This window comes from Cinclus cinclus, chromosome 5 (genome assembly GCF_963662255.1).
Source record: "Cinclus cinclus chromosome 5, bCinCin1.1, whole genome shotgun sequence".
Classification (NCBI taxonomy): Eukaryota; Metazoa; Chordata; class Aves; order Passeriformes; family Cinclidae; genus Cinclus; species Cinclus cinclus.
Window position 1 is genome coordinate 10,316,361 of NC_085050.1, and position 144,179 is coordinate 10,460,539.

General features: G+C 39.2%; 2 protein-coding genes across 3 annotated transcripts; one reads left to right on the plus strand and one right to left on the minus strand.

Annotated features, from left to right (window-relative positions):
• Nucleotides 1-66,936: 66,936 nt before the first annotated feature.
• TRMT44 (tRNA methyltransferase 44 homolog) lies at nt 66,937-82,851 on the minus strand. Its single transcript, XM_062493354.1, has 11 exons — nt 82,446-82,851; nt 80,825-80,942; nt 79,761-79,980; nt 78,770-78,838; nt 76,498-76,605; nt 75,027-75,098; nt 72,306-72,412; nt 71,475-71,658; nt 70,529-70,919; nt 69,579-69,695; nt 66,937-67,166 (listed from the first exon to the last, which is right to left on the minus strand). The coding sequence occupies exons 1-11, from the start codon at nt 82,849-82,851 to the stop codon at nt 66,937-66,939; spliced, it is 2,022 nt and encodes a 673-aa protein (XP_062349338.1).
• A 2,335-nt stretch (nt 82,852-85,186) lies between these two features.
• On the plus strand, nt 85,187-115,991 carry ACOX3 (acyl-CoA oxidase 3, pristanoyl). Of its 2 annotated transcripts, none has more exons than XM_062493355.1 (17): nt 85,187-85,354; nt 86,779-87,012; nt 87,992-88,063; nt 88,793-88,882; nt 89,337-89,480; nt 90,322-90,410; nt 101,403-101,499; nt 101,913-102,095; nt 103,349-103,471; nt 105,062-105,182; nt 105,660-105,779; nt 106,909-107,022; nt 108,383-108,498; nt 111,051-111,225; nt 111,700-111,767; nt 112,434-112,520; nt 115,581-115,991. In XM_062493355.1, the coding sequence occupies exons 1-17, from the start codon at nt 85,187-85,189 to the stop codon at nt 115,698-115,700; spliced, it is 2,121 nt and encodes a 706-aa protein (XP_062349339.1). In that variant the 3' UTR covers nt 115,701-115,991. The 2 variants fall into 2 exon arrangements, with proteins under 2 accessions (XP_062349339.1, XP_062349340.1); XM_062493356.1 differs by having other exon boundaries at nt 85,191-85,354; nt 86,779-86,978; nt 88,015-88,063.
• The last annotated feature ends 28,188 nt before the right edge of the window (nt 115,992-144,179 follow it).

Here is a 144,179-nt window from a genome sequence, read left to right on the forward strand (position 1 = left end):
TGGATGTGTAGAAAAACAACAAATGGTTGGGCTTTTGTTCTTTTGCTCCTGAATTTGCACTGTGGCTTCTTGATCTCCACACAGAAAATTTCAGGAGCATGTTGTGCTCACTAGTCCTGTGCTTTAATGACTTGTTCCTCTTCAGGTGCAAATTATGGTTTTTGGAAGAGGTAATTTCAATTGCCTCCAGCTGCTCTCATGCCCACTCCAGGCACATCCAGACCCCTGCCTGTTCCCACGCATCCTTCAACCACCACTCACACTATGTTGTCTGGCAAGGTAAATGGGGCTCAAGCATGACTCACAGCCTAATAGAGTAGTTCTAGCCTCAAGAAAACCCTAATGTGTGTTTGGGGGTGTAGTGAATTTATCACTAGAGAAACCAAAGTAACATTCCAGGTGCCAAATCCACCACTCCAACTGCTGGCAATCACATAAACATATACTTTTTTGTGCCTTCTGAAGTACTAGCACATTTACCAATGTGTACAAAATATTATTCCATACCTTATGACAAACTCAAGATGTTTTAAAATAAACTTTTCCCTAAAGAGGAAACAAAGAACAGCTAATTAGGAGAAAATTTTTCTTTTATGTTGTTACCCATAGTAGCCTGAACGAAGAGGGCCTTATAGACATGTAAGAATTACAGTGCAAATAATTAAGTATTTTCCAAATGATAGATAACATCAATCATTTCCCAAAGCAGTTTGAGTTTGACTATAGGACTCAGAGTTTGTTTCTCCAGACGACTTAGAGCTTTCATTTTACAATTGTACTTTTTCTACTCAAAAATACAGCAGCTTTGTTTAAATGAATGTTGCCAGCAATTTTTGTTACTTGTTACATGAGGATCTGCACAGATAATGTGCATTCAGTATTAGCTTCAAGGAGAGATGGAACATTAGCAGCACCTATAGTCAAATTAAAAAACCATGTTATATTGTTTATTGTTCAAATTATATATAGATATGGTTCATGATTCAAATTTTTGTAGCTATTGCAATGTCTGCTATATTAGATTCACAATGGTTATCTTAAGCTCCTTAATTGACTTGAAGAGCATAACTGCCAAAACCTGCCAGCCAAAACGAAAAAACAGTCATACTCTATATAGTGACTTATGGATTAAAGCCTTTGTCAACAAAAGCCAATATCATGTCATTAAAAGTGTTGCTGAATTAGAAATGGAAGTTACTATTCAGCTGGAAGTCATAGCAACAAAATACGTGCATGTCTTTCTCTGGCTTTATCATTGATTTCAGGAGTGAATTTTGCACGGTTAGCTAGCTTCCCTATCTGTATGCAGAGGTTTTGGAAATTAGCTGAAGCTCTTTAAGTTCCTATTAATAGAACTGAGCATACAAGAAATACTGATTTAATGAAGCGATAAAATTTATGTTCCATGTTTTTTCAGCAAAATAGATTAAGGAACAAAAGTGTAGCAGTTCAGTAGTTTAAATTGAAAGAAATAATTGAATCCTATATCTAAGAAAAAACTTACATTTCACATCACTGTTATGCTTTAAGCCTCTTTCCTGACTCCTTGACTTTCTTTAAAATAGTAGCTGTCAGGACATCATCACTTGAGGAAGGTTCTTGTTAATCTGATAGCCATTATAATCTGCTCTCATTCCAGAGTTGCACAGTTTATTGTGCCAGATTCTATTTTATTTTAATTCTTATATGCTCACTCATAACAACAGGTCCCTCAAAATGGCTTTATATGCTTTTAATTTTTCACAGTGTTGGCAGTCTTTTGGCACAGGCTAGTTAAAACCAAGAAACACAACTTAAAAATTCGCATGACCCAATTACTGACCCAAAGCAGAAAAATCTTGAAGGTGGTAAGTCAGCCTGATCTGAAAACTGACAACTGTGTAGACCAGCTCAGGTAGTTTTGTGGCAATCATAGAAACTAATTGTCTCTAGGGCTAAATATTAATTGTGAAGTGGTTTAGAAGTCAATAACACATTAATCAGCTCATTAAATCTGGGGGTGGGGTTTAACTATTCTTTCAGAACTATCTTCTAACGAAACATTAAAACTCCTGTAACTAAGCACTTTGATACTGCTGGATTATAACCAAATAAATCCCTGTTAGTCTGAGCTCAATACTTTAAAATAAGTATTTTGTTCTACTAATATGAAAACGTAATGGAATGTTAAAATGGATTTCACTACAAGGAATTGAAATGGGATTTAATACTTGTCTTGCATGTGTATTCATTTTTTAGCCGCTGCAAAAGCTCATTTCTGCCATTTGGTTGTAACACATTCACTGTATTCCCTCAATTATTTGACTTCCCACAGTTTCTAGGTCGTCACTGCTGAGGCAGAAGTGCAACCAGGACAGAATTTGTCCACAGTATTAGAGCTGCTCTGAGATATTTGGGAGCAGTAGGGTTGGAGCTGGACCCAAATCTTCAACATAGGTCTATGAGCCATACTGGAGGTATAGCCAAACCTAGGACTAAAGACAGATCCACCTACAGCATAACTCAGGTCAGGGCCAAGTGTAAACCCTGGGCCCATGGTTGGGGGCTGGGGAGAGATCCTAGGTGGGTCTGGTCACCCAATAAGGCCATTCCTACTCTTGGGGAGTTATGAAGAATTTATGGAGAATTGTGTGTGTCTGGGTAGTAAACCTAGGAAAAAAGGTTAAGTCATACCTTATGGAAATCCCCAATGAGACAGTAGGACTTCAACTCAGAGGGGATGTCAAAATCCATAAAAGAAAGATGACATGTAATATAATCAAGTCAAAAAGAAAGGGGTTTAAAAAAACCCAACACTACAGCTAAAAACTAAAGAATGGATTTGGATATGCAAACTGCCCCCAGGAAGGAAAGAAAGACCAATGGTACAATGCAGGGGTCAGGCTGAAATGCTCAAGAGAATCTCAGACATGAGAAGATTTGGGCTGTGAAACCATGCTCTCTTGCTCTCTCTCTCTCTCTCTCTCTCTCTCTCTCTCTCTCTCTCTCTCTCTCTCTCAAAGTCTGCAGGCTTCTTGTCTCTCTCTTCTCACTTTGTTGTTGGGAGTCCAGTGGTGTGTCATATTGTCTCTCCAGAGATGGTGCCCAGATAAGCTACCAAAACACCACTCTCATGTGACAAAGAGCAGAGCAGTAATTGTATAGACTGCAATTTGTGATGACTGAGGTGAAGGTCAATTTCATATTTTTAAATTTTCACTTTTTTTTTAAGAACAAAAATCAGCCTTTATTAAAATAGAACGATGAAAAGTATTCAATGGTTATGAAAATCCAACACTTAGTTTGCTGTGCCACTTATTTTTGTTATCTTCATCCCATGAGTATTTATCCCATGGATAATTACATGATGAAACAAATCATCCTTTTACCCACATCATGCTCCATCAAGCACATATGTGGGTCATTTCTGCTGACTCCTCTCTACTGCTATGCTCATTTGTTAGATGGCAAAAAGCACGAGAGGAATGTTATTTCTTTGACCAAAATGCAGTAAGGAAAACCCAGGAAAGCAGACTTGTCCACAGCAGTTGTTTCTTGGATACGCTGAGCAAGTCAATCCTGCCTTTTGCCTTAAGATTGCCTTTACTTTAAGGGCCTATGCTCTCTATCAGTAACCTGGGAAATAAGAGGATGATGCTACTGCAGGAGATGTACAAGTAAATATGGCTTAGGGATTTTGCTGGGTTTGGGGTTTTTTCTTTTCCAAAATGCTTCTTTTACTTCCCAATGCAGATTCAGTCACAGAGTCACAGAATATGCTGAGTTGGAAGGGACCCACAAGAAAAAACTGAAGCTTACTGATGAGCACTAAGTGTCTTCTATCCAGATTCAAGAAGGAATCTGGGGGAAAAGAATCTTTATGTGTTTCATCTGACTAACACTCCTTAAAGAAAAGCTATTCACCAGGACCTGAACTGAGAACGCACAGGCAATTTTGTTCTGCTGAGTGTCTGACTCCACTATCTACATAATGTTACTCTGACCATTACTTTGGGTTTATGATGTACCTGATGTGCTCTTCTAGGCACTTACAATGCGATTAATGTACCTTCAACTGAAGCTGGTGAGCCCTTCAAATATACTTATTAAGGTTAACAAGATGGCTTATTTGAATTAAAATTTCATGAACAAAGGAATGCTATTCAGATCTCACATTATATAACAGTTATCTTCTTCAAAATACTTTCAGAAATATATCTAATTGTGGAACATTTTTAGAGAATATTGCTGCTTCTAAAAACATTAAGAAGTTGTCAAAGTTTGTAAATGAATTTGAGTACTATAAACCCTCTCATTTTAAAAGGTTCAGTAAAAGCTATAGGGCTGCAGGATTGAGAACTACATTTTTGTCTTGCACAGACTTCCTTCCCATTGACATGTGATGAGTCTGAGTAGCCTGTCAAATTAATATGTACTTCCTACATGGACTTCATTAATCTACACAGAACACATAGTCCATCAATATTAAAAGTACCTTAACAAGGAGAGGGGGTGGACGGGGAGCGGGGCTGTGTCTCATCAATTGCTGTGTAGTGGGTCAGCGTCAATAAATTATTATGGCAAGGAATAGACCATTTGTACAGGGAGGCTATTCCTAAACCCATTAATTTAAGGAGTAAGAATGAAATGCAATTTTTTTATTACTTATCCTTATCTCTACTTGGTTTCATTTTACTTTCCTCTCTCCATCTATTTTCCTCTGCTCTCCTCGGCAGTTGTCATTTCTGTCTAGAAAATAAATGTGCTGGAGATTCAGCTTTTGTCGTTCTCTTTTCTCTTTCTTTCCTCCCTTTTCCTTTTCCTTCACAATACTTTTTATATTTCCTTTGTTATACATTTCAGGTTCACTTTTACTTTGTTTTTTAATCCCCTCCTTTGCAGCTTTTTCCCTCCCTCTTTTGCAGATTCCTCCCTCCCTTATGTATTTTTCCCCCCTCAGACTTAGTTTCTGATTAAATGACCCCTTTACTTTTATAAAATACAGGTGATTTACTTATTTTTGAAAGATCTGACTGATGTACAAGTTTGGTCTGGTTTTTAGGTTGTAGTAAATCTGCAAATTTTTTTCATTATGTTTGAATTCTTCTGTCCATTAAAAAAAAAGAACTAGATTTTAGTGCAAATTTTCCATTCTTTGGCCAATGTCCCTCTTGGCTGAACATTTTCAGAAGAGGAAATATTTTTCTCATTGAACAGTGAGCAACTGTGTGGATGCCATTGTCCCAGCCCAGAGTATCCTGGAATGGAAAGGGAACATGATAAATCTTGCATCAAAAGTAGTTTGTCTGTAGAAAGAGTTGCTGTGAATTCCCAAAGACTTAGAAAGGGGAGAAGAAAGTGGCAGCATTTTACAGCAACCTGAATGCTGATTCATCAGGCTTAATTAGAAGTAAATTCTTTGGTACTGAGAGCTGTCATCAGAAGGGAAAGAAAAAAGAAACCCCATGAGTATTCTCAGTTCTTCTTTTTAGTAACTTCCCTGAAACTTTCAAAGGGCAAAACTGAGCATGATGAAACCAGATAATAAAGGCATCCACCCAGTCAGTGAATGTGGAAGGGGAGCATGATTCCAGCCTTGATGGATTAAAAATGCTTGAGATAACAAAAGAGGATGGGAGGTGGGAAGGAAAGTACAGTTTCTAAGGACAGTCTGCTACTAGCAATTCAAGTTTTTTATTCTTTTCATAATGAAATTGTTCCTGCTATCCAAATTGGGAAGGTAAGGGCTATCTCTCCTTGCAGAACAACAAACAAGTTGCCTAACAAGTGATACTTTTGAAATGAGTATTTTTCACTGTGCTTTTTCACTTAATTTCTGACATAAGGGAGAACTAATTGTAGGGGGAGGTTGAGTTCACGGATTGTACATATATGTACAATGCATCTGTACTTGAAATATGCACTCCAAAGAGCTTCAAGTCTAAGCCCACTAGAGCAGCAAACTATGGCACCACTGTGTGTGCATGTGGAGGGCAGCTCCTTGTGGTGGTGGTTTATTAGAAGATATGGGATGTGCTCTTCAAACCAAACAAATCCAAAAATCTTTCCAAGCTATATTTCATTACTTAAATAAAACCAGAATTTTTTCAAATTTCTTTTGATGGTACCAAAGTTAGGCTCTACTAATGCTACTTCATAAGATTCGTTTTTTTAAAAAAAAAGCTTTTCGTATATCCCATTTCTAGGCACAATGAATTGCACTGTGCTTGGTCTCCCTGGTTTCCACACCCACTGTCACAACAGATGGGTGGGTGACAGGATCTCTCCAGGGCAGATCATGTCCTCCCTTTCAGCATAGCTGTTGTAGCCATCCTGATCTGAGTGGGCAGTCAGTGTTTGGGACTTTCCTGGGGTGTTTATTTCATAAAATGAGACTAATGACACATGGCTCATATTTCTGATGTTATGCTAGGTGACAAAGCATGCTTGTGTGTATGCTTCTGGTTCCCTTCATACAAGAGAAAAACACAAGTTTGCTCCCACACAGCTTTTTTAATGATCATTACAAGGTAATGAGATGCAGGAAGGGAGCAGAGCAGAAGGAGAGGAGACAAAGTCTTTTGATTGTTCTCTGGACAAGAATCTCCAGTGAGAACAGCAACCTACTTCTGCTCATAAACTGCTGCAAAGCTGTCAGACCCCAGGGCAGTTTGGACTCCTGCTCTGACAGTAGCAAATGCCCAGAGTGCACAGAATAAATCATTGCTACACATTAGCTCTGATTTGTGCCCCCTAATCTTAGCAAATAACAGGTACAGCATGCTCACATAAAAAGGCAAGTGGTGCCTTCCCAACCATCATAATTTCCTATGTGTGATGAAACTTGGCCAGCTCACTGTGTTCAGCTGGACACTGCTCTCTTGATAAAGGCAACCTTAAAATGTAGCAATTAATGACAGTCTAGGCTAGAATAAGCTCTTGCATGGAGCATTAGGGCAAGGCACAAACTTAAAAAAAAGTCCTCCACACCTGTAACTAAAGCAGAGGAAAAATAGCTTGGAAAGATCATGTAATCACTGAAGCTGCTACTTCATGGATCATGGCACATGGCACGTGGATACAAGGCACTTAAAACTCTGCGTAAAAAAGTTTTGCGATATTGCAGCCAACAATCTAGTGCTAATACGTAAAATGCTTCCAACACACCCAAGTTCTCCTTTCAGCTGACTTTTTAGGAAATATTTTTGAACAAATGCTCTATCTGATGTTACATTTTCAGGCTAGACTACAGAGGGATTAATCACTCATTGCTTGAGTTTCCCCTCAGACACTTCTGCAATGTTTCATAAATCCAGATGATCAGTACAGGTCCTAGGGAAGGTGTAATTTGGCACTGGGAATATATTCTTAGAAGAGATGGTAGACTTCCAAGATGCTGCTAAGAAAAATTATGTCTGACAGGCTGTTTAGGTCTGTGGGAGTTTGTCATCTTCTCAGGTTCTTATAAATTGCTGCAGGTCAAAATCACGGTAAAATGTTAAAATTTGTCCAGAGCATCTTAAAAGTCACTTTTAGGAAGTTGCTTAGAAGTTTAAGTCTGGTAATCACCTGTCAAAAGTTTCTCTGGTCTCACTTCCTTGAATTAATAGAAAAGTATTTATTTACCAGACGTAAAAAAGTGCTTCCCTTTGGCCACAAAGCTTTGCTGAAATGTTGTCTATGAAGTGTAAGACTTGGAAGTGGCTTGCTGGACTGAGAAGGGATGGTAATGGGTAAATGCTCTCATCTTTATTAGTGATTAAATTTGAAACTGAGCACAGAAGGAAAATGCTCTGGTCTCAGGAAAGAAGCAGTGAACACAGGAATTATTTTTCCTTCTTCCAGAATCCATGCCTGTAACAGGAATTTCCTCAAGCAGTTCCATCACAGCAGATTAAGAATTTATAGTAAATATTCTTGCCTGGGCTACAAACCAAATCTCATCCTTCTTGCCATTATTTAATATGTTGGCCATCAAAGATTAATTTAAGGAGTGAAATATTTAGTCAGCTTCTTACTGTCCTTTTTTGATACAAGGTTGTATGTGGGTGGAAGGACAAAACTATGATACATGATACCATAACTTTTGTTTCCAAGTTTCTGTTGTATGTCAGCTTGATTATAGAGGTATCACACTTATCATCGTGGTCACAGAAATTCCATGAAGATCCTGCATGTACAGAAATGTTTCAGGCTTTCCCTGAACACTGTGGAAACACACCAGCTGATCCCAGGAAAAGTCTTGTATGTATGAAGTTTTGTAAAAAGATTTTTCTGAACTATAAAAGGGGAAAAAAAGAAAAATAAAACGCTGAGGAATCTGGGGACTCTGGGAGATATCACTCTAACTGGTCTTTATTAACAATAGTTTCTTGCTGTGATTATTTGCATACTTTTACTGAGAACAGCAGAGCTATTTCCCTTGTTCTGGTTTTGTCCTAGAAAACCATGAAACACTGGTGTGAGACAATTTATCTAAAAGATGCCTTAATTATGCTTATGCTTTATCTTGAATAGGTGGGTTTAGGAAAAGCATTTTTGTTTTGTAGCAACTTTGAATTTTCCTTTCCTTTGCCACCCTAGCAGTAATTGCTCATGTGCTTATTACCTGTCACATGAACACGCTGCTTCACAGAGGGATGGGGAAGGCTGTGCTCAAAAACAGTCCATGTATCTGGGAGCCTCAGCAAGGTCTCCTACCCAAAAGCCTGTTTTTTAAGGCTGATTTGTGCCAACAAGCAGATCCTCATACGGTGGGGAGCAGTAGTGTACTGATATGAACAGAGCTAATTGGTTTGGTGGGGGCTAAAACTCTGGACCTGTGTGTTTGTGTGAGATTCTCTCCTGGTCCTGATGCCATTATGACCACTGTGCCTGGGAAAGGTTGTCTTTGTCTGCTATTCTCCTCTCTTTTCAGCCCAGTGACCCTACAATGCACTGCCTCTTTGCTTTCATTGAAGGTTATCGTCCATGCCGGGGGGCAAGCTGGATTTATGGCTGGGTGTCACTCACTGTGGAGCTCTGATGCCACAGGCTTGGTGACAACAAGCGCACAGTGGCACTGGCATTGCTGTAGCCTTGTTGCCTGCACCACAGCCCCTGGCTTGTCCTGCTCAGCCCTCACTGCCACCCCAGGTACTGCTGGCACCAAGGCTGGGTTTGTCTCTGCACACCCAGAGGCTCCTTCCCCTCCCTGCAGCAAGGTGTGCTGAGGAGACAGGAGTCACTCTGAGCTCTGTTTCCCTGCCAGCAGGAGCTCATCATGCTCTATTGACCTTGCTTGTTCCTTACCCACGACAGCAGGAAACCAACTCCCGTGCTTCTGCAATCATTTATAATTTTACATGCATGGTCCATTTGACTAGCACTCCATCTGGGCCAGCTTTACATCTTCAGCTGTAAATGTAGGTCAGCTGGCTGCCACTGCAGCGTGTTTGTTTGCCTTTAGAGCATGGGTCCTCACACACGTGTTCGCTGTGCATTGCATTGGTCCATCATTTAAAATAAAAGGTTACTTTTTTTGAGTAGCAAGTGGTTCAGCTGCTTGTGACATTAGCACAGGAACAAAAAATTCTTCAGTATCGCACAACTCGTAATGAGGGCATTTTCAGCTGTTTCACCTGAGGGTTTTTCTGACATTGTTGTGTTAAGGAGACACTGATCTCAGCCCTATCAGTGAAATTCATTATCAAGTGTGACATTTGATGTCAAAGCAAGTCCTTCAGCTTTTCTGCTGTGCTCAGAGACTGTCTTCAGATGCTAAACCTAAGATCTGTTCATTCCTGAATTCTCCACAGCCCAACATCAGACTTTTGGAGTTTACATAAGAAAAGGGCTCTCATAAACTTGCACAAGCCATTTGGGTTCAGATTAAATACCTGCTCTTTCCTTGATTGTCATATGCATTTTCTACATTGCTCAAATAAGGGAGAGAGTGGTTTACATGTGCATGCCTGCAGTCTTTAGATATGATGCCTTATATGCAGTGAAATTTTTTGCATGAATTTCTAAGAAATTGAGGCTTATGCAATTCTGATGTACATGTCCCAAAAGATTTTCCAAAAAAGACAGCACAAACCAGCCAATGGGATCACATATCAGAAAACTTATTTTGAGATAAACTTTACAGTGAAGGGGAGTTGTGTGCAGTGAAATTTGCACGGGTCTGCAGGGACTATCCTGCTGCCTGTTGGGTCGTGATGTGGTACAGTGAAGGTGCTGCAGAGCTCACTTCAGCTGTGTCTTCCTGTGGCCCTTAGGGGAATGTCCATGGAGGAAGTCCTGACATTGCCCAGCCTAGAGGCAGGGAACAGTCTGTACTGGGAACTCCTTTTACTCTGGCCAAGAGCTGGGGTTAAAATAACTGGAACAATCAACCTCAAGAAGCCCCTTCCTCCCTGGGCTCCCCTAGAATCACACTAAGCATGTCCATCCCTAATCTTCCTGACAGCCAGCCTGGGTCAGCCATGTCACCAACCCCACTGTGGCCGGGACACCACCACAAATGCTCTGCCTGCTGTGCCAGGGCTGTGTCCAGGAGCTTGTGTGGCACCCAGGGGAAAAGGGTGTGGACCTTCAGTGTCCTCAGGGGAGCAGCCATCTCCCAGTCAGACATGACAGGACAGGCTGTACTGGTCTTATCTGCCCAATAGTGCCTTGGAGTGGCCAAGGAGGGAGGGGACAGGTGTATGCCATGGTTTGGCAACATCTCTGCGGTATCTGGCTGTAACAGGAGAATTAATAAAAAGAGTAGCTTTCCCTACAATCAGGAGTAGCCTCTGCCTCCCTGCATGGGAAGTGAGTGCCCAGGCTCACCCTAAGGCTGTCCATGTCTCATCTTCCTTACCATCAGGAGACACCCGTGTCACCAGCTCCACTGCAGCTTGGGCTGTCACCAGAAAAAGCTGAAGTATCCCCTCAGGAAAAATCTCCTTCAGGATGTAGAAAATTAAAACCGTTAGACTGGCTTGAGTAATGATCTGATCCAACTTGTTATTCATCAAAACAAACAAGTTGCACCTTTTTAAATTATGCTTCATTTTCCTCTGTTTCCTTCCTATAGACTAATCCATTACAAAAAAAACTTGAGCTGGAGAAGAGCACAGTCTGATAACTTATACTGAGGGATATATTTGTGAAATCCATAGTTTATCTAGAAACTGGAGGATATCTTTTAGAAAAAGACAATTATTAAGTTAGAGACAAAGACAAATCCTGAGGTGAGTTTCTTCTAAGTTTAACTGTTATCCTGATTAAAGATGAATACATTATTTCTTGTCTGAATGTATTTAGCATCAGCTAGATCTGGCTGTCAGATACTGTTAAAACTTTTCTTCTAAAATAGAAAGTCTTATTGTATCAGGAATATTTCTTTCTCTCTGGATAATTCTAGGCTGTGATCATGTTAACCTCCCTTTTGCTAAACTGCTGCCTGAGCTATTGAAAACTCTCACTGAAGGGAGATGAGACTTACTCCTCAAGCACTGGTACAAAACCACCCTGGAATACTTACAACATTTTTACAAATGAATAATAATCATAAAGATTATTCTGGATTATTTTTTTCTTCCTTTTAGAGGTTTTCCTTTCATCCTCTCACCATCCACATGTCCAATTCCTGTCTCTTGGTTGCCCAGGCAACCTCTGCTGGCTGAGCCCTGGGTGCAGTGCTGGGTTTTCAGTTGTCTGCATAGAAGGAGGAGGATGTGAAAGATGGAGGAGCAGGTAACAAGCTCAAGTGGGATAGGAAAGCCCAATAGATGACTGATGGCAGTAATATGAGCTTTAATTAAAGGTTAAGACTGCTAATAAATGCATCTATCCTGATAGTTTAAAAAAATCCTATGACTTGCAGGAAATAGGAGGGGGAAATTTTACATCAGTACATTTCTAATATCAGATGCAGTATAAAAGCTAAAAGTAATGCAAAGACATGAGTGACATTTGATAAGCATGTTACTTAAACTGAAACTGATACAGCTTGTGCTTTCCTTTGCATTTGGAAAGCATGATCAGAAACTACCACCCAGGCAAAATAAGAGCATTTAAAACATTCTGAAAGTGCCCTGAGACTTGACTTAGATGCAAAAATCATAAACAATATCTTATATCAAGCTACTTCAGGTAAATCACAGAGATTCATTTGCTCTACTGAATTTATATTTCATTACCCACCAGTAGATGTTACTTTACAGCTCCAAACTGACATTTACTTGCTTTTATAAGCAGAAGTAAATATGGTCATTTTATGGTCATGGTATTTTTATATGGTCAGAAGACTACTCACTCTAATAGAGGAAAAGTTTAGACATTTCAGAAGCCCAAAAAGGATGTCCTCACACTAAAACTTTCTTCTTATGTGGACTTCGGTGATTTTAAGCAGGCAGCTTTTCTTTGGTCCAACAGAGTTGAATTACATGTAAATAAATCACCTCCAAGTAGTCAGACTTGACTCTGGATGTAAATGGGGATTAGGTCAGTTTGTACCACTGTGTCATTTACTTGGGGGTGGTGGCAATGACAGTGAGCTTCTAGATGTTGCAGGCTCTTGGTATGTAGGTAGAGTGTAGTCTTTGAAATGTAAGTTTCAAAAGCTTTTGAAAGCTTTTTGACATTTTACACCTCCCACTGATAGATGTGGGCATGGCACTTCAAAGATCATTTGTCTCACTGTTTGTTACAAGAACAGGTGACTTATTCTAACATGGAAGGAAAAAAATCAGAGTTAAAGTAATTTTAAAATCTCTAAACAATAAAATAGAAGAGACAACAAGCACATTCCTGAAAGAAAGCCACGCTGACGATCATTTTATATTGTTAAAAATGCTACCAAAGCAGGGGGAAAGGGAAACTGCATAAGAACTTACTACCACCTGAATTAAAATATTCCTCCTACAAAATAGTTTATTTTCTCAGTACAAAATAATCAAGACTACTTCCACTTTTCTTGAAGGAGCTCACAGACTCAGAAGGTTCTGAGGGATAAAGCATTAGAAAGATTCCAGCTAATATTCAGGAACACAAGAGTATTCAGAAAGCTGTGTTTTTATTGAGAGCTGAATCTCTCTAAAATGTTTGACCACCAAAAAGATGCTCTGGAAATGTTACTGTGCTGCTACAGCTACCACTCCCAAATCATACAGCAATGAGGATTTATTATGAGATTCTGTGATTTCTGCTATAATGCATGATACAGGCTATACCTACAGCTGTAAGCAGGAATTATCAGAGGAAATGTTCAAGAGGAAAGGAAGAGGATGCAGAATTACACAGAGCAAGTAAAAAATGCAGATGTTTTTGAAACAAAACCATGGAAGATAGCTACAGACGTTACTGCAGCATTGTCAGCCTCAGGGGCACGTACACTGGGGGATCAAAAATAGTTCTCTCCTAAATAACAAGTAGGTGCTAGATGGGCAACAAAGACAAAGCAGCTGTGGCAGCAAAAAGTCATCAAAAGAGACTTTTCAATGAACACTTGTATTTCAGCCATCCCAGGCTTAAAGCACAGACAGCTGCAGCCTTTCTTCCAGGAGAGGGGGGAAGATGCTCTGGTGATCAAGGCTGGTTTAGGGATCATTCTGGGAGACCCCATCCACCTTCATCTCCCCGGGTTGTCTCCCAGATGTCCTGCCCCAGCCTCAGTGTTTAGAGTGACATTGTCTCCAGAGGATGGCTCTGAGACTCTCAGAGGCTCAGCTTTGTCAGGAAAGGCTGCTCAGGCTGCTGAGGCAGGTGCTGAAAAGCCCGAGCCTCTTTTGCCCAGAACCTGAACTGAAAGCGCTCCAAAAGGCTCCCACTGCACAGGGAATGATTTTCTGCTCCCAGGACCAGGGAGACAGCCCCTCCTGTCCACGCTGTCTCCCCTGCTTCCACTGCATTTGTATTTCATACCACAGCTGGGAGAAAGATGATGGGGCTTTTTTTGAGAACCTTTTCCTAGAGTCCATTATCCTGTAGGAATGCTGATTAGGAAAATGAGGAAGATTTCTTTAAGATTAATCTTTCACTGCTAGATTTGGTTAAAATTTCAAAGTGATGAAAATGATTTTACTGGAGCTTGCAGAAGACAAAAAATAATCATACTGTCTTGGCTTTCATGAAATGAAAGACTTAGCTTCTGGAAGTTTCAGTGAAACCTAATAAAAAGAAAAAAGAAGCTAAAATTAAATTAGGAACGGTCATTAATGTGTGTCTTTTGAAGTTGACCTATTATATGCATTACTGTTTTGCTCTAATACGCTGGAAAAAATAAAAGTTGAGTTGTTTTCCCCCTCTTGCTTCAAGTCCTTCAAATAATAACTGTAGATAATTCACAAGTTCAAATGCAGTTAATGAATTAATTTAAAAAGCCCGAAATTTTTCATAGTTTCTGATCAGCAACCTTTCAGTCCCAAATTTGGAGGTTGAAGGGATGAAAGATTTTTGCATCCAATCTTCAGTTTCTCTTTTAACTATCTTCATTGTAATAGGGAAATTCAGAGGGGGACAGAAAAAAACAAAATCTAAAATGAAAGCTGGAAATTTAATTCTTCTGTAGTTCAGTCTTAATTTTAATTTTAGTGAAAATTCACTTTAAGTGAAAAGAGCTGCATAATTTCTAATGAATTTTTAAAGATTTGAGTAAAATTTTATTCCATTTTCCTCTGATTAACAGTGTAGTTTGGATTTAATATTTCCTCAATCTTTAGTTCCTATTTGTCCCTTTCTAAATTTTCAACAGTTACTTGATGATGACAATTTCCTAAGACTTCAGAATGTTGATTACATTTTAAATGATTGGTTGATTAAAAATTAATTCTACCATATTTTCTTTAAAAATCCTTTAACTAGACATAAAATTGCTCAGACCATAATCAAGGCATGCATTTTCCAAAACCTGCCTTTATTAGCAAGATTTCCAAACTTTCTGATCTGCTGTTCCTTTATATTTCCCAATATAAATTAAAGGGGTTCCCTCTGTGTTTGAGTTCTTTGGTAGTTAGGCATTTTTCAGGTACTTTTTCTTCTTGCTTTTTATAGCAGAATTTAAGCAGTCAAATTTTCAAGACTACCATTCAACACAATATTTAAAAGTGGTATTGTTGTTTCTCTGTTAACCTGGAGTAGTGTGAAAACCACGCCAATGTGTTTGTTCACTCTCAGAACATAAAAGGTGAAAACTGGATGTGATCATCCTCCAAAAACATAGGAGGAGAAGAACTGTGTCTATTAAAGGCTCATACTGACAGAGGAATAAACAGATAAAAAGATACCATAAATAGGTTCTGAAAATATTTATGCTGGAAATAAGATGAAATTTCCTAAGTGCTAGAGCAGGGAGAGTCTGGTCTGATCAGTGCAAAAGGAGCAAGATCTGAATTAATCTGAGGATAGAACAGGTGCAGAATAATCTCTAATATGTTAGAAAATTGTAGTTGTAGCACAATAAACACACAAACTCCTAACAGAAACTATGTGGTATGACTGTGGGAATGGAGTAGTTGATGTGATTTCCTTTTTCTGGTTCTATTGCAACTTCAGTCCCAAAAGAAAGGTAATTTCAGAAGCACCTTAAAACATGTGTCTTACTTAGGACTTGCTTAAAAGTGTTGTCCAGGCCCAGAAGAAAAATCTTCCTTTAAAAATGGTGGGACTCTATGATGCCTCCCACACTATAAAAAGAATTTCTCCTGTTACTCCCTAGCCACTGAACTTTATTTTCAGAGGTTACAGAAGTGCTCTCTACAAAGCAACCAATCCATGGATTTCCCATGTACGTCCTCCTCTCTGCTCCCAAGCTTTGCCTAGTCAGAAAAGGAAAATCTCCCCTGTCCTCCTAAGCGTCTGGAGGTCCAGTGAGAGAAATCACTCTGCTGCTGCAGGATAGAGTGTGTCTGGACATCCTCAAGGAACAGCCTAGGTCATGGGATTCATGTGTTCACTGTGTTTTGCCTGCCCAGAAAGAAGTTCTTGAACAAATCCAGACAGGAACGTGAGCCTGAAACCTCTGAAATTGCTCGGGTGGGAGGAGAGGGAAAAAATGGTGGGGAAGAGACAGGGGAAAAAACAGAATACAAAGACAGCTTCTATTTATCTTTTGCTTTGGGACTACTGGAAACTTTTTGAGGCATTTTAAAATCCCAGAAGCAGTTGTAGTTTATGTGCAGAGTGTGGGTAATGGAGTCAGGCTTCGAGACACAACCATTGCACAGCTGCCTGGAGCACATGGTAAACATTTATGGATGTGCCAGTCTAGAAGCAGTGGCATTTCCAGGTAAAAAAAAATTTCAATGAACATGTCCTTATCAAACAGCTCCAGTAATAACCTTTCCTAGCCACCATTGTGCTCACATTTTTTTTTTCTTTCTTTCATGAATTTTTATATGACTTTCAGTGTTTTGTCCTCTGGTTTGAAAAGGAAAATTGACAGCTATACAATTATAAGCTGAGGAAAGCAACTCTAAATTTCCATCTTAAAAGAAGTAGAGGATATCTAGAAACACCTCAAGGCATGTTCCTGTGGGGATGATATTTAAAGATCCTTTTTTTATCCTCTTTCTCAAGATAGAATATCTATACAAACTTAAAACACAGCAGATCCTTCTGTGATAAGTCTTGATCAGGATTAATGGAAATAGTGAAATGCTGTGTTTATCTAGATTCTTCCCCTTCTCCTTTATAATAGCATATTTTTTCTTCTGTTTTCATTAAATATGCTTTTTTTCCTTCCGGCAGACAAAACAGTAGCACATTCTGCAAAGTGTGTAGGTGTGTTGCCAAGGACAACAGTTTCAGACATAAATTGCTTTTGAACCATAAACCCTTTCATTGCTCTTTATTGAAGGGCATCTGTATGTTGTTATGTTAATTGAAGATTTTCAGCCAACCCTTCTGAACACGGGGATTCGGTGTCTTGGAAAACACTCAGGTTACAGCCATTTTCAGGGTGGTGACATTAAGTTTTAATGCAAATAGGTATGTCCCAGCACAAGTTAAGGTTTAAAACAAGTTTTGTGCAGTAGGGGAGAAACTGTTCCTGAAGGAGCAGTTCCTTAAATGCTACTAAAAGGGAATTAAAGGAAGCTGGCAAAAAATATGCAACTAATGATTTCAGCTCATTGATTAAGTGTACCCAAGAGAAATAAAGCAGAATGCATTGCCCAAGATTGCCCACTTTCCAAATTGCAATTTGTAGTGGTTGCCTAGATTCAATCCTTCATTACTATCAATTTGATCTTTTGCCTTTTAATAATGAAGGTGGTGGAGTTTAAATGAGTTTCACATTTGCTGAACTTTGGATTATTTTACAAAAAAAAAATTGCCTGACAATATGAAAACATCAGTCAATTGTAAAGAAAAGTTATCAAGGCAGAAAGTTCCTTTTGCTTTGCTATCAGCCTTGTCCCCTGATACTGACTGAAGGTTAAAATGAGTCAGATTCTCAGGGAAAGAGTGTAATTGATGGTTTTATGAAGTTGCACTGACTTCTGTCATCCTAAGACCTGGCTGTTGCTCTTTGTTTTGTTTTCTGCATAGTCACAAGTGTAATCTGCGTCTGGCTGGATCAAATTATCAACTTTCAGGTACATAAACCACATGGCTTTTGCTCCTTTTATGTTCCCAAAGACACTTTTGAAGCTCAATCACTTATAAAACATTATAATATTAATGGTTTAGTTACAGAATGCTGCAGAGTTTCAAACACCAACGTCAGAAAGAGGTTTAATTAAATTGTTTAAGTCCATCCATCATTCAGCCCTCAGACCTAAAATGCTATTTTTGGGGGGGAAAATAATGGCTGATTGGCTGACAGCAACACTATACATAGAACTATTCAATATCCATAGAACAATAGCGCTCCAAAAGAAACCCTTAAATTATGGCAACAAAGAAGGGATGGCAAAATGCGCAATTTTTGCATCTGACACCTAGTTTTATGTTTTATGAGAAGTTCATGTCAGTTTTGTGTGTTGATGTCCCTGTTCTGTTAAACACCTGTGGAAATTCAGAGCAGATCCAAGCTGGTCTCTCACCAGCTGATAACCCTGACCAAAGAGCCAGGGCAATTCTCACTGGCTGTGTGGATCAGAGCACCAGCCTCAACACATACACACCACCTATTGCTGAGGGCAGCCCATTTCATAAAGAACACAACTCACTGGAAGTGAGACCTATGACTAAAAATAGCCCAGAAAAGCATATCCTCTCCAAAAATGACTCCATCTCTTTTTAACTTGCATTTCCAAACATCTTGAGAAAGCTCTAAGGTTGGCCTCCAAGTCTCTCTTTGAGATGAGATTGTAGTACAAGCTCTGCTACAGCACATCCTTGGGTTCCTGTTGTGACACTTAGAGGCAGCTTGTTCTCAGCAAATATTTTACAATTTTCTTTTTTTGTTGTCTAAACTGATAAATGCAACCATCAAATAATATCATAAAGATATTTAAAGTACTTCTAGAAGAAACATTTCATCTCTGAGGGCAATAAATAACAGGACAAAGACTTTACTTACCTTGCAGGACTTGACCTTGCAGACCAGAGACTGGAGGGTGTCTCAGCCCCTGCTGCTCTCTCCTCCCTGCAGCATTTAGCCCTTGAGCCCCAGACTCCTACACCCCATAAGTGCAGTGGGCAGTGTTCTGAGAGCCCCAGGCTTTCAAGCACTCTTCACAAAGTTACCTTCTACCCCAGGACCAAGTGCTCTGTGATGTAAGGCACAGAGGCTCCCAAAACCTTCCATTTTCTGCCTGTGGGGTAACCAAATTCCTGGCAGGTTGAGTTCTGGCCAGATATTCTTTAACAAGACTTTTACCCATCTGTCCAAAGAGCTGATTTAAGGCTCTGGTTACTGGGTTCTGTATTGGTGTCTCTGTTTCTCTTCTCTTAGAGCAAAAGTCAGGGAATCCCAGTGATCAAATCCCTGCCCTCCCCCCGGGATGCAGAGTACAACAGGTAATTCAAGTTAATAAAAGATAAGGCAAATAGAAATATCTCATGCTTGGTAGATAAAGGAAAATGACTGCAACAGATAGGATAGAAAACAAGGAAAAGAGAATATCACACATAATAAGATTCTAAGAACATCAGAACAAGAAAAGGTGCTGGGCTGGTTGATTGTCAGCAGTGTATATGTATCCAAATGTCTGTAAAGGTCAATTTATACATCAAAAGGCAAATGACAATATAAGGGAGAAAAAAATGCAGTATTTGAAAGGGTTAAAAAGATAAAAATAAGTGTATTGATGTACATTATTATTGGGGAAAGACTTGCAGAAGTATCATTTGGAATGGGCTTATAAAGAATAAAAATACAACAAAAGGTATGAGAAGTTACTTTGTGTTTCTGGAATTTCTTGGGTAAAATTGTACAAATTATACAATTACACAAACTTGTGTAATCTTGTGTAACTTTTTATGTGGATGTTGTCAGGACAGTTTACATCTTTAATGTGCACATAAGAGAAATCCTGCAGTTCAAGCTGTTTTTCATATCAGCTATTTGAGAAGCAATTTCAAAATAATAAGAAAGAAAAATGCTAGCATTTAACTTGGCAGAGATGAAATCTGAGGGATTTGAGGGATTTCCCCAATTCACACCAGTGAAAAGGATCACCTGCTGACCCATGCTTAACTCATTTGATAAAGCAGAACTCCCTAAATAAATGGCTCTGCAGAGCTGGATTGACTTAACTATTTAAACAAAGGAGGTGAATCATCGATGATACAACCATAAGTAACAGAAGGAAAGAAACACAGAGATTACTTTTCAGAAAAAAGTCATGGCGACATGGGCATTAGTCAGTCTGTCATAGAAGCAAAACAATATTCAGTAAAAATTAGACTGTAAAATACAATAAATGGTCTGAAAGTGAAATCCAGCACTCCTGCATTGGCAAGGAGCACAGCAGAGAAGCAATCTCTTTTCCAGCTCTGGTGCTGTCATTCCTGTGCTTCACTTGCCAGTTTTCTTTAGCAAACCCATCACGCTCAGCAGCTAACACACATCTTGCATGTCCTCTTCAGTTGGACTAGAAACATGACAGCTTTTATCTGTGAAAATCCATATTTTCTTTTGTCCTTCCAAGTCTTGTATTTTCATAGTGTTTGTCACAGTAAAATTTAAGCCCTTCTAAAGGGAGTTAGATCTGTATCTCATGAGCTTTTTAATACTTCCAAGTAAAACATAATAAATCACTGTGATATTTTCATAAATATCTAAATCCCTTTTTCAGCCATCCCCAGCTTTTGAAGAAAGGTGAGAAGCTTAGAAATAATTGATTTCTGCAGTTTTTATGCAAATAAAAACAAACAAAACACAACAAAAAAATTACAATGAGTGGGTCTGGTTTTTTTTTTTTTTTAGTAAAACAACTGCATATACATTTGTCATCAACCAAGACAGCTAGTGAAGACTACACCAAATTTCCATCTCCTTTACTTGGGACTTATTCTTCTTTTAATTTATTTAGGAAAATGTAAAAGCACATGTCATGTGGAAATGTGTGGACTTGGTCTAAGTGCTCAAGTAAATTTTTTCCTGCTCTTTACGTCTGCATAGTCAAAGCAATGTGAATGCTAACTAAGCCCATTTTCCTATTTTATGATTCCACTTTTACAGCGTAGTGCAAATAACCCAAATTTTCCTCCAGGAAAGGAAGCACAGACTCCCACGTAAGACTTTCCCCAGTTTCTTCTCCTGGCCCAAAGTCAGACTTCACCTCATGAGTCAGAAGTTCTTCACACATTGAACTGTTTGGCATTTGCTTGAAAAGAGACAGCACAAACCAGTGAGGACTGTGGAAGAAGATCCAATGACAACAGTGACAAAATTCCTTTCTTGAGACCTCTGTTGTGATTGATATTGCCTGGAGCTGCTGAGTTGCATTTTGGGAAATTCTAACTAGTGCTGAATCTAAACTTCCCATGCAACAAAGACTTTGCATATCTGCAAGAAAGACAAGTAGCTGGCCCTCATTTTGACCCATTCAGGGACCTGCTTGTGAGTCCTGTGGGGTACAGGCCTGGAGGGAACCTGGGTCTCAGTGATTTGGTTTGTGCTGCTATTCAAAGGGAGCTCAAGGGGCTGAAGAAATGTGCCAAAAGAAATCTCATTACATTTAATAAAGAAAAATAAAAAATCCTCTACCTGGGGAGAAATAGCCTCGTGTACCAAAGCAGGCTGGAGGCCAGCCAGATAGGAAAGCTGTGCAGAAAAGGGTCTGAGCAGAGGGGCTGGTGGGCACCAAGGTGGCCACGAGCCAGCAATGCATCCTCACCCTTCCAGCATTAGCGATTCTGTGATTTTTCATGCTGACTTATTTTCACATCCTCATAAAACATTTCATGTCGCATTTTCCCCAGATTTAGTAAAAATCTACTAGGTGCCCCTCCTGCCAGCTGGATGAGGCAGTAGGCTAAGAGCAAGAGGGGACTTTCACCCATTCCCTTTCACCTCTTTGTAGCTGGAATGTGAGTCTGTGATGCTCCCACACTGGTTACTCTGTAATGCAGGTCCTAAGCACCACAAGCATATGAATTAGAACATTTGTAAGCACAATAAGCTTGGCAGAGAAATTATAATGATGTGGACTGATCAAAAGATGACTTCCATTGTGCAGCTAAGAATACTGCAATTCAAGAGAAATTAAAGTCTTCAAAGTTGTGGCTGTGCTGCTTAACAGATGGGCTTCTTCAAAGATTCATTATTAATCTAACAGAAACTATAAATACCAGAGTGTGAATTGAACAACCAAACCACACACCTGCTGGTTTAAATCCATCAGGAATATGATCAGATTTCTGCAGCAAGAGAAATGGGGAAAAAAAACAAACTCCCGGTTGCCTAAAGAAAGCAATATCAAGTACCTTGTCTAGATAGGTGAGACACAATGGTTATTTTCACCATATAAGTGATTGCAGCAAATGGGATGTAATTAAATTGCATTACATTTTTAGAAAAAGAAAGGCATGAATGAAAACAAATTTTTATACAGAGGTTGTCATTCTTGGGAACAAGGAATCTTTAAAACCTGTATTTATCCTATGCAGAAAAATTTCAGACACTTTTCAGTACTGTTCTTCATCCTCCCTTCCCCACATAGCTCATGCTTCTGCTTCTGGTGCTCAGATCCCTTTTAGAAAATGGCTGCTTCTTTTAGGTCTGAAAAATGCAAAGCAGAAAAGGGAAACACAGAAAGGCTGTGTAGTATCATATCATTTCTAGATATACCAAGGGTAGATAGATGCCAGTTAAAAGGAACAGTGAATATAACAGGATTCTTCAAAATCACCTCCTGCTTTGGTTTTAGGAGAGCCCATCCTGACAGCCATGCTGCTGTGGTTGTCCAGCTGTCAGTACCCTCACCACCTAAATCAGCACTAGCTGCTGCCTTTGCATGGGTTGAAATCTCACCATCAGATGTCATTAACCCCAGAAATAAACCCCTGTATTCAAGAGCATGAAGAGTAAAAGCAGGGGAACAGCCATGTACAACATTTGTATTTGACCTTCCTATGAATGGACAGGGAAGTCTTTGACTAAGAACAAGCTTGGAGCTGATGGGACTGCTCCAAAAGCAGGCACAGTGATGTTAACTCCCTGCTGGGCTCTTTGCCACTTCTCTGGACAACGAGCGAAGGTCTGTTCTTCATCCTGGAGGAGGATGTCTCTTTGGCAGAGACCGCTGCTGAACAAGAAAGTTTTCAAAGTTGCTCCATGTCCCTTGCACTCTGCAGCTCCTCAGGAGATGTGGTCCTTGTTGCTCGGTTGCTGTGTGTGGTTACCTGCAGCAATAATCTCCATTATGGGCAGCAAGCACAGGGGAAAATTGCTTTCACTTCTGCTCAGCTCTCACCCCACATGTTTTTGACTGCTGTACTCTATCATTTCGTTTAGTAGAGTTCTTCTGTGCAGTGATGTGCTGCATTTCATCTCTTGGTAGCATGTTGGAATGTAAATATTTTAGCTGAGGTCTGGTAGGCTTCACTTTGTTTTCTCCTCACCATTTTTCACCTGTTGTAGCTCTTCCTTTCATTCCTATGGCCTTGCTCTATCACTGAGTGTTAAGACTCGCTCTCCTTTATAACCAAAAGGGAGTTAACCTAGAAAGTGATGGCTTTCCTTGCTTACAGAATGGGTCCTGAAAAATAACCTGCAAAAAGGAGGTTTTTGTCTTCGTCTCCAAGCTTCGTGTTGTGCCAGGAGGTCCAGCACCTCTGCCTTGTCTACTCAGCCCAGCAGCTCTGTCAGGGAGTCCCTGGTGAGGCTGGGTTTCCTTGTGCCTGCAATGCACAGAACAAGACTGTCCCAGCTCTGCACTACCTACATTTTAGACCACACTAGACACAGACAGTGGGTAATGGAGATTCAGGAACAGCTTCTCTAGGTGATTAAGGTTAATTCCACATCTGAGATCAGGAAGAGCCTGGGATTACACAGATTTTCAGAATCTGGGCACAGAAACTTTAGCTGTGATAACAGAGGGGCCCTGCACACAAACATAGCTCATGCTTGACCTCAGCTGAAGATACCAGTCTGGTGCTGTGCTGAAAAGGCTCCTCCTTGCTCTGAAAGGCTAAATCCTCCTGGATAATTCAGCATTTCTAATCTGAGCTGCCTTGCATACAGATGGTTCAACAAGCTTACTCCTCAATGGATGTGAAAGACCATACAGGCATGGTCTGTCACCTGGGCTTTGACTGTCCAGCTGTAAAATTAAAATAGTCTTTTTCTATGAGGTCTTGTAAGGATTGCAACATTGAAAATATTTATATACTCAATTAATATGGAAATATAAATACGGTTAATGAAAAAAATCTTATTTATTATTGTAAGTAAAATTTCATTTAAATGCTGTAAAGCCTGATTGAGGTGCAGACATTGGAAATTCACAGAACCATAGAGTATTCTGAGTTGGAAGGGACCCAATAGAATCAACTCTTAAATAGATCTTTAAAACGAGTCCAGCTCTTAAATAATTAATAATTAAATAATTAAACCCATGACCTTCATGTTCAAACCAGCTGAGATAACCTCAGGGACGTTTAAGGATTTATATTTGATTTTGTAGCTGGCTGACAATCAGTTGTCTCCAAACCCTGCCGTGTGGAACCCCAGCCATGGTAGGAGTGCTGTGACTTTGTCTTCCCATCTCTATCATGACTGTTCATATTTATGTTCACATGGCTCAGCCTATGCTGCTGCACAGGCTTTGGCATAAATCCTGGAGGAAAACAGAGGCTGCCATTTGGCAGGGAAAAGAAGGATGGTAAATTATTTTTGTAACATAGATTTCCACCAAGACTTGTCACATCCCAGTCCCCATCACCATGATGTGCTTTCTCTGGCTGACACCATCATTCTGCTTCCTTGCAGGGAGGAAATATGCAATAAATAAACATTAGTCAGAATTTTTTAGCTAAGGTTTTAATTATTTTTTCTTTGAAACAGCTTTTTCACAGTTCCCTGTGCCCGTGCAGGGTTAAGGTTATCACAAGTGTGGGAAAAAATGAAAAGAAGTTTTGTGCAAACAGTGTAGGCAGGAAGAGCAAATGAAATTGGCTGTTTGAACTCAAAGCTGCTCATTACTTTGGAGAGGAACAAAATTAAAGGCACACGAGTAAAAAGACCAGAAGTTCTTGAAGAATGCTGTGTACATATAACCCCCAGAGCCTCCTCCAGCCCCAGGTTTTATCTGGAAGGTAAGCACACACTGCTTTCACTGGAGAGAAAAGGTAAGATGATAAATTAATTAATTAGCAATCATCTGAATTAAAAATTACTTTTACAGAAAACTAAAGATGTATTCCTTTGCTTCACACAAAAATAAACCTATGAACCTGAAGAGATCTAGTCTTCTATATAAACTGCTTGAGCTCTGGTATGTCAAAAGCCACCACAGAGACTCATTTCAGGCAGTGTTATTCTACCAATGTACTTTTCAAAAATATATTCTTTACCTTTTCTTTGGGTATTGAATGTTCCAAACAATGTATACACCAGCTGGTGAACAACGCAGACATCATTTTTAAGAGAAGCTGAAATAAATGTTTCTTTCTTCTCACTATCTTTTAGCTTCTATTTTTAATAAACCAGTTGTGATTTTTTTTCTTGAGGTGCTTCATATATTGGGACAAGAGCATTCTCAGACAATAAGGGAGAAATTTTTTCTTCAGGAGGACATTTATATCAGTAAGGTTCCCAGTTAATTTTTGATTGAGAAGTGGAGAAATTTTGCTGACAAGAAGAAGAGCCCTCCGTGGCTCTTGGAAATGTGGAAATATATCACAAGCATAACAATAATCTTTGGAAGTCACACTCAGTCAGCAATACTTGCCTGAACCCAGTGCCAGCCATAGCTGAACAGAATAGAAGGGCCATTTTATTTTGAGTCCATGGAGAAGTTATAAAATCTCCTCTAAAGTTCATAATTCCTCAGGCTCCATGTGCTTCACAATATCCAGCAACTCCATATCCTATAAATCAGTAAGTCTTGATGAGATTTGGAAAGCCCTGGGTGGAGTTTTTAAGAGAGCTGGCTGTGTTCTTTGGTTCTTACCACTTCCTCCAGAGTGTGACACATGTTTAAAAACATTACATACATGTCCACCCGTAACATAAACAAATAAACACAACCCATGCTAAAACGTATAACAAAATCAAGTTAACAAATGTGAAAAGGCAGGGTTACCAAACAGTGCCATCTCTGGCTGGCAGTGCATTCTTCACAAAGGAGTTCCAGCTCCTTCCCACCTCCCCAGCCTGAGGGCAGCACCATTCTTTGGCAGATACCTGAGTCCACCTCTGGGCTAGTTTTGCCCGTAGTTTTGCTTCACCTGCTCAAAGCCAGCCCAGGTCAGCTTGAAGCACAAGATGCTCAAGGGACCTCTTTCCACTAAGCTGATACCACCTATTGCCATCTTTACCTGGGGCAGTTCTTTGCCAGTCTGATATTAATTATATATTAAAGACTTATCCTTATTCTGGACTCTTGCAGCAATACTCAGAGCAGCCTTAGGCCAGGACTGCACAGACTGACTTCACATATTTGCAGAACCAGTTTTGTTCACTATACCCCACTTGAGAAAATCTGGGCTAATCTGCGGCATACACAGAAAGAACTTTTGCCTCCCAGAGTCCTTACATAGAAACATCCTCCCATTTTATATGGTTTAGCTTTTGTTTATGATGCTGAACACAAATTTCCATAATGGCATTGATATATCACTGTCTACAAGTCATTACCATGACTGAGTTATTTATGCCCCTAAATGTTTAGGTATTCCATTTCAACCACAAACTATTTATCAAACAAAGGCAATCACTGTGAAACAAACTCAGCCTTTTGTTTGTGAAGAATGATCCAAATATAAGCACTCTCTTCCGACTACACATTAATCTCCTATAAAATAAAAAGTCTGTCCTTTTTTCCAAGCCAGGAGCAGCAAAATTTTTTCAGGATGAATTTTTTAAGTACTCTGTAGAGAATTGTTCTTTTGAGAAATCCTGGTCAACATACTTAGCTCCATATGCACATTTCATAGCATAATAGATTGGTATTAAATGTACATAACAGCAGCATAAGAAAAATAATTATTAAAAGAGCAGTAGTTATTTACTCAATAGTATCTTGCCTTCAAAGAGTAATGTATAATCAGATATCACTTTATGTGCAAAACTCACCCTATTCCTCTTTTATTAGTCAAGATGACTTTGTTTTGGTTTTTATAAGGGTTGAATTGTTCATCAAGAGCTTAACAAAGGACATGAGAATAAGACTGAATTCCCTGGAGCTGGGCCCAGCTTTTGCTCTGGCTGAATAATCTGCAGTCGTCCTGCAGATCCTATGCCAAACTGACCCTGCAGCCTGATTTTACTACTAATAATTTCATCATGGTTTGCTTGGACCATCACTTCCAGGCTGTCCAGGACTTGATCCACTGTATACAAATCTACTGTCTGCAGAGGGACTCCCAGAAAACAGAGACCTGCCAAGTCCATCCCTCTATCCTAAGGCAAGATCATCCATATTTAAATCATTCCCCACAGCTTTTGTCCCAACAGTTCTTTAAAAAGTCTCAGTAACAGAAGCAACATCAACCATGCCACTGGTAACAACATAATTCGCTGATTGCTAACAGAAGTGTTAAACACTGCATTTATACCAGGTGCTGAAGTAATTTTGATAGAAGCTAAGAATTTAATACTCCAAATGACTTAAAACTTGAATATGGCACATTGTTTTATATGCAGTTCAAAAAGCAATCTTGGCACAGGAACATTTCTTTTTAGCAATTGCTGTTTTTTCAGCACATTTTTCTAGCAACTAGGTTTGATTGATCCTGCTCCTAAAATGAACACTTATCCCTTCATGAAAATAATGTGAGGCACCTATCTCTGTAGTACAAATCACAATAACTGAGGCTATAAACATGCATACAGACCTGCACCATAAAGTTCATGGCCAGATTAATCTCTGAGTTGCTGTTCGTTCACACAAAATACTCTTCTACTAATTTGCATATGAGCGACATACACATTTGTGGATTTTATTGTCATCATCTGTTTACTGGCAACTAGGAAATATGAAAGCACTGAATTCAATGAATAAATTATTTGCTGTCAACAGTCCACCAAGCAGACATTTTTTGTTAGAATTAGAATACCATTGGTTAGCTTCAAAGGAATTATTTTTCTCTAATTTTTCTTTTTTTCTTTTGAATGGATCAAATTTCTAGGATAAATCAGCTAAAGGAAACAAACAAAAAAAAAAACAACAAAACAAAACAAAACAAACGTAGAAATAGCTTTTCCTTTGGTGTCTTGGGCAAAACAATATGTGTCAGCCTAAAAGCAGGCTGGCAATGTTCCTTTGCCAGGTCCTGCCCTGGGCCAGCCACTGCAGCTCGCAGCAGGCTCCTGATGCAGATTCCTGCTAAATTCCCCAGCAGGCACAGGGCTCTCCAGTAAGGGTTCTCCCCACTGACATTCATGCAACAGAAAAACCAAAAACAAGGCAGCCTTTGCTGTGACAACTCACATCAGTCCCCAAAGAGATGAAGAATTACAAAGCAGCAGATAAAATGAAGTCAGAAGAAAGAAGTCAGTGGGCTTTGGAACCCTAGGAACTGTTTGCCTAGTAAACAAAGGATGTTGGTGGTGGGAAGTCACAGGGTAAGATGTGGGGCTGGAAAAAACACCATCTCCAATGTCACATGAGCACCAGTGCATCATCTGGGGCAGTATTTCTTTCAGCTCTGTACAAGCCTGTCATGCTCTAAAGATACAAGTCCTAAGCAATAGGTTGTAACTTCCACTGCCCCAAGAAGATGGTAACAAATCAGAATTTTTGTCCAAGATGTCCTTAGAAAGATGAAGACCCAGCAGGCAGTGGTGGATGTCTGTGGGTGGGACACCACTTGACAAGAAATGACAGCTTTTCCAATGTCCAGCTGCAGTGCTAATGTCTACCAGATCCAGAACACCACTTCACCACCAAAGTATCTGAGGGCTCAGCTACTTAAGCTAAGCTTTGCTAGTTAGTTTTTAAGACACAACCACACAGTCACAGTCAAGTGTGGTTTTAATTGTGATCCAAATCTATTAAGGGTCGTTTAATTGCTATTCATCTCCTGTGCACAGGGAACTCAGCTAATCCAAACCGGTTCAGGACTTTTTTAGCTGGGCAGTCTTTGGACAGAAGCAGGCAAGCAAGAAAGACATGACCTACCCATGTGGCTCAGCCTTGAGACAGTTACCTCCAGGCCATACAAGCTAAGGACAATTTTCCTTAAACTGTTCACACTACTAAAAAGGACCTGGGGTAGCAGATGGATTAGAAACATCTAAACATTTGAAGACTTAGATTATGTGAAACGTTGCTTTTTAATTATTTTTTCCTAAATTTGGCTGGAAAAGAAAGATTTGGGAAGCTATCCAGGCAACAGACTAGGGCAGGAAATTTTGGAACAAAACCATGGAATATAGACATGTGTTGTGCCTTTCTATTAGCAACATGCCAAATCCAAAGGTCTTCATCAGACTGCATGGCTCTGAGGGATTAATTAACAGTTGCTGCTAATGAAGAGCTGTATGATAGTATATCCCATGTAATAATATGATATCCCATTTCTTTTGTAGCAATGTGAGCTTATTTCAGTGAGTCCTGCTTTGTTTTATATCTACTTTTCAGGAACTGAAAAACATACGTGCTTGCTCAAGCTCACAAAGCAATTTTGTTTGTTCTGGTAAAAGAACAAGGATGAAGCAGGCTTACCTGTAAACAATTTATTTTTCTTTTATCAGTTCCACATTTTCCACAGATTGTCACAATATCAGAAAGGCACAACTTGGGATAAAGAAAAATAAAATAAAAAGAAGCCTGACTCAGGCATTGGACTGTAGAGATAACACTGCAGAATTGTGTTCAGGGGAAAATAAAAGGAAGATAATGCATTAGAAGTTAAGCTAGTTAAAGTTTAGCCAATATTATTTTGTGTTCCTAAAATACCTCACATTTTAGATACCTTACAATTAAAAATAACTACCACGAGAGTAGTTATTACACCAGAGCGCAATATTGGAAAAAAGACCATGCCAGCAGTGAATCCCAGAGGCTGTGAACAGGGACTCTTTTTATTTCTTGTCCCTTAACTCATCAACTGCTAAACCCAAAACTGCCAGTACAGATCCCTAAAGCAAGCGTGTGACTGTGTGCGTGCGAGTGAAACGCTTTTCACAACTTGTCAGAGCAGAAGCACTAATTCACCCCTGGCTCAGCTCTGCCGACACGTCCAGTGCAGACAAGGGGCCCTGCACTGAGCAGGGAGGCTGGGGCTGCCCGGGGTGCCCAGATTCCCTTCAGTGACAGCCCCAGACAGGCACTGGTTCCCATGGCAGAAGTGGGGCAGGTGTGCCCCAAATGCAGATAAGTGGCCGGGCTGGGGAAGCCAACTCGTGCTGCTGGCAGTGCCAGACAGAGCGGGCTCCCCTGACTCCTCTTGTACCCATCAGAGCTGCCCTCCACCAGGATCTGAAAATATGGCTCACTTGGACATTATCCTGGAAGTCACAACCTCTTACCTCTGTCATAAAGAAAACAGGAGACCCCCACTACAGCAAAGGATGGTCAAGAAGCAGAGAAAGGTTCCTGGCTTTATTAATTACAACTGGAAAGGACAGACCACTCAAATTATGACTCTGTGTTTAATAGAAATGCATTTTAAATGTGTGTTTTACATTGTCAATATAAGTATCAGAGTTGCTTAAGAGTACCATGTCATATTTTTCAAACATTAATGGGATAGCATCTTCCATTTAGTACAATTTTTATCGTGTGGCTTTCCCAGGTAACATGAAGAATGTTTGCAAACAAAATAGGAAATCAACTTTTTTTTTAATCTAATAAATGTATCCAAAATTTACTTCTCATCTCTTGCTGCATGTTGAGACCATGCAGATCACCTCTTATAGCTTTCTCTAAAAAAATAAGTTTAAAAAGTACTTAAACAATGATCTAAAATTTTTAAATCAAAGTAGCTCATGTTGACGCTACAATGTAATTACGATAAAAGCATAAATACAAACACGCCTCTTGAAAGCTAATTTAATAATTTGAAGCAATTATTTCAGTTTACATATGCATGGAATTAATTTCCTTACACAAAATTAAAAATAATTTTAAAGCATTAAGCTAGAAAGTAGACTATACTTAAAATATATTATACAGTTATACATAGATAAAATACTATATTATATAGTGAATTTACATTTACATTTAAAATACCAAGGAACTGATGTTTAAAAACTTGAAAACTGAAGCAAGTATGTTCCCATCCTCATAAATTTGTGCTGAATTTAGGTTTTTGCATGGTTCAATGGGTTGAAAAGCAATATATCAGCCCTAGAAAAATGGGTGAATGTCTTAAAATGTATGGACACACTCCTTACTCTTGAGATTCCTTTCTGACTCAAATTTTGATGGTGTGCACTTCTCTCAGCCCACCTGAGTGGAAGGCAGAGATTGCAGTTTAACCTTTGCTGCTCTATGGCCTCTTCCCACAGAAGGAACAAAACAGCCCCTGACAAAGGGAAATGATGTCCTGCTGAGGAGGCTCCAGCACTGGTGGCTGACAAACAGCTCTGGCTGGGGCAGGAACATCCAGGAATGGAATGAAGTAAAACGCAGAGAGAAGAGGATCTGTCTGGAAACCTGCCCAGGGCTTGTTTAGAAAGGCTGAAAAAAATTTTTTTTTTCAATCATTCCCAGGGACATACTGGTACAAAAATCTTTGTGCTCTTAAATTCCCACTCATTTTCAAATTTCACTATGCTGAAATTTTAGCACTTCATACTAAATCTGTTTTCTCACCCTCTCTTCTATCCAGCCATGTATGACAGATACCTGTGAAGTTTTATTTCCACTGGAGGATCTGGTTACCCCCTGCCCTGGTTGGAGCTCAGCTGGGTGAAAAGGTTAGGTCCCCCAGCTCAGCAGTAACTTCTCACATCACCTGCCTGGGAAACACTGGCACACTTTCAAATCACTCACTGCAAACTGCTCAGCCCACAGCTCCCTAACCTGATTCAATCAAACCCATCAGGATCATTAAAACCAAAATTAAAAGCACCTGCCCAGGCCAGGGCATTGTCAACCCCAGCCCCTTCCACTGTCCCACCCCACCTTCCTACCAGAGGTCACCAGCTCCTCAGTACTCCCACTTTAACTGATGGGTTTGGAGGTTTTTAAACACCAATAATTGAAGAGGTTTGCTTGGTTGTTTGTGGTTTTTTTGTTTGTTTGTTTTGCTTTGCTTTTTGGTTTTTTTTTTTAATGCAGTGCAATGAAAGAAAGAAAGCAGCCCAAAATAGAAATGAGGGGAGAAGGATGAGTTCTGGGCAAGGGTTGGAACAAGCATCCTTGTAAGCAAAGATGGGTGGCAGCTGAAGACCCTCACCCAAACCTGCTACTGCTTCTGCAGAGTTGCAGAGCCTCTTCTAACCCAGATTCCTCTAGGGAGCCTTGCTTTCAGCTGGTCTTCAGAGTAATGGGCTTTCCCACTTCCTGTCCTGGCCAAACACAGCCCCTTCAAGAAGAAACTTGAAAGATTTTATAGACTGCTCATATTTCAAGAACACTAGCAATACATTCTTTCCATATAAGGGCTTTTTTTCTCTTTACCCAGTAAAAGGATTTGAAGCCCGATACTGAAGATGTAGTGATTATTTTTAAGGCAGCCTGGTCAGAAGTGTAACAGCTATTTCTGTCTATAAGGTAACTGGTATGTTGAGGTGGTAAAGAAGGAAAGGACTGCAGTTATTATGCAAACACAGAGGGAAGGGAATAAATTATCACCCTGAAATTCAAGGACAAGATAAGATATCCCTAAATTTTAAAAAGTGAAAGCTATTTAAGAAGAATTATGGCTTTGTATTTTTCCCTGTTTTTGCAGTCCCTATCAATAGTTATATTTTATTTAGCAAAAAGCATTTTTCAATTTGTATTTTATGTATTTGCAGACTGATCTGATGTTATATACCCCTTAAAATAAAACCCAAAACAACCAAAGGCAGTGTCCACCACCTGTCCTCCCACTACTAGCTAACAAATCTTGTTCAGCCTTAGTTATTTTCTTTGTACCTTAAAGACTCACTTTTACCACCTCCACTTGTCTCAGTAGCTCCTCAATATTGTCAGGCTACACTGCATTTATTTAGCTGCTAGCACTAGAAAGGAGGAGTCAGACTTAAATCTTTACTGTTGATTTCCTTGCAATTTAACCCAAAATAGCAATGGGGCATGCTTTTCTAATTAAGACATTAATTTTACCAGGCAAATGTGATTCTCTGATGTACAGTGCAAAATAGGTATAAGAATAGCAAATGCTTAGCTGTGTGACCCATGTTCTGTGCTTGACAGCCCAAAAGGGAATGGTTCTCATACTTACCATTACCAAGCTATTTGTTGCTGCTAACTTTTGTAGAGCTTTTTCCTTCTGCTGGAGCCACGATATGGCACAGCAAAGAAACAAGTAATGCTGCCAGCACTGAGCAAGCAGGCAGAACACATTCCACTGAAGGAAAAAAGAAAAAAATTCTAAAAAATATAGTTAAAGGAAGCCATATTTCCAAAGTTGGATCTGCACAGAATAAATGCATGGAGGTATTTCTGAGTCTCTGAATAGCTATCCTGGAATAACCTCTCGTGCAGACACCATGGCTTCATCTACACCATGTAGGAAAAGCAGGCGTGCAGTCAGATTCACAAGCTGTCACAAGCACACAAACCTCAGTCTGGTCTCAATTTTTAAAATATGTTTTCATGTACCAAGGCAGTTTCCAGCTAGTTCAAAACTCCATTTTCCTTCACTCTTAATTCCAGTGTTAATTTTTTACTGTCGAACTAATTCACCTACTGTCCCATATACCTCTCCAAACTGCATCCCAACTCCACTCCATGATGCTTTCGAGACTTTATTTCTTTTCAGTTTCTGTTATACCACAGGTGGCAACAGTTTTATTCTTGACTATTATTCCAGACAGAACCTAAAAGGCAACCAGGTTCAAGCTTACAAGACAGCACAGCTATTTGGGACTGCACTTCAGACTATCCCTAGCTTCAAGCCACTCCTAGAGCAGCCATCTCAATACAGTAGTGATGGTATGAAATATTCTTTTATGATTTTTTTTAATTCACCCAATTGAGAAGGACCCCACTATCTTTATGTTTATTAGGCAATTGCAAACATACACAATGGAGCCTGCAGAAATTATGATCTCATAATATAAAGAAACATCAATGGGAAGCCCAAAATCAAAATGACTCCTGGAAATTTATAAAGACTGCAAAGACTGGTTCTTAGATAATTTGATAACTCTTTGCACAAAACTGAGGTAAAACATGGGGTAAAGTGATATGGTCATCAAAGGTTCCAGCAAAGGAGCAGCATCTCAGAGCATTGTTTCTTTTTATTTTACTACATCGCTAAAAACAGTCCTTGTGAATAAGTTGAAGGATTCTCTTTTCTTCTAAGCCAATGAATCCATTAGGAGCTAACAATTTGGACAGGACTCTGTAGTTTTTCCTGAAGATATTTTCTGAGGCCTAAAGACATATGAGCTTGAAAGAGGCAGGCAGGTTTACAAAGGTTGTGTGGGTAGGTACCACCAATAAATCCTCTCTGCTTTGGATTTCTAGAAGCTGTGGCTGCAAGAAATGAAAGCAAGTAGTGCTGCAAAATGTTTCTGTTGTGCTGCTGTTCCTTTTGATATGGCTAATATTTTGCATCAACTTTCCAACAGTGCCTGGGCTCCTCTCTAGCATGGTAGAAAGATATGCTTTGATCTACCAGTAAATTGCATCCAAGCTGGTTAAAGTATATGGTTTCTTTTCCATTATGGGGAAAAAATATCCACATTTTCTTCAGAAAGTAGAAAATGTCACAAAAAAAAGCAAAACATGTATAATACACTTTACATGCGGCCATGTGGCTCTGTCATGAAGTGGCTGCAGCTCAGCCTTGGGTGTCACTGCAGTATCAAAACCTGCACTTGCATTTAGAGATCCCAGAAATGCAACCCTTCTCATCAATGGTTTGGTCTTTCTCCAGGTAGCAGAACTCATTGTGGAGATTTCCTTCCCTTGAATCAGTAAAGAATGTCCCAGAATCACTAAGAAGTGTAGGTAGAAAATTGCTACAAGAGCTGAAAGTTTAAGAAATCACACAACTAAGTCATGGGGAAAAGGTTTCCTTCCTCTTGCAAGACATGACAAATGGGAAAACATGATACTCTCAGAAAAGTAGGCTTTGTCCATTCCCACTTTGGCACTCATAGCCCTTCTCTGCTGAAAAGATGTGTCTCTGTTGTATAAACAGGGATTTTTTAGCTTCTGAAACAAATGGGTCTTGCAGCCCTCACTGCTTTTCGTAATAACCAAAGAAGAATAATTCCTGAGAAATGTACAAGCTAAATCTTTAAAAGGGAGAAGAAAATGTCCCCTTTATTGTAGGAAAATGTCAGCCTGATGTACAACTGAAAAAGTCAAGGCTAAAAATGCTTATTGCCAAGCCACAAAAAAATGACTGAAATTGTGTTTTCTAGCTAGTGTCTCCACAAATGTTTACTTTAGTTTTATAATAAATGAAAAATTAACACAAAAGCTATAATTCTCCAGTGCTAAATAAAGCATTTCATTGGTATGTCTAATGCATTAGGGTTCTGTTTAATGTAAATAAATGTATCAAAATTCTCTGTTGCCAACAGCAGCAACAACAACATACCAAGGGAAAGCTCATATTCCCTGTCACTTTACCAAGTTGCTTTGCTGCTGCACTAGAATTATTCCTAATTAACAGAGGCATGACTGAGAAGAAAATTAGGCCTCATCTCTAATGTGGAGCTAAACATATTGCTGGTGCTTAACATATAAGTTTAGTTAAGAGAAACTAATTTTCTTCCTCTATACAACCTCTCTTACTAAATACATACTTCTAAATGTCAGGCTCCCTGATGAAGTAAACACAGTGTGAGTCATAAGCTTCTTTAAATGCAATGCCACCGTACTGAAAAAACTGGAAATTACTTTAAATTTTCCCTTTAATGACACTGAAGAGTGCATGTCTGTGAGATGACCAAGTCTGACACCTGAGGCAGAAGCCCAGATACAGTTTCTTTCTTACTGTCTGCAAATCACCATCCATTCAGTACTTCTTATTCTACTATCTTGCCTCAGCTTTTTTCTTCTCAAAATTCAATAAATCATATCATGATATTTAATCATAGCTTTCTGTATGAGTTATGAAATAATCATTGTCTGCTGCATTCTTTCTCCTTGATAACTTTGTTGCATAGTAGAACTCCAGACAATGTCCTTTGCTTCAAATAGCTAATTCTTTATTAAGAGAGAAACAACAGCAGCAGCCCATAATAATCCCTTTCATTATGCTCCAACACTCCAGAAAATCCTTGGTGTTTTTTTTTGTATTTTAAGACTCAGATACAGAATAAGATTGCTCATGAGACTGCCAAGGAAAAAAAAATAAAAAGGAGGGGGAGGGGGCCGGGGGGAAACAAAAAACATTTATTACTGGAGTTTAAACCTGGAATTTAGTATCACAGACTAGAACTATTACCTTCCTGAGTTCAAGTTCTAGAGCTGATCCAAAGCACAGTGGATTTCATGTCTGAGTAGGAAAACCTGATTACCCCAGGGCTGCCTGTTCACCTTTGCCTTCCACAAGGACAAAGGCTTCTCAGAGCTTGCACCTTTCCCTGGCTGGAGTCCCAGCACCTCTGGCACAGCCCAGACTCCTCAGAACAAGACTGAGGAGGTGGAGATGGCCGAGTCCAACCACACTACAAACAGGTCAGCCGAAGGGAACAACCCAGTGGTGAAACCAGCTCCAGTTCTTTCAGGGTCCTTGCATGGCAGTCTGAGAGATGGACAGAGCAGAGACCCAAGCAGCTGCAAAACGTTGGATTTACATTTTGCCTGGGATGTCTGTGTATCATGCTAGACAATTTACTGACTGGTAAAGACAAGGCATTACTCAGTGCACCTAGTGGAAGTGTTGCCTCCAGGAAGAAAGGTAAAACAGAAACAGACGCCTAAAATTTATTTACATGCACTTTCCTAAATTTCATCACAACTTTCAAGCCATTTACAACTTTGCTAATGTCTTATCTGTCTCTCCAGCTTTGTTTCTGGTTTGTTTTTGCTCCTTTCTGTTTCTTTATGTATTTTGGACTAGTTGCTAGTGAACAACTACATTCTGTGCAAGTCAGGTGCCTTATTACATAAGAATCCTCTGTGAAATAGTTGTTTCTCCAGTTACACCTGGGAAGCTCAAACTATACACAGTTCTGTTCTGGACTAAAAGAAAGGAAGCTTGAAACATCTATTTTGCTTGAAACAAAAGAGTATTTAAGCAATCACCAAAATTAGCTGGTTTATGGAAATAGTTTGTATGGTCAAAACAACTACATGTATTACTGTCTTTCTCCATTGCATCTCAAATGAAACACAACATATACTTTAGCACTCCACCACCACCTTACAATTACTTCCTGCTACTGTAACTCCGCTACCTTTAACTAAGGTAGTACTGATTCATCCTGCATGGGAGTGAAGGAATGAGGATAAAATGTTCCCTAGATTTAGCAGAAGTCATTGCCATGGATCTCATTTTGTGGTGACATTAGAAGTCAGTTGTTGTTGGCTTGCCATCATGGAGTTAAAATACTTTGATGTTTTAAAATAAAAGATGTAACTTACAGAGATGCTCTTTTGGAAATCTATTTACTAAAGAGACTCAAAAGGTTTTACTGCAGCAACTTAACAGCCTTGAAAGAATTCGGTGCCTGCTCATTTCACAGCTACCATGACACATACAGGGACTCAAAAACTGACCATGACATACAGCAACATGGAGTTCCAGAATTAAATAAAGACTTGTGGAGTGCTCATGTTTCAAAATACAATTTTTGTCAGTCTCGCTAGAGAAATGCATATTTGCAAACTGTGGCCACACATTCTTTATGCTCAATTTGCTAGAACAGCATTTTATCTGTGTATACTTTAATGCTGGAAACAGATGGGGCTTCTGCTATGCTAAAAATGGAGCCGGTAGTTCAAGTGTTGTCAGTAGAATTGGGTGCCAGCTCCACTGCTCTGTTTTGCGACTGCTTCTCTCCAAATTCAGCTCCCAAGCAATTCCAGGCTTCCTCAGTGACAGTGTAGACAGAACTCTGCACACAGAAATTCAAGGGGAGCTGCATTCTCTTGGGACAACCTGTCCCTTTCAGCTGTTCAATGACAGTTGCTTGTCAGGGGAAATAACCAACAGGAGGTATTTGAAATAGCTTTTCTTACAAAGAAAACAAACAAATTAAGAGATAATGAGAGTGACAAGACTGAAAGCTCATCTATTTGGGAGCAGTAAAGAAAGTCAGTCTGAATTAGTGAAGGCTCTCAACACAGGTGAGATACAAGGGGTGAGATGCTGTGAATTTAGAGTTTAGAGCTTTAACAACTCTTGCAGCTGTGCTTGTGCATCTTTGTGCCCCTCAGAAAATGGAAGATAATTTATCCCTTTTGCCCACTTTTTATCTCTTAGGGTGTGTACACAGGCAGCTGCCTCTGTTTTTTAAATTCTGCCTTACCCAGCAGTAACATCTGGATACAGTGCACACCTTCTGCTATAAAGTGATCACACATTAAACTCGCATGGCAGGAACCCTGCATTTTAATTGGAATTAAAATGTTATTTCAATTTAGCATAATTAACATTCCTTCTAAGTTAAGCTTTGACCAAAGGCTACTTTATTCTGAGCATAGGTGCTCACAGACCAAACACTTTTTAATTTAATCAGTATTAAGTGCCAGTGGAGGCTGGGGGTCTGCTGCTAACAAGCCTTCAGAAATCATTACATGCAAGTACTCATAAGAAAAAGCAAGCTCCATGTGCTGGCTTAACTCCCTCGTGTTATCTAAATTATTGTGTCCTATTAAAACACTTCACGTTGTTTGACAGTTAACAAGGTTATGTAAGAACCACATTTGTGAGACACCCTCATACTTTTTTCTGCTTAAGTATTTAATTAAGTGTAAACCAGCCATGAAGCTCTGGACTTGAGGATAAATAAAGGTTAAAGAAAGAAAAGTAAATATCAAATGGAAATTAAATGCAATAAAGGGGGGTTTTATTCATTGTGGTATTTTCCCAGGTTAAGCTTTTGTGAATTTCATAAATGGCATCATCTGTTAACTACTTAAGCCAGATAGCAACTAAGGATATCAGAACAAAATTTTACAAAATTTTACCAGAACTATGAAAAATTGAGTGATACTGAAATGAAATGTATTTTTTTCCCACACATACTATCTGCATGTAGCCAGAGAAATGGACTAAGGTGGAGGTCACCAGTTGGCATTTTTGGAAGTAGATAAGTCCTTTAGAAGCAACAGTAGAATTTAAGAGTTTCCCTGGTGTTTTCTCAAGCCATATGAATAGTACTGAAGAGTGCATCCTCCAGAAAGACAGGCTCAGCTCTTCAAATCAAAGAGGTTTGGAAAACCATCTGCTGAGCACATGCTTGTATTATGTCTAATCAGGCACTGAGATGTAGAAGGCTTTAAGAAATCTCAATTTCCCCACAGGGTGACTTGTCAAGGCCATGCCAGGACACACCTCTTGGTGAAACCACCAGCTGTTCATGAGAACATTGATGGCACAGAAGATACTCATAGTAAGTAGTTCAGAGTGTGCTGTCAATATTATGACTGCCTGGGGATTTTTTAACAGAGCAGCTTTGGCTTGGAAGAGGTCTGCTTGTCAAAAGCCAAGCTACCCACTGAAACATGACCACCAATTTAACAGGAACAGCACTACCAAGAGATATTTGCTTTGCTCTAGAATAGCTCATGGGTAGCCCTGTGACATGAACATCTATCTCAAATCTGAACAGACAAATGTTTTTCCCTGCTCTTCTGAGGTTCTTCCTTGATTTGCACCATGGTCCTTATTGCAAGGTAGTAGGAATGAGTTTTCTCCTAGGTCCAGCTGTGCTGGATGGAGGTCTTTGTCCCAGGGTGTTGCTGCTGCCCTGCTGTTCCAGGGAGCTGTGTGCTCACCTCTGCCTGCTTGGCCACTTGTGTGATGGGGTCACTCAAAACCAATTCTGCAAAACTGCTATTCAAATAATTTTCTCCTCTTTCATTAAAATTAACAGGCAGCAACTCCAAAAATATGTTGAGCAGGAGACTTCAGGCACCAGCAGCATGCAGCTGAAGTTTACTGGCAACAGCCAAGACCTCCATCCTGGACTGAAGCACAGCTGCCACCTCCTGTGGTCAAAGATGCAAGCCTAGCCACCCAGCTCCTCTGCATGAGCTTTTTCCTACTTTCCTTCCTCCTTTCAGGAAGGAAAGATTTACTTAAAAGGCACAGTCAGTCAGTCAACCCTCAGCACCTCTCTGCCACACCCATCAAAAGATTTTTTCTATATGAGAATATACTTTTTTTTTGTTAAATGAATATTTATATAGCATTAAGTGACACAGCTCAGAAAGTGGAAATGAAGGAACCACCAAATCTAGAATTTTTGTCACAATTTCAAGATTTTCTAGGTCTTAGAAATGTATTTTTTACCTTCTCAGCTTACAGCATGATCTACAGCTTCAGTCAATTACCTTGAGTTTCTGAAACCCAAGCAGGTACTAATTATGTAGGCAAATGCACCATTTTATTGTTGTTATCCATTAATCCATTTAATTATTCCATCACTATTCCTTCTTGATGCTCATCTCCCCCTTTTCCTTCCCCAAAGCTACAGAGCTGATTTATAAAAGCCTTTCAGTTCCTGTCTGTAGCATACAAAATCCTTTAAAAAGCTAATCTCAGGTTTTGTTTCATTCGACATTAACACATTAAGCCTCTGAGAACTCTCTGTATTGTGCTGTCAGCTTACATTTCTTTGTGCTATCAGACTCGAAAGATGAAAATTAAGTGGGAAGCCAGGGCTCCCTCCACCAGCACTGGTAGGTAACTGGTTCAATCTCACCTCTTTAGTTCATTTGTGAAAGGCACCTGAGCAGATTTTCTCCTTCTATGAGCCCAACTTCCATTTTCTCTGTAGCTGTAACACATCCCTGCTCTGAGTTCCCACCAGCATCACACGTAACTTGCAGGACATACCAGGCTTTCAGTTCAGGCTGTGGGTACCAGCTCACATCAATATCAGCCACATCTTTCCTATGCTGAGAGAAACAGCAATTCTTAATGCTTCTGTCAGGCCACAGTGTTGTTTGTTCCCAGCCAGACACAGGACCTAGGCATATTTGGTTCTGTCACTCATGACAACAGCCTGCAGCTGATAAAAGATCATATTTTCAGCTGTTTTTCTTATGTTCAGACTGCTTTCACAGCATGGACGCTGTGTTCCTACCCTCTGCCTGTGCACTGGGTTCTCCATTATGTGAGACAGGAGGTGGTTCAGGCAGCCCAAGCACATTTTTGAACCTGATGGTCCATGGCCTGACATCACACACCAGTGAAACAGAGCAAACACGTGTCAGACCCTTTGACTGCAGAAAACAGAATTTTACAGAAACTTTGTGCTTGCACAAACTCCCTGTAAGAGGTGCAAACTTTTTGTGCTTTTTCTTGCCGGGGGGGTGGAAGGGAAGAGATGTCTATGCTTTCATTTCAATACACATATTGCTTTCTCCAGGCCTTAGAAAAGCCCCAGAGGCAGAGTGGCTTCTTTTCTCTGAGAGCAGCCCACGCACAAACTTCACATCAGCTGTAGCAGAAGGACCCCACTGCTGAAATGCTGTATCTCCCCAAAGAGCTTCACTGCTGGTGCAGCAGATAATGGGCTGCTAGTAATAACCTGACTTTATTCCTGGACAGCTGTGATAATCTAACACTGGTCAACATCTAGTCTGCTAAAAAGTCATCTTACAAGGCACACAGCAGATCTCTTGGTCTCTTCTCAGCACAAATAAAAAGATAAAATCAGATTAATTTCATTTGGGTGCTTGAAACTTCCCCGTGAAAAGCTGCTTACAGAAACCTGGACAAGCATGCAAAAGATGTCACAAGTATAGAAAATAGAAAAATGTTTTTCACAATATGCATACTTCTGTATGCATAATGCATATAACAAATATATTCAAATGGCATCGATGTTCCTATAATCAGAATATAAATCAAGAATTTTTATTATGGATTGCCCTGTGATTGCTTGAAAGTCAGCCAGTAGCTACAGGGAAGTTAAGAATAACTAATTCACAATGCATTTCTAAGTAAACTACCCATACCTAGACAGACATATATAAATATTCACACACATGTATGTAAAATGCCAAGAAAAATATGCATTATAAACAGCCCGTGTAACAAACTAACTTGTTTTTAGATATTAACTTGAAAAATCACACAGAGATAATAATCAGTAAGTGCATAATTCCTGTATTATATTCCTTTGAGACCTTTATTTGTAGGATTTTGAGATGTAAAAACACTTGGTCAGTGTTTATAATACGCAAGGAACAAAATTTCCTACAAATATTTATGCTAATATTATAAAAATACAGGTAAATCCTGAAAAATGGATCTCAGTATAATCCCCTAATCCAAAATGCATTGTGGTCTAGTCACAGATCACATTAGTGGGTAGCTTGCTTTAACTTGCAAAAGTAAGCAATCCTTTTTCTACAATGTCTCATGATGAAATGCTTACTCTGCAGGAATTAATGATGTATCAGTGGGTTTAAAATAAAACAGTGTTTAGATTCTAAAACTGTTGTGACTTTTATAGAATTCATAGAAAGAACAAAATAGTGGTATGACTAATTTTTGCTAGATTCAGTCCTTTTGTTTACACAACTTAAACTGAATAGATGTGCTTCAGATACTGGTGAGTGTGAAGAGGACTTTGCAAGCATTCATTGCATGAGAATATCACTCCCTTCTGTCCTAAGCATTTTTTAGTTTCTTTTCCTATTCTGTAAATGTATCTACAGGAAAGGAAATCCGTAGTAGTTTTTTCTCTAAATAGAGGCAGGGTCTGCTATCCCCTGTGGTACAGCAGCACCTGAACCAGGCACCACATGATTCATTCAGAGTTCATTAAGAAAATCAGGCACTTCTGCAACATATTCCCATTCTTCCAGGAGCAGACAGCCCAACCACACTGCAGAACCCTCCCTTTAAAGTGTTTACTTCTCCCCTTGCATTCCTTGCAAAAGGAATTTAGGGGAGCTAGCTCTTATGCTAAACATTATAAACAGCAATTAACCCTGGTGAATCCCTAGAACCAATGTCGAGTTTAATGAACCTGGTTACCCATTTTCATTAGGCTCTGGTGAAGCAATAGAAAACTGCTCTTAGCAGCAAACTCCGAGATGCTTCTTGGCCTTTCAGCAGTGGGTAGGAGCAAGAAGGAGCCAGCACTGTCAGGGCAGCCAGTTTGCCTCTCTGCCTCGTCCTGTGCCCCACAGGGTGGGCTTGGAGAGCCACCTTTACACAGCAGGGCATCAACATTTTCATTGCCTTACTGTCTGGGGAGAAACCCAGCGGAAAAGAGGCACACAAGGCTGCTTACAAGCACACAGACGAGGGCTGCTCTGGCAGACATTGGGAAAACAGGCTGGATTAGAATTTGAGGGGCAACGGAAAGGCCAAGAAGCACAGAAAGACCCTGATTTCCAGCAGTGAACAGACCCAAGGCTAGCCTCAGCTTTCACATCTGACCAACAAATTATTTGCATTAGGCATGTTTACCTCTTAGTATTCAATCATTAAAAGCTCTTGTGAAAAATATTTTGTTTCTGCTACAACCAGATCTCAAACTACACAAAAACCATTTATTGCTGTTCTTTAATGTTCCTTAAATAACGCTGCATGTTTAATAGTGCCAGTGATTTTAAATATTATGATTACCTGTGACATTTTCACAGTGTTCCCCTGCTAGGAAAGACTGCCTGGGAGTAGTCAGAAAGCAGCCACCAGGTCCTGTTCATTCAAACTGGCATAAGTCCAGGAGAAAGGGAATCAACTTGAACCTTTGTACTAGGCTTGTGACAATATTTTGAAAGGAGGTATATCCTGACATGAACTTCCTTCAAAATGTAGAGCTTCTGATCCCAACTGAATTGGCTTTGACACTTAATCAAATTCAATTTTTAGGAGAGTTTATGCAAGACTTGAATAAACAAATAAAAACATTTTTTCTCTCCATACATCCTTACTCACTCTCACCAAAAATTTATTTCATTTGGCTACAGAGCTGTGTCTAACTTTGAAGTGTATCAGGCAAAAAGCTAGGACGAGAAGAGCACCTTCCCTTATTTTGAATATATGGCTTCAGCTTGGACTGCAGGACTACAATTTGTCTATGAGGGCAGAGATTTACATGGCTTCATCTGCATGCACTAGAGCACATTCACTTTTTTGACTTGCTGAAGTACATGAGAAGTTTCAGAGTGGATAGGCACAAGCTGTATCCTATAGTTTAAGTGTCTGAGTGCTGTACCATGGATAATTTTATTTTTTATGGCTTTGGAATTGCCACTTTATGCAATCTGCAATACAAATTTCCTCTCGAGTTTTCATTCCGCCACACTTAGGACACATGGATGCTCTGCACCTGGATAATGCAGTCCCAGAAGATTCACTGTCATAGTTCCATCACCTCATCACCATCCAAGCAGGAGTATGTGTTGTGATAAAGCTCCACTCATCTGTCTGTTACAGGTGATATTCAAATTCAACACAATCTGGGACATGAGTCAGTGAATTTCTTCCTGGCAGAAGGATGCAGGAAGATCTAAGCCAAAGTCTTTCCCATCACTTCACCTGAATATCTAATAAGGAAGGTGGCAGATGCTAAGAGAGTGAAGCAATAAAAGAAATGAAGTATCTTTCCTTGAAGGAAGACAAACAGAAAAGAAGTTTGTGTTATTTTTCTGCTTTAAATCCACACAAAGAGGTTTGTAATCTCTGTAAGTTCTGCCTCTACTACAGTTAGCAGATAAAGCTACTAACTACAAGAAACACATGGCTTTGGGACACGTCAGGATGTGTGCAAGATGCAAGACAGAACAGGGAAATACCTGCCTTGTTTATTGCTCTCCTCCCCAAGAATCCATTAGAACCACAGTCTGAGCAAGACAGTTCTTTAGTTTGAACTCAGCTTGTCCCTCCTAAATTCTGATCAAAAGATCTACTCTTAGTTTACACTGCTGTGTTCTCAGACTTATATTTTGAAAAGATACTTAGATGCTATAAACCACCAATGAGCAAGGCTGAACATTTTTTTTCTCTGAGAGAATTCCATCTGAACTGCAGCTTGGGCTGAGGTATTTTAAATATTTAAGTATTTAGAGACCAGATTTTACGATCTAATCTTCCAGGTATAGGTCCCTTTAAATCTCATTTTAATTAACAGATGGTGATTGAATACACTACTAAAATATTACTACTAAAAAGGTATTACTGCTCCTTCTTCATTTCACTAAAACAAATAGATTTTCTGTAGGCTCAGAAACTAGCCCCACGACTTTTATAGCTGAACAAAAGATTCTACAAGAGACAGAGGTCATGCTGACAGGTCTGAGGACAATACTATTTCTTATTGATTTCTTTCATCTAAAAAAAATTCTAGTCCACTAGCCAAATGTTTGATCTAGCCAGAATAACACTACAGTAGTTGAATAAATGACCCATAAATTTTCAGTAATTTACACTCGTTTTATGTTTAAAAGTCCTCATATAAAATTTCATTATCCCATAACTTTTCTGCAGTGTGTTGCTTAATACAAGAAGAGCTCTAGCCAAGTAAAATATGGCTATGTGGTTTTTTATTATTCCCTCTCAAAACACCAGGCATAACATTCAGCCCTGATGGAAGAGGGTATATCTTAATCACAGTCATTAGGGTCTCTCTTTAGTTTTTGACTTTGAAATCTAGAAAGATGAAATCTGTTAGATGAAAGAGAATGTCAGTGCTTGATGTATTACCCACCCTTCTTTCCCATTCCTTGACCATAAATTTTGCATCCCTGGAAAATCAGAACATTTTTCTAGCACTATTATCAAGCTTTTATTCCCCAAGCTTTCACGTGAGAAATTATGAGGCTAATTTATATTTACTCAAAATCAATATGTTAATTACTCTACAGTCCTTATGTGTCTAACAGTATTAATGAGAAAAAGAAAACACATCTCTCAACCTCTTTATTTTCTCCGCACTAAATATCTGCAGATGCTGTTTAAATGAAACAAAAGAAAGAATAATTTAAGAAATATCTGTTAATGTACAGAGGTCTGTGAAGCTAGAAAATCTATTCCATGATTATTTATATAAATGTGGAGATATATATATTTCTCTGCATGAGGATTCAGACAGATGTGCACAGTGACCCAGCAAAATAAGCTCCTGATCACAAGTCGCCAGTATCAATAGGGCACAGCTTCAGGAATGGTTCCATTTCCTACATCCATTTCTATTGAAGAAGAGAACATTTATGTTGACAACCAGTTCCACAATCACCCAATTGTAAACTCCCAAATTCACACCATTTAGTATGGTACATCAGCAAAAGGAGGTGCAAAAATTCATCTTTATTATTGATTTGCTGTGTACCACAGATGACTGCAAACACAGGATCTGCATCAGCTGCAGACCCACCACCACTAAGCAGGGTCACCATTCTGTTGGCAAATATTGTCTGTTCTCTTATTTTCTCAACTTCTATGTCATTGGATGATTGTTTAATACAAAGTAGAATGGCTCCAAACCATGACCTTCAGACAAAGAACTCTTCATCTCCTTCCTCCAAACTGGAAGCAGATGTGGGTGGGTTCAAATATTTCTTTCAAATTAGTCAGTGCAGGAAGAAGGTGGACACAGCCTTAAACTTCTGGGAATTTCTTCAAGGGGAGGGTTAATAGTTATTCTAAGAGGCCTTTTCTCCTTATGGAAGGAGAAACAAGACTTAAACAGAACTTAAGCAGGACTTTAGCCAAGCTAAAATGTGAATGCATCTATTGGCTTCTGTCTGGACATCTTAAGAGCTTTTAAAACCACACTCCAAGTTCATTCAGTTGGGTTTGAGGCTACACCTATAATAATGAAAAATAAAAACCAAACCAATTTGCCATGTTTGCTGATTTTGCTAAACCTTTGGCTTCTCTAGTGCAGCTTTGTCCCATGCTAACTACAAACATCACAGAAAATGTCCAGGTTGTGAAATAGGTGAGGCCACTCTGGGGAGGGGGAAAAGCTGGATGCAAAGGTTGTTATTTTCCATCAAAGCCACTATCAAGGCCCTTGCACAGCTGTTTACTAAAACAAGTATAGCCAGCCTGTCTCTCCTTGAGTATTTTTCACTGTATTAGTTCCTCTTTACAAGGCAAGAGGTGATCTAGAAGTTCAGTCAAGCAAAAGATAAATATCTGCAGCAAACCAGTGTTTACTTTCTCTGTATTTTCCCTCATTCTATGTGTAATGGGATAAACTTCAATTCTTTTTCCCTTTATTTGTATAAATAGGCATACTGCATACTGCGATGCATATCCACCATGTGGCAATAGCCAAGTTTTCTAGAAAAACAGGTGAAAAACTATTCTCAGGAATACGGGAATGCTTTATCTTTAGGTCTTGTAAACCCAAGAGATGTGACCAAAACTTACCATTTGCCTTAGAGTCAAAGAAAAATCCTTGAGTATCCATTTACGCACAAGAAAAAAGTGGTCAAATAACATGATGCTTTCATGTTGGCCCTTTGTTTGATCACATATAAAGATAAGTTTGATAGAAAAAAACAAGCACTATTGATCACAAGAGAAAAGGAAAGGAGCACTTTACATCCAAGGACATTTGCCAGCAGTGTTACCTTGGATTAGAAAAAAATGAATATTCACATATGGGAAAAACAGGTTCACTGGGAACACGCCAACAAAATGTAATCAAAACAGCAAGAGTAGGAAGCTTCAACCAATCACAATGTGATAAAAGGGAGCACCTTCTCATCTGTGAGGCTGCCATCTGGTTAAAATTTTTATCCCATTCCTTTGCCTGTCTTTAAAGCAACAAAAGATTTTGAAATTCTGACTGGGAAAGCAAACAGACAACAGTGACTGTCCCTGCACAACACAAGCCATGCTTGTAGAAGCACTGCCCAGGACTCTCCTTGCTGAGACAGGCTTCTGGAGGTGAGGGACCATCTTCTGGGGAAGAAAGATATGCTATGGGGCTGCTCTGGGATAATGCAATTTGTGTTCCTGGGCAGTGCCTGGGGGCCTGTTTCACACATTTCTCTGCATATCACTATGAGGAACAGTAATAGTCTAGTCCTGAACCACGGCTGGAAGCTCAGCTCAATGCTCTTGCAAAGGGGAGGGAGCAAGGGAGAGCATGGCATGTTAGGTAAGTAGCAAATCCTGTCCTCTGCAGTGACAAAATAGCCCCAGCAAGCAGAAGAAAGTGAGAATGCGTATTAAAATATTATTCAGCAGTCAGGTCATTTTTTTCCCCTTTTTTTAAAAGTTTTAGGCATTCTTTTGTGAGATTTCTTACAAATAAATCTAAAATAGAGCAAATCAAATTTGGATCTTGTGGAGGAAAAAAAGAATAGTAGATTATTCCCTTCCTAATTCCTCAGAGGTAAAACAATATTGAAAATTAACTGTACATTTTTAATATAAAGTAGAAAAATGCCAAGCAGAAGGACTGAAAGATTACCTGTAGACAGATGACAGATACCTCACTTACTGAACAAAGCAAATTTCAATCCAAGTTTCTGCTGCAGACTGAACATACCAGGTCGGGTCACATCCATGAACCCAAAAAGTGCTCTAGACAAAAAGCCTCTGTCTCCTCCAGGAGTAAAAGCCTTTTCCTGCAAACATTGCAGCAAAAATCTTGGCTACCTTGAAGGCTGAGGCAATCCTTCTACTGAAACTGAATAACACCAGCACTAGTGTCATTTGACACATATGAACCAACCACAGGAGATACTGGGTGTTAGCAATTTGAAACTTTAGTTATTAATTATCACAAGGCATTCTTAGCACAAATATTTTTCACCTCTTCTGCTGATTCTGGAATTTTTTTTTTTTTTTTTTTTGCTTTACTTACTGAAAAAGATTATTTTTATATTGTCACGTCCAGAACTGAAATACAAAGTCCTCTGGTCCCAAAAAGTCACAAAACAGAAAGCATATCTTCTCACTCCAAGGGTAAATAACCTCACATTTTACTAGTGGAGACATTAAAAAAGGCCTTTCTGCCCCTAATTCACTGTAAAATCCATTTATTTATTTATTTTTAGTGAAACTGAACAGTTCTAGTGTTAAAATTCATATCAGCACTAAAGTAACACAACTTCTTTTCCTGACATAGCAAAGAGGACCTCTCTGGCTTCAGTCCAGAAGAACTGCCCTGGCCCTCACTTGATGAATGCCTTTTGGAAGAGCTTGTCTGGTTTAAGCCAGAAAATTTAATCTCTTGGGAATGCTCTGCTCTATGAAGACTACATCTATATGTGTACCAGTTTCTCAGCAGTAAAATCTATAAAATAATGTCATGGTACATGGTGTTATAACAATGTATTGTGAGGATAATTTCTCTACTATTTTGAATTTGGATGAGTACTGCTACAAAAACCATTAGAGACATTTAATCATAAAATAAATGAGCTTGTTAGTCTGCCATTCAGTGTTTAGTAAAAAAAATTCTTCCTACCACTGAGTTTTCCATTGTTTGGTCTATTTATTTTTCCTCTTGTGTTTGACCATAGGGAATCAGCTGTTTTCTGTCTTTTGCAGGCATTCTGAATTGCTCTCATTTTCCTGTTTGACTATTTCTCTGTCTCTTTCAAATTTCATGTTATCTGCAAATATCATTAACATTGTAGATATTCTTTTTATTTGTAAAACATTCAGGACAAAAGTACATGTCCTTGAAGAAGAACACATAAAATAATAATTTCCGGTGAAAAAAATTAACTCAATTCACAATATAACAATGACTCGAAGTATTTCTGGTACTGCAAAAGAATCCTGGACATACAGAAACTTTGAGAGGAATGCCAGAACTGGGTAGAGTACACAGATCCATTTCTTACCTGGCAAGATCTGATTCAGTGGGTCTAAGCCAAGGATAAACCTAGTCAAGCACATCTTGCTGGTATTCACTGGAATTCTGGAGTTCTACACTTACCATCTGTTGAAATTATTTCATTACATAAGAATATCCAAAGTTTCTAGGGAGTAATACATTAAATTTATCAGCACACATTTCCAAAGAATTTAAGGACAGAAATTCTATAAATAATGAAAGCACATCATTTATTTAGTGAATTAAATGTCATTTGTTGAAGCTGGCCCTTCTATCAAAGCCTATGACTCTTAGATACTAAACTAAGTACTGCAAATTTTATTTTGAAATGGACTTCAAAGGGCCTCTGTCTTGTGTCCCAGACTGGTAAGGCAGAGCTAAGAGCACCAAACAAAATCAGCTTCAAATGTTTGTTTGAAACTTCTTATATGACTTCAAAATATTATTTTACATTTCTGATTCACAAAGTTTATTGTTCCTGCATTATTTGTGTTGTCATTTGAATCCAAAATGCAAGCTGCAAACATAAGGAAACAAAATAACTTTTGTCTTGAAGTAAGTTAGAGACAAAGGTTATTTTGCCTCTTGTTCCACTACCTTAGTTGCACATGTATATTGCATAGTGCTGACTTTTCCTGTTGTTAACTAGGCAAACATCATGTAGTATGGGGTCATTTTGCAATTAAATAATGCTACAAAAATGTAAACTAGAATCTTCTCACAAAGCTGTACTGATCTTTGGAAATTGTGGGTGTATTTGACCTTACTAGATATTTGCAACAACCTATCATCTCTGCACAATTAACTCTGAAGCAGTTCTAGACACAATGTCATCTGATGGCAATTAAATAAGATCAAACATTTAGAAAGTAATTGTGCACATGGATACCATGATAACCCTTATAACATATTCATTGCTATCTAATAAGCAGTGTAGAAGAAATAGGACAAAATTCTGAGAAAAAAATACCTTGTTCTGACTCTGATACTGCTGCTTATGTCCCCTGCTTGACGCCCTTCCTTAAGTACTGCTTTATCAGTGCTTCAGGTTGAAAAAAAATATGGTCCTTTAAATTATTTCAGAGTTATTTCGATGGTGATCAAAAAAGACAGAAGTGAGTTTAATTGCTTTAATGTTTCAAGTTTTAGAAGATAAGCTCAGAAGTATCTAAATGCACATTCTTTCCTGTTTTCCCTTTGCTCCCTGTGAAGAGGGAGTTATCTGCCAGCCCTGCCCAGCAATAAATTAAGGTACCCCCCCACTGTCACAAGAGTTGTGAAGATTGCTTCTTCATCACGTTGTTCCACAAAGAGAATAAACAGGTGCATAGGAGTGAAAGGGGATATTTTAATAAATCATGAAAATGTCTATGTATTTCTCAAGTTGAACAAGGTTGCTCTTGAAGAATTTATTATCATAAACTTCATAATTATTGGCATACAGAAGTATGTCTGCTTGCTCCTGGAACACAGAGCAACACAGAAGATAAAGTAAAATGTACAGTGATATCACATAGCACAGACTTTGATCATTCCTTCTTCTCTGCTGTGGGTTCTTCTTGGGACTGGGCTGCTGAGGGCTCTCTGCCTTGGATGATAGCAGTTCCTGATGCCAACATGACAGCTACATACACATGTCCATATCCTGGGATTCAAAGTACACGTCCTACCACCATCAGAGCTTTCTCCTTGTTCTGGTGAATGCAGGTGACCTGTGTTGGCTGTTTCTCTACCTGCTGAGAAGCTTCCACCAAGAATTTTAGCCAGATTAATTTTGTGTTCCCACAAAATGAAACCTGTGATTTATACTCTCCGCTTTCCAGATCTGCAAGAACTCTGGGTTCATATTCCCCACGCATGCTTCTGCCATGCTCTTCCTTTGCCTCTTCTCATGTTTGTTTAAGGATTTCCCATTGGTGTTCTTTTTTATCTTGATAAGGCACCAAATTTCTTGGTTTAGATAATTCCTTCACCTGTGAGACAGCTGCAGTTCAAACACGGCTGTCTCTGGGGGCTCTGCATTTCCACTCAGTTCCAGGCTGCCCCTCAGCCCCCTCTGATGATGACTCCCTTCTGCCTCTTTCTTCTCAGCCATGAGCTGTTGAATTTCCCTACCTCTTTCTGGTTAAAGTAGGTTCAGCTTTATTTTCTGCCAATACAAAGAATGAGGTTGCCACTCTTACTAGGTGCTCAGATGCTCAATCTGTCTTGAACCAAGGACACATGCTCTGAATTTCAATCTTACACAGGTTGATTTCCCTTCTAAGGGACATTAAAATGCGGACAAAAACAATAAGTGTATCATCTTACTGCTTCCTGTTTAGTCATGGTGCTTTAACTAGTGATTTGATGCAAATTATATTTAATTTGCTTTATTTACACAAGACAAAGTATTTCATTGAGAGGAGATGTTTTGGTTAAACTCACATTAAGCAAACACATTAACCTGAATAGTACTTCATTTAATTTTTTATTCCATTGAAAAAGTTATTAAAGTAAAAAAGGTCTCATGTGACAAAAATAATTTCTCCAGATTAGTCTTTTTCAGTGATAAAATATTTTGACAACATGCTCAAATTTTTCTTATACTTCAGTGACAGGCTACAGCTTCCTAATGAGGTAGCTGCCTCTGCTGCATATTTTTAACAAAATCAGAAGATTGCTAATTGGTGCCCATACATTCAAGAAAAGCAGGTAAGACAGTCAGCATGACTACATGCCATTTAGTTTTTAACATGGACAAATTCTCAATTAAATCCTGAAACAGTTCATCAATTAAATATAAATGCTGGTATATAATTACAGCCAGGGATGATGATTTTATAGAAAGCAGACCTTATGGACCAAATCTTATTTTCTTATTAGATGAGGCCAAAATTTTCTTTTTTTTTTAAAAAAAAAGATATCTGCGAGAATATATTTAAACTTTTATAAGGCATTTGAATTTTTATAAGGCATATAACTGATCATCTGATCTAAAAATTAACACTATGATTTATTAATAAAGCACATAATAAGTGAACTTAAAAGTGGCCCACGAACTCCTAGAAATAGTCATGAAAGGGAAAACACCATGGAGCTCAATTTTAATATGATCCCTCAGGGCTGGTTCTGGATTTTGTAATATAAAACATTTTCATAAATGATTTTGAAATAAGGCTAATGCGATCTTAGAACAATTACAGCTGACAAAAACAGGCAGGATGATAAAGAGCAAAGATGGAAGAGTTATATAGAATGATCTGAAGTAATTCAGCATATGAAACAATTAAGCCCACAAAATATTTTAATAAAATCACATTTGCACTATACCCGTGGAAAGAAAAGAGCAAATCATGCCTACAGAGGGAAGGGTGTATTGGCAAAGCAGTGACTTTAAAAGAATCTAGAGTTAAAATGGACAAACAAATGATAAACAGAATTATCTGATCATTAGTCTCAATGCTATAAAGACACAAGGAAGGTTAGCACACTCCTTCAGTGTATGAACCTGAGATAACTTCAGTGCAATTTGATAGCACTGACATGGAAATTATGCTTCCAGTTCTGGTGCCCACATTTGGAAAGTCATGGCACCAAAATGAAGAGACAAACATGAATAAATTAAAGTCATATTGCCTACCTTTTCAAGAAGAGACCTACAAGGATCCTGAGTCATTCCAGGAAAACAAGGAAGCAGGGGAATACAAGTCAAGTTGAGCATATTCAAACTGGAAGCTCAAACAATTTTCAACTGCAAGAGTGATGAAGCACCAAGACCTTCAAATCAAGACAGAGTACATCTTTGGAAGAAAGTCACAGACCTTTTACAGCCCTTGGTTCTATCAATTTATTACAGCTTAATGAACAAGCTGTCAAAAGTAATAGGAAACCAGCTTGAAGCTCATTGTCATCTATGACATCGCCCATTGAGCTAGGGACCACAAAAAAAAAACCCCAAAAAAACCTGTGACATTTACAAAGTTTTTAAACTTTTAAAGTAACACATGAAATTGAAACAGAAGGTTCCCTTCAGCTCAACACATTCTCTTCCCTGCCTTGGGGTACTTCTTTGCAAAGAGCTTTAAGGAAAGACCACAGCATAAATGACACACAGACTCTACTCTGTGCATAACAAAAATAGGTTAGGCCTGACCCCTATTAGCGTAAATTATTGAAATCACACTTTTTGGCTCAGTCTCACAGGAAAGGAGGAAATTCCAAAAAGCAGGGTTTTGACAGACATGATTTTCACATAACCTAGAGGAAGCATGAACATATTGATCAAATAATTGCAAGATGATTCAAAAGTATTTTGTGATGCTGTTCAAATGGCTTGGAAAGGCTGTCCAGGTCAGAAAGTGTGAAAGGAGCTACAAAAAGTTTTAAAATGTGCATAGGATCTGTAAATTCAACCAAAAAATCCAATTCAGTTTACTGCTTCTCACTTCTATAAAGCTGAGATTACATCAGAACCATCCCACATCTGATGTTTAACTTGCACCTTAAAAAGTGCAGTAGTAAAAATCTTTTCAGCATTCCATTTTGGTCTATTTAATTCTTACATAATTTGTTTATTCCAAGGAAAGATCTAAGGAGGATCACTGCAAAGAGCCAGTAAGGGTGAAAAACTAGTTTCTCCCTTCAGAAGATAACATTTCCTAGGAGAAATCAGCTGAAGCTTACATATCTTGTCACTAGAATGTTGCTGCAATAGCATTAAGCTATTAGAAATGAGTCACTGGCAATTCCAGAGAGCAACACGCAGGCTCGGGAGGAAAAAAGAACTACAAAAATTTAATCTTGGTATTAAATCAGCTCTGTTGAGGATCCGCACAAACAGACTTGTGCACAACCTTCCTGAGAAAGACATCCATTACAAATACAGGGCAGCAGTTCCCAATCTTGTTTCCCTGACTGGGTTTTGATAAATGACAGAGAGCAGCACAGTCACCACACCAGCACCCTCAGGTGAGTCCCAAAAGCCTTCACAGATTTCCAGAAAATCAGTTTCTCTGAGCAGTCTCTAACCTGTTGCTCCCACCTCTTGGTTGCCATCTCCTTATGGCAAACTGTGGCAGTACGTGGAGAAGCCTGGGAGTAAATTTGCCTGTGAATAGTGAGGAAAAATGGTCTTGAGAATTTCAGTTTTCTCCCCACTGTCTATCATTAGGCTCTTGTTTACCAATACTTATTTTCCTAAATTTCCATCAGTAGCTAGAACAATTCTTGAATTTATTCTTGCCATCCTTAATGTTCCGTGCTGGTTTTAGCTGTAGCTGGGCATTGTCATTTATAAGTTTGTACCTAAGTACCCAAGCAATGCTTTTGCAGTCTTCTTTTGTTGTTTCTCTTTACTGATGTCCACCTTTTCCTAGATCAAACCTTGGAGAAACCTTCCCTCAATTCAACCTCTAAGGCAAATTAAATACATAGTTACATAAAGAATGCTGAAACAACACACCATGCTCAGCAGACAGACATGAATACACAGACAAAAAGAGAAGCTTGCCTTTGCTGGCTTTTTTAATAGCCCTTTCAAGTCACCTTTACAGGGGTTAGCTGCAGGAGCACAGAACTCAAATTAGGAAAAAGCACCGCTGCCAGACTCACTGAGAGCTGAGTTCATCTGCTTCAACATCCTCCATCTGACAAGGGTTAACAGGAGATCCTTCAAAGTCAGACAAGCCCACTGAGGGCAACCACAGGACAATATGAGCTTTGAGAAACCAGCTTCCTCCACCCAGATATGTAAAGGGTGCCTTCTTTCTTGAAGTATGTAGCTTTTTGTATTTCTTCTTCCTACAGTCTTTTTATTTTAATCTCTTCTGATACATCAGGATATTTTCTCATTATCTATTAACCTTTTTTTGATCCTATTAAGCTTCTGACAGCAGTGATATCAAGAGACAGTAAGGTTCAGAGGTTAATTGTGTCTTGTATTTAAAAGTACTTCCTTTTTCCATTTTAACTGTGTTCATTTTTAAATAATGCTAAAATAGAAAGTGAAAAAAAAAAACTATAGCAGTTTAAAATGAAAGAAGAGAGAGTTAAATTATGACACTCAAATAATTCTTTCCTGTAAGCCCTGAGGGAAGACTGATGTAACTGAGAACTTAATGTAAATTGTTACTGTTAAGGTTAGATTAGAAAGAAAATTTTAAAAATAAGTCATTTAATCAGCTTCTCAGCTGGTGTGAATCAGTTCAGTTCTTTGGGAGGTTTTGAGTCTGGAATGATTTATATCACCTGAAGATCATGCCCTTTGATCTTTAAATATCTAATATTTTTTATGGATCTCCTGCAGCCTCTTTTTCCTGCAGCCTCCTCTTTTCAGTCGTGGTTTACGGACCCAGACCTTCTACTTCACCTGTGGCCTCACCTCCTGCTTCCTATACTTCATCCTCTAGTTCATAAATCCTAGAAATAGATTCATCCCTCTTTTGCAGATCCTTATTTAGTTTGTAATCCATCTAAGATCATCACCCAGTGAGTAACTCAACTGGGTTGTATTTTTAATGCTCCCCACCTGCCTACAAACACACATCTCTCCCCATGTATTGAGCACCTGAATTTACTAAATTCCATCTCACTGATTTCAAATCACTTATGCAACTAATCAAGACAATTTTGAATTGCAATTGTGTCTCTCATTTTTCCTTCAGGAACTGCCTCCTGCCAGCCAGACTGTCTTTTTTAGCTCCAAACTCAGTTCTGCCTCAAAATAATTTCATTCAAACAATGTAACAAGTAGCACAACACTGGCACAACTCATACCACTGGCTATAGAGCCACCTTAGGACTTGCTACATCAAAGCTCAAACCCAAAGATTTTAAGATTTACTTTCATGTTTCATAATATACATATCACTGCATTGTGTACAATAAACCTACTAAATAATATTTTATTATTTAGCATGGTTGAATTGGATGAACTCATATGTCTTTTACAATTAAATTAAAAATTACCCCAGTTGAAACCAACACAGCACATCATGTTTACACACCTTTATTATTCTTCGTATATTTTCCTGTCTTACTATAAATATCACAGAATGACAGAATTAGCTGAGTTGGAAGGGACGCACGGGGATCAAGTTGTACCACTGGCCCTGCACAGCTCCATCCCCAAGAATCACACCATGTGCCCAGGAGTACTGCCCAAACTCTTCTTGAGCCCTGTCAGGCTGGTGCTGTGACCACTTCCCAGGGGAGCCTGTTCCACTGCCCAATCGCCCTCTGAGCAAAAAACCTTTTTCCTAATATTCTACCTAAACCTCCCCTGACACACCCTCAGGCCATTCCCTTGGCTCCTGTCACCACAGAGATCAGTGTCTGCCCTTCTTCTTGCCTCATGAGGATGCTGTAACTGCAGTGATGTCTCCCCTCAGTCTCCTCCAGGCTGAGCAAACCAAGCGACCTCAGCCACTCCTCACACAGATTCCCCTCAAGGCCCTCCACCACCTTTGTTGCCCTCCTTTGGACACTCTGTAATAGTTTAATGTCTTTCTTGTATTGTGGTGCCCAAAACTGGCCCCAGGACTCAAGGTGAATATGTCATGCTGTGTCAGTGCTTGCTTATGCATAAGCCTGGATTGATGCTTCCACGTGGAGGAAGATTGTATTGCAGCTACACGCCTCTTTTCTGAAAGAAACAGTTTTATGCCTTCCATTTGCTTTTGACAGCTAATGAGTCAAAGGAGAATTGCTCAAATCTGCTTGACTTATGCTAAAAAATAGCCTTGAAAAGAACTGAGTATACACAGATCACTTCTCTGCCTAAACACCTTCCACTTTTTCAGGGAAAATGCAGAAATGGTTAACACATTCACTAACAAAGCTACAGCCTATTTTCAGTGTCAGACAGCCAGCAACCAGAACTGATCTTGTGGACATATACTATGAAATGCAGGCAGCAATTATTTCTTTCAGAAGGATCCAAGGATTACAAGTGCTATCCTGCTTTTCATCCTCTAAAAAACATTGGTTGTGCTCACCTGCTGGGATTTCTCTTACCTCACTTTCTCTTCAACACCTACTTGGAGAAGGATACACAACCTATGGGTTTCTCTGTCAAGAACATACAGCCAATTCACCATTTGACTCTCCCAGATGTAAGCATTGCTGTCTGTAAAATGTTGCAGTGCTTAGCAGAAATTAGTTACTGTGCAAAGAGCAGCAAATTTCTCCTGACCCTACAGAAGATTGGACAATGATCCAGACAGTAAAGTATTTCAAAGAAGCAGCTGGAGCATAACCTGTTTCTTCCATCACAAACATCAGTGCCCTATTCATAAGAATTGACCACAGATTAAGCTTTGATAAGCCAAAGGAGAAAACACACATAACAAAACATTTTCCATCAGGACACACATTTAGGAATAGTATTTGCAGCCAAAGTTGATTGCCTGTTGACAAAATTACAAAACACATCTGGATTTTCCAAAATTAAGCACATAATCTACTAAGTATAGAGATGCAGTGCTGTGATAGATGAATAATGGCAACAAAGGTGCTCAAAGGTACCTGAAACTGATCACGGCTTGGTATCTCAAAAAAATTAACAGAAAAGAACTAATGGCCTTTGCAGGGCCTTAATAAAGGGTCCTTTATTTGGAGGGGAAAAGAGGTGATTTTCCCTTTTTCCATAACATCAGAATCTGGTTGTAAATAAAGTAGGCATGGGAGTGGTGGGGCTTCCTGTGCAGCTGCAGAGGTGCCTGTGATCAAAGTGTCTGAGTCCAGCTGTGATGCACTCGTATGGCTCCATGGACCTGCCCCTAAGTTGACAGTGCTGTGTGATAGATCACCACTGGAACTTTCTGTCATGACCATTAAATGCCATTTATATGGCTCAGTGTATTTCTTCTTATTAATGAAGTTAAATCTCTCTACCTAAAAGTCAATCTTTTGCTAAATTGCTGTCCAGGCAAGTTCCTTTTCTATTTGCCCAGGAGAGGGACTGCTACTGCTTGGTTGGCTGTTCTCACAGTAGTCAATGCCAACACTACCCATTTTCTTCCACTTTCCTCGTCATACTAATGCTGCTGAGTCTTTTTATGGACATTTCGAAAGCTATAGCAGCATTGCAACATGACACAGTATCATCGAAGAAATTAAAAAACACATGGTAGTACAAACAGAAGGACCTTCCTTAATCCAAAGTATAAATATTTTCTGAGGAAAGCATCAATGTTTAAACAGAGAGAGTGCCCCAGTGACTGAGACACCACACAAATCAGCTTTGCAAGCCCCATGTCAGATGCAAATTGATGTTAAATATCTGGTGGCAAAGAATGAGAAAGATGACAAACTCTTTTATTCGAGAACTTGAGCTGTGAGTAATTACATGCCTGAGATACATTTTTAGAATATAACTGGCTGTGTTCAGCTGGCATCTTGCTGATCTCCCTTTCTTGTTGAATGCCCATAAGGTACATTTATTATTATTACTACTTTTACTGAGACATTTCAAGTTGTCTATTCATTTAGTTTTATAATATTCTTTTGATGGTACAAGGTTCAAAAACATCTTTAAAACACCTTGTCCTATCATAATGATAATTTTACCTCCAAAAGCTGACATGGCAAGGAAAAGAAAAAAAAGGAGAAAGAGTGAGTTTACAAAGGGTGTTAACTGTAACATAAAGACACTTCTCCACATAGGGACCCCCACAGACTCTAATTTGTACCAGTGCAAAGCATTTTTGTGATTTGTTTTGGCCACTACAGTCACAGAGATTCCAAGAAGCCTTCAAAAATAAAGATTTTTGACAGCTCTCTGTTTATCAGGAGGCAATCAGGAATTATGAACTTAACAGAAGAGGAGAGCTGGCAAAAAGCACCATTATTTCCTTCTACTGCAACACCTAGAACACCACAGGCATTCTTAAAAAGCAAGGCAATATTTCAGAGGGAGGGGAAAAAAAAGGTGCAACATTAAATACCCACCTTCTTAATAATAATTTGCATTTCATCTTGCCAAAAAATGACTTGATTTGTCTCTTTCATGTGATTAGGGGAATTATCAAAATAATGCCACTTACTTGTGGCATACTTGAGTTACTTCACCTGATGATATACTTCAGATACTCATGTTTATTCAGAAGGAAGATCCTAGAGAGAAGCAAGTGCCGGTTATATTTTAAAGGGAGAAATACAGAAGACTTTGAAAGATATTCCAGACCCGGTTGTTTACGTGATCTAAAGAAACACAGTGCAGCCCACCAGCCCATTTTCCCCAGCAGGAGAAGCGGCCCCGGGCGCCGCTGAGTTCGGGATTCGCAGCTCCTGCTGCGCTCTCTGCTGCCTCGTCCCTTTCCCCACCTGCTGGTCGCGTTGGAAAGCAGCACAGCACCAACGCACTGTGGAACAGGAAAATATCCAGCTCCAGTGACTCTGTCCCCACACCCAGCTACTTCCACGGGCCACTAATAACACTGTTCTGTTTCGGTTTTTTCTATTGTTAAAATTGAGATTAGAATCCCTGATGGGATATCCAAGTTAAAAAAAAAAAAAGGCGCAAAATATCTGAAGCTTTTCAGAGAAGAGATGACTTCTTTCACTTGAAAGCATTCCCCATCTGCTTCAGTTCCAGATACAAGAAGGATACAAGGCTTCTGGGCTGAATTTTGTATGTTCCCAGCACTGTCAGATCCCAGCTAGCAGGTGATATGTTCACTGTGGGATTTAAAGTCACAGAAATAATCTGCCAAAATAAACATGAAACAAAAAGAAAAGAAAACAAAAATCCAAACAAATAAAGAAACAAAACCAAAAACAAACCTAAATTATTATGTCTATACTGTTCCACAGCACAACAGAGACAAGGACAGCAATGTCTCTGTACCAGATATATTTTCTCACAATGCACCAAAGGCCAGTGAAGATAGACCATGCTGGTGGAAACTAAAAGCACTGCTCCTAGGAAGACTACACAGTCAAAGGAAAGAAAAAAGCATGATGTACTGACAAAAGACAGACATCTTGGAAAATCTCTGCTCTCTCAGTATTTTGTACCTGAGAAAACGGCAAGCAATTTTCCCTTCCTCTCCCAGCTCCCCTTTTGTTCTACTGAATTAAAACCTTCTAACACGAAACAAAAAGGCAAAGCAAAGCAAAAAGGCTCTAATTTCACAACAGTTGTATCTCTGTGTACACCCAACTCATCATATAAATTAACAGCAAGGGCACTTCCCTAATTACTTATTCAGGACAGGCTTTCGAGGAGAAGACTGGATCTTGTGTGCAGTGTCTGGCCAGCTGTCAGACAAGAAGACTGACTGGCAGCTCAAAGGAGGGTGTTCTCACAGCATGACAGGTGCATCCAGCTTCAGCAGCCAAGGATGCTCCCTGGGCATCTATCCACAGCCCTCATACCTGAAAAAGGCTGGATACACAGATCTGAGCCAAGCACAGGAGGGCTCACAGGGAAATTAAGGTAGGTGGTTAATGCACTGATCTCTGAGCAAAAATTTGCTGTGATGCTCCTGCCACAAAGGGAACTGAAGCTAAACTCACCTATTTAGAGCTGCTAAAACCTGTTACAATAGAACTGCAGAGGGAAGAGAGGAGCTGTGCTGCAATTGCTAAACAGTTTTCATCTAGCAGTGTTGTAACAGCACCCAGTTAGACGTGTCCTACAGCAGTGTCTCTGAGATGGTAAATGAGCACTGATACACACGCTCAGGTTTGAATGACAGTGTTCTCTGAAACCTGCTCCCAGCACACAAAGCCCCCCACAAAACCACTGCCATGTGAACACAGCACTGCTGCACAGGCTCCCACAAGGGAAATGTGCCAATGCCTCACAGAAAAACTGTAAGATGCTACTCACTGGTCCAGCACAACACAAGATTAAAATTACAGAAAAAAGTTACTAAGGAAGAAATGTCGAGGTGAGAGCAATGACACAGAAAGTTAGTGCAGGTAGGATCTAGGGGTAAGAGTGAATAAGCCATGTGATAACTCTGTAAGATCTCAAGGAATCTGAAGAAGAAAGGAAGGAAATAATTGAATACAAAACAGGAAAAATGAAAGATGGCACTGGAAACACTTTTCAAGACGGTTCCATACACCCTAACTTCAAGCAGCAGGGTGCAGTCCATTGCATGAAGATGAAACAAGATCAAAATCTATTGGCAGGATAGGACCAAAGAACTGACTGAAAAGTTGCATATTCTTCTTTCTTCCTTTGTGTTTTTCTTCCTTTGCATTTCTCTTCTGATCTTGAAAGAAGCAGCGCTTGTTAGATCACAATGACCCTGATAATTGCAGCAGCATCTTGCTCATGGATCATGTACCAGGTTATCCAATATGCAGAGTAGTACAGGTACCTGGCCTACTACTGCCAGGAGCTGTTGTGGGCTCTGAGCCTGGCCAGTACCTCTGGTTTGCAATGTTGTGTTGGGTATCAGATCCTGAGTTCAGCTCTAATTAGTGCCGTGTTACAGACAGTACAGAGTTTGCAGATTTCAGAAAAGGAAAAAGTACCCTGAGGTGAATTACCTACTAAGGGGCATGCTGGATGTTGTTCAATGAAGGTTATTGGACTAAGGGAAAGAATAGAATAAGCCAGGGAAGCTGGAACTCCCATGAAGCAGGACAGCACAGAAAGGGAACACAGCTGATCATTACTGCTGTAAGAATCAGAAAAACGTTTTGCTTATTGAGATGGCAAGAGTTGAGAAAATAGAGGAAATTGCATGAACTTGAACGTAATCAAAGGATGATGTTGCCTGAGTTAGCCTTTGTTTGGCTAAGTACAGAGCAAGATGAATTCCTCAAGATGCTTATTTATTGTGGTAAACATACTGGTACGTTTGTTGAGGAGGAGGCCTCTGTAAAATTAAGTTCATGCTGTCTCCAGATGGAGATTGTTTCCAAATGGTGCAAAGATGGGAAAAACAGACTTTTAGTTATTTTCCAGTTGTTGGTGTCTACTCTGATAATTCACCTTTGGGTATGATGTGTTTACTTGAAAAGAGAGATTTCCTGAGTTTGCCTGTGGAGCCTTTTAGGTGGGCTTGGAGGAAGTCTGAGTCAAGAAGCTGGAAGAAGATTGGTTTAGAGGGTCTTTTTCCTTCTTTACATTAAAAGGGGAATGAAATATGTGCTTGACTCATTGAACTTGCAACTATACACATGATAAGACTAGTGAATTAGTTTTAAAACTACTTTTTTAGTGTTTGTGCAATGCTATGATAGCTGGAAGAACCCCTGTTGCTGCAGCACACTGCCTTATCTGTATAGGCTTTGTTTCTGAACTCGCCCACATTCAGCTCTGTCGCAGATGTGAGAGGGCTGCTCCCCTCCACGTGTGGCATCCCTGCAGCCAGCCAGCCTGTCAGCAAATCTCCTGGAATTACAGAAACTTCCCTGTTGTTTGCAAAAGTGGTAAGAGAACCACAGATTTTTACATCCAAATGCCAACCTTATATAATTCCACATTTGTATGTGGAAAGTAACTGTTGAAGGCATAAAATGGCTCTGTTTTATGTCAGTTCTCTATCTTGTTGCTTCCTCTGTGATCCACAACCTTAAAATGGCATTAATCCAGTTTTGACAACGGATGAAATACTGTGTGGAGTAAGAATCAGCTCAACTCGATGGAAAAAAAGCTCTTGATCCACAAGCACAGATTGTTCATGTGGTGCTGTCATTATACTCTTTAGTTTTTTCACTAAATAAAAAGGTTTTAATCACTACCCATTAGTTAATTCAGCTTTATTTGAAATCTATTTTATAGAGGCTAAATACTTGCTGTGTAGATATCTCAGACAAGTGAGAGTATAAAGAGAAGTTAAATGTCAGATTGCAATCAAAAATTCTGTGATTTAGAGATTTTGTCTTTCCATCTGTACATTAGGTGCAGTTTCATTAAGGCTGAAGAAATATTCTAAATTCAATAATAAAAAAATATGTGATAGCCTTTGCCCTTAAACAGTAAAGGACAATGTTTATTTGCTCATCCCTAAACTGATAGCAAATTCCAAAACTATGTTGTTACTTATGGAATAAATCTGTATAGCCTCAGAACAGTTGATTTTTTAATACCTCTCAAACCAGAAGATTTTCTCTGTGTGTATTATTTAGATTGTCTGTTTACAATATTACTGTCAGTACTTCAATTATTAGCCCAGAGGTAGAGCAATTTCTAGAGGAAGTCTTACAGCTTGCTGACTGTAAATACAGGTTTCTAGCTATGCTTTGTAATAAAATCAGTCTGCCTCTTACAGGTTTGGGGGCTTGTTCGATCAGATTTAAAATTTTAAATGCTAGCTTGAAGAGATTGTATTTGTTGAAACTTTTTGAGGTTTGCACACGCTCAACTCTCAAGCCTGGTAATGTACATCCCTCTTAACTCTATCTTTGGCGATCTTACCATATTTTTATAAGCTGGAATCTATCTTTATTTGTATAAACTAGGCAAGAGTGAGTAATCAGTAGCCTTCCTTAGGACACAGTAATGCTAGATATTTGAGAATCAACAGACATGAAATATAAAATCTGCAACAATCCTACCAAGTGACAGCTAAAACAAATAATGAGGCAGGTATCCATTAAAATGTCTAAGCATTTGGTATCAACTGATGTCAGACAATATGGTTTTTTTTTGCTGATTACTTCTGTTTATATCACTGGAAGTGTATTTGCATACAAAAATTGTGGTTAATTGGGAATTCACACAGAATGTAATGCTGATACATTACCACAAGGAATAGTTTTCACAATCAAGATTTTCTGCTGTTGTGTTGTGCTGGACCAGTGAGTAGCATCTTACAGTTTTTCTGTGAGGCATTGGCACATTTCCCTTGTGGGAGCCTGTGCAGCAGTGCTGTGTTCACATGGCAGTGGTTTTGTGGGGGGCTTTGTGTGCTGGGAGCAGGTTTCAGAGAACACTGTCATTCAAACCTGAGCGTGTGTATCAGTGCTCATTTACCATCTCAGAGACACTGCTGTAGGACACGTCTAACTGGGTGCTGTTACAACACTGCTAGATGAAAACTGCTTAGCAATTGCAGCACAGCTCCTCTCTTCCCTCTGCAGTTCTATTGTAACAGGTTTTAGCAGCTCTAAATAGGTGAGTTTAGCTTCAGTTCCCTTTGTGGCAGGAGCATCACAGCAAATTTTTGCTCAGAGATCAGTGCATTAACCACCTGTCTTAATTTCCCTGTGAGCCCTCCTGTGCTTGGCTCAGAGCTGTGTATCCAGCCTTTTTCAGGTATGAGGGCTGTGGATAGATGCCCAGGGAGCATCCTTCAGTACGTTTTGTAATCAAAGTTGTCTCAGTAGATCAGAGCAGAGTTTCCACACTATCAATGTACAAACTGAGCTAGAACACAAAGATTTTCCTTGTCACAAAGCTTGTACAGCACACATTGAACTTTACAAGTACTTAACACGTATGAACTATGACACCAGTTCAAGGACTGTCACTGACTAATAATTAGGTTCACTGGTAAGTTGATAGAATCATAGAATTGGTTAGACTGGGGAAGATCTTTATCGAGTCATCAAGTCCAACCATTTACCCAGCATGGTCAAGTTCACCACCCTGTCCCTAATGCCACACCCATGTATCTTTTAAACACCTCCAGGCACTGTGGAGAGATTCCACCCTTTCCCTGGGCAGCCTGTTGCAATATTTGACAAGTCTTTTGGTGAAGATGTTTTTCCTAATATCGAAACTAAACCTCTCCTGACGCAACTTGAAGCCATTTTCTTTTAACCTGTCACTTGTTACTTAGGAGAAGAGACTGACACCCACCTGGCTACAACCTCCTTTCAGGTTGCAGAGAGTCAGAGCCCTCTGAACTTCCTCTTCACCAGGCTAAAAAGCCCCAGTTCCAAGTTGTTCGTCACAGGACATGCTCTCTAGACCCTTCATCACATTCATTATTCTTCTTAGTATGTGCATTTAAAAGTTAAACCTTGTGAAGAAAATAAGAGTCTACCAAAAAAAAGTCATAACTTGTTCAAGGTGCTAAACGTTCCTTTGTTATGATACACAGAAACCCCATCACCCCAATATTATAAAACACATTTTCTACTTCTACTCCTTACTTTGAAAATCAGAAAAGGAAAGGCCAGTTTGGATAAGGCTGTGAGGAATCGGATCCAGTAAAAGGTGTGCCTGCCCATAGCAGGGGAGTTGGAACTAGATGATCTTTAAGGTTGCTTCCAACGCAACTCATTCTATGAATCTAATGCAGCGTGGCCCACAAACCCTTAAAAACCGACACCTACATCTGAAGGCTTCCACAGAAATTTCCCAGAAAGTTTTTCTTGCAAACCAATTGCTTTGAATCAATAAAAAAAAAAGCAAGGAAAGGACTAGGAAGGGTATTATATGGTATTACTGCATAGTAACATAGAAAGGAAGTTATCAAGCCAGGAAAGAGTAAAATCTCTCTCATTTCTGACTTCCAAGAGCCACTGGGAGCTGTAAGAAGCCATAGATCCTCCTGCTGAGAAACACATTCAGTGCAGGTAGCAAGGTAAGCAGCTGCATTGTGAGCTGCAGGTTGAGCTCTGGGTAGTGGGAGCCCCAGGCAAGAGGCTGAGGAAAGCCACTCTGTGCATAGGAAAGGGCCTGAGGACCTGTGGCACCACCAGACTCTCAGGGATGAGGCAGGAGCTGAGGACGCCCTGACTCTGTGTGCTGGGCCTGTGAGGGTATAAAAGCCCAGGAGTTCCTTTGTACAAGGTCCCTCCTAAGAGGCAGCAGCTTGAGCTGTTATTTTGTTGTCACACCAAGTTTAAATTATTTGAAGGATTGAGACATGTGAGAGACTGTGCTATGGGAATCCTGGAGCCATGGAATAAAGGAACCCTGCCTGACTGCATGAGTGTGGGGGTGTAGGGAGTCAAGCAGGGCAACCGTGGGCTCACTGGAGCTGACTGCTTTCACAGGGCTTCAGTCCATGCTCAGGTGCTGCACGTGTGGCCGCCAGAGTGGCACCTGGATGGTCAGACAGAGAAGTTTCCTTAGTATTTCTTCAAAATGTGGAACAAAACAGGCTAATTTTCAGGGTTTGAAAATGGTGCATCATGTACTTTTGATCTGATTAAGGATCATGAGGAGTTTTCTAGGAAATTAAGTTTTTAAACTTTTCTACTTATACAAATGCATGCTGGACAAGGCATGACAAATCCAAAAATATATATGTACTTTACTGTATCTATTCCCTGCTAATAAAAAAATAAAGAATTAGAAATACAGGAGAACTTGTAAGCCAACTGCAAAATAAGATGCACAGAAATGAGAAAAATCCCTCCATACTGTACAGATGTTCACGCACTAGGCAGTCCCAAATTCAATCACAGATTTTGCTATGTACATAAGCCCAAACACAAGTTGCAACATTTTATTACTGTATATGTTTTTTCTTTTTAATTATCTGAGACTGCCTTAGCTCCTCAGTCCCATGGGCATATGGACAAGCTTCAGAAGGTAAAGAACAACCATCAGGATGATGAATGAAAAACCAACAGAGGCGTGTTTTAAATGCTTCAGCTGAAAGGCGCCGTTTCACTTCAGGTTTAGTTTTACTTGGTTTCTCTTTTCTCCAGTCACGAATATGAACTCTTCCATTTAGAACTAAGATTTAAAAACAAACAAAAATGCAGCTGTTAGTAGGCAGACATGGCAATTATACTGGAAAAAACTGCAGTGACATTCTGTGTATAAAAAACATTCTATGAATGAATCACTCAGGCAAAACCAGATGAGCCATTTGTACAGAAACAGAAACAAGTACACAACCAACCAAGACAATGCAGACACAGTAAAAAAAAGAGACTTGAATGATTTCCCTGAGAGACGTTTTGCTGGGATGCTAAATAGTTTGGGGCTCCTTTGCATCATCTTTGTAGAAGTTTGTTTGTTCATTTTAAACATAGCAGTTGGGAGCATTTTGGCTAAAATCACCTGAACTTAGATTGCAAGTTTTAACAAAAGAAGTTTCAACTTCAAGAACTGTAATTCTTCCTATGTTTGTAGTTTTATGATTCCACATTTCAAATGTGATTACCAGCAAGTGTCTTCCACTACTTTCACAGTTCACTGACCCAAAAAAAGCTTTGCACCAAGGAGATGACAAGTCTAATCCTTCATGTGAATCAACACTGAATTATCATTGATTAATAAGGATTCAGCACTTTTGAGCTTTTAAAATTAATTTGCTGTGTTAGGATCATAAACTGCACATACACACACTTGTGAATCTCTGTCAATTCCTTAAACAAGTAAACAAAATAGATGAAAGAAAGTTAGCCAGAGATCAAGAAAAAAACAGATGACAAACAACAGTAAAAATGAAGAGGGAAGAATCTGCCACTTTTAAGTAGTCAGGCTCTATTTTCATATTCTGCTTCAATCACACCTTCTGTATCAGACACTTGTAGCTTGGGATAGTTAACCAACACCATTCCGCATTTGATAATTGCTATTCAAAAAGTAACAGGTCCAGTGAAAGCTGAATATCACACAGTCTGCACTGGATGAATTAATGTCTCCAGGTTTCCTTGTGATACACAGACAGATGTGAACTCATACTAAGCCAGTCAAGAAGCAATTTCAGCTGACTTTTAAAATCCCTTGCAAAAGACGAAGAAAAATTAGCAGCTGTTTATGCTCAAGAATATTTTTTCCCTAGAAAAATCACTTTTGTATTGGACAAGATACCTGATCTAAAGAAACCACCACTGATCAGTTATTCTAAGAGCCACTTTTTGTTTGGTGTGTGTGTGTACATCCATCCATTTCCATGTTTTAAAAGAAAAATGACTCAGTAAAGTTGACAAAAGAGCTGTAGCCACGTTCTTCTCTGTCCTCCTGGGTAGGAGCAATGTCCCTGGAGACCTTCAAAAGTTTCCTTTTATGGTGACATGCTACTAAGGGAAGAATCACATGGTCTCTCCCCAAGCCCTGGGGAGTGTCCCTGTGAGGTAAATTACTGAGACAGATTAAGTCAGACCCTTCTTTATAGGTAATGTGTACATGGCCTCCAAGCCAATTTAAAACACTCATTCTGTTTACAGTGTAACATGTTGCAAAACCTGTCACCTATTCCTAATGATAGGGAGCCAAATTCAGACACATAAACTCCATGCAACCAACTCCTTTTAATGGATGGTAATTCAGGAGGATTTTATAAGCCAAGTGTACAGAAATCTTCAGTGGATGCTAAACTTGCTTAAGATGACCACTGGCAACAAACAGGTTGCATACTCAGGATTACTTGCCATGGATTAGTTGATCTGTGTTTTACAGGAGACACAGAACTGTTAGGACATAACACACTTTGAAATTTGAAGCACCTTTAATACTGATAAAATCTTGAAGACCTCATATTATTTCAAAGCTATATTTTAGTTTTGCAAAACCTCATACTGACAAAAAAAGTCCCAAACCAATTACAAAAAGCACGCTGTCACCACACATTACAACAGGGGGAATAAAAAAAACTAACCCAAAAAACTGCAATCAACAAACCCAGCCAGCCATGGAACCCTGCTACTGAGTTCCTTCTGCCATGCTACCACAAGCAACATAAACACATCAAGCCTCACAATTATAGGTTCTTAAGGAGGCTAATTTTGTTTCACGTCAGCATTTACACTTTGGGGCTTGGTACAGTCACACTAAGCCTCAGTTAAATGCTTTAGTAAAATTGCTCTGTATTTGACAGCCTCAAAGCTAGGAAGACACAAAAATAAAAGGCCAAAGAATAGCTCCAAATTAGCCACTTAAACTCAAGGTTTGTCTTTTCAGGTACAGTCTGTGTAGAACATTTTGCTGATAGACACCTTACCTATCTCATTCATAAGAGCTTTACTAATATTATCTTGGAACAATGGACACATACAGAATATTCAGCTTTCCACAAAGATTAAAAAAGCAGTTAAAAAAAACCCACCACCATAGTAATTTTTCAGTTAGGTTTAACTGAAGAGGAGATAAAATAAATGATTAAGAGAAAAAAAAAATCAAAACTCAAAATTCCTTTACCTTCAAATACTTGATGATTGTTCTTGAGTAGTGTCTGCAGGCCTCCATATTCACTTTTCAGCTTTTTTAAAGTCTCTTTATTCAAGTGTTCTGCCACTTCTTTCAATGAAAGGCTTTCTGCAATAAAAATGGTAGAATTATTAAAAACTTAAATATAGAAAACCTTAACACAATTCAGCTTATATATAAGGTAATGATAATGATTATGAGCACAATGGCAGAATTAACTACCAGTACTGCAGCAACTTTTTTATCACAATATGATGTATGGTATATATTTTATATGTACATTGTCTAAAACAGCAGCTTTCATTTTACAGGACTCAGGTCAGAATTTCCACAATAAGACACAATTTTTATTTGCTCTGCTTTTTTTACAGTAGCATGTAGCCTTCATTGCAATAAGCACTGTCTACAAGTATGTAGTTAGAAGACTCAGTCAGTAACAATATGACAAACTACAGTGAGTAAGAAATAAAAACAGACAGAAGAAAATGGAAAGATGGTAGTAGTGAGAACTGACTTGCTTATACAATTAACAGCTGCTTAACACTGTTTTTGTTGCTAAAACTAAAAATTCCTAATCATGTTGTAACCTAATGGCACTTCAAAGCACTTCTTACAAACTCTTACAGAATTATAACTGATTATTATGTTAATATTCTAAATCAGAGTATTCTCCCCAAACAGAGTAGAGTTGTGGGTTTAGTAGGGTTTGGTTTAATAAAAATGGATTCTGTAATAGTATTTAAGTGTAAACCAGGAAAAAAACTCACAGAAATCTTAAAATATTCTTCTATTTGCAATAAAACATGGTGGAGAAAAAAGCAACTTTGATTATGACTGTATTGTTCTCAGCATTTCCTAAAAATCTATTCACAAACATATAAATTTGCTGGAAAAGACATGTTCTACCAGCTAAAGAGAGTGTAAAGGAAAGATAACATCACCTCCTTGATTCCAGGTATTCATATTTTCACCCTGCTTATCAGAACATGATTTCTGGGGGTCAGCATTCAACAGCAAGTTTGCTACATTGAGAACCACTTCATCCACAAAATCCCGAGGGAGGGAAGCACAATTTCTGACTTGTTCTACTTTTTCTCTGGGTTGAAATCCAGGCATCCAAACTGTACCAGCTGTCTCAGTCTCATCTTCAGGAGGTTCTGAGCCTGCTTCTTTGCAGAGACCATCACAGTGATCTTTATGGTTAAATCCAACCCTTCTGTCACATGTGGCCACAGCACAGGCCCGACGACTGTTAATAAACTGTGTTATCTGCTTGTCAATCAGAGCATGCTCTGCAGCTGGATAGCTCCTGCTTTTCCCAATAAAGCTGACCTATTTTAGTACAAACAGGGAAATCACTATCAGAGTCCTGTACTCACAGCCAGCCCCACAACCTCCACATGTACATGCAGGCTTCTCAATACCTAAAATAAAATCCAATACCAACTCAACCCTCAGTAACACCTGAGGGGTTTTTAATCCCAGTCTTTGAATATTGGTCCCCCAGAAGAAATCCACTAAACAAATCACAATTCACCATGCTATACAATCACACAGCAAAAATTTTTTTCCTGACCCTCCACTTCCTACTCTAAGAACATTTCACTTTGAATTTCACTGGACAAGAAAAGCAGCAAAACTAAGTACAAAAAAGTAAGACATGCAGTTAGAAAAATTAAGGCAAAATATAAGGTTTTTCAAGTTTTCCATCATACAGAGTGACACAAGAAAATAATGAAATGTTTCATTTTTTTCCTGTTTTAGGACTGTACATATGACATTAAGAGTAGAACTCCCAAGAAAACAATAAGTATTTTTAATCTCTTTTCAGAGCTTACTGTACCCAATTGAAAAAAAAGACAAAAGCCCTACAGAGGCCAAAATTACCCTTTTTGTTGATGGAATTCTAAGGCAATCTTCTTCCACATGAAAGCCACATACAAATCCCACTTGGGCAACAAAATCAAGATATTCTCTGTACTGAGTTTTCTTGCTTTGCCTTCGGCTGTATTTTCCATGGAAATCAAAGAAGCAGCATGGCAGAACGAAGTAGCAACATGAATAGGAAGACCTATATGAAGGATAACAAACTGCTGAACAGTAAGTTATTTCAGAAAACACAAAAATTTAACAGACAACCTGTCAGATAAAAGCAACAATGGAATTTTTTGTTAATCAACAGAGCTTCATGCAATAATATTTATAACTTGCTCTTTCAGTTGAACTATTATTTTAGTCTAAAATACCATTTCACAAAGTATTTGATGTAGCAACCTACTTTGCCAACTTACTTTGCAGAAGTAAACTCTATATTACTGTTGCTGGGTGTAAAGAGCACAACAGCTCAAGGCAAGGCAGAACCATAAGCTTGTATTTACAAGAAAAAAAAAAGCACAACAAAAACCCAAATAAAAGTGTCATGTACAAGGAATAAAAAGTAGTTTTGGTTTTTGAATTTCAAAGCAAAATGCTGCACTGAATTCTATGAGGAAGTAAGTACTGCATCTGCACTTCTCCATAGAAAGAGAAACACTTTGTAAAAATAATCAACTTACATCAGAAGTAGCCAGTCGTACAAGAACAACAGGTGTAGAACCAAAGCTAACAGTTTTTACCAAGCCCACATAGGTAATTATGGAGGGGTTGTTTGGTTTTATTTTTCTGCCTGTTTGTCTTTTTAATTCCTTCCATCCCACTCCCCTCCCTCTGCAAAAATACCTGGCTGCAATTACAGGTATCCATGGTGTCAACTCATCCGAATGGTTTCCTATAAGCCAGTCAGTGTCTGGAAAGAGATGACTGTCACCTGGAATGATAGTAGCTTCCTAAAAAAACAGAACAACACAGTAAGTGAATCCTATCACAGGTTTCTTTAAAGCATTTTATTTAAAGCACTAAGCAATAATATAAAGTAATACCAGCTGACAAACACAAGGTGAATGAGCACCACAGACACCGTTTTCCTCAGTTAGCAATTTTTTATAGCTACAGAGAAGTAATTAAGCAATAAACACCCAAAAAACATGGGTCAGAAAATAAGTGGAATAACTACCCTGATCAAAATATCTAGCATTTAAATATATATAAACAAATATCATACACTAGATTATGATTTCTTGACAATCTCCTCCTGTCACTTGTATAGCTGAACTCAGTTTTTCAGAAAGGCACTTAATTTGCTCTCTCGAAGCCTGTAGGACTCACACAGCAATTAATCAGAACACAGCTTCATTGTTATTTTCTCCTCCTTCACAGATGCTGCCCAAATCAAATCCTAGTATACAGAACACCACTCTGCACATGCTATCATTCACACATCATAAAACAATAACAAACAAAAGAAAGCCCAAATAAAACCAACAGGATGAATTCTTCATACAGGCTAAATTGAAATGTTCTACAGTGCCCATAATCTTTGTGCCTCACAAATACATTTTTTCACTTTGAACTACGTTCACCAGAGAAAGTACTGAAAGATGTTGACACTAAGGTATTAGACACTCTTCCCTGAAAATGTGTATGAATATTAAAAGAATTACTGGGCAAATTTTAAAAAAAAATTTAGATTTTAATTTCCACAGACCTTTAGGAAAACTCCTGAAAATGATGCCCACAATCTCTTTTTATAGAGAAAATATATGTTTCAAGAGCTTAAAATTCACACGTACATGCAAAGCAGTATCTGTACAGGAATTAAAGAATAAAATAAAGCAAAACTACTTATTAGGGAATTTAGACTATCTTGGTTACTTTCCAAATGCCTCTTAAGGATCAAATGGCGATTGTTCACTTTAAACTGTTCACTTGAAATACTACAGCTCATTTTGAAATTTGTATAAACATTTCTAGATAATGAATGTGACAAGATCTTTTTCGGCAGATTACTGGATGTGAAATTACCAAGCCTTTGTAAGTGTTTTCTTAAGGTTGATTAAACACATTACTCATACTTTACATTCATCTTGATCATTCAATTTAGGCATAGCATGAATTATCAGTGCCATGCTGCCCTTTTTGACAGTCACCCTTTATCAGATTTGCATTCACCATGTCTGACAGCAGTCTGCATACACAGAGTGTCACCTTTAACATCCACTTATGTTGTTAGTACTGTACTGAACCACACAGGTAGCAACATCCACCCTGCAACTCATGCTATAAGTAAAGATCAAAACAAAATTAACTTCAGGAGTAACAACAGGCTGTGAGCAGGTGCTCTTTCCTTCTGTGGCTCCTATGGCTACAGGAGCCTTACAAAATAATTTCACTCTTCTTGCTCACTGTCTAACTCTCTACCAGCATAAATCAACACTTTCCCTGGCATATATTTTTATTGTTTTTTTCTGAGCAAAAAAAGGAACATGAAAAGGAGCTCAAAGATAAAGAGACAATGCTGTTCAGCATGATCAGATGTGACTTAATACAGTACAACAGCTTGATGTCATCAGCTGTTTTTGAAGCTTTTCTGTAAGATCTGCTTGCAGCAAAGGAATGTGGCAGTTTTGGCAACCTGTACCCAAAATGGCAGGATGGCAAAGAGAAGGCCACACACCACTGAAATCTGTAACCTCCCATCTGTGAAAACTGATGCTCTTTCCTAATTTAATGTGTTAGCATCCAAAGATATGTTGAATGAACTTTAAACAACACTACTAGAGAATAATCACAGGTGCGAAATCATTTTACTATATTGGGAGCTGACAATTTTTGACAGAACAGAGTAAGAAATTTTTGACTGGCAGAACAAGAAACCAGGAACACCTCATCTCCAAAGGGCAACTGCTCATCGGCACAATGCTTTAATGAGTATCAGATTAAGTATCTGATTAAGTATCATTTGCCTGGAAGCAAAGTGAATGTTCCTGTGCTCAAATTGTTCGTAAAAATGCTAACATGAAACTTGAAATATAATCCCTTTTGCAGAGTCATTTTCCTGTTCATTTTTGAAGGCAATTATTGCAATTATTTAGGTTCACTCCTTTGAGATTCAACAAACAATTCTGCCCCCAAAACAAAACATAGCACTAGGAGGTCAAAATCACTTTCAAGAAAATATCCAAAATTATGAATGGCTTTGTTATCTTTTATGAACTAGTGATGCAAACACAGCTGCATAATAGTGATCCTCCACTAAAAAGAAAGCTTGTTACATGGTGTGCATATCCGTACATGCAGTAGAAATCATGCCAGTGGTTCTCGGCTGAGAAATAAGCAAGTTGTAAATATGCAAGGGTACAATACAATATTTTTCTCAAAATTCCCTTTACAACTTACTTTATCCCCAAGAAATACGAGTAGCATCACACCAGACCCATGGGTCCCTTTAGACAATTGTCTATACCCAGTATGCTTCCTTACATTTGCATCAATACAACCTGAAACAATGAACAAATGAATAAATGGACATATCAGTAAGACTGACATACATTTCCATAATACCTCTAAATGCGTCTCTGGTCCATACATGTCCCATATTTTTCTTCTCCTCACATCAATTCCTCTGCCTGAATGCTGAAATATTTGAACAACAGAAAGATTCAATTTAGCCAAAATTACTTTTAGCAGAAATTTCAAATAGGCTCAGTAAATGTACATATTAACTTTGATTATTTCATTCATGCTAAATTTTAGACATGTAAAAAAATCCAGCTTTGCTCTTTTAGGCAGAAGCTGAATATTTTTACTCCCTTTCTTCCCTTCGAAATATGAAGGCAATTACTAGGAAACCTTAAAAATTTATCTGGTTCAAAATTTTACCTGGGCACAGCTACTGAGACTGCTCTTGAAAATCTGTATCTCTACAAATGTAGAAGCAGAAGTGTTGGTTTTTGGTTTGTTTTTAACAGATCAAAACCTTTCACAAGGTGAGTACTACTGCAGCACCCAAAGGGCTCAAAGAAGAATGCTACTCTCTAAGCAGTCCTTAGTCCTTAACCACCTTTTAGCTACTGAAGCCCAAATACATTTTCCCTGTTTAAATTAAAGGGAAGAAGAGATAGACTGAAAACTAAAGAAGGAAATGAAGAATGTGTAGTATTTGAAATTCAAGAACCTTGTGCAGAACTAAGGGAATTGATTACTAAAAAAGTCTTACAAAACTCTTATACATTATTTTTTTTATAGTCAATATTTGTCAGCACTGAATGAATGAATGACTGAAAAATCCACACAGAAAACAGCAGCTTATACTACAAAAAAGTTTTCTGGCCACACAAGAATAGACACCTTGTGCTAGGAGAACTTGGAACATTCTCCTACTCCCCCAATGACATCCCTTTATCTAGTAAGAGATATTCACTTCCTCTAAAAATTTTCCCATGTTCTCCCAAAAGTGGAAAATACAATTTTCTGAAACAGACAGACCCAACTTACATGGGTTTTGTTTAGTCTCACTTTTCTTTTGCTGCTATTTCAGAAACTATGCCTCAAGAAACTGAATTATGCTGCTGCCACATTGTTACTCTCAAAAGTACAGTATGCTGTCATGCATTTTAAATTAAGAAATCTCAGGATTGCTTTCAAAGATATAGAAAAACATTTTCAGGACATCACAAGTAGAACTGAGTTTGGATAAAAGTAAGTTCATGAACACATCTAGTGAGAGAGAATCAATGGAATAAAAGTTCCACATTCCTTTTTGCATAACTAAAATACTCCATTACTTTTTCTTCTTAGTTTCTCACCTCAGAAAAAACAGCCCTGAATTTTAATGAAATACACCAATAAAGATAAATATATGAATGGTTTCCAATCCTCTGGTAGGATTTTCTGTGAATAACTAAAGTGATAAAATCCTGTTTTAGCAACATGAATTAATTTATTTTGGCTATTTGCATACCAGATAAAAGGAAAATATAGCAAGAATACTGAAACTAGTTTTTAATAATTTTTTTTGAAACATTCTATTTACCCCTTCATTGTTTAGAATATGAACCAGCAAACCATTTCCACATCCAAGATCTACAAATGACTGTTTCTTGGTCAACCCTTTTTCTTTTCTCTCTTCTTCCCAAAGAATCTAAGACAAGAAAACAGAACATATTAGACTTCAGCTCTCAAGTTTCCCTGTAAGAAACTTAAAGGTTATTGGAGATGATGGGATAAAGCTGGAAATATAGACTTGACAAAAAACATTCACTGCACTCACAGGTAAAATAACTTTTTGTTTAAAAAAACAAAGCACTGTTTATGGCGTGGAACAAGAATTATTTTGTAAAATATCAGTAGTTTCTAAGTGCTAAGCACATCCTCCTCTCCATTTTGAGTCATTGGGAGTTGAAATTAATTGGGGCTTTACAACTCAGGGCTAGAATGAGCATAAAAGTAAAAGAAGTTGCTAAAACAATGCATGCAAGAAAAGAACAGTGGAAAGCAAGGGAAATATCAAGTCAATTTCATCAGTGCCTCTACAGTTAACACCACAGATGCATTTAGATCCACTCTTAAAGAAAGCATTGATGGCAGAGCAGAAAAAAAACCCTAAAATATTCTTTGTAATTACTTCCTGCTATACTGGCACATGTAACATCCCTTCTACTGAACAAAGCAACAGTGTTACCTAGCAAGTTAACTGAGCCAAATTCTATACCAGCTAAGGGACCCCAAAGCTCTTACCCAAATTCTAGTCCCTGATCTGTACGTGTAGTAGGTACTTTTACACAGATATCTAATCCATAATTAGTAAGTGGCTGTTTCTCCTCAGAGCATGGATTAACGCTTACCACTTTCCAACTCTTTTTCCTTAAATGAGAACTTAGAGACCACACATTCATAATTCTGCACTCTGATTTTTCACTATGACTACCCAAAAATCCTGAAGAATATTTAACTGTGAAAATTAGTATTTGTAACATTGTCACCTTTGAATAGCAGTTTTGCTAGAGGGAAAGAAGCTGAAGATAAATACAGTGTGCTAATCTCATGGATTATGTTTTTAGATGTACCAATCACTGGACTTTGGCTCTAGGCAGTATCCCAGAAGTCCCTAATTACCTCCTTCACAGATCCTACCTATCTGCCAATTCCTGCAGAGTTTTTCACAACACAAACCCAACAGCTATGTCCTTGGCCGTGCCCCTGGGTGATCTCAATATGACTGCAGAATACAATGAGGTCATACGTAGATGCCATAAACCAATAATAACACTGTACCTACCTTTTCTTAATCACCTGTGCAATGTACTTCTAAACAGTGAGTTATATACACCATCATATAGATACCTGAACATTTTGCTGCAGGTTAGGTTATTAATATTATGCTTTAGGTTTTCATTTACATAAACTGCATATTAAACAACTTTAATACTTTCTGAAAACTACTGCTATATTAGCCAAAACAAAATCACTGTAAGCCAACATTCACCTGTATAAAAATGCTATCACTCCAGAATTTTCTTGTGGCTACAACTAAATTTGTAATTCTGAACACTGAATTTTAAGTTGGTGGTAAAAATGATAAAGATGAGTCTATTACATAGCTCATTCCACAAGCCACTATCTAAGATTATAAGGGGTTAAACACTTAATTATCAAAATAACTTAGTCCTCAATGATTATTGTAAATTGGCTAACTTACTCACAAATACTGATTCAAGTAAGATGCTACAAGTTTAGTTCAATGTAGAACTATTACCACACCCTGGATGGCAAACTAAAATATTTATGTGCCTGCCTTTTAAAAACATGAAGTTTCTAAGAACTGCAGGTGGCAGAATTTTCACAGAATGTTAAGTGTGTAGAAAACTTGAGAAAGTTTTCTTGAGAAAACTGCACCAAGCATTTTTCTGCACTAGCACTAGCATCTGCAGTTGATATTATTACACTTGAAGATGGGATTTGAGATGAAATTTTATAAAGAAAAGGCATGGCAGTGAAAAACCATAAGTTTTTATTTGTTTGTAGTATAAAATGAACCAGTAATAGAAAAATTTATAACACAATGAATCCTAATCTCCAACTGATCCATCTTATCATTTCTACATTAGTGCTTTTGGCTTTCTCACTTAGAGAAATAAATAAATCTTGTGTATGTAGATGATAAATTTCCTGTGGCAGAAGACTGCAAATCTTCACCATATCTTCATGAAGAAGTTTTTGTTTACCTCTAAAATGATCATCTTTAGAGGTTCTGTTATTAGGAAATATAATCTTACACCATATTATTAGATAAAGCAGTTCCCTACCAGCAAGTAAGTGGCAATGGCAACATCTTCATAAACAAATTTCTCAGGATCTGTCACTTCAGGCCACACCTTCAGGAAAAAAAATATAGAACGAAAAAACAGATAAAATTAATTTTCTGCATCATCTGAAATAACCTCAAAAATGCTTAGACACAGCAATTTAGATACTTACTCACTTCAGCAGGTCTCTGGACTTCACAGATTTTGCATTTTAACCTCTCTAAAATATACCCAGAGAATATAAGGACCATTTGATTCAACCAAACAATAAAGCTTCCAAGAACATTTTGGCTCCACTTGCAGGTCACAAGTAAGCAGCTGCATGTTTTACTTATTTACAAGTGTTACTATGTAAATGAAGCATTGAAACAAGGACTAAAAAGCTCAACACCAGCAGTTTTACTGGAGAACTAAAGACTGAATCACTGCCTTATCCAAAACTCTAATCCTCCTCTCATATGTATCTTCCTGTTAGTACAGAAGTAGTAACAGTAAAACCTTTCAGCATTTTCACTGTGTTTTACAGAAGCATTTCCTATTTATTTTTTTGTTTGCAGCTAGAGCCAAATTTGCAAGAATACAGACATTACTTCATACAGCACCCTGATGCTCTTCAGGATATGAAAAAAAATTACAACACTGCTCCTCTAACTCAAACACATATTACTACAGTATCCAAAGGTTTTGAAGAACGAGGAGTTTTATTTTTGCCTTCTAAAATGTGGATGTCTACTTATTCCACCAACCTGTTACTTCCTTTTTATCACAAGTGATACATCTTGGAAAATGTCTAACAGCTCCAAGTACTAAACTGTTCTATTCTCCTACATACCAGCAAAAAAACCCCCAAAACATGAAGCCAAAAAGATTATAATTTGACTGTTTCTTTTATTTAAAAAAAATAGAATTTATTGAAATGAGCAGCCTCATCACACAAAGCAAATTTTAAAAAATTGAAGGATAATATTACTGCACTTACTACTAAACTTACCTTTACCATTTCTTTGTACTTTTCTTTGAGGTCCTGATAAACCTTGCTGTACTTTGCTACGGAAATGAGTGAGAGTGTACTTTTAAACTCACTGGGCTTTTGCTCCACGGACCATTTAGCCAGTTTGGACAAAAGTTCATTTCCAAGCCATGCTAGCTTGGGGTACACAATCCCATCTGAAAACCAATCTTCTGGAAATGGAGCTACAACAGATACAGACCTTAAAAGCAAGCAAACAAACAAATAACACAGTATAAATATTATTTCAGTATTTCAGCTATCTCAAGGACAGAGAAAACAAGGATTAAGTGGAGAAAATCAGCAGACCAGCGTTAGAAAACCAGACTGGAGAATAAGCAAATATGTAGAGAAACAAAAGGAAAATAAACTAGTGAAGTTACTGGGTAATAGAACAGTTTTCCCTGAATTTTGTCAGCTCATTATCTCTCAATTCAAACATTGTACATTAGAGTCCATGCTTCATTTAACACAATAAATGAGGACTCCTGTATGATGAGCAACCTGATTTCACAAGACAGCCAAACACTAAACAACGAAAGTCAACTTATGAAATTCCTGAAAATTAACAGGAAAATTTAGGAGAAAAATTTATCCACTGTCATAACTCATTATTTCATAATCTCTAAAGATTTTATTAGAGCTACATCCCCAGATGCTCAGGACAAAACTGAATGGTCTACATTTCAGTGACTGAAGCTCCGTGGGTGTACAGCAACTCCAGTCTGACCCTCACCCTTACTAACACCCACAGAATTTTTCTCACAGGCAATGCTACATCCTCATGACCAGAAGAGGCATATTTTTTTCTAGACCACACACAGATACAGTCAATGTTTATGCTCAAAGGTGAAACAGGCTTGTTTTACGTTATTCTGGGTATTGTAGATGTTTCTTTTCAGAAAAGACTATGCACTCATGTCACATCAGTACTGTAATTTACTAATCAAGCAAAAAATCATAAACTGCCTACATACCAATACTAAACCACTGCGTGAATCTTGCAATAACTTACTGTTTGCTTCCTCTCTCACTCCCACACTTACCATTCCTCATCTTTTATGTGTTTAAGTTGAATTTGATAAATATTGCACTTTTTAACGAGGTATTTTCCTTTACTGTCTTCCTCCAAAGGCAGAAAGGTCACAGTTCTATTGTAAACATCTGAAAAAACATGCAAATAGAGGTTTATTATTCCATGGTGCAACCTACCCTGGTTAGCACCAAAATGAACTTCTGCCTGCAAACCAGTGAGTCGAGATCTAAGACAACAGAGAAAGAACCACAATGCCAGGAATAGATCTGTTTCTTGGTGCTCCTGACATCTGAAACTACCGGATGATTTGAATTTTCCAAATTCAGCATTATGTTGCATTATGTTTCCAAAATACCTAGGGCTCATCAGGAGCATTCATTTTCATCAAACCTTACTATTTTAATAAAGTAAAATCTAAACAATAAGATTTTTCTAGTATACGACTGCAGGCTTTCCATACCCCACAGCAAATCCAGAGTCCTGAAAAGAAGGAGTGTATGCATTATTACTTCCTCTAAAAATTAAAAAATCTTTTTTTATTGTTTACCCAGGACAGTTTCTTCAGTGTAACTTATTAAATTCTCAGTTTTGAAAATGTTTTTTTAATTACCATCAAAACAAACATTCTTGCAACTAAAAATACTATCCTGGCTACATAATCAATTTTCAATGGACTCCAAAATTTTCTGAGTTAGGCAAGAAAGAATTAATCAGCAACAGAGCAAATGTGAAGTCTTACTATTTTGCCCATCCTTAGCAATTCCACCTCTAACATTTTTTAATTGCAAACAAATCAATTTTTAAAAATCCCCTAGGCTCCTAGACTTTTTCTTAGAGACACACTCTATAGATGCAGCTCAGGAGCATCTTTTCTTAGAATCAAAAGAAAAAAAAATCAAAACTGCAACATGTAAATTTTTTTCAAGGCATCAGGTAAGAATCATAGGCCTCAAGAACATCCCAAGTGTGCCCCATAAATGACTATCAGTCTTTCTGAATTGTAAGTCGAGCTGTTTCTGGAATTCCGACTCTTTCCAAAACATTAGTACTGGAATTTAATCAGTATCAACGTTTTTTCCAAAATTTATCTTAAAAACAGTGTCAACTTCTGCCCTATATAAGTTTCTTTATATTGGCAGGATTTATTGCAGCATATTATCTTCATAGAGTGTAAAAAAAACACCCCAAAGCAAAACAAAAACAAAACAAAGAGAAAGAAAAAAAGTTGAGTTTCTTTCTTAAGCAATACCAAACATTAAGAAAGTCGATACAAGCACTTCCACTTGGCCATGCGGGTGCCACAGCTGCCTACTCTTTCTTCAGTAATTCGGTCTGCACTACGAGCAGTTTGTCCGTGGGCAGCTTTCTTCGTGACAGGAGTTCCTGAGTGTCCCAGGCCTTTGGCCTCTATATAACTGCTGAAACGTCACTCCTTCCTAGAGCAGCACCGAAAGCTAAAAATAAACCCTAAGCACACGATCGGGACAAAAGTCCCTCCTCCTTCCCACAGACAGGAGAGAAAAAAGCGGCGTTTCTCTCATCTGCGAGACAATCTCAGAGCGGACGGGCCCCGCACGCTGCGCCCCGGGCCCGATCCCGGTCCCCGCCGCCCTCAGCGCGGTCCCGCTCACCTTGCACCGCCAGCTCCCGGGCCGGGGGCGCGGCGGGGCGGCCCCGGGGCAGCAGCGACCTCAGCACGGCGCGGAGCTCGCCGGGCCCGGCCCAGGCCGCGAGGGCGCCCGGCAGGTCCCGCACCTGGTCCCGCACCTCCCTCCAGAGCCGGCCCAGCTCCGCGGCCCCCGCCGCCCGCCCCTCCTGCGCGCAGCCGCCCCCGCCTACTCCCACGGCGGCGAAGCATGGAGATATCTCCCCGCCCTCGCCGAGCAGCACCGTCCCCTCCGCCTGGACGGCGGCGCCGCTCAGCCTCCTGTTGGCCACCTGCGGCTTCTCCAGCCACACGCGCACGGCCGCCCAGAAGCCGCGGGGCAGCGCGGAGCCGCCGGGGTCCCGCACGGCCGCCGTCCCCACCGGCCCCATCCGCGGCCGCAGCGCTGCGCGGGGAGGCGGGGCCCGTCGCAGGCTGCTCCCGTCAGTTCCCGAGGCGGTGACGGCGGCGGCCGCAGGTACGTACCGGGTGCCCTTGCTCCGGCCTGCGGCTCCGAGGCTCCGAGTGCCGCAAGAGACCGCTGCGGTGCCGTCCTGCGGCTGAAAACGCGGGGAGCGGCCAGCTCTCAGCAGGGCGTGAGGCAGCAGGGTCATCACCGCGTGGGCAGCTCTGTCTGGGGAGGGTCTGTGCCGCTGTGACAGCGGGTGCAGAGGAGCTGCGTGGAAACGACTCTTGAGAGCCAGCTCCGGAGCCGGACAGCTGACTGACACCGGACAGTCAGCCCGGCCCGGGGAGACATCTCGGTACGCCTTTTGCAGTAAATAGCAGTACGTTCCGTAGTCTGTTTCTGCCCTGTCGGAGCTGCAGCGGGGCTCGGCCGTGCGGTGAACACGCACAGAAGCGGTTCGTGCTCTGCCTTTGCCCTGCTCTGGGCGACTGCCGACTGCAGATTGCTCGGAAATGCAGAGCCGCTAGAAAATAAAATTAAATAAAATACTGCTTATGTCGTCTCTTAGCCATAAAGATACAGTATCACTGTTCTTGAGAACTGCCAAGTGTCTGAGCTGTGTCACTGTTCGGTAAAACAGCTGAGGATAGTACCCTGCAAACTGACCCTCGTGATCTATGACCTCTTTTTTGGAGCCCAGGGATGAATTTGAATTACTAGCAGGAGCACTTTCCACGGAAAAGATTTCCAAGTCAGCATTTCACAGTGAAGCTGCAACAGTTCTTTGCAGATTGAAAGCAATGTGGTTTTTAGTTCCACCTTCACACACGTTTCAAACTTCCAAAGCAAGGCTGAAATTAAAACTGAAGCTATTCTTTAGGGCAGCCCGTTGTTGCTTTCCTATTGTAACCACCTGTTTTTATTTCTTAATTATTGTTTTGAAACTGTTGACTTGGAGCCAAATTATATTAAAACATTGGATGAAGTCAGAATTTGTGTTTTAAATGTACTTGAAAAATGAAAATTATTTTAAATACAGAATGCTTTTTTAATGAACTCTTAGGTTTTCTCATTTACGTAATATACTGATTTGCAATGTAAATAAAGTTAGAGGCAATAGCTGCAATAGTATGATGTAATTTTTTTCTCTTTTTTTTTTTTTTCTTCTCTTTTTCTCTTTTATGAGTGAAAAGCCTCCAACTGCTGCCTATTTTACCTCTTCTCCAGTTGGAAGTGTACTATCTGTTTATTGGGCTGGAGGTTGAAACACTTTCTCAGTGCCTTCCCCCCCCCCCCCCCCCCCCCCCCCAAGCATGTTGCTCAGTACTGGAGCTGCATCTTCCTAGAACTGATTTAGAAGTCACATGCAGAAATACTATCTTGCTGTTCAGTTCTACTGTGTTTGTACTGTTCAGACCTAGAGGATGTCCTCCATAAAAGGATAGAGTTGAAAGAAAAGAGTGGTATCAAGGAGACACATCAGGATACAAGGGGAAAGTAGGGGTGGAAAAAGCAGACTGCTGAAGTAGTTTCTGTGCTTCATTATGTTCAAGGTCTATACTGAGCCCCTGGCCAGCCCTGGGCCAGCATGTCCTACCTATACCTTTTTGTTGTTTCTTTCAGCCAGTCCCATTAAATCGTGGCCAGCTCCTGCTGCCCTGTCCACTGGTTTTTGCACCCTCCAAGCGCAGCAGAGATCTCTGTCATTGGTGGCAGGGATCACTGGGTGTGCAGTGAGCAGCAGAGGGCTCTCCAACACCAGCTTCTGGAAGCAGCAGAGGATCAGCCTCTACTTCTCTGGGCCAGGTTCTACTGAAAAGCAAGATTCTCCTCTCCTGAACCACTGCAGTTGTATCTACTGACAGGGAAATCCTGCAGGGTCTGTGCAGTTTTGTAGTGCTGTTGCCTGACCCATAGATGCACACAAGTTGCCAGCAGACTTGTGGGGTCTTACTCCATTTGTTAAGACACAGTATTTTCTCACCTGAGTCTTTTATCACACCCTTTCTTATCATATGATATGGTGATAACCAGTGGTGTCTCTCTTTCATGTTTAGCTCACAGTTTAATAACAAAGACGATGTAATTCGTTTCCATTGGATCAAGGGCATTTTTTCTTACTTTGTATTAGGCCAATTGAATTAGAAAAGGGAAGGACTAGCTTTTAGTTGCCTCTGCAGTGCTGTACTCATACATTTAAACAAGTCCATGGATTTAATTAACAACTATTTTAATTTCTTTTTATAATTAAAAAAACAGGCATGTGTGGTGCTTTAGTTTGTGTATTATCTTTTCTTGTTTGCTGCAGTTAGCTAACCATGGCATCCACACTGAATCAGAAAGAAATGACTGGCAACCAAAATTCGTGGGATAGTTTGCTGCCAGATTTTCCTGAAGGCCCGCTTTCCAGATATCGTAAGAAAGCTTCCTTCAATTGGAAGGAGATGGCAGTGTTCATAGATGGTGAAGATATCATCCAGCTGAAGGTAAATTCTGCAAGAATTGTAAGCATGTTTTGATTATGGAGATATAAGTAGAAGGTTTTTGGTTTTGTTTTTTTCCAGGAGAGTATACTTAATAATACTCTGTAAATGTGGAGCATGAAAAAATTTGATTTCCAGCCAATTTTCAGAACAGAGCTGAAATTTTAAGCAATCTACTCTGCTGTCTCATAAGACTCATTTAATTACTCAACATCACTACAGGGGAGACCAGCAGGTGCTACATTTCAGAACTTGAGTGTTCATTTCAAACTGAGAAAGAATTTTATTCTACCATATTTCTTGACTGTTTGCATTAAATTACAGATCCCATGATTTTGCAAGGCACTTATGCAGAGCTAAGTTCAAGCCACTGTCAAACAGTGTCTTACTTTGATCCAATTTCCTACAATGCTCTGTGCTTAAGTGCTTATGTGGCATTGTAGTTGGAGATTAGCGTGTGAACCTTTCTGAAAGCTAACCCTACCAAGAAAAGATGAACTGCAGCACAAGAGATGGTGTGGAAATGCATGACTTGGAGATATAGGAGGAGAAAGACTGGCTTTCTGAAGGAGGTGTAGATTTACATGGATTTAAGCTAGTCTTGAATCTTCACCATAATTATAAAAATCCTAGGAGGTAGATCAGACAAATCAAAAAGGCCTGGTTCTGCATCTGACTGGTATTTGTTCAAGCACAGAAAAAGCCACAAGCACTTTGTGTCTGAAGGAGTTTCAAAGCTGTCTGGGCACGTAGAATTGTTCACACAGAGAAAGGGAATGACTGCCTTTCAAAGGAAAGCACAGGAAGTCTGGGTTTCTTCCTTATGTGAAAGACAGTTAAGAAGATGTGAAAATCTTGATGACTCAGGGATAAAAAACCCCCATAATATATTATCTAATACAAAAAGGATACAAATCACAACATTAAAAGATGCACATTTCCACATTTAAATGCTGCACGTGATGGTTCCATTAAATGGAGTCCTTTTCAACTTCCATGTGGGGACAGAGCAGTTTTGGTAGCTTAATGGCTTTACCATCATGGCATATTCCTAATTGAATGTAAGCCCTGGAGTTGTACCTTTATCCTCAGACTGAGGGATTTTTCCCCCTTAGATTCTGCCAGCAGCTTTGTCTATTAAGATAGTGAAGCCTGCTACACAAAGCAAGTTTTACCATGCTGTTCTTGTAGATTCAGAGTGAGTCAGTTAATCACTTCATGGTGAAGGAGATGTCATAAAATTTAGCTGCATGAGCTGTATATATGACAGTCTATTTAAATATATTTTCTAATTCTCTGAAATTTTTGCTTTTTAAGTTTATAGCTTCCAGCAAATTTTTGTAATTTGAGACCCAGTGTTACTGTAGAAGAAAGTTAACTGTTTTTGTTAATGCTAATATTCTCATGTCAGTTTTTTCCCCTCCAAGAACAGAATCTTCTCTGCTCTTGAAAATGATCCTCTCTTTGCACATCATCCTGGAGAAGATTTGTGCCGTGAGAAATACCAGGAGCTGACATTCCTGCGCTGTAAAAGGCTCTTTGAGTATGATTTTCTTACTCAGCAAGAGGTGATGGAGAACCCATTAAGGTGTTTGAATATGGTGCTCTCTCTAGGAATGTACGACTGGTCTCTGTGTATCCAGCTTTGCTTGCATTGTGGTGTAAGTACAGTTCAAGGGCTATAGTGTGTATGTTTGAATTTTAGTAACTTCTAATAATGAATTCTGTTGCTTTATGCCTATTTTATTAAAACTTGATCTTTCCTTGTCCCTTCTTTTCAAAAATGGTATAAGTTTTAAGTGTTTAGAGGAGTCAGAGAACTGTGGGTAATCTTTGTTGTTAACCCCTTGTCTCCACTGGGATCCCACCTGGAAAGTAAAGGTGAAACAGTGCATGCAGAGATACAGAAAAAAATTTTGATGCCTTATTTTGTTTACTCCTCTGCCTCCTCTCTAGGGCAGCCAAAGAACTTGGTAGTTGTGGTTGCTTGTGTTTGCTAAAGATCTGCAGGTATCAGAAACTTACCTGCTTAAGCCCCAGTGTCTTAATGAAGAACAGAATCCAGAAGGAATGGAAATCTGTTTAAAATTTCTCACTGACATCAGTGGCTGAATTCTGTTAATCATTTGTTTCCCAGATGGGTCTTTCACAAAGGATACTCAACATAGCTGGTCATATTATCAGTTGAATTAATTAATTTATTATTACTATTATTATTATTATTCGTTTGCTTGTGTAAACATCTATGTAGGAAAACTGAAGGTGTCTTTCAAATCAGCATTGTTGTTTGATCCTGAAACAGCTACCTTCATTTCCCAATCTGTTTCAAGTAAAATGAGCTACAATAGTCTTTAAGTTTTCCTTTGCTCAAGGGAACATCACTAAGGACAGGTGGAAAGTATTTGTAAGCATTTGCAATGAAGGCTTGAACAGGTTAGAGCTGTGATAAGTTCAGTCATCTGTAGAGGGGCCTTGACAAGATCACATCCTGACTTGCCTCCCCCACCTATTGTCTAATTATAGTTTACTGTGCAGCCCACTTTCCCTGGTCTCTTTACTGGACATCACTGTTAAAAATCATGTGCAATTCATGCTTTTCATCACAGGGCACTGATTTAATTTATTATTCTGTTTTTGCAGGCATTTGCAGGTCCAATTATGAGTGCTTCTAAGAGATTTGCACACCTTTTGAAACAAATTTATAGCATGGAGGTAATTTTTTATAATAATTTTTAAGAAATGGACACTATTAGAACTGTGTCACTATTTCCAGTTTCATGTTATTTCTGATCTCTTTATATACCTAGGTACCTCTAAATAGCAAAAGAAAAGACCATGGAGCAGATTCAAGCACTGAGCTCTGACTGTCCTCACTACTAGCTCATAAACCACTTCCTGGACATGTTTTAGACTGCCCAAGTTAATATGCAGGCAAAATTTGGGATCTGTTCCCAAAAGGCAATATAGATGACATTACACTAGTTTAAGTTCTGTCCAGAGTCATTTAAGAGTGTCCTACTAGGATACTCTCAGTTTTGATGTGTTGTTGTAAAAATTCCATTCTAACTCTATAAAATGGAAAATAATACCAAAGAAACACCACATGGAGTTCAATGGGGACTCAGGACCAAGTACCCTGCAGAACAAATGCAGCCTGTCTGATACAGAAGGTGCCAATCCTAAACAGTTTCTCCAGTCTAGGCCATGTGGGCGGCATTCACTGTCTGGCCAGACCCTCTTTGATTTTGCAAGATAAATATTCTGAGTGCACTTAAACTGAGGTTTGTGCTTTTGTTGCTCTTTATTGCATCCAGTTTTGTTTTGGAAGTTTTTTTGCCAAGTTACTCTCCAACAGCTGAATTAGAAATAATTTAAAAGTCTTACAGTTTTAATTAATGTAATAAAGTGGTCTTGAATTGTGCCCTGTATCTCCTTATTTAGATTTTTGGATGTTTTGCTCTGACTGAACTTAGCCATGGAACTAACACCAAAGGCATCCGGACTACAGCCACATTTGATCCGAGTTCTCAGGTTAGTCCTTGATACACAGGGTCAACCAGGCTTCCTTTCCATACAAACCTGTGTGACAAGGAGTTGGTCCCTGCATAGGCTTCAGCTCTCACAGCTGAAACAGCTCTCTCAGTTCTTTACTTGAGCTCACAGCTCAGTTTAATCTAAGATCTAGGAAATGCTTCCTAGTCCATTATTCTGCTTTTTTTAACTGCTTAAATGAGCAACTAAAAAAGCTGAGTTTCAGGCTTTGCAATGAGGCAATGACCTTTTTTTAATTCTAGGTTTTTTCTTTATTACATATGTTCTCTCCTAAGTTGAACACAGTAAGAGAGATCTCAGGTGCTGGAATCCACTACAAAATAAAATCTTGGCAGTTAATGAATGTTTTCAAAACAGTGCCGGGGAGATAAAAAAATAGCTCTCACCTGATTTTTAATATTTATATAATTTTCTTTTTCTTTCCTGGCTATAGGAATTTGTCATCAATACACCTGACTTTGAAGCTGCAAAGTTCTGGGTTGGTAATATGGGGAAGCATGCCACTCATGCAGTTTTGTACGCCCAGCTCTATACTCCTGATGGACAGTGCCAAGGATTACATTCCTTTATTGTACAGGTAGGCTGGAAATATTGCTAATCCTTTTATTCTTTTTGGGGAAGAGTGGGTTCAAAATAAAGACTTTATTATGTTGTTATTTATACCTGACCAGCAGATTGTTTATTTAATGCCTTCACAGTTTATTGCAGTTGTAACCAAGATACTTTTTTAAATGTTTACCAATTTTATGAAGGTTGTAGAGCTAGTTTTATGCTGCCAGTTTTCTGCAAAAACTTCTGTAAACACAAAATAGCTGAAAAGTCTTCAGATGATCATGGTACTTATATAGTTAGAACTCATCTGTGTCGTATGAAATCCTGAAAGTCTTGCATGAGGCTTAGGTTGATTTGTCTGCCAGTGCTGCAGGCTGATCTACATGAAATCTGGAAACTTCTACCACAGAAATAATTTTATAAGATTAAAGACATTGGAAAATGTTGGTGCAATAGAAAACTTGTACGTAGTAAAATGAACTAGTTGCAGACTGAGCAAAGTTTATTACAGAATTGGGGAATATCTCAAAGCTGATTGTTACATAAAAATTCCATTGTTTTCTGCTGTGTCTTTGTACAACTGAAGGAGGCTTCAGTGCTAGTCTGATGAGATCAGTCATCAGTGTTAAGGGATATTTAACACAGTGATGTAACTAGTGTCATCTTCCAAAGTAATTTTCATTAAAGTATCTATGTCCTGAATGAGAGGATGCATAAGTACAAGTTATATCTAGGATTATGTGCTTGAAAGAAACAGAGAGATCTCTTTATCATTAGTAAGTTTGGAATATTTTCAAACTTTGAAAAATTCAGCCAATAACTTTCATTGTTCCATTACTGAAATGTTTTGTTTCACTTCTCTACAGATTAGAGATACAAAAACTCTTCTACCAATGCCAGGTGTGGTGGTAGGTGACATAGGAAAGAAACTTGGGCAGAATGGGTTGGATAATGGGTAAGTCAATACATTCAAAAGAGAAAACATTCTAGGTTATATCACAATGTAGTGGTGCAAAGATCCCTTGTATCTGTTCTGTCTTCACTCCTGAAGTGTTCATTAGTGGTTTTAAATTGTTGGTATTTCTAAAAAAAACCCAATCCAGACTGAAATATCTTGAATTTCATTATTTTCTATCTGAATAAACAGCCTTTCGGCCTTTCTCACTCTTTATAGTGTGAAGTGCTCTTTGTCTTCTGTGAATATCCCCAGGCACTCTTGCAGCTATAGACTCTTCAACAATAATAATTGGAAAAAAAAAATCTAGTAAGTTCTGAGTAAAGAACATTATCAGCCTCTGCACCCATCTGGGTGTAAGACTTTCAGTATTTTTTCTGTTGGTTTCCAGCCCACGGGAAGGCTAGTGGTGGTCCCCAGACAAGATTTATTTTCAGTAAATATTAAGATTAATGAGCCCAAAGAGAGAAACTATGTATCTTGTTTAAACCATGGGATTTCTAGATTGCAGCCAAGAAAGAGAAGGCTAGCTGTTTTCTTCTGTATTATGTGTGTACAGTTGAAATAAAAAAGTACCTGGCTCCATTTCTTAGTCATGACTCCAAGGGCCTTTCTGTGTCTGCTTTACTAACCAAAGCTGTCTGATGGGAGGGAGATATAGTCAGGAAACATTAAAACAGTCATTATGTAAAAATTACTTAAACTCTTCCATTAGTTATGTAGCTCTGGATAAAGACATAAACTTTAAATGGTAAAGAAGGGTTTCACATCTTTATTTTTTTATTGTTTTACTTCATATTTTCTTCTTTCTGTTGATTCAGTTCGTTACAGATTTATGTATTATCCTTCAAAACAGACCATTGCAGTAAACTTATAAATGCAGTATAGACATCTTAAAGTATCCTGGTTTCAAATACTATGGCTTTGACTGTCTTTCCAGAGGGTTGTAGGAATTTTGTGGTTATATAGCTCATTATCATCAATTCTCTGTTTCCTGAAGACACAGAAGAAATAAATTTTAAAAACTTGAAACAATCCAAAATTAATTTATAGAGGAAAACTGAGACTCAGCAAAGAAGGATGTTTAAGGTTTGGTGTGTATTTTTTCCTGCTTCTGCATTACAGACTAGTAGCCAGCAGATGGCACAGCAGCATGGGCCTGAGTAATCTAAATGTTTTTCAACTTCATATTTCTGTACTGGTGTTCATTGTTACATTGCAATGTAGATTTATGTGCAAGTATGCTTGTTATGTGACCTTAAAATGTACATAATTTTAAATCCAATTCTCTATTATCTACTGGGAAAAATAGAGTATTTCTTAAAATATTGGTAATAACTGAATAATTGGAAATTATAATCCATAAAATACCCTTTAAATGAGATACAGCAACTTCCTATCTTATTGTCAGAGGGAGCCCCTTATCTTACTTGACATTATATGTCACTTAAAGCAGTCATAGGGCATTCCTGTTTACTTTGTATATGTTGTTTTTTTTTTAAAAAAGTATTATGTTCAAACAGTAGTGCCTAGAGAGCCCCAGCCATGGATGTAGATTTCTTAAGGATGTATTAAGACAGTCTCTGCATTAGAAACCTTAATACAGCACTTGCAGATTGAGAGAACGATGAGGGAGCCCAAGGTTACCCATAGATGCTCTCATTTAGCTAGAACTCCAGAGGCCTGTGTTCCTGAACTACCTCAGGTACGATTTTTTTGGAGAGGTCTAAGATTAGAGGCAGGCCAACATTGTTCTCAAGAACCAGAGAACCAAGTTTTGTTCTGCAGCATTCCTGCCCTCACTGAGATGTCAGAAGTTGCAGGGCTTGTGCATGTTGACTCTGAGGTACACAGAGGTCTGGATGGGGACTGGGGAGGAAGTTCTGCATTTGTTTGCAGAGGCAACAAGCCATGCCACCCTAGAAAATGGACTCTTGGTTGCATGATCTGAAAAATCCCAGAAACCACAGGGAGATATTTCATCAGATACTGCCTTGTTAAAGTGTCTTCCTTGGCTGTTTAGCAATCTTACATCCTCATTTATCCCAGAGAAAGCACAAACTTGTATGTGGAGAGGAGAAAACCTTCCCTGATGCTCTGACTGCAAGTATTAATTTCCATTACATTTGTTGCCAGGGTTTTTTTTTGAATACATGTGTGAAGTCTGGTTCAACTAGTGCCTGAACACTTAGTAAATCAGGTCTATTTCCATGTAGTTACACTCAGGATATGTGGTCACAGTAGGGATCAGAGTCTGACATCTCTGACAGAGATGTTTGATTTTGTTCCTGTGCTTCAAGTAATTTATGCTAATAATTTTCAATATGGATACAGAGAGTTAAGTTCCTGAACATTAATGAAGGTCATAGGGAAGAAATTTCAGAGCCTCCTTGGAAAATGCTATTGATTTATAGTGTGTAAGAAAACAGAGCAGATGATTGTAGTTGTCCATTCTGGCTTTGGAAAACAATTAATCTCTTGTTGTTTGGCTGAAAGCTGGTTTCCTGCTAATGTAAAGTGTAATGTTTTTAGTAAGAGAAATAATTCTAGAACTAATGTGGGAAATATTGCAGTGTAAATTCATTTCTAAAATTATCTTTCCAAATAATTCTCATAGTTTTATAGTATGAGTGTCCAGAAATCACATGATGTTTGCAGGTCTCTCGCACAGAATCACTAGGTTGGAACAGACCTTCAAGATCGAGTCCAACCTATGCCCTAACACCTTAACTAGACCATGGCACCAGTCTTTTTAAACACATCCAGGGATGGTGACTCCACCACCTCCCCAGGCTGATCATTCCAGTACTTTATCACTGTTTCCGTAAAAAAAACTTTTTCCTAGTGTCCAACCTATATTTTCCTTGGTGCAGCTTAAGACTGTGTCCTCTTTCTGTCAGCTGCTGCCTGGACAAAGGGACCAACCCCCTCCTGACTACAAGCACCTTTCCGGGAGCTGTAGAGAGTGATAAGGTCACCCCTGAGTCTCCTTTTCTCCAGGCTGAACAAGCCCAGCTCCCTCAGCCGTTCCTCACAGGGTTTGTGTTCCAAGCCCCTCACCAGCCCTGCTGCCTCCTCTGGATGTGCTCAAGTGTCTCAACGTCCTTCCCAAACTGAGGGGACAGAACGGGACACAGCACTCAGGGTGTGCCCTCACCAGTGCTGAGTACAGGGGAAGAATGACCTCCCTGCTCCTGCTGGCCACACCATTCCTGATCCAGGCCAGGATGCCATTGGCCCTCTTGGCCACCAGGGCACACTGCTGGCTCATGTCCAGCCAGCTGCTGACCAGCACCCCCAGGTCCCTTTCTGCCTGGGCGCTGTCCAGCCACACCATCCCCAGCCTATAGCACTGCAGGGGGCTGTTGTGACCAAAATGCAGGACTCGACACTTGGCCTTATTAAACCTCATCCCACTGGACTCTGCCCATCCATCCAACTGTTCCAGGTCTCTCTGCAGAGCCCTCCTACCTTCCAACGGATGAACACATGTTCCCAGGTTAGTGTCATCTGCAAATTTACTAATGAGGGACTCAATGCCCTCATCCCTGTCATCAGTAAAAGTATTGAACAGGGCTGGCCCCAGCACAGACCCCTGGGGGACACCACAGGTGACTGGTCCCCAGCTGGATGCAGTGCTGTTCACCACCACTCTCTGGGCCTGGCCATCCAGCCAGTTCTGAACCCAGCACAGAGTGCTCCTGTCCAAGCCATGATGGGCTGCCAGTTTTTCCAGGAAGTGTTGTGGGAGACAGTGGCAAAGGCCTTGCTGAAGTCCAAGTAGACAACATCCATAGCATTTCCTGCATCCACCAGGTGGGTCGCCTGGTGGTAAAAGGAGATTGATCAGGTTGGTCAGATGTGACATGTCCCTCCTAAACCCATGCTGGCTGGGTCTGATACCCTGGCCATCCTGTAAGTGCTTGTGTGATGACACTCAGTATAAACTATTCTACTTTTAACTGTAGCTGCCCTGACCAAAAAACCGTAAAATATTTTAAAATACTTTTCTTACTCTAGGAAATTTGCAATGATTAGTGTAATCAATGCATAAAGGGGTAACAATAGAGCTCATTTTTTTCTTATGGAGAGTTTAGACTGATTTTGTGTTTTGTTAGCAAAGTTAATTCAGTCTGCCACCAGGGGATGCAAATGCTTTAGTCTTTATTTTATAATATTAAAATGTCCACCTGTTGATAGTGCTTTGTCAGCCTTTGAAATACTCTGCTCACTGCGGACTCAAAATGTTACTAGCTGAGGGAAAAAAAAAAACTGTAATGAAATAATCCCTGAGTATCTTGGATTTCAGGGGCTTTTTAGTAAAATGTGTGGGAGGATGACACACACAAAACAAGAGCTGTACTGTGTGTGATTTCTGTGCATTTTTTTCCTTCCTTCGTTTTTTTTTTTTGTTTTTTGGGGGTTTTTTTGTTGTTTTGTTTTTGTTGTGGGTTTTGTTTTGTTTTGGGGTTTTTTTGGGTGGGCAGGGAAGGATGTACCTTAGATACTGGAACATTGCCCAAATTACCCATTACTTCTGTGCACATCAGTAAATGATTCACGTCACACTGAATTGGTGTTGAACCAGTTTTGTGTCCAGTTTTAACTAGCAGCAAATTTCTGCTTTCCCTTCTGCAGAGACAGAAATGATGCCCAACTGAATCTGCATGGGGAAGAGTAAAAATCAGCTATAATTGTATTTCTGAAGTGGTGGTTACCATGCCTATCTTGGTAACAGGTGTTCTGAGCTTATTAGGCTGTGTCCACTGATAACATGTATATAGTTTGTTGAGCAGATAAAACCTTTTGTAAGGGAAGAGCTAGGGAAGTGAAACTATCATTTTGCCTTAAGTCTTCTTGTAGGAGAGAAATGGGTCTTTCTGGAGGAAGAATTAACTGGATCCAATGATAACTGTGGGCTTGGGAAAACTCATGGGGTTTATTAGCTGTTTAACAGCCTTTTGTGTACAATTAAAATGTGGTCAATCTTTGCACACATTCAACGCACTAAGATGTTTAGCATGTTCTCTAGCAATCAGTGAGGCCAGATTCAGTTTTCTGGATATTGAAAACAAAACAAAATGCCCAAAAAGAAATGGGTAAAGGGGATTTACTGGACAGAAAAGCAATAGCTTGTGTAAAATAATCCCTTCTAGAAAGAGATAGTTTAGAAAGAGCTCACTTTAACTCCTTGTATATTGGCAAAGATGGGATACCTCACCTGACTTGCAAGCTGTTGCAAACTGCTTTTAAATGGTTAATTCATAATTTGTTTCTGTGTTACTAATTCAGTATCACTGACAATAATACATTGTGATTCTGCTGCTGCTAGTTTAAGGGCAGAACAAATGAAAGTCTAGTCCTTTTTGTCTTCTACTATTTTTCCTCTTCATGCTCATTTAGATTTTGCAACTGTTGCAGTTATTTAACTGGGAAGATAGGAGCTACAATACATGGTTGAAGCCTAAATAGTCTTTGGAGCTTCATCTTTCAATCTGAAACAGTAGTTCAGTGAAGATAATATCCATTATCAGCTTCTTTGGTTATTTGCTTCTTACTCCCACACTGCCTTTTTCCTTCTGCTGCAGTGAACATTTATGTAGCTGTAGGAGACTCAGCTAGGAAACTGGGACTGCCTGAAAACTAATGAAAAAAAAAAACCACCAGTTTTTGCTGTCTTCAGTCAGATAATTTGTCAGGTGTGGTTCACTGCAAGGCCTTAGGAGTGGCTGTTTCAGTGCAGGAAGAAGAATAGAGGTGTAAGAAATTAAGTGTAAAAATCAGTCCTGCTTCCCAAATAAGCAAGCTTGGGCTTGTTTAATATTTTTTTATTGACTTACAGCATCTGACCTAAGTTTCAAACAACTGCAATAGCAATGAAGTGGCTATAGAAGAAAAAAAGAATGTTAAAATGCCTGTGCCTGTATTTATGTTATCTGAATATACCATGAATACTTTAGCCCTTTTGAAAAGTGTCGCTTCCACAGTTACAACTTGGTATTTTGCAAACACATCTTGCATGTTTACAATTTAAGTTACAGCTGCGATTTTTGCAGCAGAGTCATTGACATTTCCCTGCTTTGCCTTCCTCATGTAGTTTGTGCAGTCAGGGCTGGACACTGTGTGGGTACATTCAGTGCTGTGCATTTTACTGGGCTATGGTTGCATTGCTGCAGAGTCCTGCCTTATCCCCTCATTTTTGTCAGGTTCTTGTGCCTCAAAACTCTACAGCCATAGCTAATTCACACTGAAAGGCACTTGATGTGGGTGAAAATGGGGAAAGGTAGATTTAGATCTGGTCACACATTTGTTTTTTTGACCCACAGAAATACAGCCTCACATCTGCAGTGAACTTCAACCAACCATTTTTGTTCCTTAGCAAAGCTCTGTCAGCTCTCAACAACTGCAGGATTCTGCACATCCAGAGCTCCTCGCAACACTGGCACTTGGACTGTGAGAACTTTATTGTGAGTGGGTCTTTGTGTGCCTGTGAAGTCTATTGGGTTAGGATTAGGAGGCTATAAACTGCTATGTGGTTTTATCATTGCTATTGAGCATTACTGTACAGAGGTGCATTCTTAGATTGGAGCCTTGATTGTAGAAAATAAATGTAAAATGCTGCCATGCAGTTTTCCCTAGTTTCACTGTAACTCTTGTCAGTTCAAACCTTTCTGTGAGCTTCAGTCTAGAATATGTGGCAATTGTTTTTCCTTCTGCAAGTTTTTCATCAAACCTCTGAAATTATATTCTTCCCAAGGTTTACTGTATCCCATAGTCAGCCATGATATCTATTGACTCACAGCCTTTCAATACCATTCACCTGCTTTCTGTTTCTGGCTGGAAGTGTGGCAATAGAGATGATTGCACCATCTCTAATGTAGTCAGTAAAAAAAGCTGGCAGAAAAGGCATTTTAGTGAGTCTGAAGTTCACCAAAGCATATTTGAGCTATTTGTACTATAGGTAACAGTTTATTACTTTAGTACTGGCAAAAGAAGCTCGTAGCTTTTCCAGCTGTTCCTCTTTTATCAGCATTACTGCACACCAGATGAATTACTATTGCATGATTTAAAGTCAGTGAGATTAACTTAGTTTGAAATGTTCCCTGAACTACTGGCCAAAGAACCCAAACAAGAATGCTACTATTGGAATGGCACTTCACTCTGCTCAGCTGCTCTTGGTAGAAATCTGTGTGATAGGGGTTTTTTTAAATCTGTGGTAAAAAATGTATCTGCATGATGCAAAATTGCACATTGCTGTGGAGCCTTGTGATATCTATTTCAGGTGACAGCTGTCTGTCTGTCTGTCCTGCTGAGAGGTCTTAATCTCAGTCATACTATTTGCTGTGCTGAAGAGGCCCTAAGTAGGACATCTTTCAGACCTCTGGTCTTGTCATCACTGTGTGAAATTTAGCCATTTTCCAAACTTGCTGGTACATGATATCCCCATGACTGCATATACAGTTCCATTATTGTAAGATATTTCTTCAATTCTTTAAGGAGATTTTGCCTCTTAATGCATTGACAGATGTGGGCCAAGTCTATGCTTTCTAGACTAATAACCATTAAAAACATGATCGTTGACTTCATTAAATCTTACTATTTATTTTTAATATGTTCCAATATCAAGTTCCAATTGGCCAGTGTGTCTAACAATTCCCAATAGCAAAGTTCTTGGAGAAGATGCTTGACAGCAGCTGGCAGAAATCTCACAAGGTCGCCTAACCCAACAGTCCAGTGAGGTTCTGCTTTCATTTTCAACATTCATGCTTATAGGCAAAATATCTTACTTCTTTACATGTAGAAATTTTTTATTGATTTTTTAATTGCTAGTTCTGCCTCTCTGCTTCTTAAAGCTTTTCTCCTCTGATATGCATATCTACATATCTTTATGTAGCGTGTCTGCAATGGATAATATCAAGGGAAAATATTAAACTTTCAAAACCTGTTACTTGAATTCATTTTGATTTTGAGAAAATAGGCTATCATATAATGATAGGAAATTCAGTATTCTGGTTCACTAGCTGTGAAAGAAGTTGTTAAAGAAAGGTGTGCTTGTAGTTTTTAATCGTAATAATTTTAGGTCATCTTTTATGTGGTATAGAATTAGCTTCCTTTTATTTGTGTCAGGAGATTATAACAAAATTTTACTCAAGGTTTTTTACTCTTGCCAACTGAAGGCTCCCCTTAGATTTAACTGTTTCCGATTCTATCACAGCAAGTGAAAGTGGGTAAAATTGTTTAGGTCATTTTGGGAACTATTTTGTTCAGCACACATCTGTCACGTGTTCATTATAAGTAGGCTTGGAATTCCTAAAAGTAGGCAATTAGTATATAGATTTATAAAGTAGTAGCTTTCAATTTGCTTTTTATGAACACTTGAGTCTCAAGCACAGGTCAATATAAAAAATTTTCTACAACTGCACAACTTTGCTCTGTGAATTGAACTAATCACTGCAGTGTAAAACAGAACACATGACAGAGGATAATTTGCCATTTTATTCATTGTCATTATCTCCCAGGTAACAAATTACACAACAAAAGGAAGTGTCCTCAAATTGTATCGGGGAGGTTTAGGTTAGATACTGGAAAAATTTCTTCACTGAAAGACTGTTCAGACATTGAGACAAGCTGCCCAGGGAAAAGGGATGGAATCATCATCCATTGAAGTGTTCAGAAGATGTGTGGGTGTCATACCTGGGGAGCATGTTTTAGTGATGAACATGGTGCTGCTGGGGTAATGGTTGTATTCTGATACTGGAGGTGTTTTCCACCCTAGTGACTCTATGAATGCTGCTATGAAATCTTATCATTAATCACATACAAGGCTAAGCATGTTCCAGGTATTTATTTGCAGAGAGAAAGCCCAAGAACTGGAGCCCTTTGAAATATTGTCCTAATATGTGCCCCAAAGATTATATCTTCTCTCTGTTAGGTCAACTCTTCCTTTAGTCTGGCTTATAATTCCAGTTTTTATCATCCATTCAACAGCCTTTTAAAATAATATTTCATTGCTTTCTTCCATGCCTCCCTTCCTTTTTGAGAGGGGTCCTTATAAACATCTGTGGAGCTCCCTTACTTTCATCACTCTGTTTTTTTTTCTTAAAATTCTTGTTTGCTCTAATAGCTTGTAAAAAATGCATCTGATGAGCTGCTGGTGTGCTGTGACTGGCAGGCATCCTGTCAGGAAAATATTCTTCAGTAATTAGTCTCTGCTTCACTGTTTGAACATATTTGTAGCTTCCTGCCTTATGCTTGCATTGTAAGGTCTTGGAGGAAGCACCTTCTTAGAATTCTATGGAAGGACAGTAACTGTGAAAAAAAGACTGTAAACTGGAAACCTAAACCTTGGCACACACACTTTTCTGCAATTAATGAGTAATAATAACTAAAAAGCTCAAGTTGTTTCTAAGATGCATGCTATTGCTTAAAAATATAGGTTGTTATACCAATATTTTTAGTTTTAGTTGTGATTCTCTTTGGGATATAGGGAGCAGGGAATGTGAATTTACCCAAAAAATCTATCTAGAAAGAGATTTTTATTTTCAGTGATATAGGAAAAAATAAACATAGATGGAAATCAGATTTTTGGAAAATCTGAATTTGCTTCTGTTACAAAGTAGTGTGGTCTCACTGAAATTGGCATTTAACAAAGCACTTATTAGTGTTGTTGAGGCAGCTGGTTCTTGGTTAGGATAACACACCTTTCTCTAAGTCCAAAAATACTGTGTATCTCTAAGGCTGAATAAATTCAGTATTCAGATATGTTTCCTTGGAAACAACTCATAATTTCAAAGCACATGTAGCAATGCAGCCCTTACGTAATTTATTAATGTGAAAGACCTGACTCTCGTGAGCCATATTAAGTAGATCAGCCTTTATTGGCAGGAAAAAGGAATTTTCTTTGATTACAAATACAGCTTTTCAAGTGCTGTTAGATAGTGAGATATTAGTGAGTGGGGTTGATACTGCTACTATTGTGCCAAATTATGTTGCCCATTTGGGTGAAACAGTTCAGTCACTTTCTTCCTGAAGAATATGAGTACTCCAGACATTCTCCCTATCTTAAGACCTTCCATCTTTATTGCTGCCAGAGTGCTGCAATTTAGAAAGGATTATCCTGCTCTTCCTTTTCTAAGATGCCACATTTCAGGGAACAGAATTTCTAATTTGAGTTTGAACAGAGGAAAATTTTCCTTTTGGTTCCTTCTCAGGGCACCATTTCAGCTATGTCCTTATTTATATTGCAGTAGAAGTAGTAATAGGATCTTCACAGATCTCTATTTTAGACTCATAAAAATATACAGCGTCTCTATTCCAAGGCAGTCTCCAGACTGAACTAAACAGCACCTCAGTTATGAATATAGCTCTGCAGAATTGTTTGAGGCAGGGAATTATTTGGAATCAGAATGGCCCAGTCCCATTCTAGGCAGCAGAAGGAAGTTGTTCATCTTCCCAAGCTTTTCTGACAGCTGAGATACCAACCTAGGCAACCTAAATCAGCAGCCTGAGAATTGAGGTTCAGCTTTCTGAGATGCCAGTGAAAATACCTGCCAAATTGCCTGTGTGCAAGGTCTCTAATAAGTAACTTTATTTGTCCCTGCCATCAACCGGAATACTGTTGCTCATTCCTTCATTACTTTTTTTTTTACTTCTTTCCTTTCCTTAGAAAGTTGCTGAAATAGTCTCCTAGAATCAGTGAAGTGTTGTTTGTTTGTTTGTTTTTTTGTAAACATCATCTTTTTAAAACAAAAATCAAGAATTAAAAGTTATAATAAATAATTTCTCTTCTTGAATTTATTGTACTGCTCTGAGTCTGAAAGTCTTTGTTGGCCCAGGCATACTTCCCTAAAAATGGGCACTGTTTTCAGTTCATTGACATGCCTGAGATAATTTTGCAATCCTGTTTTTCTTATGACCTTTTTTTTCTGTAATGTAAACACCTCAGACTGCGTAGAGATAGATTTTATACTGTTTGTATATTTGTTTGAACAGATTTGCCATGTTCCATGCTGTCAGAATACCAAAAGAAAACATACTGAATATCGCTGCAGATGTCACAGCTGAGGGGAGGTACTCAAGTTCTATCAAGGTATGAAACAAAGTCTTGTTTCGTTAAATATACACAGGTTTATGTAGGTTGAGAGACAGAGCAATGGGCCTCTTACTTCAGGAAGTACTGGATACCTGAACTTAAGAAGGCTGTTGACAATTTCACATGAGATATGAATGTTGGTTTTTAAATTTCATTTTAGAGAAGTCTCAACTCACCCTGCTGACTGTACTGGTCTTCGTGCTCTTTGCATGACCCCACTGATCCCAAAAAGTTTAGAGTTGACTGTGTTCAGGCAAGACTACTTTCAGTTTCACCTGAATACCTCATCTGAATGAGTCAAGAAACAAAATTGGCAAAATTGTTTCTGATCTTACTACCAAGTTGCATCTTTATGGGGGTAAAATGAAATGTTAGCCTCAGCATTCATTCTGTGCTTTCTGTTCATTCAGGAGGTCAAAGAACGTTTCAGTGCAGCTCTGGGATCCTTGTCCACTGGCAGAATTATGATCACAGGAATTTCCATGACCAATTTAAAGCTTGCCTTGGCAATAGCCATTCGCTTCTCAGCAGCTCGCCATCAATTTGGACCAACTGAGGATGAAGAAATACCTGTCCTTGAGTACCAAACACAGGTACACACTTTGCAATTCCATCTACAGACTTCTGGATGATGAAACTCACATTCAGAGCTACTGCACATCACGGTAGTGACTCTGAAGTTAGTGAAATTAAAGTTGTCTGTGTCACCTGAAGCATCATTCTAGTACAGCTGTGGGGATTCATTCCAGCTCAAAACCTCCTGGCATGATCAGGCTTTTAAGTTCTTGGAACAGCAAAACCAAAAAAAACACATTTCTCTGAAGCATTTGTCTTCTAAAATAGTAACCTTTTAAGAGAAAGTCTGCGTTACATGCACATGCCAAAGTACTGCAGATGTAGAAAGTAGCATTTGTTTCAAACTATCACTGCTTCCTTTGTTGCTATACTTAAGTTTCTCATTTGTAGCCTGTATGCTTTAAAAGTATAGGACTCGATAACATTCATTGTGGAGAAGCTAATACTGATTTAAGAGGATTATAACCAAGGTTTGCCTGCAGTTTATGCAGATGAAAAACACTTTCTGCTCTGAAAAAAAATAGAAGTATATGTAGAATAACTGGGGGAAAGGGAAAATTCAGGACCAAGGTTAATATATAAGAAGGCTGAAAACAAACCTACCCAGTTGGTCCTTGAAGTGTGGGTGCCTTTTTCCAGGTTGGCACTTACCTTGCAATGTTGAAAGATTTCATGAGTTTCTACAAACTGGTGGAAGGTGCCTGCCTTCCACCATTTCTGAATAAGTCAGGGTCTGCTTTCCTCTAGTTGATGCTCTCAATTTTTCCCAGTTTTGGTTTGTTCTGTGGGTTCTACTTGCTGAAATTCTTATTCCCTTCTTCCTTTACCAAAAAGACTTTCAGGCAGTTTTTCTTTTCTTTTGTGAGCCCCATGAAACGGTTACAGCCTCTGTCATGTTTGTACTGAAGAAACTTATGAATCATGACTGACCCTGGCATGCCAAACATTTTATAAACACATGGCAAAAATATGTCTTTGGTCCCCAAAGCTTCAGTGAACTTTTTCCATGGTTTAACAGAATGCTTATCACAAATTCATGAAATGTGAAAACCAAAACCATATAACCCTAACTTGTATAAAGAGGACAGTAGCCGCCTATAACATAATTAAATGTAATTAAATTACATTATAGGTGAATATTGTTCTGTTCTCCATTAAGCAGTTTTCCATTCTGAACACAGTAAAAATTAATGAGTTGGTTCAATATAATAACTATTAAAAACATGTATCAATTTGTGATCAAATCACTTTAATTCTTTTTTTTTCCCAGCAATGGCGTCTTTTACCTTATCTGGCTGCTGCATATGCCTTAGATTATTTCTCAAAGTCCCTGTTTGAGAACTTTGTGGAGTTTTTTGCAGGTGTGTTGGCAAAGCAAAGGAGTCAGAGACAGGTGAGATATTTATATATTTCCTCTTCACTGAGTTCTTATTATAATAAACTGTAGGCTGTTAAATGACAGACCTATTTAGAAGTCTTAGACTCTTACAATCAAGAATGATAGAGCAATGTCTCAGAAATATAGGGCATATAAAGTACTGATTGAAGTTGCATTTAGAAAAGCATTCAGATTAGTTTTGATGGACTTATTAAAGTTTTATTGATTTCTGTGGGATTGAAGGTTATGTTCTCTTTCATATTTTTTATCATAAATATATTATGATGGTGTAAATTTAGCTTATAACTGTTGTAAAAAATTCTACAGGGAACATATATCAAAGATTTTCTAAAAATATACTAGTATTAATTCCTGCACAGACTCTCTGAGTCTGGCTTGAGAATGCAATTCAAATTCATGCATTAAAATAAATATTTTTAGTGAAAAAAGTTGACTTTTGAGTCTTAACCCTGTTTTTCATCCACAATCAGTCCACTGGAAGTCATCCCTTTACAGAGGAAATAGTTTAATCCATCAGTCTCTGTGGACTGATTCTTAACCAAGTTAACTGCAGCATTATGTCTTTACAGCATATAAGTTTTATTTATTTTTATAATTTTTCGCAATAAACAGTTTTAGGGCCTGCATATTGGCTGTGAATTGCTCAGGTCTTACTTAAATCCTCAAGCTTTTTTCATCTGTAGTAAAGCTCATTAAATAATTTTTACTAATGGCAGGGTATTTTAATTTCTCCTCTTTGTACAAAACACAGAAGAATCTATTTGATTGTTTTACCTGGTAACTTAATCTCTGGAGGTCTGCAGTGCAGTCACTAATCTTAAGGATAACAGTGGCTATCATGACAAAGTCATGATAGGAAAGAACCTTATTGTTGAAAATTTTAAAAATGTAATCCTTATGGATTCCTTTTGTTCTACAGGAGATCATTAAACAAACATCATTCAGGAAGGTGCTCTTAAACAAGCTCTGGTTGTATCAAGCCCCTGTCTCCAGAAACCAGAATTCCAAATGCATGTTCAAAGGAAGGTCGACAGAGTTAGTGTAAATGCAGGCTACTGTGTTTCTCTGGAGTCTCTGAGAGTGTACATGAAAGTTTTCCTGCTCTTAGCAAAACTGATGCTTAAAAGATCAGTGAAAACTCTGTAAGGCAATAAATATTGTAAACATCCTTTTGCTGGCTGGGGAGAGGGAGATACTGCTTATGTCACAGAGGAGATGGGACAGGCCACCCTCAACCACCTGCTTCTCCCTTTTTGGGAGGGAAAGCTTGGCGGGTGGTGAACTAACTCACTCAGTGCTGTGCCAGCTGGTACAGCTGAGCTAAGATGCACCTATGTGTCCATTATCTGACACAAATTATTGCTGTCTCATATAAGAAAGTTGGTGCTGAAGGTTCCTCAGCTGTGGCAGGGTTTTCTGTGGCACCAGTGAATATGCTTTGCACTTACATAGATCTCAGAGTTTTATGCTTGTATTGTCCATTACTATTCATTATACAGCAGTACATGCATCTATGGCTTTAGCTGGTCACCAACTTAATTTCTATAAAAGTTATTCCTTGTTCATAATTTTTTTTCCACAAAGGCTGATTTGGGACGTGAGATTCATGCTTTATCTGCTGCCAGCAAACCGCTGGCATCTTGGACTGCTCAGCAGGCAGCCCAGGAGTCCCGAGAAGCTTGTGGAGGACATGGTTACCTTGCCAGTAAGTTACAGACACTGCATGCACTGATTAGAAAGACAATGGTTATTTTGATGTGTTCTTTGACTGCTGTTGTGCTGTGAATTTTAGCAATGTGTTTAGAAAGTATTTTATCCTCATATCGATATTTTTAAATTTTATTTCATACCCGAAGTCACAAAAAAACCCCCCTCCTTAAAGCCATACAGGATCTGCACTAGCATTTGGACAGGCTGCACAAGTAATTCAGTCTCAGTTTCAAATATAAAGATGCAGGCTTTATAGATGAAAATTTCTCTTGTAAGTTTAATGCCATACTCTTCTAAAATCTTTACTGTACAAGGTAATCAGTGAATTTTCAAGGTCATCTGTTTATAACAATAGTTTTAAATACAGGAATAGACAGCTCTCCTGCATTTTGTCACAGAATAATTATTTAATCTCTCTTAGCTTCTACTAATGTGTTACAATATATTAAACTGTGCACTTGTTCTCCTTAAGTGAATCGTCTGGGTGAAATCCGAAATGATAATGATCCAAACTGCACATATGAGGGAGATAACAACGTCCTGCTTCAGCAAACCAGCAACTACTTAATGAGCTGGATGAATTGCATAAGAGGTGTGTTTTCATTGTGGAATCTTATGCTGGACCAAACAATGTGTAGCTAATGGAATTAGGAGGTAATTCAATTGACAGTAATTTAATAATTTTGTTGAGCATAAATAATGTGCTTCAGACTTCATCATATGGTATGTTCACAATACAGAAATATTTGCTGCAAGAAATATTCTTTCTTCTGTCTTGCAGAAGCTAGCTAGAAGTTTTGCCATCCTTAATCTGGTTAAGATGTATCTTACTCCCTGAGAAGTGCAGTTAAGTTTGACCAAATTAACCTCAGCACTGCATCCAGGTCTGAGGTCCTAAGCAAAAGACAGATAGGGACCTATTAGAGAGGGTCTAGAGGAGGCCACCTCTGCTATGAAGACAGGCTGAAAGAGTTGGGTATCTTCAGCCTTGAGAAGAGAATGTTCATTATGACCTTCCAGTACTTAGAAAAAAGAGGAAGAGCTACTTTTTACACGGGCAGATAATCATGGGCCAAAAGAGCATGGTTTGAAACTAAAAGATGAGAGATTTAGATTAGATGTTAGGAAGAAATTTTCTCTGCAAGGGTGTTGAAATACAGGTTGGCCAGAGAAGTTGTAGATGCCCCATCCCTGGAACTGTTCAAGACTAGGCTGGATAGGGTTGGAGCAGCCTGGTCTAGTGGAAGGTGTCCTTGTCCAGGATGGGAAGGTTAGAACAAGATGATGTTTAAGTTCCCTTCCAGCCCAAACCATTCTATGATTCTGTGATTCCGTATTGGTAAAGTCATCATAAGTCTGTTTATTGTACTTGGAAGAGTTCATATCACCTGACTTGGTAGCAATATCCACCACCACATCTTGTAGTTCTCTAGATTTTGTTTCAGTTTTCCAGCAGTGAGTTCCACTCGCATCTTGCAGAGCTGGAAGACTCAGCAGTTGGAGTTGAATCTTATGGGGAATAATTATAGGCAGTGATGTCAGGTTTTTCCACACTTGTCCACCAGTCCTCTTTTGGCTGGACTAGGCCATAATAAAATAAGTATTATGGTCTAATTGCATCTGGCCTGTCAAGTGTATGCATGGCTTTGTAATAGGCTTTTAGATCCAGAAAGTCTGATTTCTTTTCTCATAAATCATTTTTATTTTCTCTGGTATTTCAGATAAAGCTCCTTTTGAATCGCCTTTGGGAACAATAAACTTTTTGCAAGACTACCATCATATTCTTGGCTGGAAATTCACAGCCATTAGTGTTGAAGATTGCATGGACTCCTCAGGTAGGCTTCTGCTGTTATTAAACTAATTCTAGAATTTTAAATTCCTTTCCAAGGAAAGGATCCAGAGATCTGAGATTCAACCTCTGCTACTTATTAGATATTTGTCATATTTGCTGACATTTTTTCTATTATGTGCGTTTTTACTTAGTAAGAGCATAGTTTGCATTTCAAAATACATTCTATATTCCCTAAATTCATTTCTGGAATGGAGGATAGCATCAGATATTACTAATTCTCTTTTGTTCCTCTAAAATAACATCTCTGAGTTAGGGTTTTTCACCACTGTATTGCTGTTTTCCAGTTCTAAGGGGACTGATTGCCACTACCTTCTATCACTAAAATAGCTTATTTTAGAAAACCATACAAGGGATTTACAAGTATGTTAAAAAGGCATGACGTTTGTCTGCTTTTGACAGTTGCTTTTAGGTGTATAGAGAAAAATGAGTAATGGTGAAAAAAGAGTTTCCTGTAGTTTTCCTGCTTTACTCTGCTATAATCAAGTCAAGTATGACATTAGATGCTGCTCCCATTTGTATATCACTATAAGCCTGGACTGCTGTTGGACACAAGTTAAAAAGAATACCAATACCATAATGAGAGAGCAACAGCACATGTTCTCTCCTCTCATGTAATACCTACTGAACCAGACCATAGTTAAAAAAATATCTGAATCAGTTTCTTGATCCATTCTATTAGAAACTGGACTGTTAATTTAGATGCCTTAATTTAGGCAGACTCCCTGTACCCTAAGGTATACTCTACATTAAATCTTCAGCTAAGAGACAAGCAAGCAGGATTCATGCAAGGACTTTTGTGCTCAATAACTTTTTACTTTAATAGTTCTAGGCTGCTCTTAGAAATATGACACAATTATGTACAAAGCTAGTAATTTAAATGTGATTACATTCAGCCACCAGTGAAAACAATGTTGCAAGTCCCATGCTTCCAGTAATTGTGGACTGTCTCCTGTTCTTGCATTCTCAGAAGAGACTTCATACCTTGCACGCCTAAGTCTTAATATGGATAAAGAAACCAGAAAAATAAAAAATAAAAAAATTATTCAAGTAAGAAGTCTAAACTGAGCTGTGGGTACACTCTGTCTTCCAGTTTGGGATCAGTTTGAAGTAGGGTATGGCCAGACATAGTTATGTCTTCACTGTACACTCACAGTTGGACTGTTCTCCCCAGATATTTATTGTATCAGCATTAATGGACATAGTGGAATGTCAATGCATTGATTAATTAATGCTTTCACTTGTCATCTCAAGTAACAAAATCTGGGACTGCAGCAGAATTTTCATGTGACTTCATGCATCATAAAAGTGGATGTTAAGAATTTTGCTTTTTTTCTTTGTCATAGTTCCTTTAGCAGCTTATAAATGGTTGGTTTGCTACCTGCTCCGAGAAAGTGACCTCAAAATGAATAAGAAGAAGCAGGCTGGGCAAAGTGACTTTGAGGCAAAAAACAACTGTCAGGTAATACTTATTAATCTTTCTTATTTTATTTATTTATTTTCATCCAAGACTGTCAGTTTCTGTTAGTTTTATCCTCTTGTGTCATAAAGTACAATTTCCTGAACCATAAAGCAGCAAGTCAAATAACTAATGAAACTTAATACCTGATCATGTGCATTGCATAGAAGATGATAGCATGAGGACAGTTACCATCAGCAGAAGCTTCCAGGATATATTCAGGATATATTTCCCTTCAGAAAAGTTGCAGGCATGTGCTGTGTGATGTCTGCAATTTTGATAGCATAACTTCTGAAGACTAAATCTGTGAGTAATAAATACACTGCAGCATCTGATTATTACTTCTCCATCTGTGCTTGTGGCCAAATACATAGTGTAGGAAAGAATCTTGCTCTGGCAGGTAGGTAAACTAGATGACCTAATAGGTCTTTTTCATCTCTAGTTCCTATAGAGCAAAGTATTCATGAAAGATACCAGACTGACAGCACTGGAAGCTGAAAAGGAAACATTGACAATTTACATATAGCAGATCCACTCTCTCACCAGAGAGTTTTAACAGCTAGGAATGGCTTAACTCCAAATTTCAGTATTTATCCTCAAGCTCACCAGATTCCTCTACTACCTCCATGAAAAAAATTGGCTCACATCCAAAGAATGAACACTTGTCATTTGTCACTGAGAAAGGTCTGTTCCCTAAAGATGGTCAGTGTCATTGACCTTACTTGCAAAGCTTTAAAACAGGGGGCAGGAATAGTCAGCAGTCAATTCTGCACTTAGAAAGACCCAGCTGGCTTCAACAGGAGATGATCTGTGTGAAACCACTGGTAGAGGGGAGAAAATCTTTCCTGATTTTGCCCTAGAAGCAGCTTTTTAGAGAAACTCTTCAGGTCAAATCCAGAATGGAAATTGCCAGAAACTCCAGTCTGATTGCCTGTTAATTGGCCAGGTTTTGGTGAAGCTGGTGCTGGGGCCAGTGCATTAGAGAGAATGATAAGCTCAGACGTATGAAAATTGTCTTGCCTATTATATTTAAAACTCAAAGAGCTTCAGGCACGGAACTGTTTTTGAGATAGGTGTTGATATACTTTAGGTCATTAGTTTTTCTTTTCTCCCTACAATTCATCCTCAGGACAGCAGGACTTTTTATTTTAAATGTCATGCCTCAAAAACATCTGAAAATGACTTACACACTGTGCTTTGAAGACATGTACATATTTGATTTAAAACTTTCTGGGCACGAAGAAACACTATTCTGTCAGCCCAGTGGTTGACTAATATAAAATATTTGTTCATGCTATGGAGGATCTGGAAAAGATTCCTAGCCTATCCCTAGGTTGTTTTGATGTGGGGGCAGCTTGATAGAAACAATACAGAAGTGCAAGCTATGGTAAAGAGGAAAATAAGATTATAGGGGAGGACAACAGGAAAATAATTCTTAATGTTTCATTTGTGATGTTAAGACTTATTTCGTTCTGATTAGGGAATTAGCATATCAAGAAAATATCTAGTAAGGGGGCAGTCCTCCATAGTGCTGCAGAGAATAGATGATGTGTATTCTGCTGTTCATATATGTATCTGAGCTTGGACATAAGTGTGCCACTGGGCAGCTGCTGTGGAGACAGTGATCTTTGGAATATGCTTTTTTTACATGCTGCAGTGAATCTAAATGCAAGGATAATGCAAGCATTTAAAAGAAAATAATTAAAACTAATTAACTAATTCTACATGAAAAAAAATAAACACCCAAACCTTAACAAAACAAACTAAAAACAAATATGAGTTACATCATTAAAACAAGTCAGCCAGGACAGCAATGGCATCATATTCCCCTTCTGTTCACCAGCTAGAATGTTGTCAGTCAGCAATCTGTTCCATGGGAGCACCTGTAGCAAAGTTGAAGTGTATAAATGTAGACAAGTGTTCCTATGTAAGTACGTACGATCACTTAAGGTTTTATACTCTGCAGTAACAGGAACTGGTGACTTGTCTTTCTCATCAGATAGTTGGCGAGGACTAGTTGCATAGTTCCTTCAAAACATACTGCAATCTATTGCAATCCATCAACAGAATCCTCTCATGCTGACATGATCAGATTTTTGTTTATTATTTGAAGGGACTGCAATAATTTTTCAATAGGAAGATCTTATCCTCTTTATAGAACTCTGGCTCATATTAAATAAGCATAAATCTGTCTTTCTTCTTAAATTCACGTAGGTTTCTTGACAATCTTAAAATCAGCAGACCTGATTTTACATTGTCTTCTCTCTGATGTAGCTTGATCCCATAAATCCTGGGTGCAACTGCCAAATTACACTGGTAATAGGCATTCAGTCTTACTTCTAATAGGCATTTCATGAGGCATTCCATAACTAACCTTTGTACAGGCATTGTGGAAAGTGCTTTCTCCTACTGTTTCTTAGAATTTCTCAAGCTAGATCATCACACCTAAATCAGCAGAACTCCACTAACTTCACCAGACCGATGTCATTCTGCACAGGCTGAGGACTGGATCTTTGTGTTTTGTGACTCGGTGTCGTTCTTCCCTGTCTCCTAAGGTGTACTACTGCCGGTCTCTGGCTATTGCCTTTATTGAGCAAACAGCCTTACAGCGCTATCACGACTACACCCACGATCCCAGCGTCCCTGCAGCTCTGCAGCCAGTGCTGAGGAACCTCAGTGCTCTCTATGGGCTCTGGTCCTTGAGTAAACACCTGGCTGTGCTCTACCAAGGTGAGATCAGCTCCCTGAGTGTGCTGTGCATGTCACTTTTTAGAAAGTCCTGACTTGGCCGGGCAGGGGATTCTAGCGACAATTTATGTTACAGCATTTTCTTACTGCTTGTTTAATACAAAACAATCATCCTTGACCAAATTTGCTGGAGCAATTTCATCTGCAATGAAAAATTAACCCAAAAGGCTCTCTCTTACCTCAGAGATGATGGAGAGATTGCAGCTTTTGCTGTGATTCAGTGCTTGTGTGAGAGGATGAGGGATAGGCAGCAAGACACTAGTGTAGCTCATTACTGCAAAAGGCTCTACATAGCTTAGATAAGATTTTTTTCAGTCAGCTTATTAATGAAAGACTGTCAGTTCAATTACACAGGTGCACCTACTTGGTCTTGACTACTCAACTCATGAACTTGGCAATAAGTTTGGATCAGTGTAACCTTCACTGGTATAAGCTTCTCTGTGAATGTTTTTAAAGGTGGCTATGCTTCAGGTGAACAACCTGGGAAATTTATTCAGGATGCTATTTTGGAGCTCTGCTATAGGGTAAGCCTGTTTATTGTGATTAAATATCTATTATATAAACACTAAAAAAGAGATATATGGTTGATTGTTGTCAGACTAGCCTGTACTTCAAGAGGCAAGTTAGCAGGGTATTGCATTAATGGTTTCCAAATAATTTCCTGTAAAGTTTAGCCACTCATTGACCCTGAATCTAGTCTTAATTTATTTATCAATAAATGTCCTACCAAATAACACCATAACATTTGTGGCCTTGCAATCTTCATTGGAAACTCAGTGAAATACTTCAATCCAGTTATTTTTATTTCATGAAGTTAGTTTGTGATTTTTTTTTTAATAGCACAAAAGCTTTCTAAACTGCAAAATATTCTTTACAGACCAGCAAAATTTCAAAGAAGATTCTGGTCATTATGTTTTTAAAGTCCTAAAATATATGTGTGTATATATATGTGTGTGTGAATAGCACTGTATTGGTTAAAATGTGTTTTAAACCCCCTAGGTAAAGGAGAAAAAGATTTGAAATAGTCTCCTTTGGCAGTTACTCTGGGAGTGAAAAAAATCAAATAAAGCTAGGCTACTTATTAAAATTATCAAATCTGGTACTTTATAAAATTAATTTTATGCTGCTCTGTAGTTCAGCCATAGACAACTATGGAAATTGTCAAATGTATGTCTTGTGGTTTTAAACAGTTGAAAGATGATGCCGTTGCCTTGGTTGATGTCTTTGCTCCTTCCGACTTCATTCTCAATTCTCCCATTGGTAAAGCAAGTGGAGAGGTAAGAAAACTCATTCTAAAATTTGTAAGTTTAATCATGAAGATTATTGCTTGTAATTAGTCATAATATATTCAAGACATTTCACAAGTACAAAAAAAAAAAATGACAGACAATTTTTCAGTGGAAAATACTCCCAGAGTTAAATTGATGTCAGCAAAAAATGATTTTTTTTTTTTTTTTTATTTACTGGAGATAAGTGTCAATGGGAAACTTGTAGTTTGCTGTTACGGACATCTGTGCACAGAACCAAAAAAGAGCTGAGAAAAAATTTTTGGTCTAGTTACACAAAGCAAGAATTAACAGCATAAGAAGGGCCATACTTGATTCAATTCACAGAATACTCTGTGACTGACGGGGATGGATGGCCAAAGAGAACACTGTGAAACAAATGAAACAGCAAGGTGTTCTTTTCCTCATGTCTCAGCTGTTGGCAGTTTGAGATGTGTCATGCCACAGATTCTGTTTGTATCATTCTGTTTAGTAGCCACAGAAGTGTCTATTCTCCATTCTTTTCCATCCATTTTCAAATTCAGGTGTCATTTGGCTTATATCACACCATCATTTCTAGAATTTAATTATGAGTATTGTGAAAAAATAATTCTTAGTCCCAGTCCATATCTATTTATTGTCTGTGGGGGACTTTTCATTCCTCTGACATACCTTGCTTTCCTTCTCTGCGTATTTTCTGCTTCTGCCATATCCTTTCTGAAGTGGGCATAACCAGACCTACAAGCAGGACTTAGGATGTGAGTGCATCATGGAGTTGGCTACAACAGCCCCTGATCCTTCCCTGTCTTTTTCTGACATATTTCAAGATCTGTATTTTATTCCTAAGTGTCAGCAAACCAAAATTCTTGCTTAGTGGGCCAAACCTACTCATGAGGGCCAAGCTATGGGATAACTATTCTGTAGAGACCAGTGTTACAGTACAGTATTTTGGGTTGGTGTGGATGGAGCCTGGGGAGCCTGCCAGGATGTTTGACAGGAATGTTGCATCAGACTCCATAGTTTTCAGTACTTCCCGTGACTTCTTGTCTGAAGTTGCCCCTTGTTCCCATGGTGAGCCAGCAATACAGAGGGCAGAACAGATGTTTCTCTGCTGACCTAACACAATGATTACTTTGTTAGCACAGTCTTTGCAAATGAGGCACGAAGGCCTGGTTCTGCCTATCCAGCCACCTCCTAGAGGGCAGTAATCATCACTGGAAACTTTGTTTCCATTTCCATAGGTTTTTGAGGATTAAATTAATCCAAAGGTAACTCTTCAGAGAAGGAATGTAGTTTGTTAGAATGTTAAGAGTATCTTTATTGGACAAAAGCCCATTTTAACACATTTTTCTGTCTCTAGCAGAAGCTTTGAGCAGATGCTATAGGCAAAAATATAAAATATGGTACAAGTACACAGTGATCCATTCCTAGAATAGTATCCCCTTTCTAGCAGTCATCTGATTTCTTATCAGTAGCTGATAAAGCTGTTGTGATGGATTTGACTGGCTCCTCATTCAGTAGCTCTTAGCTCTTAGAAATGCAGAAGCCACAGAGACTTATTAATATTAGACACTAACAGTAGGAGTATAATATGTGAGAAATGCACGTAGGATTCTAAACACATCCTCATGTACTTAACTTTTTATAGATTCATTGAATCATTGAGAAAATAAATTTAGTCAGTGCTAATCAACGCATGTTCTGTAGAATTGAGGAAGATTTTCTGAACTGCCTTGTAAGTCTGTGGTTTTTAACTTGTATAAATATTTTCAACTGAAATTCAAAAAAAGGCTGCCAATCCCTCACTCAAAGAAAATACTTAATAAAGATCCTGGTCTCCTGGCTGTCTATGTTTTATCCTCTATTCATTGCTATCTTTGCATCTTCTAAGAACCAGTGCAAACATTTTAGTAAAAATTACAGTATTGTAAAGAATAGATTATCCAAGTATAACAAAAAAGTGAATTTAATTCAGGGTAAATTGTGTTGTGCTGCAGGGGAGTGCCTTGTACCATAAGCCACAAATCATAGTTGGAGCTGAGGAAAAGTTTCAAACTTTTTTATAGGCAGCTTTAAGCCATAACAGAAGAAATCAGATTGTCAAAACTTTTATGGAGAAATTACATCCACACCATCAAAGTTTCTTTTAAAGACAATCTCAGCCTAAGTCTGTGAAGGTATTGCCACATTTATTCCAGGATTAATTAAAAATTGTTAGACAATATTTAATCAAAATTAGATTGGAATAAGTAGTTAAAATTAATCCATGTAATCAAGGTAAAATATATTTAATATTAAATGTATTATATGTCAATATTTATTTAAGTCATCACAGATATTTAGCATCTTTTGTTGAAGAAAAAAGGCATTTCAGTTTACCTCACTGCTTTTATAATATATTAATATTTTGTTACACTGTACTCTCTTACTGCTGAAAATATGTTCTTTCTTTCCTGATTTTTCTATAAAGTTATTTAAAGTTTTACACTTTTGTTAATTATGAATAGAAAAATATTGCTAAAATTATGCTTTTGCAAAATTTCCTTCTTTTTAACTCTTCCACAAGAAAATTGCAAATTGGCAAAATGACAAATAAGCAATCTGCTTTTGAGAGAAGGATTTCTTATGCTCAAATCAAGCGGTTCACGCTGGGAGAGAAGTTCTGTTACTTTGCAGAAGTGTGCTCAAGCAAAGCTAACAGCAGCTGTCCATGAGTGCTTTCAGACACAGTCCTCAGGTTTGGAGAGAACAAAGGTTAGCCTAATATAATCTTGTTTCCAGATTTCTACCTTTGATAGTGGAACTCCTGTCAAGTTGAAAACAAGAAGTAAAGTTTACTGGTTTCCTGCTCTTATGCCAAGGATGGTGTAAATGATTTACACAGAAATCTGATGTTTACAGTACTTTGAAATTTTGTGCTTATTCTTCTCTTTGTTCTTGCCTGTACATAATTATTCACATTTGTAATCTAGAAATTCAATCAAAATCTCATTTCAGCCAATAACTTAATAATTTATCTTGCAGTTTTATTTATTCTCTATGCACTAATACTTTTTTGCTATTATTTTGCAGTTATATAAAAATATGTGGGGAGAGATCCTTCAAGGCAACAAAGCCCTGAACAGAGCTTCATGGTGGGCAGAATTTTGCATTAACAAACCTGTTATAGGCAGGCTGAGGTCAAGATTGTAAACCAAACAGCTTTAAAGAATCTGGATGGGCCTGAGATGGATACCTTGTTACAAACATCAGAAGGAAATGAGACCATATGTCTAACGCTGGAAATGGAAGAGATTTTCATTGAGAGGTGCCAAGTTTTAAAATAACTTTGAAATCAAGTCCAGCTTGATCTGAGGGTCTGTTAACATAATAATGACAAGAGCAAGAGCAACACGTCTGCACACTATACATATTTACTCAATTAAATTTTAAAATATGAAGATTTATTGTAATCGCTGCTTTGCAAAGTTTATATTAAAAAATTTCTAATCAGTCTCTTGTCATTACTTTCATATTACAGAAGGTAAATAATTTAAAAATATTTTCCCCAAGGGATTATGCATAAGCTGATAAAAGCAAAAAAAAAAGTTAGGGCTGGACAAAACCTGTATTAACTATGATTATAGTGAGAGAACATGGGGGGAGCATCTTTCCTTCTGCTCCACTATCCTCAGATTGCAGAGGAGCAACCTATAGTGCCTTTCAGGAAAAAAAAAAAAAAAAAAGGAAGAGTTAAGGAAAAGCAATCATTTCAGTGTTAACAAAGGCAGGTATCCATCCCTGGAGGCTGGGGATGCCTTCGGGATTCCGGAGCTTGCTCCCTGCCCCTGTTCTGAGTAACCAAACTGTGAGTAACGTGGCAATGTGAAAAGATGGCTCTGATTAGTGGCACACCCTGTGTTGTCTTAGCTCAGAAGTGGGAAGTTGGAAACAATCACAATGTTAGCTTTTAGCTGAAAGGAATGCTCTTTTAGTCAAGATAACTTCTTAGCCAGAGTGAGAGCAGTCTTAAATGTTAATAATTTTACCACCACAAGTTCAAGGTCAATTTAAAAGGATTACCCTCAACACACTATAGTAAAAAAAAAAAAAAGCCTGAAATTCTATGGCTGTCTTTTATAGTCCCACTGGAAAAATGGATAAAAGGTACCTTGTTAAACTGTATTTTTTTCCTTAATTTCTTTTTCTTCACCAGAGTGTTGCCTGTGGTTTTTCTGTCTCTATTCTTTCTTCTTTCCTAATCAGGTACCATAACTCAGGATGTCGTAACAGGAGTTCTTTTTCTTGCAGTTGAACTGTAGGAAAGTTTAAACTTCCTTGCTACAAAAAAAAAAAAAAACAAACCCAGTATAAAGTATTTATGTACTTTGAAGTGTTTTGACTCTTTAATGAAGCCCAATAGGTGGCATCATCCTATGGAAAAAAATAGATCAATACAGCTGAACACCTATCATTAGATGTTATGGAGTCCTGGGGTCCCATGATTATCTTTAGGAATTTTCCACAGCAATAGGGAATCCAACAAGTGTCTCTGAAGGAAAGAGGCAGAGCTTGTTATGCCCAGTATCCAGTGTGAACACCAGGGACTCTGGCAGTGAAAAAGGCAAATGGGCAAGAGATGCCATGCTGCATTAAATGTAGTAGCACTGATCTGTCAGTCCCCATTCTGTACCATCAGTGCTCATCAGCAGCCTTATTTTGCTGTTGTACACGTGTGTGATTTCACCATCACCTCTGACTCGGTCTTTTCTTGCCTCCTTCCCCACAGCTGGGAAACAGCTGTGTGTAAATCTTGCTTATAAACTGTAAGTCTGTTTATGAGGCCTTGGTAGCCCACAAGAAAACACAAAGGTGCTTGGCATCCAGCTTAAGCTACCTTCATCCCAATAAAAAAGCCGCAGCAACACTGTGACACAGTAGCGCTGACCTGGAGACCTGGTGAGCCACAAGGATACTCACCAAAGATACGACAGGATAAATAGACACCCTGTAAAAATATATCCCTTAGCCTTAGTTCCTCCTAATCTTACTTATTATGACTATTCTAGCACTAGCCAAACTCGCTGATAAAAGCTGAGCCTTCTCTGCTGATAAGGATGATACAAGGTGGCAGGAAAAAGTTCTGTTTGTTCTGAAGAGCTAACTTCAGCTAGAGCAAGCACAGCAGAGGCTGTACCAGCAAGGACATGATTATGGGCAGGCAAAGTGGGATACTCAGTTAAATAGCACAGTTATGGACCCTAAATATGAAATGTCATACACCTGCAGTAAGCTTAGACCTTCGTGGGACCCTTGGATGCCTGGTTCATAGCAGGAGTCACAGACCTGAGCACCAAAACTGAAATAAGTAGCACTGTGAGGCCTTGGGCATTTACTCCAAAAAAATCCCTGCATCCCCAGCCACTGGGTGCTGCAGGGCTGTTTGCAAGCTCAGTGGAGGTGTTCAGCAGCTGTCAGGCTTTACATGCTGCAGCAAAGGCTGTCACTCTTTACTCTCATACCCAGTACAAAGCCATGGTGTAGCAAAGGCAGGCTCATTCTGTGGGCCAGAGCCACTCTGTACTCATTATCAAAAGTAGTATTTTCTGTATGAATATCTGGGTAACTCTGATCAGGTTCTTTAATCAGGTATGACTGAATTTCTGACCTGTGTTTTTAGCCAGATCTGTGTAATTGAATGAGCAAAATATCCTTTTCCTCTGAAGTCAACAGCCAAAGGTTCCAGAGATCTTCTACATCCAGCTTCTCATAGCAGGAGAGCTTGTAACTTTGAACGTGCAGAGCTGCAGCATTGAAAGAGAGAAATGTCATGAAATTTGGCATCTGATTATCTACTAAATCATAGGGCAATAATTCAACAACTACCACAAGATGTCATTATTATATGCAGTTTCTTCCTCTTCATAGAACATTAAATAAAAGAGGCCTCTGGCAGAACAGAGAAGTTATTTCTCTCCCACTTCAAATGCCAAATAAAATTGGATATGTCATTTTATCTTGGTTGGGGAGCTGGGTCGAAGTCAGTCAAATAGCTACAGTCCAAAATAATTTAGCCTCAGGAATCTGTCCATTTAAGCTGACACATAAAGGCACCAGAAAGCTGAATCCAAGTAGGCCTGAAAGAGCCCTAACACTGTTTCCCCAGTGCCCTGTGCTCTGCTTCTCTCCTGGAGAGTGGCAGTTTTCTGCTTTGTGACTGTCAAACCACCTACCTGCCCAGGATATTTCAAAACAGCTATTTCTTCTGTGGTAAGATACTTCTGCTGATGTGACTCAAAAGCAGAAAGGTTCTAACAGAAAGAATGTTTATGTGCATTAGAACACTGAATGCACACACTTCCCTTGCTGGTGTGGCAAGATAAATACATGAATATTTCACATCACCTTTTTAGGAGTGGTAGTTTCAGAAGGAATGCTTTGAGGGGCAGGTGGAAGCCCTGCCATGGTTTGCATCTGCAATTCTGTGGATGTGGAGTCAGAGATGCCTGTTTTCTGCAGGAATAAGTGGACTCATATGCTGCTATTTCTGTCAGAACTCCTCCTCCTCACTGTAATAAATGATTTATCACATAGTCTGCAGGGATGCAAGTTCCTCTTGTGTTTGCCTTTGTTCATATATTTTCTTTACTGACTCAATGTGTTTTCAAATGCAAGTGGTGATTTCATACCAGCCCGTGCTACCAGCATGATCAGTCTCTGTTCCAGCCATATGGGCATCACAGAAGTCTGCATGTCCTCTGGTAGCACCATACCTTCACAGGCCTCAAGTGTTTTGTTATTCCCAGTTCTCATTAGCCTGAGATCACAGTGAGATCATTTTAACTCGGTTCGACGGCCTGAGGAGCACCATAGGCAAAGGGGAGCTCGCTGCATGAGACATCCATGTGATGGTATAATCTGACCACACGCTCCAGCTAGAGGGGTCAGCTGGATCACAGCGGGCTGCCCACAGCACTGGCAACAGAAGCAGAAAGCTTCGTTCTTCTCCAAGCAAGTCAAGTCACAGGTTTATGAAATACTGGCAGAGCATTTCACATCAGTTCTTTTCAAGGCAAAGAGAGAGGTAAATGCTGAGAACAGCACTTCTGCTGACTACCTTGCCTTGTTTTTATCTCAAATGTTTGCGGCCTGGTTGTGTTTGTTCAGCATTGCCACAGCATGAATCTCTCTTGAATAAATTCAAATTCCATCAGGAATTTCTTCACTGTGTTTGTAAAATAGACTAGTAAGTATGTGGCTAGAAGAATTCCCAGTGTATTTCCTGAAGACAATTTACACATTTTTATATTTTTTGTTTGGTCAGCTTTAGTATAGATCATCCACTGGAATTTGCATCAGTCTCCAAAGACCCAGCGTAAATGGGCAGTAGCTGCCTTCACCTGCCCATGTTCTTCCATCCTGCTGCCCTTCCCAACTCATTTCACTTGTCATCTTCTCTCTACTCAGAGCTTTGCTAAACACTTATTTTTGTCTACTTATAAAATATTCATTGTTATTCCTCCTTTAAAGCAAAATATATTTTACATTATACATTCTTGAAAAATAGAAAAAATGCCTCAATTCATAATGTCAGGGTTTTTTGGAAGGGTAATTGCTTGCAGCGTATTTGCCATGGAGAGATAACCAGGAGCTATCTGTGGAATAACCTGTGGAAGGACCAACATGGATCTGGAGTTTGTCCCATGACTCCTGCTTTCCACGTGTGATCCATGGGCCAGGACACGTTGCAGGGCATCCAGAGGAAAGCCACCATACTGCCACTGTATTGTACAACACTTACCATCTCCTTACCACTCCACAGGGCTTTTTGGGGCAGCCTGTCTGCAAGCGATGAGCAACCACTGGCTGAGAATGAAACCTCTTTTAACAGTGTGATTTTTTTTTTTTTAATGTAATAATCAAATCAAGAATCTATAGACAGACATAATTTACTTTGGCAAAAATATGAGCTTCGATGACAAAATTGTTTATAAAGAGGCAGGAGAAGTATTCAGCAAGTGGTTCTGCACTGTGTTTATGTGTTCTTATCACTGGGATGTGATGAAATACTTTCCAGTTCCCTAGTAACCCAGAAAGCTGTTAAGCAACACATGCTATGGTAAGCACTAAAAGCAGCAGTGCCGTGTAACAAAAGATGGTGAAGACTTGACTAGCCTAAGCACACTCATTTCTCTTTCGTTTAACAGCATCAAAGAAAATCCACCAGAATTTAAAAACAGAATTCTCTATTCTACCAATATTTTAAAGGGAAGAAAAGTGGCAAACTTGATTCTATAACAAACAAACTAATGGAAAACCTGAAGGGGGATTAAGTTAACAAGATAATTAGTATATAGTAATACAAAAAATACAAATCAGAAATTTTACAGAAAATACAGTTTGTCAGACAAACCTGATTTCATTCTAGGTATTTTCAAACTCTGATTTTCCCATATATGTGATGTGCAACATAGACATTTACCTCTAACACACCATATTTAGTGTCTCATGACACTGCGATGAAAAAATCAGCATTCTGTCTATCAGCAAACACACTTGAGTGGGGTTAGGAGCTTCATGTCTGACAGGATCTCAGGAAGCCATCAGTGGATAAATCATTCTCTGTGCTTTAGGGATATTGTTAAGGATAATCCTATACCTGCCACTGCTTTTTATTTTCCTCAGTGAGCTGGAAATAATTTTAAAATCTCTTCTATTAAAATGTGCAGAATTGGTGGACTGGTAAATTAGATGAGAACAGATATAATCTGAAATGCATTAATAAGTTTAAAACAGACTGGTTATATTGACCTAAGTATGCAACATCTTCTTCAAAAATGTAGAGGTAAATAGAGATTTTGTCAGCCTAGGCCAGACAGAGCTGAGGGAAGGTGAATTCTTTGGTCTCATTGAAGACTGACTATTTGGGAGAGAATTGAAATTTTTCTGAATGCCACAGGAGTGTCACAGGAAGAGTAAGAAAATGTGAAATCATTATAACCTTAATATGATGAGAGTATTGATTCTTGTCCAGTCCTCCTCTTAGAAAATCCAGGTCCAAATGCCAGCCTGTCTAGAAAATGGAAACTGTTGTGTGTCATCTGTGCTTGCAGAAACTGTATGCCAGACTCCTGCTTTCCCTACAGGGCACAAAGTAACAGAAAGGACAAAAATACTGGATTCAAACCAAGAGAAAAGTGTGGTACAACAAGAAACCGAACAAACTCAATGTTTAGCACGTCAAAGAGGAGCTTAAAATTTGGAGCAATTGCAGTATTATAGACTTCTGCAAAGTGGAGCAAAATGTTGTACGTCAAAACAAATATAATTTGTGTCTGATCACTGGGGAGAGATTTAAGGGTATGGTTTACTTTGAAGGAAAGTTTGTCCATATACATATTATTTGGGATGAGCAAACCATGGTCTATGGTTTTCTTACATGCTGTACCAAGATCCTTTAAATTAGAACAGCTGGTGCCATATGAACTGCCCTCCAAAAACATACTCCTCTGAGTGTCATTAAATAATTTTTTTTTTTCTAAGCCCACACAAACACTTGGCTTTTTTCATCCAGTTTATCAATGATGAGTGTTTGCAAAGTCCAGAACTGAGCACTGGCTGTGTTTCACCAGTGTGAGGGAGAAGCCAGGAAAAACATATCTCCTGGGGAGTATTCCCAGCTGTAAATTTATTTTTGACACATATAGGATGGAATTGGGTTTCTGTGCTTGTTTTGATCTCCTTACAAATTCTTATTAAAGCCCTGCAGAACTGCATATCCTGTTCCAGTCCTAGATCTGTGGGTGAGTTCTGCAGCCAGAAGTGTGGGGCAGTGGGACAAAAACACAAGTGCCTCAGACACTCAGCAAGCAGCAGCCCAGTTCTTTGCTCAATACATAAATATTTGCATGGCTGAGCTGTGCTCCACAGCAGATGAAAACCACGTATTTTTTTCAGAGCCGTCAGTTGCACTGAGTGTTGTTCGTGCAAGGCACAGCCCATCGGCTCAGATCCAGCCAGAGCCACTCTGCTCTCACTGCTGGGCTCTGTTCCCGGTGACCGGTGACAGCCACCAGCTCATCCTTTGGAGGAGGTGCAGGATGTCCTGCTGTGTTCTACTGGAGCACAAGGAACAGGTTCTCAGCCTGCACAACCCATCGTGCTTACAGAGAGAACACATCTTCAGGGATTTTTCCCTCTATCTTTTTGGATTGCTTTTTGCTCTGGGTTTCATTTTGGTTCTTTGGATGGGGAGGGAGAATTAAAGAAAATTTTTACTTTTCTGATGACCAGGTTGTCTGTTTTGACAATAAGGAAGGCAATAGGCATGGAATTTCTTAGCTATGTTATGGTTTCTCCACCTCAGTGTCCAAATTTCTGGTGTCTTCTCATTATACTTCAGCTGTGAGGACAGTTCAACAGCAAATGTTGGAGCATTTGCAGTTTTCTTTCTGTTGCCAGGCTCCCTGTTCATTGTGGGAGGATTCCATATGCAACCAGATATGATTTTCCTCTGTGTTAAGAAATAGTCCTGGCAGTAAACTGTTTGAGTCATCTTTCTGTTTGCTTGACTTCTCCCATAATAATATTATTCAAAACTTGATTCACTTACTAATCTCACAAGACAGGATTTTAGATGTTTAAAGAAAAAAAATCTTTTCTTGTGTTCTTGTTTTTTTTTCTTCATTTTGACCTAAGAAAGCTCAGAGTTGAAAGGCTTATGCTGTATTTTGCTTTAATTGGATAGAAAGCAAAGAAACTTCTACAGAAAGACACATTCCTTAGAAGTTCAATCTGCAACATGATTGATTACAGCTTGTTTTAGTGGGGAGGAATATGGTAGCATCATCATTAGTAGTGAGGTGTGTCTCACCACTTCTCAGAACCATCATTTCACCTCTAAACTTGCAGAGATTCACTCATGTATTCAAACTGCCATTCACGGATGCAACCAAGATAAACAATTAGGAGGTCTGATAAAGACTCACTCATAGATGTTCCCACATCATAGGAACTGAAGCAACTCAAGTGTCATATGGCCAAGTGCTGTTCTTCAAGACAAGATTCATGGTAGCTGTGTTAGTCCTGAAATCTCACATTTTTCTTCAATACACATCCAATGTTAAATTATAATTAACTTCCTGGAACAGGCAGGCATAGATCTTGTTTTAGAAATCTAATACTTTTTCAACACATGTTTTTGTAGATCCTTGCTGGACTTGTAATGCATGAGAGAGGAAATCACGGCCTAGGGTCCCACCATCCTAAGTATGGTACACAAATAGTTCTTCAAAACACTGCAATTTAAGGAGAAGACACAAAATTATGCACTTTGAACAAATCAATATGTCAGTACTGGCTAGCACTACATGCAGAAATCTCAATGCTCCATTTGCCATTTCTAGCCAAAATTTTCTGAGGCGTTCCTAATTTGGGAGGGAAGCTTACATGAGAAATGGTAGCCAGTGCTCAGCATCCAGAATGGCATCATGGAGTCTGGAGTAAATATCCTATCAGTGAATAAAATATTTCAAATTTAGGATTACGCTATGATGAGTCCTCAGAGTGAAGACCAAGTGTTTACACTTAATGTAGGAATTAAGTCAGTGGAGAGACTTCAAGAAAGCAAGCAAGGGACAGTGCCAAGTCCTGTGCTAAGAGAAAGTGCAAAAAATATCTTGTATTTGGCATGGAAATGGTAAGAACAGAGATGTGTTTTCCAAGGACAGAGAAAAAGGAGTAATGGGTACATACTTTTATAAGTATATTTTGCTGTTTGAGAGGGAAGTCAGTAGTTTTTTTCAGAGAACCCAAAAGAGTTTTAAAGTCTAGAGATAGTTTGGGCATAAGAACAAGACTGGCTGATGGTGAGCTTTCATCCACACTGGAAATCTCTCCTTAAACCACTACTTTAAGTAATTACATCTGTTAAAATTTTTATTCAGTTATTTTTTTGCTTCCATATGTATCTAGGCAACATGTGGAATAATATTATTTTCTAAAAACTTCTAAAATCCAGTGTTTCACTGCAACATGTTGCAACTTTTCCATATACAGATTTCATACACACACAGACACACACTTGTTTACAAAACTCAACCCACGCATGTATGTTCAGAAGCAAAAATAAACAATTTTAAGTGGTCTTATGCAAATCATTCTCTTTCTGGGTGCTACTTCTTTCTGTCAGAATTTAGCCAGAAATAAATGTCTAGATCTAGGCTAGCATGTATGTTTTTTTAAGAATCATAACATCATTACAGTAATCATCTCCTTATGAAAGTGTAATTAATGGCAAAGAGACAATAAGGAACTATTTGTAATTTGTTTTATTAATCAGAATCATAATAAAAGTTAATAAGATCATTATATCAAGAGTTACACTGTAAAACGTGGGAGAAGGAATTCTCTTATTACATTCAAGAATTACAGCAGAACTGTGAACATATTTTACATTTTAAGTTCATACAAAAAGAATAATTCAGTAAATCTAATTTTTGTAATGAAGTTGCAGTTATATTTTTGAGTCACATAGGGGAATTCTTGTTATTTTATCAAATGCATCTTACAGAAGATATTACCACTTTAATTACCTCAAGATGTTTAGAGACATTTCTTCTTAATTAAAAATCAGAGAACCTAATGGCAGTGGTATGCCTAAGAGCCCAGGGAAAAAATTTGTTGATCTGTGGTTGCTATGAGGCTATTGAGAGCTATAGATTGTCTGTGGATTAACATATAGCTATGTAAACTATAAATGGCTGGAAAAGCTTGAAGGTTTCATGCAAACTCCATGTCAACACATACACCCTCTCTGATTACTGAGGCAATAAAACATGTTTTAAATTATTTCACTGTACTCTTTCCACGCTTCAAAGGCAAACTTTGCCTAAAGCCATTCCATGAATCTGTGAGCTATGCAAACTCTTCCATGTCTCATGCAGGTTATGGTGTGAGTCTGTGGCACAGCAAGTAAGTCAGGGGTTAAACCCCAAAAACTATAGTGAATAGTCTACAGTAAGCAGTGGTCTCTGACCCCCAGGGTTTCAGCTCATGAAGCTGAAAGAAGATACAGCAGGCACCCCAAGCTGCCTCCACAGCACCAGGGGTGTGCACTGGCTGAGCTGGTACCACAGGAACCTGTGGGCAGAAGACCCAGGACCACAGCTCCATCAAAGGGTGCCCTAGCTGGGCCAGAGCAGGGGACAGGCCATGCTGGTGAGCCACCTGGACTTACAGTTTGGGAAATGCTGCTTTGTCTTGAAATGTCATGAGGTGTCTGAGCAAAACTGATTAATTCTGTCAAAGATCACAGGTACGGGTCAACCCTGAGCAGTGTTTTGTACGAGTCACGTGGGGAGCAGTGAGAAGATGAGCTGTGGTCTAGCCTGGCACCAAGCCTAAGGGTAAGGCATGGCCTGAACCCAGCTCCCCAGCCCTGTGGTTTGACAGCACCTGCTCTTCCCCAGCGGTGCAGGTGAGCAGAGCATCTGCCCAGGCTCTGTCTGAAACATCTGCATGTCACTGCACAAGCACAGCTCACCATGTGCCACCCAACTGCCACGACAGCCTGTGACTGAAGAGCAGGACTTCATCTGAAAGTGGAGGAAGAGTGTATGTGGAAAACCTTTTTATTTACAACAAAGTATGTCCAGAAGGATATTTAGAATTGCTTTAAATTGTATGTACAGCAAAGTAACAACTGCAACTGACCCAGCTGTTTCCTCCTCCCACCGGTCAAATTATTTTTTTTTTCTTTTTGCTATTTCAAGATTTTGGTTATTTTGATGAAATACATTTTACAATATTGCTTTACTGTCTCCCTTGTTTTGCTTCAATATTTAAAAATGCTGTGGAATTACTTAAATCATGTGGACGAATTGGAACATGTACCATGCATCTTCTTCAACAGGGATAGACAAAATACATCCTTTCCAATAAGGTCTGCAGAACACAGGAAGAAAGCTCTGTTTAGAGCTGCCACTTTGCAAAACTAAGCAATGTCCTCCAACAACATTACACCAGAGGTTCCATATGATGAAACAAAGTCCTGCCTTGCCTATCACCTCTTTTAAAACATTCCTATCTCCAGGAAACATCATCTCAGGAAGCGCCATCCATGTGTTGCCAGCAGGCATTTTTTGACTCAGTAGAAGAGCCAGAAGACAGACACAGAGGCTGAAAAATCAAGATTTGTGATCTGTGCTCAATTTAGGTCCAGTTTGAGCAGTTACAATGTGTTTGTTTCTTTTTTTAATTTCCCACAAAGAATTCCTCAGAAAATCAGCTGCAGAAACAGTGCTACATGCTATTCCATAAACTATTTCCCAGAATCCACCTACTCCTTTGAAACTGCCTTACTATTGTGTCAGAGGATCTCAAAGGTTTTACATCCAGGTGAAATGTGGACATGAGAGAATGTTGTTCACCCCTTTCCTCTCTCTTCTCTTCATCACTTGTATGCTCCTATCTTTCTTATACAGGGTAAGCTCATATTCCTGACCCACAGCAATGTAGAGGGCAGAGTCATATCCATCATTGTCAGTGGTCCATACTGGTGAGCCACAGGCTCATGAAGTTTAGCTCTAGTCTTTCTTGCAGCAAGGTTTCTTCTGCTGGAACCTTAATCCATCCTGTCACGCCACACCTCAAACCTTTAAATTCCCAACACGAGGTGTTTGTATGCAAAGCCACAAAATGAGGTGGCCCTGTGGGAGAGCTATGCCTCAGAGCAGATGACAAGCACACCTATGAGCCTGCCTCGTCACAGGGAGACCAAGAAATCACATCATGTGATGAAAGGACATCACAGAAGGTTTGCAATGCTGCACTGAGGTTTTCTGAGATGCGCTGACCAGGACACAGATGTGTCTGAGTGAGGGTGTCAGCCTGGATTCCTGTACTGGACCTCTATTCTGTTTCAGCAGTTCTCATGCCTGACCTATATGAAATATAAAAAACAAGTAATTCAGTCACTGTAGGGTTAGCAGATGCCACAAAACCATTAGGAGGCAGGTAGTCACACTCTTCAGCTACTAGACCAGAGGTTTGAGTATGTAACTGCAAGTACAACACACTTGACATCATCTTGCTTTATTTTCAATCAAAGCAAGTCCTCTTTTCAAGATGATGTGATGCTCTCAACCTCTCCTCTGTGCCTCCAAGCCAGAGTTCCCACAGGTTCTCTCTCATCCCACAACACTCTTCCTGTTTCCCCTATTTTCCTCTGCTCCACTACATCCCCTATTTTCATCCTCATAAACACATTCACTCTGTTTTTGTGCCACTGTAGTTTTTGACACAATTTTTGAATCAAATTAACATACTGAAAATCCTCCTTTGACTCAAGCGCATTTACAGCCAGAAGTTCCTTTTTTTCCTTTCCTGGGTCTGGAGCTTTTCCAGTGGGACAACTCACATTGCCTCAGATGTGCCATAGTCCCCTTGAGTAAGACAGTATGAGGTGGCCTGTGCCCTTCTCCACTGCCTGGCAGGTGACATTAAGCTGTCTGCAGCTTAGCTGTTCCCTGGGCACTGTGTTTGAAATGGTTTCCCCAAAGTGCTAAAGACAACAGTAGCATCACCCTGTACACATAATAAATAAGAATGCAACTTGTGGAGAAGCCACTGCCATTTTTCTTTCTACTTCCACACACTGTGAACAGCTAGCAAAGGCAGGACCTCCCAAAAGTCCGTCTGCAAGTGCTGAACAACCCTTATCCTGTTACAGATCTTCCTCATATTAGAAGTTCTACAGGTGCATTGATCTGAATTATGCACTCACGGTCGAAAAATCTAGGCACTCACAAGTTAGATGTCAGTACTGAATGACAGTGGAAGCATTACCATCACAAGGGTTTTTTCATCATCTTAAAGGATCTGATGACTTGGGCCAGGAGTACATAAATTGATAGTTTCTATGTAAAATGCTTTTTTATCCAAGATAAAGGTCAAGCACATCTGGAAGATATAATAGCTGGGTCCTATAGACAGCTTCAACTATCTTGCTGCCATATCTACTATAAACAGGCACAAAGGGCAAATCTGCTGCTTTTCCCAGCTGTCACTGGTTTATTTAAGGGGTTGAGTAAGTTTTCAATTATTATTCTCTTAAGAAAAAATGAAATCTATTGTGTAAGCTTTGTGTCAAATTACCGTTGTTGCATGCTATGATTCCTTAAGTTTTGAAAAGCTCTGTTTCTGTTCTACTTATCTACTTGGACTGTACATAATTATTAAATGGTCCTAAAATCTTTTTGCCATTTCACACCAGAAATTCAACTTATTTTCATGAAATAATTATAGCAAGAAATATGCTTAAAGTGGGACAACTATTTGCTGTCCCAATCCAGACTGTCCAATGCACCTTTTAAATGTACCAATATTAATTTTTACTTTATTTTTGAAGTGCTAAACAAACTCACTGTAGTCATATTACTCAAAACTGCATGGTATAACTGTGGGTGGAAAATGCAAGAGTACAAGCATAAGCAGGTGTACATATTGTGAACAAGAGAGGTGCAGGACTTGGTGATAAGAGGCACACAGCAGGCAGGTGCATCTGGAGCCCTGCTCCTCTCTGCAGCCACTGAGTCCAATTCAGGATGGTGATGAACACCCAGGAGAGTGCAGAGTCCACAGCTCCCCTCTGTGGGTAAGGCTGAGCCTTTACAACCACACTGCCAGCAAAGAGGTGCCTGATTCAGAGAAGGCAAGGACAGCATCGAGCTCCCTTCTCAGCATGACCTGCACTTCCCTGGGAAGTACCTTCACCAATTGCTGCTAACTGAAGCAAATTGAAACCAGGCTTGAATGTATCCCGAGGTGTCAGAAGCAAAGCTACCACTCAACAGTAGAAGTTTAGGCTTGGTTCATGGTTCCCAGCTCCTTCTGTGCTCTGCAAAGCCCCAGCACAAAAACTGCTGGGATGTCCTTGGCTGCAGCTGAGGAGGAGGAGGAGTGTGGTCAACTTCACCACTGCACCTCATCCTCAGTGACCAGGGCTTCTGACCAGGGCCTCACCAGCTACTGCAGTTTACAGTGCCATCAGCTGGTATTCACCACACTGGATGCCTCCTTGTTTAAAAGGAAAGTTAGTTTGATATTGGGTTGTCCGTTTCATTAATCACCTTAATTGCTGCTTGAAAGCTTAAATTGGCAAAGAGGCATTAAATGCAGACACGTATTAAAACGGCTGGACCTGTAGCAGCTGGTTTGAATGGACAGGCAGGAGGTGAAGCATCAGAGGTTGTTTTTTGTCTTTACTGCTGGAATCAGAGGAAGCGAGAAACTGCCATTGCTGTTGCTACTTTTGCACAAACAACATATTCTTTAGAGAGTTAAAGAAAAGAAACACAGATAAAGAAGTAGAGAATTGAAGAGTCAAATAAACTTTTACTTCTAATTTACTTTTCTAATTAAAGGAAGACACAACATTTGGTGATAAAGCTACACCACAGAGAGTTTGTTATGGATTTTTGCTAGGGATTCACAGCACTTGGCTGTGCAGTAGCTACCTTCAAACTTACTTGCTCATGGTCTCAACTAAGTTTCAGAGTGCTGTTTCCTTAATTTAGGCCTTAATGGACTTCTCTTTATCTCCAGACTTAATTGCTTGACCAGACTTGTAGATATTAATAAAGCATGAACGCACTGAGATTAGATGGATGGATGGATGGATGGATGGATGGATGGATGGATGGATAGATAGATAGATAGATAGATAGATAGATAGATAGATAGATAGATAGATAGATAGATAAGGAACAAATTTTCTACCCAGTGCTGGTCAATGCCTCTCTACTTCCTGGTTACACTTTGCTAAGGCAGGACAAATCAGACATGTACAGTATGTTATAAAAATCTTTTTCTACTCTTATCCTTTTTTATAGACTGGGTCAAGTTCAACATTTGTGAAAAAGATGATTCAGCTCCTTTATTCATATGGAACCTTTGCAGCTCACCAGAGGTGGAGGTCAATTAAATGCTTGTAATATGAGGTCATTCATGAAGGATGATTTGTTTTCCTGGGAACACTGTGCTATTAGAGGTGATAAGGTCTGGAGAAACTCCAGGACAAAGGGGGGAGACTGCTCCAGCATACAATGGGAGAGGCTCTGATGAGTCAGCACTTCTGAGACAACAGAAAACCCAGACCACAATCAGGATGCTGAAAGGGACCTGTTTGAGCAGCAGGTGCACATTAGTCAGCATCTACCAGGAATATTCACAAATGCAGTCCCCAGTGTACTTCTCTGGGCAAAACTCCAGCCTTGAAAAACTTAAAAATGGGTCTGGAACACGTAGGTCTTCCTCAAATACAAGTCAGGCAGCCTGTAAGGAAAACATGGGCTCAGTCTGTAAGCTGAACATTAGCCAAAGGGTGCTGAATACATAGGGGTGGAGGGAGACATGTAGGAGAAACAAGATTTGATCTCAGATTTTTGCCCTGTAGATAGCATCTGTGTGAGAAAATCTGTGATACAATCTGTGCTACTTCATCAAGTGATGAGCCGAGCAGTCCCCACCTAGACCTACATTCAGCAGGGGATTGGTGTCTGAACCAGCCTCTCCTGGCCTTAGATGTCTACTGAGGGTGCAGCTGAGGTGATCATTTGGAATGCCCTTATGATCACTGAATAGAAGCAGGGTCTTGTAGGGTACAGTTCATAGCAACTATTTCAGAGGTCTGTGGTGGGGTGAGATGAGCCACATTTTCTGCAGACATTAGAAAGTTATTTGTTTCCAGACTGGAATATTTGTTAGGGCACATACCTGTATGCACATTTTACATATCCCCAGATCTGCTGCACTTGCACCTAAGCAGCTCTGGTGAGATCCAGAAGCAAGCCTGTGCGTATCTACATACAGCCTCCCAGCCATCATGGGGAGAAAGAAGAGCATCCCCCTGGTGGAGTGATGGCTCCTCTTCTCCTGACTGAGAAAAACTATGACCATGAGTAAGAGAGTGAGAAAGAGGACAAGAACCAAGACATTTTAGATTAGGCAACCTCTTGTGTCTCAAGAAATGAAACTTTAGCCAACAACTAAGATTGTTTGGATGGGGGATACTTATTTAATTAAATCCTACCGTGGGTATTAGACACATCAGTCAAACTGCAAGTTCTGTAGTTAACATCCTGTTTATCCAGAGTCTAACACAAGATGGATGAAGCAATACCGATCCTCTTTAAGTGGTGGTACAGACAAATGTGAGGGAATGCAGCGTGTACCTGCCAGTGAAATGTGCCTCAGCAGATGCTGAGGTTGAGCCTCTGCTGGTAAATTAAGCAGGTTCAGAAAGGCTGTCAGGCACCCAGGCCAGCAGGCACAGGGCAAGCCCTGCCACTGAGCACACTGTCTTCCAGGACAGGGCAGCAGCAAGAGCACCCCACCACGGGGAATGGCCCTAGGAGCTGCAGGGGAGAGCTGGCTGTTCCTGTCACCCAGCCCAGCCACTGCTCTGGCAGCTCAGCCCCACTCAGCTGGGATCCATGCCCTGCAATGCCTCATCATTTGTAGGAAGTTAATGCATAACTGAAAATAGGCAAGAAAAATTTAGGAAGAATGAATAAGAATAAAAATCAAAATCGTACTTTGATGGTTCCCACACACAACAACAAAAAAATGTAAGCAGGAATTTTCAAAATTTAGCAACCCATGGCAGATCGTCTTATTCTTTAGAGGTGCTGAAAAGGGAAATCTCTAATCTATAGAAATGCTCTTAAATTCACTGGGGTCATCAAGGATGGCAAAAGGTAGAGGATTGTCTTAATACCATGCAAAGGTGCTTCAGATTAAGAGCTGGAAAAATAGCCAGTATTCCAGATGGGAAAGAGATTGAAAAACATTCTTTGTTTATATTTATTTATTCAATTTCATGGTGTCCTTGGTTGCCCAGAGGAGCTACTGAGAGTAGTTTCTACTGTGCTGTTGGTTAGAGTTAGGTTACACACTCTTTTAGAAATTCAGCTGCCTGCCACTAATGAATTGTTCAGTGTAGCTTGAGGGTAATGATGCAATTAGCAAAAGTTAGCCAAATCTGTCCCAGGTGAAACTCTACTGATGTCAGTGGCTTTATTTGGGATGATGTGCTTATTCCAGTGTGTGCAGGGACAGTATGTAAAAAGAAGAATCTTGAAAAAGGACTTGCATGTATTTCATTTGTATGTTCTGATAGTAATCCTGCATTACATTGAATAAAATGTCAAAACACAACATTTGCACTGACGCAGCAGTGCATTTCTGTGGGCTGACTCACAGGCTCAGTGCATTAATGCAGAAAACTGATCCAGTGGGTGACATCCCAGCCCATGGTAGGGGCATGGGACAACATGATCTTTAAGGTCCCTCCCGAAACAAACCATTCTATGATTTATGATTCTGTGATTCTAAGTTTAGTAATAATTTTATATTTGTAATAGTGTCCTTTAAAATTCTTCCCAGAAACATGTAAAAATAATAGTTTTTCCATTCCCTGATGACATGCTGCGTTTTTGAATTTGTAAAGGTAAAATAAATACTTAAAGTCCTTATCCCTGGCTGTTCAGGAGTGAATTTGTTTCAGAGGAGACCACTGTAAGTGCATGGCAGACAAAATAAGGGTAAATTGTACCTTCACTTCCCTCCTGATTAGGACACTGTGAAACGCAAACCAATAACTTTTCCTTGCCCAAAAGGCTTTTAAAGTCTGTTCCACCAATTAAAGATATATTTTGCTGCAATGAAGTTACTAGAGCTTCATGGCTGCTGACCTGTTAACTAAGAAACAAAATAAAGATCAAAACTGAAAGCATAAACCAGCCATTTCACCCAGGTTGTACAGGAAGTCTGTGTCACATTTCCCAAATCATTCTGATTCAGGTTTACTCAATTATTTTTTCTGGACTTTGCTGGAAATTTGTATTCCTGTCCCCTTGGTAGAAAGCAAAGCCTTGATGTAGGTCTCCCCAGCCAGAAAACTCTCCAACTGCATTAGCATGGGAGACATCAACGTCTGTGACTGACAAAATCTAAGTGAATCATGTTCCTGGTCAAGATTTTGTCCAGAAATAATCAGTCCTGTTTATTGCCTTAAATAAAGAGGCATCATTCCTCCTATTGTTTTTGAAAAATCTATGACTAGCAGAATAGTCCACTTGATAGTAACATAAAGACTACAACCTACAGTCCTCAGTTTTATTATCTCTGAAAAGTAACATAAAGACTACAACCTACAGTCCTCAGTTTTGTTATCTCTGAAAAAAAAGTGCTTTTTTAATGGATCTGCTTAAGTGTGACCTCCTAAATGATCTCTGCTAGTGGGTTGTAGCAAAAGTTCCCCAGCTGTGCTGTTATTCATAAGTAACCATAGAAATTAAAGTGCTGCCAAGTATGTGCTCTTTGTTTTTTTCGAAGGGCTGAAAGATGATGCAGTGATGTCTTTGCCCCTCCTGACTTAATTCTGAACTCACCCCCTGGCAGCCCTGATGGAGAGGTGAAGATGAGACTTGTTGTTATTGGAAAGCTCTGTCACCAGGGAGCTCAGTCAACAATGCCACTTCTGCCACTGGGATGCTGGGTGCAATTTCAAAAGGCCTTCAGCTAGAAATAGGAGGTGATGGAAAGTTAAATCCTGTTATTCAGTAATTGCTGGTTTTAACAAAAAAATTTTTTTTTGTTTATTTCTACTGAGATTGAACTGAAGCAATGTTGGTATCTTTAGCCAAATAATTTGTTTTGGAAAGAAAAAGTTGTATAAAATCTCTTCTACCGGGACACTTTCAAGTTATTTATTGGCCCACATTGATCTTTGAGTTTTTCTGGGTAATTCTATTCCTTCAATAGGATTCTCTGACTCTGAACTGGCATCTAGGCTTTTTCAGTATCCACTAGAGTGGCACACTTCCAATGGGCAGTACTAATCCTGTGTTACGATGGGATTAATCCTCTTTCTCCCAGTCTTAGAGAGACACAATTAGCTGAGACCCAACTCCTGTTTTATAGGCAGCTACAGCTAGGTGAGAGGGCTCCTCTCGATGTTGTACTGCCCATTTACTGGGAAATTTAAGGACTAAGAAATCTTGATGATTTGCTTATCTGGTTTCTTTTCTGCTACACCCTGTACTGCCCACAGCAGCCAGGTATCCATGGGCAATGACAACCCAATGTGCTTTTGCTTTTCATTGACAAGACAACACCTGCCCTACAGGAAAGGAGTCTGCTTCCCACTTGCCCAGAAGAATTTAGAGAACATCCACAATGTGGTGCACTGATTTCTTCAAAAGCTTTTCAAGGGGGAAATCACAGAAGAGGACTTTCTAGCTTGTCATGGCAGCAATAAACTGTTCACAGCAGACTCAGCTGTCTCTGAGCATTTCTGGCTTGGCATCAGTGTGGGAGGAAGTAACTCATCATGTCTCTCTACAAACAGAGTGAAAGAATCACCGCCCCAGACCTGTTAATCAAAATTAAACAAAAATAATATATTTGGCAAAATAAACGTTATTATTTCCCTCTGTCACCCATGGAGAGGTTCACTACTGCCCAGTTTGATTTCATCACAGGAGCATTGTCTAAGGGGAAAAAAATCTGATTTTAAAATTTGACTTGTACTTGCCAGATATTCCATGCTGATGTGCACCAAAAATACTGGATCATGGAAATGCTTGCAGTCTGGAAGAAAAGAAATAAAACCACTTCATGTTGGTTCAAATAAAGAAATCCTACAAATACTGTAAAGACAAAACTGCCAACTTCAGAGTCCAAATGAATTTAAAAGTCTGTATTTAGCTCCTAGTATTTCTATTTCAATAATAAAACATTTCTTGTTAAATATACACCATCATCTCAAATACTACACTCAGTGTAGTTACTTGGAGTCCCATAATTCATGTCTATTTTTAGTTTGATCACAAATAAAGGAATGGCAAAGGACTGCAAGTAAATGATTTAGGCTGGTATTTTGACAGGACCCTCACAGCTGCTGCTCTAGGAATTGCTCTGGAAAAAATCCAATCTTGCCCAACTCCTGCTAAACAACTTCTCTTACAAAGTGTCAGTTTTTTAAGCAACCCTTTCCCTGCTTTTGGAAAAAGTAGGAGAAAATGATGAATCCTTGATAGAGCAGAAGGATTGGATTTTCAAAGTGTGCAAATTGTATTAAATGTTGCTTTGTGGCCATGGATGGGAGAGTGAAAAGGATCACACCTTGAAAGAGAGGGATGCTTAATTTAAACGCCAGGCCTGGATATTACCAGGGATATTAGGCTGTTGGAATTTTTTATCCGGACTATTTGGATTTTCTTGAAAGATTTATAATTCCCTAATTGCACATTAGAAACAAAAGTGTTTCCATCTTCTAATAAATGCTAAATTTGTTTCCAGAGTCCATCCAAAATGTTCAGCACATGTTCCATGTGCCCTGCTGTCTGCCACAGAGTATTTCAAATTTGCATGTAGCCTGGATTCAGGAAGTGAAAAAGGGAGGGAAAATGCAGAAATTTGATTTAGTCCCACTTGTGGCAGATAACAATGGGCTGAAATATAGAGGAGTTTATTTTATTTTAAATAGGAAAAAAATCAACATTTTTAGCAGGTTGTAGAAAAAAAAGAAATCAAACTTATAGAAAATCTGTCTGAACAGTGGAGATGTGGGCTCAGGCTGTTCACTTTCCCTCAGGTCCATGCCAAGGTATGAGGGGTCAGGTCTCAGCAAACCCAATGGACACTATTAGGGGAATGTCTGTGCTTTATCACTCAGTCACATGCATGGTGCTTTTCCAAGCTCAGGGGGAGTTAGGCTAAGCCAACACCATTTCGGCTGAATGAGAATTGGCTTAGTCGTTTGGTATAATTAAATGGGTTCTCACAGGATGAAGTTAGGAAAAGGGAAAATTTAAACTGGAATACAACCTTATACCATGAACAAAGTAGGAGGTGAAGCTGTGCCATAAGGAAAGAGGCTGTTTCTTATGTCCAAAGTCTTTCAAAAAGGGACCACACAAAATCCTAAGTACTTCTCCCAGGAGCAATAATCTACTGGTGGGAAGGTGGAAGGGATGAGGTAATATAAGATAGATATTAAACCCCTCTCTGAGGTACAAGGAGGGAGATATATATCCTCAATAGAGAGAAAAAGACAGGCAGAGGGGTTAAAGGCTAACTCCAAAAGAGTCAGCTATAACTGAATAGTAATCTAAGTTTTTAAGTGTGATGCGGAAAACTCTCATTCAGCTGCTGTTAATCCTGGAATAAGCTATGTTTTACTGGTAACTCGCTTTCTCTGTAAAGTCTCCCAGCAGTTGCACATCCATGCTTGCCTCAACACAATGGCATGAGGCACAGCATAGCCAGGAGTCCTCCTAGGCTGCAGGAATAATAAATAAAAAAAAAAAAAAAAAAAAAAAAGAGAACTAGAGAAAATCACCCAATCTCTCTCATTTTTTTAGCCCAATTTGCAATCATTAGGATATGATCTAAAAGGCCAGTTTTGCCTCAGCCTAATCGTTCTTTCACTCCAACTATTCTTTAAACATCATCTCTGAGCTGAGCCTTTGAAAAGCGAGTGTCTGTGCTCAGGACACAAGCCCAGATGATGCACCTGAATGGGATGGCAGCTGATCCCAGTGTCCTTGGTGCAGCTGCCAGCACAGGCTGTGCTCAGTGATTGCTGGTGCCTGGCTGTGGCACTGGGCACATTTCAACCACCACGAGCCCCCTTTGTGGTGCCAGCCCAACACTGTCCTTGCCATCTGCAGCATTGTTCTGGACAGGAGGGCATTCAAAACCAGGTGATGCCTGCACAGCTGGGGTCCCCAGAGGCTGGACCCCAGCCCCTCAGAGACAGGCAATGCCACTCTTCCCTCCTTGCTATGGCCAAAGTTTGGTAAATTCATAAGGAAATCTGCAATTTCTGCCTCAAATCAGCTACTCTACCAAGTGCTATAGGTAGGAGCAGACCCAGCATTGTTGTATGTCCAAACTCAGTCCCTAACATTAAACTAGTTAATTATACTGAAGCATGCTTACACAAGCTGACTAGAAGGTAGAAGATAGATGTTAATGTCTTTATGTTTATATGAGAGTAAAACCAGTTTCTTCATGCATGGAAGAACAGTTTGAAAATTACAACACAGAATAAAAAAATATCACAAGAGTGAGGATTTTTAAAATTAAATATTTATATCAAGAGGTTATCCAATTTGATTAGAAGGATTTTAGAAAAGAGAATTGGCTTAAAATAGCTGCACATCAAACAGCTACTCTCTGAAACTGAATTAATGAATAAAATGTGAAGTCACTGTGTCACACATATGGTTCAACATGACCCATAAAGAAAATGGCTCAGTTATTCTCTTAAATGCTAGAGAATATTTAAATACAGAACTATTTTTAAAACATTGAAAACAATGAAAAGTTTGACACTGGAGTACTTGGCACAGCAATACCTTTGCAGCAGCCTATCTCTTAAAAATAGCAAGAAAATGAGAGGAGTTCCTATGAAATATCAAAGACAATGTTCATAAAAGCAACTCTCAAGAAAAAAGAACCAGGGAAAATAAAACTGACAACTTTCTTGTGACCACAAGCTTTGATTAAATGCTGAATTTGCACTTGCAAAGACATTTGTTTTGCAAAGTATAAAATTTACTGCCTGTTCTGAAATGCCTGTGTCTTGTTTTATCAGTGGTCACATAGCATCTCATGTTGCTGATTCCTTGGAAGATATTTGTTTCACACACCCAGTGATGTCTAGTAGGCTCCTTCTCCTAGGAGAGATGAGTCTTCATTTGTTGCAGCAAATTCCCAAAAACCTACAGTGAACTGGAAATCATCCTACCTCAGCTGTGTCTTCTCGGAATGACACGTACTGACTGGCTGCAGTAAGATGAACTGAAAATACATAACCTCATTTAATGATAGGTGGTCCCAAATGTCCTTGGAACTATTCTCTAGAAATTTTTGTTCTCCTTAAACTGATATCACACAATCATGCCATCTCAGAGTGTGAAGTTTGAGCAATATAATGAATCATGGAAGATGAGACATTGCAAATATAGACTTACTAGGAGGCTGGAGAAACAGCCCATAAGAAACACCAAAGGAGACTCTACAGACTTCAGTGAACTTTGGGACAAGCCTTGAAAAGCACTGACTGCTCCGATGACCAGCAAATTAAGAAAAAATTAACTGGATTTCCATCTAACTTATGTCCACTTCTAAGAACAGAAGCAAGATAATTTTCTATAATAAGAGTAAAATTCCCACTGCTTTAGAAGATTTACCAGTAAATGCATTCACAGCCAACTTCTCCTAACTATTAATGGATCATCTGAGTTGAGAATAATGTCATGGATGGAAAGTCAACCAGCTCAATCAATAGATTGTTCAGAAATGTCTCTGTGTTGTGTCTCTTCCCTGTGTATTTTTAATAATTCAGTGACATGAAACTGTCACTTTTGGTCCCAAATTAACTCAGTGTATTAGTACAGAAGTACTGCTGGGTTTACAGTGCTCTCTCATAAGATGGTGCTCACCAAGAACCCAAATGTGAGGTAGCCAGTCCACGTCCAGGTTCTGACCAGAGGGTTGGAGCTTGTGTCCTGTGAAGACAGTCTGAGAGAGTTGAAGTTGTTCAGCCCAGAGAGGAGAAGGCTCCAGGGAGACCTTAGGGCGTCTCCCAGTGCCTCAAGGGGATGAAAGAGAGCTGGAGAGGGGCTTTTGACAAGGGCATGTAGTGATGGGACAAATGGGGATGACATTAAACTGAAAGGGGGATTGGATTGGATTGGATTGGATTGGATTGGATTGGATTGGATTGGATTGGATTGGATTGGATTGGATTGGATAAAAGGAAGAAATTCTTCACTCTGAGGGTGGTGAGACACTGGGACAGGTTGCCCAGAGAGGTTGTGGATTTCCCACCCCCGGATATGTTCATGACCAGGCTGGATGGGGCTCTGAATAACCTGATCTAGTACAAGGTGTCCCTATCCATGGCAGGGGATTGGAACTAGATGAAACTGAAATATAATAGAAGGGCTTTGACTAAAGTTTGATGTTGTTGGCATCTTTCTTCTGAAGTACTACAACATCAAGGATTCATCAAAGTGTGGAAATGTTTGTGTTATCCAAAATCAGCCCAAACAATACATTTCTAAGTTCTCCTGTGAGAAAACCAACATCAAACACTTGGCATGGTTGCAAGAACTGGTTTTTGAGAGATACTGCAAAAAGAAAGAAATAAAATGTTTGCAATGCCTCAGTTGGAAGCACGACATCTCTTTAAATGTGTTCACTTAAGAGCTACTCCCCAAACACAGAGGAATGAAATTATTTATAATTTGTTTACAAAAGAGGGTCAAATCTCTAAACATTAAGGCTGGTGCCATTTTGGTGTATTCTGAAGAGTTGAAGGGCTTGGGTTTGCCTGTACAAGAGGCTTCAACTGCAGCTGGTAATGGTATAAGCACAGTTGTGCTTATATACATAGGCTTATACTTGTGTAGCTGATTTTGGCCAGGCAAGGAATTATACTGGTAAAAAAGTTTTTATTAATACACATTCATAACTGTATCCAGAACAGAATTATGCCAGCATATATACACTGGAAAAAATAATATTACTCTTAAACAACCCCAGCTACACGATTATAAGCACTGCCTGTCTTCTCAAGTGGCTTTTATCCTTCTTCTGAACACTTACTATAAGGATGAAACATATAAAAGTGGATTGCAGTCTATTGTTCCTGCAGAAAATGTAGTGTATGGTCCATTTGACATCTTGAAATAACATTAAGTAAACCAAGAAACCTGAAAGTTGGATTTGGCATATGACATATTTGTAAATCAGCTTTCCATTGCATCAAATCCTCCGTTATTTTTAATAATGAAATTGGTGTTGCAGCCTTTAGCGAAGTAAAACATTCACTTAACACCACTGAATCTTTCAAATGATTATTCAAGGCAGGAGCTGGTCTGTTATGCTCTTTATGCTGTGCTCAGAAGCCAAGGAAAGTCTCAATGGAGGGTAAGTCAGTCAAGAGTCTTCCCAGAGGACTGTGGAGGTTTTAGCAGCTATTCTGCAGAGTAGGTGCCATCAGGTGTATGCATCTAGGAGAATTCCCGGGGCAGAGAAGACAGAAAGGTCCATCTCACTCTTGCTTGCTTGTTCTACTCTCAGAAGTATTTTTACAGATAAAGATGATTGCACAATTATTTTTAATTGTTTGCAAGGACTATTTAAAATAGTATAAAAATGAAGTGTACATATATAGTCTAAACCTTTACTTACTATTTTGGAGGGTTATTTTCTAAGGGATTTTGGCAAATTAGGAAACTCCTGCTGCAGCTGTGAGTACTTTTTATTTTAACATCTGAAATTCCACAGCTATCAGCACATTAGCTTGAGCTTCAGTGACTCGTAAATCTTTCTCAGCATCTTATTTCATGAGGTCTAGTTCAAGCATTAGATGGATATTGCATTTTGCAGAGACCATATTTGAGTGCATTACTTAAAGAGAAGCAAATGGATTTTTATTTTAGCAGTAGTCCAGGTAGATACTAGAGAGTGTTCAAGAAATCAAGGATCTGGTTTGAGCTAGACAGCAGGTTTTTTTATAGAAATAAAAAGCAGAGATGTTTCTTACTGTTAGTAATGACACAAAACATCAGGGATATCTGAAGATCTGAGACAAGAACACAGTGTCTGAAAATGCAGTCTTGAAGGCAGGCACAGCCTTGACACAGCTGCTACCTTGCCAAAAGCTGGTGACAAGGGATCCACCCACCCTAAGAATGCTCTTTTGATTCCCTTTTCTTCAGCCTCACTGTGAACACATGTGCAGACAATGGCAGGGCTGCTTGCAGTGTTTTGAAGCTATCAGGTGTAACTTGAGCATGCACAAGAGCTTTCTAAACATCCATCTTGGACTGGCCTGTGATACAGGTAATAGTATACCTAGTTAAGAAACAAGAAAATGCTTTTGATGATGTTCCAGATGGTTTTCATGTGTTTGCCACCCAGGAATCCATTTTTCGTGATCCTTAAAGCTGTGGTCTATTTGTGCTGGCTGAGAGACTCAATATTTTTTCTGCATCACAAGATATTTTGTGGGTACTTTAACTCAGACTAGCATAGCATTGTACTATGATGGTTAGGAGCTCCTGCTCAGTCCTGCTCCATGATCTAAAACTTCCCAAATTTTAGAGAACCTAGGACAGATCTACTGCTTTCCATTCCATCGCTGTTCTATGGATTGCTTGTCACATCCCTGAAAATGCAAGGCTTTGATACCCTTACTTAAGACCCAGGATGACTTTTCCTTGAACGAGGCCCCATCTTAGCCCAGCATTTTTCTCACAAAGAGAAGATGCAAATCTCCCTCACTGCCAAACATGGTTGCAGTGCTCATGTAGGCAGAGGAGCCACGTTTGTATTGCCCATAAACTGGGCACAGTGCTTTACCAGTGAACACAGAGAGACTTTTCACCACTTTCCTCCGCCACCCAGTGATTACTCAACAGCTTCTGCACAGTGAAATTATCCATTGAGAAACCTCAAGAGAATTAAAGTCTGTCTTGTCACCAACAACCACCTGGTTTGGATTCCCGCCTAACAGACACTTGGACACATCCTTGTTCTTCTGTGGAAGGTGCTCACTGAAGACTGAGGGGAGCTACAGACAGGAGAGGCTTCTCTGACCTATACGAAAAAACAGTCTCAGCAAAAACATCTGGGCCAAAGTAGATACGGGAAAAATTTTCGTACATGGAGTCTTCATCATTGCATTGTCAAAGACTAGAGATTTTACCTCCTTCTCCCAGCTTTTCTCCAGGCAGCGCCAGAACACATCCTGAGAGTGTGCCCCGGGGGACAGGGACATCATGAGGAGGACTGACAAAAGTTGTGGAGCCTAGGAACCCTGAGAGGACTTAGATATTGAACTGCTATCAGGATTTTGAAACAAATCCATATTTCCAACACCAGAAATATAGACATCTAGACATGTTCACTGATGGGAATTCCATTTCTTTGAAAGGTATGAAAAAATCCAAGGATCAGTGTTTTGGACTTAAGTACCTTAAGCTCCTTTGCAGACCTTGGCCCTTCCTTTTTATCTCTGACACTGATGTCATTCATGGCTTGTGCATTGTTACAGAGCAAGTGACATAATAGTCTACTATAGCCAGTCAATAAAAATCCAAATAGAGCTGCAAAAAGCAAAAAGCTATTTTTTAAAAAAACCCTAAACGGGAATTGTGTGTTGTTTAATGGACTACCTGCAGTGTAGGGAATTGCTTTGGGCCAGGTAGAAATGGGGTCCGGAAGTCCTGAATATAGTCAAAGCAAATAGTTTCCAGACAGTGACAAGGTTCTCAGGATTAATAACACAGGTGATGTAGTGCAAATAGACAGCCTGCAGAGACACCAGTCCTCCACTCCTGCTTCCTGAAAATCAGCTCTGGAGATTTTATTGTCTGTGTGACCATTCTTTTCCAGCAAATTCCCAGGCAGATGCTGCTGTTCAGCACATTATGTTTTTCAGAATTGCCAGCAAAAGTCAGATGTGTGACACAGGCTGTGTAAGTGCAAAATGGCAGCCCCTCAACATCTCCATATTCACCAGTAACTTATGCACCCAGTCAGCACCAGCCACATAAGCTCTTGCACTGACAACACAGAAAAGCCCAGCACATCAGTTACATCAGAAGACTGTGATTATTCTCCTACCTCTCTTATATTTTACAGGTGTTTTCAGCATATCTACTGACTAAGATTTTTCATGGAATTGTCAGCAAAGGTTTTGGCAGTTGTGTTGTTTTGTCATCTGTTAATGCAGTGGGCAGAGCACTCATGCAGCCTGTGAAAAACCCATTTCCAGTTGTTTTCTTAGCCTAAGGAATATCAAATTCACATGTCCTAGGAATGGGATCTAAACATTGAACTGTTGGAGTATGACTTCATGCGCACTTCTAGACAGCCAGCTTTCGCTAGAGTTATAAAAGATTCACTAGGCCAAGAGATAATCCTTCTATTTTCAGTTTAAAATATTCCTGTATGAGGGCAGACTCATGTTCCAGTCCTTGTTGTAAGACCTGTTTAAATATCTTGTCCAATTACTATGGATACCACAGAAATTGTATGCAAAACTCCTAAATGCAGTAAAATTAGAAGAGTGTGTTCGCATCTTTCAGGGAAACGACCCAACCACTAAATTCGACTGTTGATTTCATTGCTTCTTCTGTCTCATTCATTTTTGTGATCAAAATCACAAAATTGTGATCAAAACTTAATAGTACCATTGAGGAGAAAATATTTTATTCTGATTTTAGTGGGCCACCGCCACATTTCACTCAATTTCTGACTTGCCCACAACAATGGTGGTGTAGGAACACACTCTACAGTGTACACTTGTTTTGTAAAACCAGTTAATAATAACCAAACCAACAACTTCAAAAGCATAACTCATGTTATTTGGCTTCCATCTTCTTTTTTGGCAAAACCAAATTCTGAGTCTGAAGAGATTTAGTATCAAGTAATGGTTTTAATATTCAGCTTAATGTTACACAGAGTTCATCCTCCTTACTCATGCTCCTTGCTCTATCACTTCTCTTGCTGTTTTCATCTTCATTAAACACTTCTAGCAGGTTTTCTTCTCTCTTTTAATCATAATTTGGCAAAAAAACGACCTTTTTTGAACTTCCAATGCTT

Coding starts and splice junctions, on each gene's coding strand:
- TRMT44 (XM_062493354.1), bottom strand. CDS start 82,851: ATGGGGCCGGTGGGGACGGCGGCCGTGCGGGACCCCGGCGGCTCCGCG. Junction 78,839..79,760: donor AGTACAAAGAAATGGTAAAG/GTAAGTTTAGTA, acceptor TTTTTCCTGAAG/GTGTGGCCTGAAGTGACAGA. Junction 75,099..76,497: donor ATATTCTAAACAATGAAGGG/GTAAATAGAATG, acceptor CAAATATTTCAG/CATTCAGGCAGAGGAATTGA.
- ACOX3 (XM_062493355.1), top strand. CDS start 85,187: ATGGCATCCACACTGAATCAGAAAGAAATGACTGGCAACCAAAATTCG. Junction 89,481..90,321: donor TACATTCCTTTATTGTACAG/GTAGGCTGGAAA, acceptor ACTTCTCTACAG/ATTAGAGATACAAAAACTCT. Junction 102,096..103,348: donor TCCTTGAGTACCAAACACAG/GTACACACTTTG, acceptor TTTTTTTCCCAG/CAATGGCGTCTTTTACCTTA.